At 35.8% G+C, this 142,734-nt stretch overlaps 13 protein-coding genes, 1 non-coding gene and 3 pseudogenes across 21 annotated transcripts; 7 read left to right on the top strand and 10 right to left on the bottom strand.

Moving 5' to 3' along the window:
• Positions 1–5,591: 5,591 nt before the first annotated feature.
• Positions 5,592–6,384, top strand: LOC137714552 (probable aspartyl protease At4g16563; annotated as a pseudogene).
• A 9,480-nt stretch (positions 6,385–15,864) lies between these two features.
• LOC137716448 (VQ motif-containing protein 4-like) lies at positions 15,865–19,299 on the top strand. Of its 2 annotated transcripts, XR_011065676.1 has the most exons (2): positions 15,865–17,138; positions 19,172–19,299. XR_011065676.1 is itself a non-coding variant. In XM_068455909.1 (1 exon), the coding sequence occupies exon 1, from the start codon at positions 16,207–16,209 to the stop codon at positions 17,011–17,013; it is 807 nt and encodes a 268-aa protein (XP_068312010.1). In that variant the 5' UTR covers positions 15,865–16,206; the 3' UTR covers positions 17,014–17,196. The 2 variants fall into 2 exon arrangements, 1 of the variants encoding a protein (XP_068312010.1); XM_068455909.1 differs by lacking the exon at positions 19,172–19,299 and having other exon boundaries at positions 15,865–17,196.
• A 2,148-nt stretch (positions 19,300–21,447) lies between these two features.
• LOC137715989 (probable bifunctional methylthioribulose-1-phosphate dehydratase/enolase-phosphatase E1 1) lies at positions 21,448–27,187 on the bottom strand. The gene is made up of 12 exons (XM_068455375.1): positions 26,871–27,187; positions 26,233–26,369; positions 24,941–25,036; positions 24,377–24,496; positions 23,965–24,054; positions 23,633–23,818; positions 23,270–23,425; positions 22,628–22,777; positions 22,443–22,544; positions 22,180–22,289; positions 21,937–22,055; positions 21,448–21,619 (listed from the first exon to the last, which is right to left on the bottom strand). Exons 1-12 carry the CDS (start codon positions 27,076–27,078, stop codon positions 21,528–21,530), a joined length of 1,566 nt encoding a protein of 521 aa, XP_068311476.1. The 5' UTR covers positions 27,079–27,187; the 3' UTR covers positions 21,448–21,527.
• Positions 27,188–27,878: 691 nt separating this feature from the next.
• On the top strand, positions 27,879–34,420 carry LOC137716527 (uncharacterized; annotated as a pseudogene).
• A 5,188-nt stretch (positions 34,421–39,608) lies between these two features.
• Positions 39,609–41,634, bottom strand: LOC137716330 (early nodulin-like protein 2). The gene is made up of 2 exons (XM_068455769.1): positions 41,252–41,634; positions 39,609–40,843 (listed from the first exon to the last, which is right to left on the bottom strand). Exons 1-2 carry the CDS (start codon positions 41,430–41,432, stop codon positions 39,924–39,926), a joined length of 1,101 nt encoding a protein of 366 aa, XP_068311870.1. The 5' UTR covers positions 41,433–41,634; the 3' UTR covers positions 39,609–39,923.
• An 8,434-nt stretch (positions 41,635–50,068) lies between these two features.
• LOC137715814 (uncharacterized) lies at positions 50,069–56,538 on the bottom strand. The gene is made up of 10 exons (XM_068455162.1): positions 56,386–56,538; positions 55,364–55,514; positions 55,067–55,250; positions 54,223–54,293; positions 53,381–53,518; positions 53,203–53,294; positions 51,899–52,170; positions 51,318–51,403; positions 51,086–51,187; positions 50,069–50,533 (listed from the first exon to the last, which is right to left on the bottom strand). The coding sequence occupies exons 1-10, from the start codon at positions 56,490–56,492 to the stop codon at positions 50,372–50,374; spliced, it is 1,365 nt and encodes a 454-aa protein (XP_068311263.1). The 5' UTR covers positions 56,493–56,538; the 3' UTR covers positions 50,069–50,371.
• Positions 56,539–59,235: 2,697 nt separating this feature from the next.
• LOC137715405 (protein GAMETE CELL DEFECTIVE 1, mitochondrial-like) lies at positions 59,236–62,550 on the bottom strand. 5 transcript variants are annotated; one of them, XM_068454727.1, is made up of 5 exons: positions 62,388–62,550; positions 61,796–61,854; positions 60,834–61,676; positions 60,423–60,612; positions 59,236–59,622 (listed from the first exon to the last, which is right to left on the bottom strand). In XM_068454727.1, the coding sequence occupies exons 3-5, from the start codon at positions 61,616–61,618 to the stop codon at positions 59,404–59,406; spliced, it is 1,194 nt and encodes a 397-aa protein (XP_068310828.1). In that variant the 5' UTR covers positions 61,619–61,676; positions 61,796–61,854; positions 62,388–62,550; the 3' UTR covers positions 59,236–59,403. The 5 variants fall into 5 exon arrangements, with proteins under 5 accessions (XP_068310828.1, XP_068310829.1, XP_068310831.1 ...); XM_068454728.1 differs by having other exon boundaries at positions 62,356–62,550; XM_068454730.1 differs by lacking the exon at positions 61,796–61,854 and having other exon boundaries at positions 60,834–61,667.
• A 1,425-nt stretch (positions 62,551–63,975) lies between these two features.
• On the top strand, positions 63,976–68,814 carry LOC137715354 (uncharacterized GPI-anchored protein At1g61900-like). Its single transcript, XM_068454649.1, has 8 exons — positions 63,976–64,220; positions 64,831–64,971; positions 65,266–66,129; positions 67,049–67,294; positions 67,404–67,418; positions 67,765–67,905; positions 68,052–68,099; positions 68,584–68,814. The coding sequence occupies exons 2-8, from the start codon at positions 64,938–64,940 to the stop codon at positions 68,655–68,657; spliced, it is 1,422 nt and encodes a 473-aa protein (XP_068310750.1). The 5' UTR covers positions 63,976–64,220; positions 64,831–64,937; the 3' UTR covers positions 68,658–68,814.
• Positions 68,815–69,595: 781 nt separating this feature from the next.
• On the bottom strand, positions 69,596–71,689 carry LOC137714717 (serpin-ZX-like; annotated as a pseudogene).
• A 1,487-nt stretch (positions 71,690–73,176) lies between these two features.
• Positions 73,177–80,472, bottom strand: LOC137716432 (B3 domain-containing protein Os01g0723500-like). 2 transcript variants are annotated; one of them, XM_068455891.1, is made up of 5 exons: positions 80,273–80,472; positions 74,156–74,561; positions 73,943–74,070; positions 73,566–73,707; positions 73,177–73,468 (listed from the first exon to the last, which is right to left on the bottom strand). In XM_068455891.1, exons 1-5 carry the CDS (start codon positions 80,342–80,344, stop codon positions 73,461–73,463), a joined length of 756 nt encoding a protein of 251 aa, XP_068311992.1. In that variant the 5' UTR covers positions 80,345–80,472; the 3' UTR covers positions 73,177–73,460. The 2 variants fall into 2 exon arrangements, with proteins under 2 accessions (XP_068311992.1, XP_068311990.1); XM_068455889.1 differs by having other exon boundaries at positions 73,177–73,707.
• A 3,895-nt stretch (positions 80,473–84,367) lies between these two features.
• On the bottom strand, positions 84,368–88,369 carry LOC137716443 (protein DETOXIFICATION 19-like). 2 transcript variants are annotated; one of them, XM_068455902.1, is made up of 8 exons: positions 87,974–88,369; positions 87,402–87,711; positions 85,928–86,472; positions 85,749–85,835; positions 85,613–85,669; positions 85,269–85,507; positions 85,033–85,151; positions 84,368–84,763 (listed from the first exon to the last, which is right to left on the bottom strand). In XM_068455902.1, the coding sequence occupies exons 2-8, from the start codon at positions 87,678–87,680 to the stop codon at positions 84,641–84,643; spliced, it is 1,449 nt and encodes a 482-aa protein (XP_068312003.1). In that variant the 5' UTR covers positions 87,681–87,711; positions 87,974–88,369; the 3' UTR covers positions 84,368–84,640. The 2 variants fall into 2 exon arrangements, with proteins under 2 accessions (XP_068312003.1, XP_068312002.1); XM_068455901.1 differs by lacking the exon at positions 87,974–88,369 and having other exon boundaries at positions 84,369–84,763; positions 87,402–87,918.
• Positions 88,370–96,833: 8,464 nt separating this feature from the next.
• Positions 96,834–96,936, bottom strand: LOC137716644 (U6 spliceosomal RNA). The gene has a single exon (XR_011065709.1). It is a non-coding gene; the product is annotated as a U6 spliceosomal RNA (small nuclear RNA).
• Positions 96,937–99,807: 2,871 nt separating this feature from the next.
• LOC137714553 (uncharacterized) lies at positions 99,808–100,713 on the top strand. The gene is made up of 2 exons (XM_068453744.1): positions 99,808–99,906; positions 100,348–100,713. Exons 1-2 carry the CDS (start codon positions 99,808–99,810, stop codon positions 100,711–100,713), a joined length of 465 nt encoding a protein of 154 aa, XP_068309845.1.
• An 11,265-nt stretch (positions 100,714–111,978) lies between these two features.
• On the top strand, positions 111,979–113,917 carry LOC137715723 (squamosa promoter-binding protein 1-like). Its single transcript, XM_068455064.1, has 2 exons — positions 111,979–112,426; positions 113,303–113,917. The coding sequence occupies exons 1-2, from the start codon at positions 112,068–112,070 to the stop codon at positions 113,511–113,513; spliced, it is 570 nt and encodes a 189-aa protein (XP_068311165.1). The 5' UTR covers positions 111,979–112,067; the 3' UTR covers positions 113,514–113,917.
• A 1,189-nt stretch (positions 113,918–115,106) lies between these two features.
• On the bottom strand, positions 115,107–117,939 carry LOC137715294 (probable protein phosphatase 2C 39). Its single transcript, XM_068454569.1, has 6 exons — positions 117,765–117,939; positions 117,626–117,681; positions 116,461–116,706; positions 116,034–116,310; positions 115,577–115,731; positions 115,107–115,484 (listed from the first exon to the last, which is right to left on the bottom strand). The coding sequence occupies exons 2-6, from the start codon at positions 117,656–117,658 to the stop codon at positions 115,347–115,349; spliced, it is 849 nt and encodes a 282-aa protein (XP_068310670.1). The 5' UTR covers positions 117,659–117,681; positions 117,765–117,939; the 3' UTR covers positions 115,107–115,346.
• Positions 117,940–127,002: 9,063 nt separating this feature from the next.
• Positions 127,003–127,737, top strand: LOC137714554 (uncharacterized). The gene has a single exon (XM_068453745.1). It carries the CDS (start codon positions 127,003–127,005, stop codon positions 127,735–127,737), a length of 735 nt encoding a protein of 244 aa, XP_068309846.1.
• A 3,396-nt stretch (positions 127,738–131,133) lies between these two features.
• On the bottom strand, positions 131,134–133,820 carry LOC137716236 (protein RICE SALT SENSITIVE 3-like). Its single transcript, XM_068455660.1, has 7 exons — positions 133,390–133,820; positions 133,190–133,240; positions 132,918–133,049; positions 132,576–132,681; positions 132,357–132,398; positions 132,171–132,227; positions 131,134–132,075 (listed from the first exon to the last, which is right to left on the bottom strand). Exons 1-7 carry the CDS (start codon positions 133,518–133,520, stop codon positions 131,338–131,340), a joined length of 1,257 nt encoding a protein of 418 aa, XP_068311761.1. The 5' UTR covers positions 133,521–133,820; the 3' UTR covers positions 131,134–131,337.
• Positions 133,821–142,734: the final 8,914 nt, after the last annotated feature.

Below are 142,734 nucleotides of genomic sequence, written 5' to 3' on the forward strand. Positions count from 1 at the left end.
CCTTTGGAGTTATATGCAAAGTCACATTTGACTTTAGGTTTAACTCTAGAGTTAAAAATGACCGTCACCTTAATTACAAGATAAAAACGTTCTACATGACTCTAAATTTTGACTCAATGTCTCTCTAATGCACAAGAGTTAAAAGTTGAACATGGATTTACATGCATTAGAGATAATAAAACTTACCCTAGTATATTTAGAGTCAAATATAACTTCACAACTTTTAATTTTTGATTTCTAAACTACTCAAATAATCTTTTGGATTCATATTGTAACATGTCAAATTACCATCCCTGAAGAACCTCAACTTGGATAGAGAGATAAATATAATAGGAAAATATCGAATATTCAAAAAGAATTGGAATTGGAATTACCACTATATTGATAAATTTATTTACTCTGTGCCTGGAACTAAACTGAGAAGGGTTGTTTTATTGTCTTCCCAAAATTGTCGAATACACCTAACATTTGATTTGTTTAAGTTGGAGTAATCACTTCGTGTCGAAGACAAAGTATATACAATGTTATAATCTCCATGGATGATGAGTCTGGAGGATAGCATCTTCGATCTTCCTAAACCTGAATGAAATTGCACCCCACCCATCTTAAGAACTAAATAGAAAATATTCTTAAATAATTTATAGATTGATGGAAATTTAAAAAAAAAAAAACAAAACAAAACCAAAAACAGAAAACAAATATACGTCATTCGGAGTCTCTAAATAGTCAATTTCATATTCCATTCGTCAAAAGTATATAAGCTTTTCTTCATTAATGTGTTTGCGGTTTTAGTGATTAGGATTTTGTACAACAATGGAGGGTGTAAATGGGTTTGAGAGCTTGAAAAAAAATAAAAAGAATATTAGGATATAGGTTATCCAACTTTGGGGTGTTCAGAAACAAAAAACCAAAAAATTTTGTTTTAAAAACCTTATGGATTCTAAGCAGTCATTTCATTTTAGAGTATGCAAGTCATTTATCATTAACTTTTTACGTCGGGTGTATTCAACAAATATGTAGGGTGCCAATAAGACAACTCAAATGAGAATGAAGTTGATTCTCATTAATCTATTTACTAATTTTTTTTTTAAAGCAAATATTTGTTTACCAACTTCTACAATGATATTCAGTTAGTTCGCTACCAAATTACTTTTTCTCCACAAATAAGAAGAAAAAAAAAATCATTTAAGTTTATTATTACAAGTGATATTATCATTTTAAACTAAGATAAGAGGAGATGAATGATATGAATTCAGAACATTATGAGTTGAAAAAAATGGCCTTATTTCCATAACAATTCATTACTTAGTATTTTAGAATAAAACTAGAAATTTGATAAACGTAGTCATTAACACTTAAAAAAATCTCATTTTACACTAAAAAAACCACTTTAGTCTTTATTATATCCATACGGGCTGGGGATGAGCTATTATTATCATCATCGCAAATACCAAATTAACGTGAGGAAGCAGAGATGCAGGACATCTGCAATTTTGACTCAGAAAACAAAGGCTTGCATATGGACATATCTCTCTCTCTAGTCTCTACAAATATAAAAAATAAAGAATAAAAGATTCCAGGTCAAGGTCCTCCTCACTTAAACAATCAAATTGTTCAGGTCCAACCAAAACACTCACCCACCACGACACTTTCTGCGTGCTTTCTTCAACGTTTCTGTACCCTATTCTCCCTCTACATTGATGCATGCATGACTTGTTTGTATCTATCTTCTCTGAGATCATTTGATTATGATATGGTTTTCTCTTACATGCACACACTCACATTACATACATATCGTCTAATACAATAGTCGAAGATAATCGAACTCTTGGCTCAATCTAATCTTAGTTCGTTTCGCTATCTGTATCACATATCTTCAGCGACCAAAGAAAAAATTTAGCAAGCCGTGTGCCGTGTTATGCTACCGAATTAAATCATAATTTTCTTTTTATTAACAGGGGAGTGATGATCCAAACTAAAATTTTCTTTTAATATGAAAAATGAGAAATATTACTAAACTAAGAGCTAGTTAATTGCCGTTAAAATCATTGGTTGACTACCTAATAGTGTACCAAATACCTTTGAAAGGCAACAATTAATATTTCTCTCCTTTTTGGGTTAATTCTCTTACTTGTAATATATTACTCATACAATTAGCATCCAAGGGACGTCCATTTCATGTAGCCTTATGAATAGAAGTTACCTTTTTTGCAAGTCATTACTTCAAATCAGTAGACAACCAGCCGAAAGAGATCAGTTTGGGTCTTGCTTAATTTGGACAACTATGTCATCTGTTATATTCAGCATGTTGACTATGTCATCTGTTATATTCATCATGTATTAACTTGTCTCACCCTTTTTTTGCGACATATCAAAGACACTTTTTCCCTTGATCATATTATAAATAGTTGATAAAGAATAATTAATATGAAATGAAATTTTTGTTCCTCCTCAGTGTAAATAATATCGTTTGTTCAAAAAAAAAAAAAAAAAAAAAATTGTTAAACAGTAAGAGGGAAGAGGGATCAGTGAGGATTGAACCCACATCAAGGTGCATAGGTATTATTACGCATTAATGGGTTAATTGTTAAATGTTATAGGGGAGAAGAATAAGTAAACATCGAAACCATATCAAGGTGAATAAATATTATTATTTTCCGTCACTGCAATAAATCGTCATCTGCTAATATAAAATGGAATTTCATTTTACGTTTTTTTATACTTTTTATTCAAACAATTATTTGAGCATAATAGGGGGTGGCTTTGGCTTCTCCCAAAATCCTTTTGGCCAATCCAACAGTTTTTTTTTTTGAATAAACGATATTATCTACAGGGAGGGATGGGCTTAACCTCACAATGAACTAGTAATAATGTGGTTCAATTCACTTTTGGTGAGAATCGAACCTAAGTCCTCTCACTTATAAATGAAGAGGAATACGACTATACCGTACTATTAAGTGATGGCCAATCGAACAGTTACATCCTTAGATAAATTGATACCTGTTATGGGGGAAAAAACTATGTACACCACTTGGTTCTAACTTGTAATTACTAATTACATTGCGAATTAAATATTAAAAATTATATTTCTAACAAGAAATCATGATACTTTGGCTGCTTCATAAAACTAGTGAGATATACGGATTAGTTTTTTTTATATTACGCAAGAAAGACGATGGTATTAAAACTAAAACCTTCTCACTGTTGTTAGAAATGCTTTTTGTTTATTGTACTAAAAATAGTTGTAGTCCAGGATCCTCTAGTTAATTAATTTTACTTTACCACAAAAAAAAAAAAGTATTAAAAGTGAACCTTCAAGTACAAGAAACATCTGGGAGGAGGACAAAATGAATAATGATCGGAAGAACCTCGTTACCTATACCCTATATATTATACTATATATGTAAATAAGTTATAATTTTTTAAGTTCCGTCTTACGAAACTTGCCTCGACATAATACTAATTTTTAATAAATTAAAAAATATGTCTTATTATGACAAATAAAAAGTTTAGATCAAATAAAATACTTTTCCAAATATGCACTAGCTTTCAAAAATTAGAACATCTGCAAATGAGATGTTAAAGACACAAATGAATATTTTTAATAGCAAAAGTGGCTCCAACTGATGAGCCAATGCTGACTTGAATTGGAGGTGCTCCCAGAGTATAAAATGACGACCAAGATCCTTTTCGGATCCTCTTTGTAGGGATCCGGAGATCAATCAATCGTGTCTATTCATCGTACATCGTGCGGTCAGTTTTCGTTAAGTACTATTTATATTCAATTTTAAATAAAAAATTCAAAATAATTTCTAACCTCACGATATACGATGAACAGATACGATTGATTGATCCTCTAAATCCTCACAAAAATGATCCTATTCCAAAAATGACAGCAAGAGAGGTTGATGCGAAATTATTTTAATTTAATTAATGCTAGGACTCACAATAAATACAGCCTTTTTTTTTATCAGAATAAATACAACCTATTTAATTTGTTTCTTTGAAGCTGTTACTTTCTACCTTTTTTAATAAATAACTCATAAGCCACTTAGTACTAGGTCTAGTGGTATTCCTTTTCACTTGTAAGTGAGAGATTTTAAGTTCGATTCTAGTCTGTTATGACGCTTAGTCTACTCCCCCACCCCCTCTATGTAGACAATATCGTTGTTAAAAAAAATTAAATAAATATATAAACTAAAACATTTTGACATATCGGGTGGAGTAAGAAGTTTTGCATGATGCCAAGTTTCCTTTTAAGCCATCAAATTTAAATTTGATATTCTGCATTTAACATCTATTTTGGAGATGCTTTTAGGTGTCTTACTTTATTCAATGTCATATCTTGAAAATTGGCATGATCCACTACTAATACGGTTTCATGTATTTAAATAAATGTCATTAAGGATAACTAAGTCATTTTATATTTTAACTACACCGCTAATATATAATAACTTTCCTATAATTATAAAATTAATTTGATCTTAACATTATGACTATACAGAATTTCTAATGTATTGCTTTGAAAAAGTAGGTCAATGAGTGTAGTGATTAACTGTGGAAATATATTTTCAAAGAGAGGGTTTGTACAAAACGAGTCATGCATGCATGCATGCATCAAATATAATTATGCCTCAACTGAATGATTGTCTAATACGGATCGATCCTATTTCTATAACTACGATGTCTTCTAAATTGCATCGAAGTTTTGAGTTCATATATATACACAAAAGTTAGGCACTTTGAATTTATTTTTAAAATACTATTGCAACTGTTGTGTGCTTTGGTAGAGGTATTTTATATATAGGAAAAATTAGTATCTGGTACCTAGTTACTAATGTTTATTGATTTATTAGTTTTCGGATTTTGATCCAAGTCTCTAGCATTTAATATAATAATGAATTTACATGTCAGTTACATAATGTTTTAAAATAAAAATTAATAATTGATTTAGAATTTTAATACTCATACCTTGATTAAACTTCTAATTAATTTTCAATTCAAAACATTTCCAAAATTTAAAAAAATAATAATAATATAAGTTTGTACCCATTAGCTTTAAAAAAAAAAAATGTTTTCAATTTTTTAATCTTACATGTACCCATTCATGTAATTTTTTTAAATTTTTAATCTTAAAATGTACTCATTCTTACATATACCAATTTCTTATATGTAAAATGTACCCTTTTTTATTTATATATAAAATCTATTCAATTTTTTTCTAATCCATTTTTAAACTTATATGGGTACATTCTTTTTTCTTTGATTTGAGAATGTATCCATGTCAAGTTTAATCGAAGAAATTTACTAATGTTATTAAGCCTAATATATATATATTTTGTGATTTTGAAGAATGTACCCTTGTTTTGGTACAATAATTTTTTGCTTAATTTTGATGAAGGCTTTTTAGCCAAAATGGTCTATGAGGTTTGCATAAAACATAACTTTGATCATTGAGATTTAAAATCAATAGAAATTGTCCACCATTCATAAATTTGATCATTCCATTAAAAAGCTCCGTTAAGTTAAGGGTATTTTTGTAAAATCAAATTCTCCACTTTCTTTTTCACCATTTTTCTCTCATTTCTCTTATAACAGCTGGGATTTTACTTTCTGAGTCCCTAAAATTTCCCAAGAAAATTGTCCTTGATTTTCTCGTTGGCTGCTCGTTCTTCCCCATCCATCAGCCCACCAAAATCATTGGATTCGGCTGCGGACCGAAATCGCTGCCGTCCCAATTAAAGCTCTCCAAATTCTCTTACTACTTAGTCTCCCATAAATTCGACAATACCCCACAAAGCAGTGACCTTGTTCTGTACACCGGCAACAGCAGCGCCGATGAACCCCCCATTTCTTCGACCAGAAGAAACAAAATGAAAGCTCAGAGCTCGATCTACACATCATTTTAGAAAAATCCAGGTCTTCTAAACTCTGCATTTCGCGAGTACTACTCCATAATGCTCAGAAAAATCATCATGGGGCAAGAAACACATGAAGATTCCGTACAAGTTTCTCGTCCTCAGAGCTGACAGCAGTGGCAGGACGATCGTGGATTCCGGATCGACCATCACGTTCATGGAGAAGCCGGTTTTCGAAGCTATGGCGCAAGGGTTTGAGTCACAGATGGAAAATTACACGAGAGCAAAGGACGTGGAAACCAAAATGGGATTGAGACCCTGTTTCGATATTTTGAAAGAGGAAAAATTGGAGTTTCCGAACTTGGTTTTCCAGTTCAAAAGGGGTGCTAAGATGGAGCTACCATTGACGAATTACTTTTCACTAGTTTCGAGCTCGGGGGTTGTATGCTTGACGATTGTTAGTGATAGGGTTATTGGTCCATAGAGTAATGGTGAACCTGCCATTATTTTGGAGAATTATCAGTAGCAAAGAGTAATGACGGACTCAATCCTTTTGCGCAGAGAGCTCAAATGGCTCATGGAAGACTCAATCGAAGAACCCAAAAACGTCGATAACAACGACATAAGCGTTAGGCTAAGGGTGAAAATTGAGGAGCTTTATATGTTGTGGAAGCAGAAGGTTGAGAAGGGGATGTCCTTACAGTATGTTGTCAAGTGCGAGCATTGGAGGGACTTGGCATTGTGTTTCGAAGAAAGGGTTTTGATTCCAAGGCCAGAGACTGAGCTCATTGTTGATTTAGTGGGGGGTGTGGTTTTGGGGAATAAAGGGTTGAGGGAGGGGTTGTGGGCTGATTTTACAAAAATACCCTCAACTTTATGGAGCATTTTAACGGAATGACCGAAATTATGGATGGTGGACAATCTCAAGAACTATTTCTATTAATTTTAAATCTCAGGGACCAAAGTTATGTGTTATGCAAATCTCAGGGACCATTTTGGCTAAAAAGCCTTTTGATGAATGTACCCATGTTTATACACATGCACAAACAATAGTATATTTATATTTCAATATTTTTAATCGCACAAATTATGATTTTTTATTTAAAATCTCATTAAATAAACAACTATAAATTTTAATTTTTAATTTAAAAAAATATAGTAACATACATAGAAAAAAAATTATCACATTAATTTCAGAGACTTTGATCAAAATTGAAAACCAACAAGGTTTCAATCAAAGAATATTCATAATTAGGGATCGCATTCAAAGTTTCCCTTATATATATTACTTCTGAAACCTATTACTTATTTCAAAAAGTTATTTCCTACGAAACAAATATTTAAAGCCAAAACTTAAAAATAATAATAAAATAAAAATAAAAATAAAAAATAAAAAATAAAAAAGAGAGAGAGAGAAGCTTTAAATAGATGACAAGGCATGCTGCAATTCAAACAAGAAGGGACCGGTATTATATTCCCTTTGACTGTCTCCGATTTGAACCAATTCAATGTCGACAAATTTTAGTCTAACTCAATCTCGCGAGACTCTCATCTCATACGATACCCACAGCCTCCTGCAAAATTTTATTTTATTTTATTTTTTAAATTTGGTTTGAGTGTTAAAAAAAAAAAAAGGGATAATTAAATTTAAACTAGCGGCCGGTTTGTATGAAGAAAATAAAAAATAACAACATGTGCCTAACATTAAGGTGCACCGGCTGCGATGGTGAGGTAACAAGAAGACTACCAAAGTCGGCGGACCCTACAAAGTCAGCAATATCAAGCTATATGATTCTTCATGAAAATTGTCGCCTTTCGAAGCATAAGAAGTACCAAAAAATGCCACCTAATATTTGCTTTGTTTATGCACTTTGGTCAAGCCGGCCGACCTAATTAAACATATTATAGATAATTATTGTTGAAAAAGTTTTGAACCTAATAGCTATGTGTTTAATTTGCATTTCGATTAGTGACCTTAATTAGGGTTGAAGCACACTAATACTACCACATCATGAAAATTCATGTTGTCAAAATGTGGGAGGACCACAAGAAAACCCAACTTCTTTTGTATTTTTAAATCAGCACTTGTGTAAGATAAGTTATATATATTGACACGAATACACTTTAATCTTTACAGCTCTACACGTTGAATTTTTATAGTGAACTTGGAAAAATAGGTATGGTCAAAACAATAAAGCGAACATTAGCTAGCATTAGTTACATAAGCGAGTTTAATTAGCCAAATTAACTAAGTACAAATATGATTCTCATGCACTTAAAGTTTGAAAAACTTTTCCTGTGATTTGGATTAGAATAGAGCACAATATCGTCATTTCAGAATAATAAAATATGTTAGCATTAGTCCTACTAAATGTTTTATCAATTGTTTAATCAAGAAGTTTTACGGTAGATTTACAACATATTATTCAATAGTTAAAAACTCACGCGAAGAATTGATTGATAACAAATTAAACTTTACACCATCTCCAGTGAACATGAAAAGTTGAAGTGAAATGTCAGTTCTGAATTCAAATTTGACTTATTTCTATCCAATGTATTAGAAAAGTTGGAGGAATAAAGGTTAACTTGCATGTTTTGTTGCAGATTCAGACACTGCAAGTCTGCAATGTAGTTTTTGTTTTGTGGTTCTGTTTTTCTGTGCATTCAAGTGGATGTTTGATTAGTTACACTTAATGTTGAAATTTTTTTTATTTAGACCTTTTAAATTTAATAATTGTCTTATTTGATTATAATAAAGCAAAAACTGTAATGCTGGGTTTACAAATTCTGCATAACATAAATTGCAATGCATTGTCTAAATCTGTATTGACATATTTCAAAATATAAAAAATATGAGAAAAGGTGTGTCAACTACAGTATGTGTCAGCTGGCATATTTTAAAATTTGTATTTATATTAGATGCATTTATGTAATGTAATACATGATTAACCTATTTATATTTGGATAAAACTTGCGTTATTCCTATAGGGGAACCTACTTGTCTCCCACCAATGATTAACGTATCTTCAATGTATGAACTTCATAATAGGAACCATTCATTCTCTTTATCATCAACTAAAGATCACATTTGCAAAAAATCATTCAATTTGAATATTGTTTGGCCGTCAATACATGTCAAAACAATCAACAGTTTCGATAACAATTAGCACCCTAATTAATGATGAACCTTGTATTTGTTTGATGCATATGAATGGGTAAAAGTCATCTTAATTGAATGATTTTTTTCGCAAATGAGATCTTTACATGATTATAAAAAGACTGAGCGATTCCAATTATGAAGTTTGTATGTCAAAACTACGTTAATCATAAGTTGGGGAACAAGTAGGTTCCCACACAGGGTGAACACAAGCCGTATCTTTTATAATTAGCGTAAATATTGTTGATATATTGTTAACATTGTAACTTTGTGTTGGTTTAATACAAAGTCGCTATTTTCTTTATTGACCGTCCTTGATTTCTTCAATTTGAAAGCTAGAAATAAACTAGTATTATAGGAGGAGAAAAAGTGTAATAAAATTACTCGAAGTAAAAATCGGTCTGTAAACCAATTTGAAACTTAATTATCGATGGCTCATATTTATTTTTGTTTGAACTATTTTAAAGTTTCAATAATATTCTTTATAATCTCTCTCTGGATTTAGGATGAACCCTCTCCTCATCTCAATGGACAACATGCATGTCCTTCCCCCATAATGAGGGGGTCCATATCTCCCCTCTATTTTCAACATGAGAGCTTCTTTATTTTGTCTTTTGCTCCTCAGATTCCTTTTTGCATTGATGAACCTGTTGACATAGGGATATAAAAAGTTTATGGATCCAGAAAATTTAGACAAAAAAGAAAAGAAAATTTGGTCCTGCAATAATACTCAGTACAGTGAAAGATCACTACAGACTCCACATTGCTGGTATTTGCTCATTGGTAACCATCCCTTCACGACCTACTTGATAATTAAAACCATCATTTTGCCACGAATAATACTAAGGAGATCAAAATTTTAAACTAAATTTTACAAATCAAATTATGCGGTTGTTGATAATTGAATTATAACTCAAGTGTTGATTAACGTATTTATTTTTTATTTGTGATACATCATTTGGTTTACAAATTTAGTTTAAAATTTTGATCTTTCTAATATTATCTTTTTGCCAAATTTAATAATTGTGAGTCTTATTAGGAAGGATAATGTTAGGGATACCAAAGTTAATAATTGTGATTCCACATCATATAATTAATAGTTAGAAGCTCCTTGCGAGTTGATCGGGTTTCAAAAGGAAGGAAAATATTTATGGCTACTTTCAAGAAACCATAACTTTTAAATCCAACTTTCACTTAGTGTTCAATCTAGTTGTATTTTTTTTTACTTGTAAGTGAGAGGTCTTAGTCCGAATTTCGTGAATAGTGAGTTCTATACTAATTTATTTCTTGCTCATCCCTTGGTATATATATATCATTGTAAACTCATTCTAATTAGTTGAGTTGAAAATCATAATACGCAAAACAGTTGAAAATCATGATACGCTAAAACACTATAAAATTGTCAAGAATGCTACACACTCCAAAAAGACTTCTTGCCAGACTCACATCACCTGAATTACAAAACATCATATTTATAAAGAACTAACCGTAATCTTAATAGACAAAAAAATCCAAATATTTAACCTACAAAAAAAACCTATACACAAAATATAAAAAATGGATAATTCTAGGGAGAGCCAAATTTGCAAACCAAATGATGTGTCACCAATAAGAAATAAGCACACAATTAATAATCCAATTATCAACAACCCCATCATTTAGTTTACATAATTTGGTTTAAAATTGGGTAAATTACATAAAATTACCTCAACTATTGTGCATCCAGCACGATCGCCTCTCCACCAAACCCACCCTCCTCCTCGAGCTCTCAGTCTCGACCCACCAGCTAGTCAACGAGATGCAATTCTGGCTCGTCCGCGTGACCTTTAAATGCGACTAGTCGGACCGGCCCCAACTCGTTGATTGCCTGCTCCGGTCTATCCCCATTTGAACCGTTCACTGCAATGGTCGCAAAATTGGGTCCGCGACAAGAAGAAAAGCGAGCGAGAATGTGAAATTGATGCTAAAGATGATGCAGTCGACGACGATCAAAGCCGGAGTAATGTCGGCCGGGTTCTGGGTTTGGGTTGGGTGTGGTGAATGAGATTGCTGGAAGGGGTGGGTGGGATTTGGGTTTGGGGAAGACGAGAGGGGGAAGAAAGGATGAAGGGATAAGGGGTGGGTCCCCATGCAAAAAATATACATATATATTAAATGAGTTTTTTTTAGTTTTTAATATTTAATTAAATTTTAACAAAGAGTGGGCCCGTCTCAAGCCACATCACTATTTAACGGAAGAATTGACAAAAAACTGACAAAAGGTATGAAATTGTAAAAAAATTTGTAGATGAGGTATGACATTGAAATTTTTTAAAGATGGGGTATAAAACTGTGACTGACCCAATAGTTAAGGTAGTTTTATGTAATTTACTCTTTAAAATTTTAGTCTCTCTAGCATTACCCATAAAAAAATACCCTTAACTAATAATAAGCCAAAAAGCTAACAAATTAACCTTTCCAACAAGTTTGTATCCGTCCTTGAACCTTCCCATGTCCCACTCTAACATCGCAATGGGATATTTATTCACCTTATGTTGGTTTCTTATATATACACTAATCAAATCTTACAAGTTAATTAAGCTAATAATTTCTATGTTTATAAGTAAAGACTTGTCCACATTACAAACAACAATGATTGTCATTATGAATTTTTTTTTTATTTATATAGTTTTTTAGTTGAAGATGTGTGTAATGGACTTTTGGTCCCTCCTTCCACTTTTCTTGCCCTCTTCCCACCCCAACTCCGATAACTAGAATTTGATTCTTTTTCTTTTTATTTCTTTGCAATATTTTAAAGTGCAAACAAAATAAGAACCACAAGTAATGTGGGCAGGGAACATACTAAGAATTGGATTGGAGAAAATGAAAGTTAGAATCTAACCATTACTCTCATCGTGGAACCGAACTGATTCATGTTCCAAGATTTATATAAAATACTAATAACCTTTGGGTTAATGGAGATAATAACATTAATTAACATGATAAAATATGAGATTTTTTTTACGTTGGAATCTTACTTTTGACATCACAAATGAGATGATGAGGTAACTAATTAAATAACTTGCGTGCATGTAGATGTAGTCTAAAAGTTGTGCCACTACATGAAACTTAAAACCCAAGTTTGTCCTTAAAATAATTAGAGAAAATAACGGTTGATTGTAGTTTATGAAATACAAATTCAACTCTCTCTCTCTCCCTTCTATCAATTTTATTCCGTCTAAATGGCTCTACATGTGTGAGTTTTCCTGGCCCCCGGAAGGGATGGATAACCATGACTTGCCACTAGTTGTGACCCCTTTTAAAAAAAAAAGGCTCTACATGTGAGATTCACTTGGGGTTATGTGCGAACTAGTGTCATACACATTGTGATAGTCTCACACCAAAATAAATCCAATTTTAATGTCTATAAATCCAAGTTTTATGTTCTTAATAAGTTCTAAAAACAAATTTCAAATGATGGCAAAGAGTATATAAATAGTTTCATATGTCTTCTGAGATTTATGAGTTTAAGATTCAAGATTAGGGTTTTTTATTACAGATATATTAGTATAGTATTGTGGTAGCAAATTTTCGTTGTCTTCAGTCTTGACGAATTTGTATATACAAAAGAGATAAACATCTTTGATCAGAGCCAAAGCCTCATGCACCCATGAGGTGAGGGGGATTTGGCCAATGGATCTCTCTCTAAAAAGAGTGAGTGTCTAGGGCTTAATTGCGTCACAAAAGCTTACCATGAATTGATGGAGATGGGGTATTTAGAGGGAGATGGTCGGCCATAGGGTTAGGGTTTTGCCCTACACATGGCGGCTTCCCATTGACCAAGGTGTGTCATCTGTAGGATGGATGAGGAAAGAATAATCCCAAAGATACTAATTATCTTGAGATGATGATGGAAGTATCCTTAATTGATTGTGATGAGGATTCCTTACTTGTTTGAGTTGATCTTCAATTATAAGTTTATTAAAGATAGGATTTAGTAATTAAAACTTTTCCTCCTTTCTGCGAGAAGAGGAGCTTGATGATGTTGTAGTCTGCTACTTAAGCCTCCAACAATGTTGGACTGTGCAAGAAAATGTTTGTGGGCCCTGCCCATTTAAAGAAGGCGTTCTTGTCTTCTTTGGAAAAAAAAATTCGCGTGTCGTATTTTGGATATTTGGCATTAATTTTGGCTCACAAATATCACTATAATAGTATTTTTGTTTATTATTATTCAGATGCAAGATATAAACTTGAGACATCTTTTAACATTGAAAAGAGAAGTGACACTCAAAGCTAATTGGCTTAGTGTAATTGTACATTGTGATTATATATTGTGGTGCATTTTTTTAGTTATTATACTGATATCTAATGTGGGTCGAGCTTATGGACATGTTATTTTCGGTATAGAAAAATGGTGCATGTTCTGATGCCTTTAAAATTCCACGTGTTATAATACGAGTAGACAACAAGTTTATATTTTAGATTTATAGTAATAAAAAAATAAAAATAAAAACAAAATAATGAACAATTCTTTAGCAATGAGAAAACAAAATAACAAGAACGGCCCTTTGATTCAGAATAGATATTTAAATCTTATTTATTCATGTGTTCATTTTATACTAGCAATATTCTATTTTAGATTAATAAAAATTAAATGTAGAAAAATTAAATTTGAGTGCATTAAAAAAAAAAAAAATACATATTTCATATTTGCCTAGTCTTATTTATTTTGGATAAGTAATTATTGCATAAAAAAAGTTTTTAATTTTTTTAATTTTTTAAATGTCAATACAATACTGATGATGAGATGAAACTTTTCTTGGTATGTAAAATTTTGTTTGGGTTAACTATTTGATATTGATATTGATAATAATTAAAGAAGAGTTAATGAAAATGATTTGAAAACTTTGAGTTTTATTCAAAATGATAAAAAAATGTTGTAAGTGAATAGTACCAGGTTGACTTTTAGAATAAAAATATCATTTTCGTTAAAAATGAACAGTATCGAGAATGTTTCGTTAAAACATCTTATAAGAAAAGGGAGGAGCGTGGGAAACAAACCCCCCAAGGACGCGTGACGGTGAATGTATTAGGGAGGTGATTGTGATGTGATCACATGTGTGTTTCAATCATCTTCTCCAATCCCATCACACAGAGCAAAGCACACAACACAAGAGCCTCTCTGCAGTCTGAAGTCTGCAGTCAGGGCTCTGAAGTCAATGCCTCTCTCACTCTCACTCTTGTCCTTGATATGATGATAAGTTTCCCATTGGTGGCACACACATGCTCACGCCCTTCAAATTCCCAATCCAACCAATCACCTCCCTCCTCCATCACAACCTCACTCCAAACACCTAAAAAGAAAAATCCACCACCGAGAGAGGAAAAAGGGGCATCTTTAGTCCAACTACTCAGAAAAGAAATAAAGAAAGACGTAAGTTAAAGTCAATTGACCAGTATTTAATTTTTTTTTAATATTTTAGTTTCAAATTTTTTAATAAAATAAATTTTATGCAATAATAATTTATTGTAAAAATAGTGAAAGAGGTGAAAGTCCCACCGTGATTCAACTATAATTGAATATTAACATTCTTGTTGAATTTGAAATTTTACACTTGTAAGTAAATAAGAATAGTAATATAGTATTAAAACCTCTTAAAAGAGATTTTGCGAGAGTTTAATTTATTTATAAAACCATGAATTTTATGGAGTTTAATTGATTTTTAGAAAATCTATTTAAAATTTTAAGTAAATTCTCTCAATTTCTCAGGGGAATGAGTGAGATTTGAGAATGTTTAATACACCACAAAATCTCTCACATTCCCTCGAATTCCCCAACTTTTTTAAAATTCTTTAAAACCAAAATTTTGGGGGGGGGGGGGTGTATTCAATTGGAATTTTGAGGGATTTTAATTCTTTTAGTGAATCTAGGGATGTTCAATCAGGATTTTAAGTGATTCTCTAAAATTCAAGATGTATTCAATCAGGATTTTAAGTTAGTTTATTAAAATCCTTATAAATCCGAGTGTATTCAATTAGGATTTTAAATAAGTTTATAACATTCCAGGTGTATTCAATTAGAAAATGATTTTAAAGAATTTGAAAAAGTTGAGGAATTAAAGGGAATTGGAGAGATTTCGTAGTGTATTTTAAGCATCCACAAATCTCACCTCTTCTCATGAAATTTCGAGGGAATTGAATCAAAATTTTATATAAAATCTCTACAAATCAATTAGTGTATTCAATTGAGAATTTGAGAGACTTTAATGAATTTATAAATCCATGGATTTTTGTGGAGTTTAATTGATTTGTAAATATTCCTTATAAAATTTTGATTCAATTCCCTTGAAATCTTATGGGGAGAGGTGAGATTTGTGGATGCTTAAAATACACTACAAAATCTCTTCAATTTCCTCAAATTCCTCAACTTTCTCAAATTCTTTAAAATCAATTTCTAATTGAATACACCTGGAATATTATAAACTTCTTTAAAAGCCTAATTGAATACTCCCAGATTTCTAAAGATTATAATAAACTATCTTTAAATTCTAATTGAATGCACCTTGAATTTCAGATAATCACTTAAAATCCTGATTGAATACCCCTGTATTCATTAAAAGAATTAAAACTCCCTTAAAATCCCAAATGAATACACCCCCCTAAACTAAAAATCCATAGATTTATAAATTCATTAAAGTCTCTCAAATTCTCAATTGAATACACATGGATACATCTGAGATGTTATAAACTCTTTTAAAATCATAATTAAATACACCCCGACTTTCAAAGAATCATTTAAAATACTGATTAAATACTCATGAATTTGAACAAAAAATTAAAATATCTCAAAATCTCAATTGAATACACCCTCTTAACTTCATTCTCGTAAGTTAGAGTAATTTAAAAAACATTTCCATCAAACAATAAAAGAAGAAAAAGAGAAAGGAAGAAAGAGAGAGAAAATGGCAATATTCAACCATAAGAAAACAAAACATAGCAAATAAGCAACAACCCTTTTTGTCTTTCTATTTTCTTTTCTTTTTCCCATTTCAAAGCCAAAACCAAAAACCGAAAGCCTTGTTTTTCACTCTTCCAGGGTCTTCTTCCAAGTTGCAACCAAACCCCATCTTAAAGCAAGCTCTCTCTATTTTTCTTGAGTCGCAGAGCGGTTTTTGGTAGCCGTGGCAGTGACAAAACACCCACCTATTCCAAATGGAATACATCACAAGCTCAAGACCTCAAGAAATCAGAGAGAAGCCGTATTCGTATTCCCCTATAAACTCGCCGAGGAGCAACAACAATGGCATGACCACCAACGCCAACAGCAGCGTCTGCAGCAGCAGCAGCACGGCGGTGGCGACTCAAATCCCGACAACCCCGAAAGTCTCAACTCCCAGATCTGACTCCAATCCCTACCCGACAACCTTTGTCCAAGCTGACTCCTCGAACTTCAAACATGTTGTCCAAATGCTCACCGGCTCCTCGGAAACTGTCACTCACCAGTCCTCCCCCAAACCCACAGCCGCCGCCCACCACAACAGCCACCACCACCACCACCACCACCACCACCACCACCAAGATCCAACAATTTTGCCACCCTCCAACAAAAACTTCAACATCCCACCAATCAAAACCGCCCCACCGAAAAAGCAGGGCTTCAAGCTCTACGAGCGGCGGAGCACCAATCTCAAAAACACCCTCATGATCAACACCCTCATCCCCAACTTCAAATCGGCTTCTGGGTTTTCTCCACGTCATCAGGAGATACTCTCCCCGAGCCTGCTCGACTTTCCGTCACTCACCCTCAGCCCGGTGACGCCGTTGAACGACCAGTTCGACAAGTCGGCGTCGTCGCCGTCACTGGGAAATTCTTCGTCGGAGGAGGACAGGGCGATTGCGGAGAAAGGGTTTTACTTGCACCCGTCGCCAAGGGCTACGACGACTCTGAGAGACTCGGAGCCGCGGCTTCTGCCTCTGTTTCCGGTCACTTCGCCGAGAGTTTCTGGGTCGTCTTCTTGATCAAATGACGAGGGGAGAGAGAGAGAGATGTGTAGTAAGTAATATTTACTGCGAGTGGGTTTTGATTAAAATGATCGTCAGGAGAAGTGAAGATTAATGGGTTTTGGATGATTTTTCAATGACAGGTACAGATCTTTGTTTTAATTGTACAATTTCATATCTCTTCCATAAAAATGCTAAAAAGCTTAGCCTTCAACTTCCTCCTCCAACTTCTTTTCTCCTTCTATATTTTTTGTTTTGCAACTTTTATGGCTTTTTTTTTTTTTTTTTTTTTTTTTTTTTTTTTTAAATTTCTATAGAACCAAATTAAGGAAGATCGAAAATCAATTTTCTATTGGAATCTGAGTGAGCATATATGAATGGGAATATGAATTTTAATTTTACCACTTCATTAGTTTAGCATTTCATTCAATTGCAAAATGCATTTTCTTTTGTTCTTCTCAGCATGTGTGTGTGGTAGGATCGGAGAGGACTTTTCAAAAGATGAGGGTGTGGCTGTTGGAGTGGACAATCAACAATAAGAAGTTTCAGTTATTTTTTCTTTTATAATTACACTAAGCTCATTTAAACTACGAGAGGGAGATTCGAATTTAAGTACAGAAAGTGTAGCACACACTTTTACTAACTCGGTTAAAACTTAGGCCTGCAATAAAAGAAATTATTGTTAAATTTTATTTATTTTTGTTTTTCGTCACATGTTAAGTTTTACTCATAAATTAACCAGAGTCAAGGATATGTAATTTGGAATTTATAATTTAATTGGTACATTTTTAGAGTAGATTCAACTTGTTGAAGGGTTCTTCTAGGGTCCCCCCTCCATTGAGGAGTGAGGAGGACCACATTTCCCGTTTAATCTAAGGCCATACATATACGAAACTTCCACCTAACCATATGGTCATGTTGTTCGTGACCTGTGAGCTGTTGAAATTGTTGAGCTAGCTAATGCATTAATAGTAGTGATTTCGAACATTCTCCACTTCTTTTTCTATATCTCTCTTTTTATTTTTCTTTTACGTATTCGATTTAAAAACCAAAGATAGAAAAAAAGAGTGCAGGAAGAGAAAATAAGATGCGAAAATGACTTTTCTAGTAAATTTACTGTACTCATATATTTTGCAACTCACAAAACAATTCAATGTAGTATGATCTAGAAAATATCGTTTTTCTTTTCCTTAAGGAGAGATTTTTGGGGAGAGGGAAAACATGATTAAAACCCAAAATATTGACTCTTATTTTTGTTGAAGAAATAGTACAAAGTTGTCAGAAGCCATTTATATTCGGTGTATTATGCTACGTTTAGTTGTCTACGCATGCATGCGACCTAAGCCTTGACATTTCTTATAATCACAATGCATCAATTACTCAAAGTCACTGTGAGGATTGAGCGCACAAGTCCTTTTTTTTATTAATGCAGGCTTAATATGCTTCGTGCTGCACAAATCCTCGAATTACATGAGTTTATTTGTTTTGCTTTGTACAAATAGCTCAAAATATAGGCAACACTCATTTGTCAGATACATGTAATTCAAGGATTATTGTACATATTTCAGAGTTTATCTTATTAAAACCTTGTCTGAAATAACCGATGGAGGGTTTCTTTCGTGGTAGTACTCACATATGAAGAACATAGCTTTTGTTAGAAAAATAAAATAAAATAAACTTACACGCAACGAGGGTTTCTTTCGTGAGAGTGAGAGTAAACTGCTATATGAGCCTATATTTTAATAGAGAGCTGATTTTTACACATCATATTTAGATTTTCACATCTTTTTTTTATTTTTATTTTTCAGATTGAATAAGTCAAACGTAAACAACGAACATGATTAAATATAAGTGTATAGAAGAAGAAAGGGCGTGTACTTGTCATTTCTGCTCCCAATAACCTCATCGTGGGGACTTTTCCCTCCAACTTTCATTTCAATTTACATGAAAGGAAAAGTATTGGGATTTTTATCGTTAGAGGCTTTTTCCGTTCATGTACAAGTTTACCATATGCTGAAATAATATGCAGTATATACAACTAGGGAAATAAATTTAGGGTTGGACAATCAGACATTCTTTCTCTGTATGTTTATCTTTCCCATATAAATATGAGTTTGTAATGTTTGTGATGTCGACTCAGTTGACTGGGAAGAATAACAACTTTCTTAACGTGTAGATGCAAGAAAGAAAAACAAGAAACCAGAAAGTGGGGCTTTCTGTTACTCTTATGACACTTGAGAACGAAAGGAGGAAGAAAGCAAAAAATTAAAGTACAATTTGAATTAGCATATTAAAGCTGCAGAGAAAATGTTGAGACTTTTTCATTTTTCCTTTTTTAACACTCAATTTCTGTCATAGTGTGTGCGGCGTGCCCAAGAAGTAGGTGCAGTGAACTGAAAAACCGCCAAAGTTCTTTCTTTTTTGTTTATTTTTTGCAATTTGATGATGCATGAAAATTTTATCTTTTATCTACCTGTTTTAAATTGACAAGTAGTCTTGCTTTTGTTGGATTGTTGAACCAGTTTTGGATTTTAATGGAAATTGGATATCTTGATATTTATCAAAGAAAAACTTAGGTGGCTAATACAAATTTGGGAAACATGCCAGCCTCAAGAAAAGAAAAAAAAAGGCTCAGTTACATATTGCAACATCTAATTGTTTGGTCTGATATGTTTTAAAAGGATAATGTTAGGCAAATCAATTTTTTGCACTATTGTGGTACCAATCATATTTGTGCTTTAATTAAAATTAGAATTTAATTTATGATTGTAATGGATATTTATATATTATAGAATATGCCACATCATTTGGTGCACAAATCTAGTGCATAAACTTGATGTATGTAGCACCACCCGTTTTAAAATTGAACAAAAAAATCCTGACATTACAAATTGTTACATCTTTGACCTTTTCGTCCGTTTTACTATGAGGTTAAGTACTAGTTTTTTGAGGTGACTTTTTTTGAGAGGTTTTTGGCGTGGCATTTGGTTGTGTCATTTCTACTTTTATGGACAACAGATTGATGCAACATAAGCGTTTCTTCTTTATAAAAACTTCTTATTTGTGACCTTATGATTTTTAACCTCGCGTTCGTGTCATGAGAAAAATTGGTCCAAAAACAACGATGGACCTATTTTTAGGTGACCAAGGAGGGTGAAGACACCCCATTAATATGAATAGAGCGGCCTTTAGGAGCTTCTACAAGATTATCCGTTAAATATTGCCGAAGCCATTGGGGAGGAAGCTCAAAAACCTAAAGACCAAAGTTCAAATTGTAACTCCAATTGGTTAGCTGATCTGCAAAACCATTCAATTCCCTGAAAATATGTTTTAGCTCACATTGCACAATTTGTCTCATCATATCCCAGCAACTCTTCAAAAGCGTAGTGAGAGGATGAAAGTATCTTGCATAGATTGGTTCATCAGTAACACAGCAGGAGCAAAGTCCATTTCGATGATTAATTTAGATATACCTTTTTCAATAGCAAGCTAGAGCCTGAAGTACAAACCCCAAACTTCAGCTTCGATAATCTGCCATTCCTCTAAATTAATAGAGAAACCTCACATCCAATCACCATTGTGGTCACGAAAGAATTCCTCCAACACCAATCGTGCTCAAATAACAGGAGGCTCTCACTTCAGCATAACATGCATCCTATGAGGTGCTTTTTCAATTTTTAGAAGAGATTCCATCCATCATAGGCAGTTCCAACAATAACCATTTTGGGATTAGTAGGGAGGAAAAATTCTACTTAAAAAATTTGGTGGTTCCTCCATTTCCAGGTATACCAACATGCAAAAACAAACAAACAATTCCATGCTATCTTAGCAAACCACATTGCCTTAGACATCACATTAGTTTTCATCCAAGCTTTCAAATCTAAGTTAAAAGTATTGTGCATTTGAGATGGATCACACAAAATTTCCCAAATGCATTGAGCTCTACTACATTCCTTTAGAATATACATAATGTCTCCAATGGCCAAGGACAAAGTTTGCAAGAGGAATGGGTAGTTAGATTTCTTTGCTCATTAGTAAGCAGCTTGCCTTGACTAATGAGCCAAAGGAAAAACTTAAGTTTGGAAGGGATTTTGACAGTCCAACTCCCAAACCAATAAAAAAAAATAAGCCTTCTTTCACAACCATCATGAAAGCAAGTAGAGACTGAGAAATCCTCCTTAGGAAAGTTATTGGAATCAATATAATTAATCAAAGGAGCATGCAACATCCAATGTTCTTTTCAAAAATTGGCACCATCACATGTGCTAATTCTCCATTTCAAACGTTTGCGCAACAAATCAGTTCCATAATTCAAGTGTAAGAGTAGTCAAACTTCTCAAGTAGTTTAGTATCCAAATAGACTCCCTTGTATTTCTTCTACGTCCGCTCAACTGTCACATCTTTTTTACTCACCTTACTAAACGATTTATTTTTTGTTACGCCCCTCGAAACTTGACTATATTGTTACATGTTTTATTCTTATAATGATTCATATGATTTATAGTGTTACATGTTTACGGAGAAGTACAAATTCAGATTTCCAAGAAAGAAGTGATCGTTTTGAAACCATGATTCTCTGGTAGAGCTCCATTCCCTGGTCGGATCGATACAATAACTTCCAATCCTGAAACATTAAATAAAAAAGTGCATCTTAAACATCAATGCCAAAAAAATTTTGAATTTTGTTTGATCAGTTTCCTTCATCTTTCTTAATTTCTTTCTTTCGTTCTTTACTTTTTACTTTTGTTATGTTGGGGCAACAATAAACTAGAACGGGTAGAAAAGTGTCTAGCGACCTGTAACCGGGTGTATACACCATCCTCTCACAGTAAGTGGTCACGTGCTAGTCAAGCGACCCCTGTTGCGAGAAGAGGGTGTTTAAAACCCGGCTACATTTAACATCTCTATAGGGGTGGGGGTAAACCACAGGCAAATCATTACCTGCCGCCTTTGCAGCTACAGCTTCTTGAAAGACATCTGTCACAAATAAAACCTCCGATGGTTTATCAACTCCAACTGATTGTACAATTTCAGCATAACTGCTACTTTCTCTTTTGTTTCTGCGTGAGAGCGAGAGAGAGAGATTAGCTAGCTTGAAGTGAATTTGGAAAGCTGGAAGCAGAACACGTTAATGTTAAGTGAAAGCATTTTTTAACAGTAGAAAAGGATTCTGAGTTAATTTACCCCACTGTGGTGTCAAAAAATCCAGACAAATATTCTCTTAGGTCCCCATAATTTGAGTTACCAAATATAAGTCTCTGTGCCAACCTGCTACCACTAGAGTATATGTAGACCTGCCGTACAAAATTTCAACATTGAAGGTATGACATCGAGGAATTAACATCAACTTCACCAATGAATTAAATCTAATTTGTTTGGTTAGCATATGCACCAAAGACATCGGAAACATTAACACTTGATTAGCTATATCTTGACCATGCACGCACCTTTATGCCTGAATCATGCCACTTCTTAAGAGCTTCTGGTACATCATCGAAAACTACTCCCTTCAATTCATTCTTTTCATATCCAGTTCTCCAGATATGACCCTGAATAGCTAGAAGTCAGCTATATCCCAAAAGATACGAAAATGTAGCAAGTAAATTCCTTCTAAATATCCAAAATTGCTTACTTGCAACTGTTTCAAGGCAGTGATCTTCCGATCAGCTTTTATCATTGCATCAACATTAGCAACCAAAGCTGCAACAACCTCCTCTTTCCCCGCATCATCAGAGGGGATGGGAACAGCACCAGCAACACCTTTTTCCAGGTCTTCTTGAACCTACAATTAGGATGTAGGACTTTAAGTATCATTTCAAAGTGTCCAGCTTACTTCTATGATCTTCCGTTAACTTCTAAATTTAACTCTTTAAATAAAGAGCAATTAAATTGCTAGCCTGAGCCCAGAGCCGTCCAACTCTGCTGTATACATTTTTCGGGTATAACTTATGGTAAGGATTAAAAGGTTAAATTGTGGTTTGCTCATTACAAACTAATAGGATTCACATTCTTATCAAAAAGATTAATTACTTGCATAAAAATAAAAATAAAAATAAAAATAAAAACAAAATCATTTCTTTTCATAGCACTGAAAGTAAAAAGGACTACTTTAATTCTAAAGCAACACTATTATCATGTTGTTAATCAGTGGCATGGTGCATTCACATGTCATGTGGTGCACTACTGACCCAGAATTAACAGCTGAATACTAATGTGATTTTACAGGTGTGTAGTCCACAAAACAGCACTCTTGATTCTTGAACAAAAAACTTACCTGGATACACAACAACTTTATGTCATCTTGAGTTTCTTCAGTGTCATATGTTGCAGACAAGTGCCTTCCAACATTATTGCGGGCATATGGAAAGAGAACATCAGTCACAAACGATATGGGAGTAGTAGTTCCCTCAATGTCAAGAACAATGCAACGCTACAGAAAAAGTGAAATCCATAAATAGAAGGAAGAAATATAAGTTTATAAAAAAAACCATGAAATTGTTAACTATAACATTTCTCAACCAAAAGACAATATTTGCAGTAAAACGAAATAAACATATAAAGAAACAGAAAACTAGGGTTGACTTCAAAGCCTGATACTAAAAGTTTCAGAACCTGAGAAATTAAAAAAAAAACTTACTTGTGATGGCTCAGATGTATTATCTGAAGCTGCAGTCGCTGCCTTCACAGATATATTTCTGTGAATACCACTTTCTAAAACTCCCTTGACATTTTGTTGTATAGGGCCATGGTTTGGAGTAGTTGGGTCCAAACCCAACTGATGAAGTTTGATAGCAGCTTCAAAGAGATAGTGATAACATTCAGCCTGGAAAAGAAAAAAATCTGATTGAATAAGCATCAGGATAAAAGGCTCCATTCTTCCAGATCCATATGTTAGCCATCTGTATCAACAGTTAACATAAGCTTCGATAATTACACTGACTGCCTAACCATTAGCATCATAAGCATCACCTGAGTCTTAGCATTGATCCACGAGTCACCCCAGACATAGATCCCATGGTTACGAACAAGCACAGCTGTTGTTTTTGGGTAGGCTTCAATCTATTGGACATGAAGGCAAGCAAAATACTCATCCACATAGAAATTCAAAGTTTAATATATTGATTTTTTTTTTCTTCCAATAACAATCAAACAGTTATTTTGAAAACAAAAAACCTTATCCATTAGCAAAGCTAACAATATGAAATGACAAAGAATTAAGTACACAACTGTGTCATGCATAAACTTAAACTGCCATATACTAGGATGGAGTCCATCATAATACTAGCTTTGGAGTCCATCATTCATAATAGTAGCTTTATGTCATCGAAAGCGGATAGAATCATCACACCAAAACCAAATTGAGTTTAAAACAGGAACGTACAGCTTTGGCAAGAGACTCTGTGAGCTCATATTCATAGGCAGTATTCTCTATTATAGGGACCACAAGCTCATCATAATAACCGTGCCCTTTGATTCCTTTAATCATCTCCATATGAGTGATCTGCATATTTGTACACAGAAATAGGAACACAAACCATTAAAACAGACAACCAGTAAAAGTAGGCAGGAATATCACATAGAGAAAGGGCAACACCCACAGTTGTCTCCCCCCCCCCCCCCCCCCTCTCCCTCTGAAAAAGAAAGTAAAAAAACTGAAAAGCATGCACGCCATTATTTTGCACGTGTTTTTTTACAAATCACTGCAACATTAAGTTCTGAACTACCCAAATTTCTGAAATCCATACCCTGCTTTAACTCTCATTCAAAGCGGGAGTCAATTAAATGAAGAAATATCCAAATTTTCAAGCAGGGGGAGGCAAACATAAAAATTCAGACAAAAAAATAGGACATTGACAGAAGAATAAAAACAACAGGTCCCTGTGTTTATTTATCAATTAGCAATTCCTTTATTCCTCACTAATGGATGCCAGGATTAAAAACTTACTCGAAATTCTTTTGCTAATGGATTGATCATTGTTACAAGACAAGATTCCATCCCATGACTATGAATAACAGCTCCTGCATCACGCATATCATATGCCTGGAAAACAAGGGAAATAATTATTAACTACTAATTTTCATAAGAGAGGTGTCAGTCTTCCCAAAAATTAAACTAAGGGTGAGTATTCATGAACCCCAGCATCCTCAAATAGGACTTGTCATAAAATGGAATGAGACACAGGATCAATGGATCGCATTACAAGGTTAAAACAATGTTTTAGTCAAATTTACATGTCTAAAGCAGTTGAAGTGCCTTCAAGAAGCAACCCGGCCTTAAAAATATAGCAAGTAGTACTTGCTCAACATTAATTAGAACATGTATCCAGAACTAACAAACAAAAAGAAAACTCATAAATAAGAGGTCACTAACATCAAATATGGAACAATGGAACCACAATAATGCATCGACCACATTTTTTACTTAATGATGGTGAAATAAATAGTGTGAGCAAAGAGAAATAGCTTATACAGATGGTAGCTCACATGCCGCTACAGAGTATCAACAAAGTACAACTTCTCTTTTCTTTTCTTTTAGATAAGAAGATTTCAAATTCGGCCCATGACTAAATTCCAGACTTCTATCCAATATTCCAACTTGACATGATTCAGATGAGTCCTTGGGACCCTCTACATCCAAAGTCATGTAAGGTTCAAATCGATCTGCATTGTACCTTGTAACTGAGATTCATTGACATTTCTCTTTGCGAAATCAATTGCCTCTTGGCTCTATTCTGATAGGGATCCAATAGTCATAAGCAATCAAGTCTTCAAAAGTGATTATTTTGATGGCTAATGAAACGTGGGAAAAGATAATGGATCAAATTTCTTTTACCATCTTCAATATTTGGAGCAGGTAGGAACTACAGTCCCCACCTGGTCAGCGGCTTTAGCATGCCACAACCAATAGCTCTGGAAAAGGTACTCTGGTTGTAAAACTAAGATTTCATATTGTATTCTATGAGAGCTAAAACTTAGAAGTACCACTCCATTGTGCCAACAAAGTTGTTACCCAGCTTATACAGTGTATAAAATTAAAAGAACCTCAGAAGTTTTCATTAATGCCATAATCACATATTCAGACATCAACTGTAAATGTACAAAACTGGAGAAGAGTCATTTCAAAGTTTTAAAATGTTCTGACTGATTTATCCAAATCAAACATTAGTTGGAACTAATTCACACTTTCTTTCCAACAAGAATTTTATAGTATTTATAAGAAGCACAAGGAATTGAAACCTTCATAAAAAGTGGACCACAATCAGAACACTTGGGAGGCTTATGCGGGTACGGCTTCGGAGATGGAGAACACAAGACAGATCCATTCGGAGATAACACATACATGTCCTCCGGTACCATTCTCTCCTTCTGAACGCCTGCACACATAGACAAAAAAAACATGAAAAATTGAGCCCAGAAACAAAATAGAAGGTCACATATTGAAAATGAACCCACAGTTCCAATTAGGAAACTCCAATTTCTTTAGCACAGAGTATAAACCCAAAAAGCAAACAATATTTTGCCTTTAAGCTTCAAAGATGCATATCCTCAATCAACCAAATGTTAACAAGCGAAAAACCAACCACGATTACAATGAAATCTCCTTAATCAAAACATAGGCACATCATAAAAAAAATTACAGAAATTAATCAACACAAACCCCACAATTAAATTCTAATAATACGAACTCAGATACCAAACAACACAGAAGAGCCAAAACACTCAACATTTAGCATAAATTACAAAAACCCAGAAAGCAAACAACCAAAAGAACCACACAAAACAGAGACTTACTAAATTGGTGAAAATCCATGAATACCCAGAAACCCCAAAAACCCAAAAAAATGAACAAAATTATTTTAGAGAGTGAGATATACCAGACGGAGACATGACTACAAGCTGCTCAGGCTTCGGAACAGAGTCATCGTGAACTTTGATTGTGATGCTGCCACCTGTTCCTGAGACCCATCCGAGATGGTAGAATTGGCGGCAGAGATCGGATATCAGAGCCTTGGTGTCGCTCACTGCTTTGCCTTCTAAGTAGGCCTGCGACGTCGTACCGAGTTTCAGTCCGTTCATTGCCATTGCTGGTCTAACTAGAGAGAGAAACTGTGATTGGTGGTCTGATTCGGTACTAGGTTAAAGCCTAAGCAATAAAGAATGAGAAAGTTCAAGGGTTCTGACTGAAGTCTGTATTCTGTTACCAGACGGTGACTGAAATGTTAATTGTGATTGGGCAAAGTCTGTTTTGTTATTTTTGCATTTTTCAATTAGTTCTCTCCAGATATTCCTGTCTAAAGCTCAGGAATTAAGTGATTTGGAGCTTTGAAATTTGATCAACGGCTACAAACATAGAAGTTAATAAATACTTTTAAAAACTATATTAATTTTTTATTGTAGAATCAAATTTTAAAGGTCCGAATCACTTAATTCCTAGGTTTTGGAGAAGAAGATCCGGAGACTAAGAGAACTATAACTTATTACAATATAGAGTTTATTTCTATATATAATTGTTCCAAGCTAGGACCGAAACCTTTTATGACTAGGTAGAGGCTTCTATTTAGAGTGATGGTTTATCATATTATTGTATTCAAAATTAAATCTTAGGTTCGACTTCCATAAATAACTAGTTTACTATATTATTATAATTAACACATTGTATGACTTAACTTAATCGTCTACTTCATCAATATAAATAATAGGCCTCAAGTTCGAACTAAATTATTATTGACTTATCGTGTCATAATATCAAAAAGTAATAGTGGGTCGTTTGGTTGTGGTTATGTAGAGACATTAACCGCAGTGCATGAGATTATATACATATCCTAGATAACATCTTTCTTTCCTCCCAGTGTGCGGTACATCATCCAATTCTAACCAAAAATCAACCTCTTCAAATTACAAAACCAAATATCCATCCGTCCCTCCCTCATCCAACCATGTCAGGCAAAGGCCGTACGCTGAAGAACGTCAAGAAGTTCGCTGACTTTCAATACAAAATATTCACAGAAAAATATGGCCAGCAGCTCATTGACATTTTCGAGTTCCCTGTCAAGCTTGTCCTCGCTCCTTTCACTCTTGCTTTCGACATTGCCGGCTCTGCTCAACGTGGCTTTGGCGTTCCCGAGTTGGTTTCCAAGCTATCTTACATGTCAATCTTTGTGAGCTCTTGTATCCGCAAATTTTATCACTTGGGAATTTTTCTGTCTCTGTAAAGTTTGATAATTTAGCTGCTTTTTAACTTTTTAGTGGGATTTTTAACTGCGTTCTGTGGGTTACTAGGTATATGCATAGGTGTTTTTGGTGTTTTCCGAGTTTTCGGGTATAAAGACTGGATTTTGGTAGAAATTAACAGTTATTTTGGGAGGTTTGTGTCATTTGAAAAATTGGGTAGATCGGTTTTTGTTCAATTGTGATTGGGGTTTGTGTGAATTTTTGTGGCAGCGAATGTAGAATCAATTGGTGAATGGCAAGTTGAATTGCATTTGTAGTTTAGTCAAGTAGGTTATGTGGTGGTGCTACTATTCTTGGGAACTTGCATAATTCTAAGTGGTGTATTCTGTTTGGGTTTTCTTCATGCTTCAGGCAGTTGCTACTTTAGGGACTTATGACATAGCATTAGAGATGGGAAAGAAGGTGATATGCCAAAGGTAATTTATCCGTTCAATTTTCACGGTGGTCCTTATCTTTAGTTATGTTTATTTTCTATGCTTGATATTACAGTGTCTAGCACTGTAATCGTTTGTAGTTGCACTATATATATCCATGTATATATTCGTGTGTGTGTGTGTATATATATGTTTGTGTGTCTGTGTGTGTGTAGTTGATCAACTAACGGAAAACATGTTAAACTAAGTGGAAAATGAAACTTATATGTATTATTGTACAAAGGTGCTGCCTTTCTATAATTTTGTAATGTACTACTTTTGTTGTGCTAGTTATCATTCTCTATCATTCACTAGTAATTTGCACACAACAATGTAGAACATTTTATGTGTATATTAATATTTTTAAACCATGGTACTAATGATGGTTTCTCTCTAAGCTGCCAAATTAGGTGTAAAAGAATCTTAGCTGTGAATTTTTCCTTGGTGAACTTGATGACATTACTAGGTTCATGGTTTATAGAAGTTGGATGATTTCTTAACTGCAATCTTGAAGTGCAGGAACTGTGGAACCTGCAATGGTTGGCAGGCATTGCGGTGTACCATGTGCAGAGGATCAGGGAGGGTGCAATACCAAGTGAAGAATTACACCCTGAGAAGGTAGACTTTCTTTCGTTTAGATTTTGACCTCTATGTCTGGAAAACAGGTAACTCTATGAGTTATAATGTGCTCCTATTTGTTACAAAGTGAAAAGATATTTATGTAAAAATGGAGCTGTAGGATGCATGATTCAACAACTATTATTCTTGAAGTCTTAACTAGCCAAACATATGTTGGAAAAAATTGTAAGTTGTGCTATAATTTTGAATAACTTATGTCTACTGAGTCCCAGAATGGGCTAAAAAATCTCCAGTCTGTTGCCAAAATCTGTGATATGAACCCGATAAGAAGATTTTACTGCTCCTTATGGGTCTCATAGTATAGTCCCTCAAAACTAAACTATGGCTGTCATTCTAAAAATAGAGTCCATTTGAATGCTGGAATTTATTATATTTCTAGGCAAATATTTCTTAAAAAGTCTCTTCTGTTTGACTAAAAGTGGGCGTTAATAGCATTTCAGAAACAAATTAACATGTTGCAATATGCTTTTTGAAACTACATACAGCTCTGCTTCACTCTTTCTCCTTGTTACCATAGTTTCAGACAATCGAGGTTGGTAGTTAAGGCTGGATTAGTTGAACATTTTATTTTAATCTTTTGTTTGTAGTATGTTTCGTCTATTTAATGGTATTTGTTTATAAATATTATCATGCAGTCAGTCCTTTATTCAACCACCAACATGATATTATCTTCATTTGTTTTATTTCTCCGTGAATCTTTATGCAGTGAAGAGAAAGCAACAGCTGAATGTATTGCAGATGCCATTGCTGATAATCGGGCTGAGTTGGTTCACCTTCCATCCGCCATAAATCTTGATGCGCCATTGCCATCTAAAGAGTGCCCAACCGTGATGGCACGGTAAACCTTTTGGCCCCCTGTAAAGTTGACTTATTTACATATATTTAACACTATATCATACTCATAATCAGTAATTTTATCCAAATGATGTGGGTTACCATCTCACATAACTGAAGATCTGCGGTCATAAACTTGACACGAAATTTATGTTGTATTGCAGGGTGTGATGGACTGTACGGAGTGCAAGGGCAAATTACAAGTCAGAATCTCAGCAGACGATGTGAGCTATTTTTGGTTTTATAAAGCTTGAAATTATATTGTTTTATGTCTTACATTGATCTGAAACTCTGAATGTTCCAACTAGATCTTCACTTTCACTGCAATGCATAATTCAACACTAATGTGTGAACTTGCCTCAGCAATTGATAGTTCCAATTACTCGTAGAGTTCTCAATACATTAGTTGATTTAGTGTTGTAATATTTGGAGTTGCTTTAATACGTTTCAGAAGGGCCGTGTGTTATTTCAAGCAAACCTGTGTCAATCATTCAAAAGGAATTAGTTTAGTACGATGACACAAATCATACAATCTATATCCATTTAACTTGTTAAGAATCAAAAAGCTCTAGCCATGTTACTTTGTTTTATTTATCTTTTCAAAGTTGAGTTTAAAGAGTTTTTGCATTATATAATCATGTTCTCGTATTTCATGAATTCATTCTTAATGATGCTTCCATCCTCATAGGTCCATTTTATTTTTCCTCACAGATCATGGAGCCTCCATGGAAAGCCTACAATGTTTTGAGGAAGATGGACTACCCCTATGAGGCTAGTATCAATTTTTCCCTATGCCATCTGCTATTACCTTTAGTGGGAAAATATTTGTTTTGACAAGTGTAATTACTAGCAAGAGAATTTTATAACAAGCTCCCATCTAAGTTTATGACTTCAAGAAGCGATTTTCCTCCCACCACTCCTCTCTCGGAAAGACCAAGACTTAGGGCATACGTTCTTGGGAACACAATGGGACTTTTCCCTTCTGCAGTCCTCCCTAATCCAACAAATGAGGCCCCGGACACAATATGAACTCATTTATTTTCAACATTGGAGACACAGTTTGATTATTAAACAACGGTATCTCATTTCTTCAATTCTTTTTGGCTTCTAAAGGATAATAGGAATATCTTCTTTAATCTGAATACAGTTAATAGAGTCAAACTTTTTTTAAATATAGGCACTCTGGCTGCAGCGATAAAAGTTTCGCTTATAGTTTAGTCTGCCGAAAGAGTGAAATTTGGTGACTGTTGTGGGCATGGCCTTGCTAGAGGAGATGCTTTGGGTTTGAAGATAGTCAGTCTAGCATTGGATCTATAAACTTTTGAATGATAATGATTTCGTTGTCAAGGAACTATCAAGGAATTACAGCTCCATATTCCCAAGCATTATAATAATAAACCACAAACCAAGGAAATTTATTTACTCTTGTGAGATTTTAGTTTCTAAGTTTTGTTTTTATCTGAATTCCTATTAACGATCTTGTTAATTGTTTCAGTACATAGTTCACAACATGAAATATCCCAGCATTGCTGCATTTTGGCTGTTTACCTTGCCTCAGGTTGTGGGGGGATTCGACTTCGATGATGATGTCAAGAAAAAAATTTGGTGGCAATACAAGGTTCACAATTTATAAATACTGCATCAAAAGTTATGCACAGCCTTGCTTTTATGTTGTTTCTTACATATTGTGACGGCAACATCCCAATGTATTGTACTCTAAAGATATTAGAACAATATAAGAGAAATGTGAGATTAACGTTGGTTACCTTAGTCTAATTATCTATTCATCTATTTCCTTGTTACTTTGTTATTCTTGGTTTAGGAATCTATGTGGTATGATCAACTTCGTGATGTGGTGGTCAAGCGAAAACCTGGCTGGGAGCAGTTGCACGAAGTAAGAAAATTTCTGTGCATAATAACCACTTCTGTGGAACATTCAGCTAACGAGCTTGGTTTTTTCGTATTTGTATTTTTAGTTGAAAAAATCCACTTCATCTCTCGAAAAGTTTATTGGAAACAAATTTAAGGTTCCACTATTGGCCTTTTGGTCTCTCTTTAACAACTCTTTCTTTTCTTATTTTTAGAAGAAAAAAACCTTAATGTAAGCTTCAGCTCTTAATGTCATATAACAGTGATTATTCTATTGTGAATTTTGTTCTTACTGAGGGAACATTTGTGTTCCATCTGCTTCATAACATTTCCATTTGTTCAAAAACTGGATTCATATGTTGATAATCGAACTCTCATACATTTTTAAGAGTGCATTGTTTCTGCAATTTTTTGTAATATGTTTCTTGAGAAAGATATTTGATATAAATTTGCTCATCATTGATAGACCTTGATCTCTATAGATCCTGTCGAGCCAAGGAAGATCCTGTTATTGTGAAAAATATCCCTTACTATAAAGCGAAGAAGGCCCTTGAAACAGAAGTCATGAAACTTGATCCTCCACCAAGGCCACAAAATTGGGGTGTAAGCAATCTATCTTCAATCTATAATATTACTCTAAGTATTGAATGTACCAGGCAGAAAAAGGAAGATGCTCACTGTACTTCGGATAATTATGAACTAACAGCAGAGCAATAGCAGGAACTGGACCTTCCGTTGAATGCATCTTCTTGGAGCAAGGAGGACCTCAAAAACCCTGAAAAATTCTGTGAAATGACTGTTTTTCTAAATGCTTAAAGAGAATTAGGTGACAAAATTTTGGATGCGCAGTGGGAGACTAGATGGCGTCAAGAAAGGGTTAGTAACTTAACAATGTTATGTAGCTAAAAAAACGAACAGCCTGCTTTGCCCTTCCTATTTCTTAATGAGTTTAGTAAACGTATAGGAAATGAAGCATATAGAATATCATAGTTAAAATTTCATATGAGAGGCACATAACAACAACTATGAAGGCCATCTTTTCCTGTGATCATTTTTAGCCATGAACCATTGTTTTTCAGAGCAATGACATTATATATCCATTTTGATGGTCAGTTGAATGAGATGTTGAAGGAGAAGGTACGACCGTACATGCAGAATATTGACGGTGGGACGACCCTCTCCCAGCCCATTATATGACAATCACCAGATCAGAATCAGAAGGTTTTACCACTTTTCCCTTTTCACTCTTTTATTAGCTATTGGCGAGCATTGATTCTGAGTATAAATTACAAAAAAAATGACAAAAATGCTTTATTTGATGAATCCTAGTATCCTATTATCCAAGCAAGAAAGGAGGAAGAATACTAATGCCCTACTACTCGGATATTCTTTCCAGAATATTTCCAGTTTCCCTATTTGTTGTCAGCTTATGATGCTCAACTTCATGCTGTTTCAGTACTGACTCATCATCTTTAAGATTTTTGGTCTCTAAACGAAGCATGCCTTGTGGTGTAATGCATCATAGCGATTGATTTTGTGTCTTATATTTAGCTACAATCCGACTCTCAAATAAAAATCGAGTTAGACTTTAGATTGTAATAGAAGTGTTAAAATTGACTGTGACATGTAGTACTGGAATCGTATACAAAATTTAACGAAGTCTTGCGTGTCCAAACTTTGTGTTATTTGGACGATGCTTTCCGTGTTTTGTAATGCTTGATTTAGGCTTCTCTTCATTATTGAACATCCATTAGATAGCTCCATTTAGAACTTTATGGTTCGGCAGTCTGTTTAAATACTGGTGAAAAGCTATTTTGCCTCAACTAATCACAGTATCAGCACCCTTTACTATCAAGTCCGTTGGTATCCCAACTGTAAAATGAAAGGTCTAAGATCCTGCTGGAATCTTACTTGGGTTTCCATACAAATTGAAGAAAGTGCTTTCTACATATTAGCTTTTGTCAACCTTAGTTCACGGGTGGTGAACCTTAGGACCACATGTTTCACTTTCAACACATTGTTTTCATGCTGCATTGGTTTTGATCTATGAAAAACGTAGTTTTTAAAATTGAGGTTTCACCTTATGCCGATGTATACATCTATGTATCCGACAATACTGTAACTCTGTCTCATGCCTTGCAGAGGACCCGACAATGGAGATGGTGGTTCTTTTGATGATATTTCAGCCATTTTTGTACCCGGAAAGCACCACAGATCGCCTCTTGTTCTTTTCATTTTGTATTTTTTTGTCGCTACACTGCCCTCTTTATTAGTTTATTTCCCTTGTAACTCTCAGCTTCATCTATTCCTTTTTTGAGGCTATTGGGAGATCGATTGATGTAAATGAGGAGCAAATGACTAGCGTAGCCTATTGTCAGATTGACGGTGCATCCCGAAATTTATAAGCCTTTTATCTATGATGAGCAAAGTTCAGTGTATTTGTTTTCTTTTATCCACTATTGTCCATGAGATTGAACTCGAGACCTCATCGGAGATTGAGTGTCACTTAGACCAAATGGTCATTGGCGAATGTTGAATTCTTACTCTTCTAACATATTTGGATCAATGGAAACAACAAACTAATTACAAGAATGAGCCTGTTGTGGAGAAATTCTAGCATACGAACATCTCACACAAAAACGGGCCTTTTTATATATGCATCCCACCATGCAGGCCGACATTTTGTTTGTGAGGTGCTGCATACGGGTTCTCATACGCAAGAGTTTTCTCTTCGTTGTAGGAGAGCAACTTCCATATATTAGTATACTGTGATGTTTCTTTTTAATAACACGTTACTCTATGTAAGTTTTTATCTATAACATTGTATCATTGATACGAAATTTCACAATGATAATGTATCCGTGCATGATTAGATAGACACGTTGTATGATTAAGCGGTTTCTCGTTTCTTTGTCGCTCTCCGGTAACTGTCAAGAGCAGAACAAGTCACTGTATCCACGTGTCGTGTGCATTAGGCGTCTTGACTTGTACTGTTTTCTTTTTGGCCAAGGTTTTCACGGTTCCTCTAAAACTGAAAATTTATTTCGTAAATAGTATTTTATCTATGTTGAATGAAGGAAGGTTGCTTAAGGTATGAGCAACTGAAACACATCAAGTTCGGTCCCAACATTTTAGCAAGGTGTTCAGAATATGATGACATTTTAATTCACCATCTTATTTGTTATCATAGGATAAATTTAAGGGAATTTTAACGAAACACTCAGGGTACTATTCAATTTTAACGAAAAACCACATTTTTACCTTTTCCTGATACTATTCACTACACCTTTATTTGTTATTTTTCATTAAAACAAAAGTTTTTTTTTAGACATTTCATTAGTTTCCTTAAATTGAAATTTTGAGATTTAAGTCCATTCATTACACAGATCTCAAAACTTAAATTCATCAAACAGTGATAAATATTAAATATGGTGGTGAGCATCCCATCACTTAAGGGTGGTGAGCAAAAATATTATCGACAAACAGGCAAATATGATTCACTCAAAACCAAATTTGGTTTTACAATAGATATTTTCTATCTTGCGGCTAACAAAAGAATAACTTTTGACAGACGTGCTTGTTACTGGTTTCAAAATATGCATTATAGGAGTGCAAAGTATAACTAGCCCAAAAACTCAAGTTGTTAGGGAACCGGCCAATAACGTATATCAAACTTACATCCTCGATTGCTCATTTTACATTGAAGAGGCATAACGGTGGGAGAGAGAGAGTTGAGCATAGTCTCACCCTAAACTATGCAAACATACTAACAAAGAGATGGGAGACGGAGATCGAACTCGATATATTGTGCAAAGGAGGCGATGATATTATTATGTTAGACAATTGCTAGGATCAAAAGCTCAAACATTAGGAAAGGATCACTAATATATCAAGGGTATGATCAAATTATATTGGTCATACAACATATGTAGGGTTTAGGGTTTAGGATCTGACGGCAAAGTTGTAGACTGGACTATCCAATCAACCCCATTTCCTAAAGAAAAGAAATTTCACACGGATTGAGTACTAATCTGTGGTTAGGAATCATGATTGATCTTATAATGCAAATTAAGGGAGTTATGAGTCATAACACACACATGTTAATTAGTTAACTTGAGAACCGTGCGTGGCATCCTCTTTCAGGTAAAAGTTTACATTCACATTAAGTTCCTAACCCTAATCTAATTTCAACAAAAGGACAACTAGACTCTCTTCTTCCTTCATGAATTATTCTGCTAAAAAAAAGACCACTCGACTAATCTCATTCGCTTGAATTTTGTATGTGTTCTATCTTCAGTTTGGACAAAATTCAAAAGTCAACATTTATTTCTTGTCTAAACATACATTAATCTAGTGACACATCCAATTTAATCTTTATTTCTTCTTCAACACACATTAATCTAATGAAATATTCAATCTAATCCAATATTAAACATCAAACAATATCTAAGGTCTTATTATTAATCCAATTTCAATACAAATAAAAATATACTCAAATACACAATTTTGAAGCTTTATTAATATTTGTTGAACAGAAGCATTTGACATCACTCAGCTTCCCAGATGTCATATGCATGGACCGTCATTAGTTGCCATCTCTACATAGACAAAGGACATATATATAGCATTACCCTACCCATCACATCTCTCTGTAGTTCTTGCCGACACATTGCAAAAGCAAATGAATCACGTATCACCTCTCTATTCCATGAAAATGAAAGCCCAAGTTAGGATAATGTATGTTCTAAGGCCTTAAGCAGAAGAAGGATAATTTAGATTTCTTATTTTTCTAAGTTATTGATTTAATTACATAGATAAATAAGAAGTTTTCAGATCATGTTTTAGTTTAATGACCATCTAATGCTAAAGTATTTAGTTAAAAAAAATATTAAAAACGATCGATATTAAAAGTTGGGTAGTAAATCGTAATCAACAGACCTACAAGTTTCATACAATATTATCATGTTTTATATATAAGATAGTATTCAACTGGATTGTAAAGAATTTTCATGGAGTTACATATAATGTATACTTCAAGCAAATTCCCTCAAACTTATAGGGGGAGAAGTTGATTTTGTTAAAGACTAAAATACACTATGAAGCTCTCTAAATCCAGCACTTTTTAAAAATTTATAAAATCAAAACGCGACGCATACCTAGACTTTTTTATACATTTAAATTCCTGATTAATTAAATACACCCAAATTTTTAGGACTTTTATTTAATTTACTATAGAAGAAAGAAGGTGTCAAATTCTACAAAATATATGATAATGTGATGAGGACAATTATTTATGACACGTCCAATTGTGCAACATTTATTGATTTTCCACGACTGAAAGGTCACTGATTTATTGCTCTAAATGAATTATAATGTAAAAGCTAAGCAAAGCTTCCAGTCAATGGTTGAGGTTCAGTAGTCTCAACATCCATGGCCACACATATTCATATGAAAAATGCCCTCAATGACAATTGTAGGGACGAAAACCAGTATGAAATGAGTACTGCTCGAGTAATGTTTGACAGGTCCCATTCCTCCTCCTGGCTGGTTAGAAAAGTCCTTGAAGCTATTCGTCTGAGATACTTGCAATTAATCACATAACAAAAATTTTATGGTGCTCGGAGTATAGACTATGCTGGACTTTTAATCTGTTAGATATTGGTTTTTATGAAATTGAAAAAAGATTTCACGATTAAGAAGTCCAAAATATCTGATACTCTGAAGCATTATAGAAAATTAAGTAGAATACCTAGCGACATAAACCCTAAACCCTAGTTCATGTAAATTTGGTTTCTAACATCAAGAAAATTAGTCACTTTGCACTACGATCTAGTATAAAATTAAGAAATGAAATTGAAAAACCAACCAAACCATATTGTTTTGGTCTTTTGTTTTCTGTTTTTTGGTCAATTCGTGATGAACCAAACCACACTGTATACAAAGCTTTTCCTTTTCAAGAAGAGTACAATATTTCATTTACAGAAAAAGGATATTACAAATACATATCCAAAAGAATTTGACCCCAGAGAAATCTTTGCAAACTAGGGGCTTGTTTGGAAGTGCATTTAAAATGATTGTAAGTGCTTTTAGAGAAAACGTTTTGGGTTTCAAAAGAACTTGAAGTGCTTCCTTCAAGAAGCAATAGTTAAGCAACAGTTATCAAGAGGCATCACATAACTGTTGCTTCTTGCAGGAATTACTTTAAAAGCTTTTCGAAGATGCATTTATATTTTTGCTAAGGATTGATACCAAAAATATTTTCACCAAAAACGTTTTTAGTTACTTTAAAAACACTCCTAAATGAGCCCTAAATCTAAAATTACGAACTTCAGTCCGTAATATCCTATTTTAATTAACACACGCAATTTCGTTTCAAATGTATACAAATTATATACAAGGAAAGTACTAAAAGAATGTAAAGATTTAATGATCAGAGAAATTCACGTCCCAATTAACTATTTATACCTCCCAAAAAAATTTCACCTCAAGCATTATCACGTTGACCAAATAAACATGTTTAATTTCAATACATGTAGTCGGTCACTGTGTATGGTCAAATTGAAATCCATTTTACGTAAATTCTTCAATTTTCACTACTATTTATGCATGTGGTGGGGAATTTTGACACTGAAAATGCATGTGGCCAGTATTCATGCGGTTCAACCCACCGACTTACCTGGTTTGGTACTGAGGTGATTCTGAAAAAAGCTGCTATCAAAAAAAGCTGGGAGCTATTTTTGTGTTTGGTAAACACTCAGCTTCAACTTTTTTTCACAGTTTTGGATGAAAAAAAGCCAAAAACAAGAAGCTGCAAAACCCAGCTTTGAAAAACCGGTTTTTTTTCACATATGTTTTACATAAAAGTTTACCAAACACTCTAATACTGCTTTTTTTTTTTCAAAACCACTTTTACAAAAAAGTTTACCAAACACTCTGCTGCTTTATTTCACAGCTGCTTATTCTCACAGCACAGCAGAAGTAGCTTTTTTTCAAAGCACAACAATACCAAACCAGCCCTAATCTAATCGAAAACCACAATTACGTTCGCAGTGACTACCATGCTATAATTAGATCATTATCTATCGGTCAGATATTATTTATGTTGATATATGTATTTAATATAATTATCATAATAAAGTATTTAGATCTTACTTACAACATCAACATAAAATAAAATAAAAAATAACAGTGCTGGTCTTCATTGGACGTGTGAGGTCATTTTCATTTGAACCCTTAGACATTATTTGACTTTGTACATGTAAGAAGCTATTTTTCTATATAAATGTCATAATTCAAGCCTTTTATTCACTTTATCATAATTCAAGCCTTTTATTCACTTTATCATTGTGTAATCAAATGTCATATCTATATAATTTTTTTTTTAATTTGTAAAGCTTTTAAACATAAATACGAATCAAATAAGTTCAAGGAATCATCTCTAAACGTCTTCAAATTGAATAATTTTTTTAGAATAATATTTATAAAATAATAAATAAAACAAATTGTTCCAATCGTAACGTTATGTAAAGAGTCAAATATTATCCCTTGAAAAGATGAACATTAATTCTTCAATTTATGTGGTGCATGCTCCTTTTCAAATTTAAATCACCAAGTCATTTGCATCACTGGAGTCAAAGAAAATATTGAATATGGAAATTAACAATAAGGTTATGTAGAGAATGAATTGATCAAGTTTTACTTGAAGTAAAGAAAACAAAACCAAAATAATATCTCAGATTTAACTAGAAAACAAATACGAATTAATTCCCGACCGAAACAATTCCCTCTTGAGTTCTAAGATAGAAAATGAAAAATGAAAGAAAATTAACTAATTAACAAAACAGCCCCTAATAAATCATCAAACTGAAAGAAAAGAAAAAAACACCTTGCACTAACTTTATTTATTTATTCCCCCGTGTTTCAACCCTGCACAAATCCGTTTCATGAGAGAGCCACACTGACCAGAAGAACAGCCAAAGACACCAACACACTCGAAGGAGCCGTTACACCACGTAACGCTCCATTATTTGACGGCTTCGGCGCAGTCGACTCCTCGGACCCTGGCGGCGGAGAAGTAACAGTTCCCGGAGGTGTGGGGCCAGCAGGCTCGTTTGACGGAGTAGGTGTGGGCCCCTCAGGCACGCCAGAAGGGGTAGGTGCGAGCCCCTCCGGGGGCGGTGAGGGCGGAGAAGTGCTTGGAGTATAGCCTGACGACGGAGCTGGCACCGGAGATGTTGTCATTGAGGGAGCTGACACCGGATTTGTTGACGGCGATGGTGACGGTTGTGATGACCATGGGCCTGGTGAGGCAGCTGGAGGAGGGTTTGTAATCGCAGGTGATGGTGATGGGGAGACTGGGCCGGCAGCTGGTACCGGGGAGGTTGATGGCGACGGTGACGGTTGTGATGACCATGGGCCTGGTGATGCAGATGGAGGAGGGTTTGTAATCACAGGTGGGGGTGATGGAGAGACTGGGCCTGCAGCTGGTGGTAGCCCTGGCCCTTGTGGTGGGGATGCCGCAGGAGGCTGGTAGGGCTGCTGAGGAGACGTAGCGGGAGGATAGGCAGGAGCTGTAGGGGTGGTAGGGCTAGGGCCAGGAGCTGTAGGGGTGGGGCTAGTAGGAGGAGGAGGGAGGACTGGTCGCTTGGGGTGCCTCGGGGCGAGGACAGTAACAAGAAGCTTCTGACCCTTTGCACAATTACCATTTTGACCACTGATGAAATAGAAAGCTCCAGACCTGTCAAAGGTGAAGTCTGAGTCGCCACCGTCGAGTTTCTGAATAGGGTTTTGGGTGTTGCAGTTGAAGTAGTCGTCTTTGTTCACGACGAGCACTGAGTCTGACCCTTTCTGGTACTTGAAATCTGTATATGTGTGCACGTGGCATGAGGAAACAAAAATTAGCAACAAAATTTGACCTAAAATATAGGGCGGATAAAAAGAGAAAAAAAACTGAAATTTAGGATCTCTTCCATATATTTTCCCTATTATTTAATTTTTTTCATGTTTTATGTGTTTGATGTTGTGAACCAATAATAATTAGATTTTTCATGTTTTATGTGCTGGTATTATGCTTATGTCTAAAACGACATTGTCGTTTTCACACAATGATGCTTATATTCAAATGACGAAAATCATCAAAATTGTGAGACACGATCTGAAAATTATTTTTCGCTAACAAAAACAACATCAGATGGATCAGACGGAAAAAACCCTCAGAGAAAATATTGAGAGAGAGAGATCGAGAGAGAGAGAGAAGAAAGAGATGTTACATAGATTGTCATTGACATTGAACCTGTTCCTCTCAGCCCAGTGGTTGTAGTTCTCAGAAGGGTTCAACACCCACCCATCTCTCCCACCAACATAGAATTTGTATCCTTGTGTAGTTGAACACAAACACAAACACAGCGAAAAGAACAAGATCTGAATCCAAACAAATCTCCCAAACTCCATGAGAGGAGAATTAATCAATAAGATCCAAACGAAAAGAACAGATCAAATATATATACTGTGACTATATATATGTATATTTCAAATATATGAAAGCGATGCAATTGAGATGCACAAACACCAACGAAGATCTGCAATTTAGGAAGAAAAAGGCAGAGATTTTTTAGAGAGAGATCGAGGAGCAAGATAGAGAGGGAATGGAAACTGAAGCTGGTGAGGGGATGAGTTACAAAGAATGGCTTACTTATAAGGGCAAACGAGGGCTTATCTTACCGTTGCAAGAGCAAAGCCCCTTATGCGTGGCAATATGATATGGTCACGTACGTTTAATTTATTGGCTGTCGTTGATTTTCTTCACTTGCTGAAGGTTACAAGTGGCATGATCCTACCGACCTAACGGTTGTATTTTGGGGAATTTATTGTAATGGGGCCAAAAGGTAACTATATCTATATGACCCTGTCAACCTAAATTGAAAATCTAGCAATACAACATGATACGCTGTCCGAAAATGAAAACATATATATTCGATGTATGCAAAACTCGAATATGGATATAAATATATTTTGGGTTATTTACCCTAACACCTTGTCACATCCCAGCCCGAGGGGGACCACTTTTCGGGCCCGCTTCACCACCGTAGCACGATATTGTCCGTTTTGGGCTTACCATTCCCTTAGGTATCGTTTGGTACGTAGGACGGGAAGGAACAGAGTAGGACAAGGCGTTCCGTCTCACGTTTGGTGCGCCTAAAACAGGTAGAACGAGCCGTTCCACGGGACAAGTTTTGGGTGAATTTTCGTTCCGCCTCACCCCCATGGAACGACTTGTTCCACATCCGTGGAACACAAAATTATAACATCTCCGTCTCCTTCTTCTTCCTCCTTGTTTCCATCCAAGGGCATCTTTGCTCCTGCTCTGTTCCGTTCCGTCATGTCCCGTCCCGTCTACATACCAAACGATACCTTACAGTTTTGTTTTTGGGAACTCACGAGCAACTTCCCAGTGGGTCACCCATCATGGGATTGTTCTAACCCTCTTCTCGTTTAACTTCGGAGTTCTGATGGAACCCAAAGCTAGTGAGTTCCCAAAAGGCCTCGTGCTAGGTAAAGATGGGAATATACATTTAAGGATCACTCCCCTGGACGATGTGGGATCTTACAATCCACCCCCTTTAGGGGCCCGACGTCCTCGTCGGCACACCACAGTCAGAGTTAGGCTCTGATACCAATTGTCACATCCCGACTCGGGCGGATCCCTTCCCAGGCTCGCTCCACCACCGTAGCACGATATTGTCTGCTTTGAGCTTACCATTCCCTCACGGTTTTGTTTTTAGGAACTCACGAGCAACTTCCCAGTGGGTCACCCATCATGGGATTGCTCTAGCCCTCTTCTCGCTTAACTTCAGAATTCCGATGGAACCCAAAGCCAATGAGTTCCCAAAAGGCCTCATGCTAGGTAAGGATGGGAATATACATTTAAGGATCACTCCCCTGGGCAATGTGGGATCTTACAATAGGATCACTCCCCTGGGCGATGTGGGATGTCACACACCCACTGAAGGGTATCGAGTTTTCACAAAACTTACTTCATGTTTAAGACATTATATTAACACCCTCTCAGGTTTTAGTTTCCTTTCATATAACCCCTTAAGTAAAAAAAATAAAATAAAATAAGCATATAAATTTACTAATTTAACCTTGTAATTAAAGAAAAGCTCAAATTTTTGTTGAATAAGAAAATCTTTATAAATATATAGAAAAAAAGACATCAAATTAAAACATGTTGTAGCCTATTTTATTTGAAAAAGGGAAAGGGAGCCGGCGGCAGAGAGAGATGTGTTTTTAGGGTTTGTGTAGAAGAAGGTAGAGGATGTGTTATCTCCCCTACGTAGATCTAATATGCGTTGCGCTTCAGTTTCAAACTAAGTGGTGCAGGGATCTAAATGAGACAAAGTGGGAGTCATCCACGATAATTTGTGTCATTCTTCAAGAACGTTGACGTTCTTATCTCTCCCTAATAACAGGAAGACTATCTCATAGAAGTGACAATCCATGAAACGAGCGGTAAATAAATTGCTTATCAAAGGTTGTAAGTAACGAATAATCGAAGGAGAATCATATCTGACATAGATTCTCATCCTTCGCTGAGGTCTCATTTTTGTACGTAATGGCGGCAAAATCGACACGTAGACCGCACAACCAAAAATGCGCAAATACGATATGTCGGGTTCGTATCCGGTAACCAACTGAATTATGCTATATGGTTGGGTCAAAACAGGGCTCAAGCAGACCAACATGGCTACGTGCAATATTGCATGGCCCCAAACAACAATCTGGAGCTTGGTACGTATGACCAACAATCGAGTACTCATTTGTAAGTGCTTAATGAATGCCTCTGCCAGACTGTTCTGGGTGTGAACATGGGGTACAAGATGTTCAACTTCAACCCCAACTGACATGCAATAGTCATCAAAAGTTTTAGATGTGAATTCTCCAGCATTATCCAATCGAATAGATTTGATCGGAGAATTAGGGTGGTGAGCCCTAAGCTTGATAACCTGAGCCAACAATTTAGAGAATACAACGTTCCTTGTGGACAACAAGCACATGTGTGACCAATGTGTGGATGCGTAAACCAAAACCATAAAATATCTCAATGTTCGCATGGAGGGTGAATCATTCCACAAATGTGCCCCTAAATCCTTTGTAGAAAAAATAGGAGGATTTGAACGAATCTGGTCATAAGAAGGCTTAATAATAAGTTTTCCCATGGAGTAGGTTTGACATGCAATTCCTTGAATCGAATGTAAACTTCAGGTTAGTGGATGCTCGTGTGATAGGATACGGTATATCGTTGTTTGTTCAGGGTGTCACAAATGATCATGCCAAAGTGTAATTTGTGTGTAGTCCCAGAGTTAGGGTCTGCCACATAGTGGCTCTTTATGGGGCATATGGTTGTAGTATACAGACCACTCAGGATACGCTCCATCTTTTCTAGAATATGCTTTTAGTCATATTCGTAGGAAGTTATGCATATAAATTTAACTCCATTTTCTACATAGGTTTCAGCATGGTAATTATTACCTCTAATGTCCTTAAAGCTCAACAACGTTCTTTCGGAACACGAAGAATAAAATGCCTCATCAATGGTCAAAATTGTACCATTAGACAATATTATACGTGTCTAACTATATCTTTCGATCAGGTTGGATGATCCTGAGAGGATTGTCAGAAGTGCATTCTTAGGTAAGAAGTTAGTGAAATAAATGCATTCACATAAAACGATTCGTGTGGTTCCACTATATGCCAAACAACTAGCGTCAACACTACTCATACCTATAATGAAAATTAATTTGAATCAGTCACAATCATAAAAGTTCTTTAAAACAAATATCCATTCAAAATAATTTTAAGTATTCAAGGACGGATATTAATTAAAATTAATATCCAAAAAACAAATCACCAACAAATAATCCAAACATAAAGGAAAATTGTTCAAAGTTAACCAAAAACACAAGGGGGTTTAGCCATTAGGTGGAATTTGGCCCTAATGTCTAAATTTCAACTAGAAAATAGTTTATATCTAAGATTCTAATCTTCCATAGGGGTAACGGCCTCTTGAAAGTCAGAAACCTCCATCTTGGTTCTCTCCAGTTCGTCCACTTGCACAAAGTTTGATTCAAACTTTTTACAACGAGAATGATATTCAGCTACAACCTTTTGGGGAGCTCGGCAAATACGGGACCAATGGTTCTTTGAACCACAACGATAGCACATGTCTACATCTATCGTTTTAGGTGCTTTCCCTTTATTCTTAAAGTTTGGAGCCTTGGGAGCAAGGTTAGGGCGCTTCTGGGCTTTGTTTCCTCATTTAGATAGGCATTGGCTCTGTTAACCTTGTCGAGGTGGCTTCTAGCTGAGCATTGGTTCGTGCTATAGTGTGCTTCAGGCACATCAATCACCCCAGTAGGTTAAGCTTGATGATTTTTCATGAACAGCTGATTCTGCTTTTCAGCGAGAAGTAAAACAGAGATCAAATCTAAAACTTAGTGAACTTCTGAGCTATATATTGTTGTTGCAGGAAAAAAGTAGTAGCAAAGAAAGTCGAATAGGTATCTCCATGAGATCTTCTTCGGTTAAAATTTTGTTACAAAACTTGAGAAGTGATTGGATTCGACAAACTTCAAAATTATATTCATTCATAGACATAAATGATGCCAGTCATGTCTTGCTTCAGGCAAGAAGATGTCATTTTGGTGATCAAATTGATCAGCCAAAACAACCTATAGTGCTTGTGGATCCTCCTCAGTAAGGTACTCGGTTTTGTAGTACATTATGAATATGTCTTCGGATGAAGATCATGGCAGTGGCTTTCTCAACTTCACTAACCAGGTTTTCCGTATCATCTTCAATAGCGGGACGTAAATTCTTTGTAGTGAGGTGAAGCTCCACATATTGGACCCACTTGAGGTAGTTCCTTCCAGAGACCTCTAAAGAGGTGAAGTCAAGTTTGTTCAAATTCGACATGTTCCTATCACAAAATAAAGGACAAGATGTGATCAGTGTAATGGAGAAAAATATCAATCCATTCACATAGGAAGAGAACATTCAGGTTCTAATAGACATGTATTGGTTAAAATTCACATGAAAAAACTTTAGGTTTCATGGGTGATGTTTTTAAAGAAAACTTCAGGTTTTCAAACAAGGCATGTTTCTAGAAACTTCAGGTTTCGAAATAATTATGAACTTCAAGTTCATATGTTTTTGTAGGCAAATGCAAATATATATACAGAACTATGAGAAAATATACAAATAGAACTTCAGGTCTGTAATTATAATTGAAGTAATTATTTGGACTTCGGGCAAAATTTAAAGTTGGGTGAAAAAAAATTATAAAACCCATTGGGCCTAAAAAAAATTAGGCAATTAAAACTTAGGGCCCAAAAACTTGGACCAAAGCCCACGAGTGGGCTGAGTAAATTTGCACTGTGAGGTCCAGGCCCAAACTTAGGCTGGAATGGGCATGGGCCTAGCATGCAGGTTGGCCCAGCATCACAAAAAAGGGGCTACAAGTGCAAGCCCAAAGACAGAGGCCCAAACGAGCTCTGATCTAGTACGGCGATGAGCAGGCTATGACTGTATGTCCTATGCAGAAAAGTACTCTACTGCTTCGCAGCGTCTATGTTCCTGGGGGACACAATCCTATACATCACGGTACATGTGCATCGATTCACCAACTACGGGCTGGGATTAGGTGTGGTAACATGCACGAGGAAACCATAGCCCTACATGTTGGTGTCGAATTTGGGCTGAGCTAAAGGTTTGGGTTGCTTCAAGCAAACCTAAGAAGAAGAAAAAAAAAATTTCTTTCAGGCCGAGAAAACCAAGGCCCAATTGGGCTCGAGTTGGGACCAAAAACACCCCAAGCGTACCTGGGTGAGCTCATCGGGGAAGAAAACTAGCTTCGCCGTTTCAGGTGGTCGTGTTTTGGGACAAAAATTCTCGGGGCAAGTTCATGAGGCAACAGGAATCACGAATATGAATGGAGATGGATGAATCTCAACGTTTCAACCAAAACCTTAGAAATTCAAATAGGAATTTCAAATAATATCCGACGAGATTTGAAGGAATCTCGGTTAATCTACATCAGTGGACGAGCTTCAGGCCGTCGGGACAGTGACCCAAGGTCAAGGTTAGGTTGTAGGCCCACTTGTGATGGTGAAGACGTCATAGAAGATGTTGGGGTTTATGGGTTTTCAAACTCGGAGCCAAGGGCTCCTGCTTGCGGTCTCGCGACTCGGCGCGGCTCAACCATATAGGCTGCAGCCCTAGGCTAACAACTCGGGTTTGTGCCTCAGATTGTGGGGTTCGAAGAACCCTAGCACTTCGTAATTTTATTTATTTTTTTTTAGATTATAAAATTCAATTGCATGCATATTGAGTTCAATAATTTAATGCATGGACATATATTTGACGCAATTCATGGCAATATCAAATTCACATAATTCAACAATTATGGATATAATGCATACACAATTTATGTAGAATCTAAAATTCGAAAAACGTAAAATTTGGTCATGTATTATGGTAAATGTTCATTCTATCAGGGTTGCCAAAATATTGAGATAAAAACCGTTGTTTTGGAAGAATCTGATTGCGTGATGATATTGGATGAATTGGTTTGATGGAGAAAACTTCCACGTTAGATTCCTAAGCTCAGCGGCATGAGCATGCTGATAACGTGTTGTAGCCTATTTTATTTGACCAAGGAAGGGGAGCCGGCAGCAGAGAGAGGGATTGGAGAGAGAGATGTGTTTGTTAGGTTGTGTAGAAGAATGTAGAGATGTGTTATCCTCTACGTAGTGCCTTTATTTATAGTAATATGGGAGAAAATAAATCATTCATCCCCAAGGAATACAAGTCCATAGAGAAAATAATAACAAGAATGAAATCTAATCTAAGATTTAAACAATCACATTTAAATTAAAAAGTTTATAACAAAACATTATATGTTAAAAAACAAAAATTAAAAATCAATGGAGAGACGACATTGTTGTTTTTCTTGCCAAAGCCCATTTTCTATCGGCGCCGTCATGTCCAACTTTGTGTCCACTCAAATGAAAAAGTAGGCCAACAATTCAAGGCTTCATCGTCCTGGGAAAACCCCGAGGAATCAAAATTACACTATCGAAACCCTAGGGTTGATGTTGAGATTGTTGTCGTATTGTCCTTTTTTTAAGTGTTTAATGTTTTATAATATTTTTATATAATTATAAAGAATTATAAAGCTTCTTTTATTAGTTTCAAGTAATTAATAAGGATAAATTAGTAAGTTTACAAGCAAATTTTTACTCAAGGGGTTATATGAAAAAAATTAAAACATGAGAGTGTGATGGTATAATGTCTCAAACGTAAAGAAACTTTGTGAAAACTTGACAAATCTCAGAAAATGTTAGTGTAACTAACCTAATATATTTTGGCAACTACATGTTTCCTTGATTTGTATTAGGGGTGAGCACTTGGAACTGAAGACTGAAAACTGAAACCGAAACACGAATCGAATCGGATCACAATTAACGGTTTGATTTCGGTTTTGGGTTTTCAAAACCGCACCGAAACCGAAACTGCACCATATATTGATGTTTTGTTTTAATTAGTTCAACTAAACTAGTCATCCAATTTGCACCACTATTCGACAGTGCCCTGAACTCACTGCTTGCATTTTATGTGCCTCTCTGTCTCTCTCTCTCAAAACTCATCTTCATCCCTCTTTCTCAAAACTCATATTCCATCTCTTCCACAGTCGACATCATACCTTATCCCTACTCCTTCCACTAATTACTGTTGTTGGAAAATACTAGGCAACTTCCCGTACTGCAGCACACATCTGTCGGCATATGGAACATAGTCAATATACTTAGGGTGGATTAAGTCACCTGTTAAAACAGGAATGTTGTTATCAAGAAAATTAGACTGACCTCATCAGACATGAAGGCACGGTCAGGATCATCAACAATTGGTGAAAGGGTCCCATCGTAGTCTAGGAAAGCAACCATCCTCTTCCCTTTTGCTGCTTTCATCATCCGATCAAATGAGCCCAATGGAGAAGGGTGCTCAACCTAAACATATAACACCCAAAAAAGAATTATAAAATAAAAACGAACAAGGATATATATGGTAAGAATTGTCATAAGATCACCAACGAAGTCCAAATGGCTAGAACGTACCACCCAGGAATTATAAGCTAAATCTAAGGAGAGTGGTCTATTAGGGGTAGAGATGTCATGCAGGTTTGATAGTCATAAACATAAATAAGTGTATATTTTAAATTGTACATTTTTTTCTCAAAAACCAAACCGAAACTGTTTGACACACACCGAACCGAACCAAACGGTTTGGTTTTATTTTGATTTTGACTTCAAAACCACACCGAACTGCATCGTGGCCACCCCTAATTTGAATACTGGAGGTTTAAACTTTCACTAATTTCCTCCATATATTTTTCAATTTGGAATCCATCAAATATAAAAAACTAACCAAGTGTCAAAGGTGAGCTGGTAATTAAATGTGTCGTGTGTTTAACATTTTTCTTTAAATTAGCATCCATAGCCTTGAAACGGTGCGCGCACAGACTAAGTAAATGACCAAGAAAATTAAAGTTAATTACTGTAGAGTTCGAAGTGAGTAAGATGCACCTTTCAAGCCATTTAATTTCAATCTGGTTATTCCCTAATTACCTTAATATACTATGATTTACTCATGAAAAGCTTGCTAAGGGTTAATTACACTAACACCCTCTAGGTTTATCCTATTTTTACAATACTTCCTCACGTTTGAAACATAACTCTAACACATTGAGGTTCTAAAGACTCCGGCCTCCAGATTATGGTGGAATTAGGTGCCACCTCAAGCTTCCAATCGACTCTTTTGGATCGAAAAAAGGATAGAACGAAAAACCACGCTAGGACGGTCAAAATCACTTATGGTGCTTCTCCATAAAAATCACTTCAAGCAATTTTATCCATAAGCAAATAAGAGACGCTTCTTCCCAGAAGTGATCCCAGACCTTCCAAAATCACTCCCAAACGAGCCCAAGCGCCTTTGGACCTAAAGTAGCCAAGAGAAAAACCACACAACCAGTCTGCAAGGACTTGGAAATCAACATTTATGAACAACTATAAAATGGATTGCCAATTTCTTCAGCTCCGTTCAATGAAACAAAATCATGCATAGTCAAGTCATTTTTCCTTTTCCTCCATTGCTCAAAGGAAAATCTACAAGAAATGCTTCCAAATACAAATACTACAGACACCAGATACATAATATGGGCAATGACCTCCACCATAGAAGAAAACAATTGTAAAGAACAAAGAAACCGAAAACTATGGATAAAAGAAAAGTCCAGAGTCGTCGATAGATGGTTGAATATTACAAATTTGTGTTTAGCTGGCCAAGTGTCTAGGAGAGCTTTTGAACATACTGTGCCACATGAAAGCTCTTGAAAGCACCATCTCGAGTTCTTGGTGAGTCCAGTTATGGGTTGGAAGGTGTTGAAGAAACATAACCAACTCTTGGAAATCAAGCTTCCGAAGCTCCTCTGACCACTGTATATTCATATAGAGGATTTCAAGTTATTGACTTCAACTCTGTTATGAAAGAAAACCTAGAACAATTTAAGCTGAAAACATAACCAAAGAACACAGAAAATAATCTTTCAGATTATCTGCTGTCAAATTGACTCGAGCACAAGAATATAGTAACATTGTAACAAATAGGGTCATTCTAATTGAATCCCAATTTACTAAATACACCCGCTTAAGTTTTCGTTCTTTCTTATGATTGTTGATGACATGGATTTTTATTGCCAATAAAATCATTTTTACTTTTTTCAAACTCCAGAAAACAATTTAAAAAGTCAAAAAGAAAAACCACCATGGCCAGTTGGCCATGCATTCAAACAGTGATTTGTTTCCATAAGCAAATCTATCAAACATGGTAGCCTGCCCACCCCCCAACAGTGACCAAATGGGGAGAGATATTGTTAGTGGACTAATAAATCATTACGGACATTTCCTTACCACAGGCTCACAGCTAATACATCCAAACATGTAACCAAGAAAACTATATCGTTGCAAAGGAAACAGATCCTATCTTACCGTTAAAAGAAAACTGGCAAATATATACACAAGGAAATCCGCCAATGCATCTCCTTCGGCTAGGTATGTATCCCACAGACGGGAAATAAGGTTGAAAGGAATCTAAAAAGGAGATAGAAAGAAAGAAAAATCCATTAGCTTTGCAATAAATTGACAGTAGGTTTGCATTGTCCGGTGACAAAAACAGAGGAAACACACATCAAGTACATAGAAGAGATCTGTAGGAGCAAACCTCGCGTATTAGAAGACAGTTGAACCACCGAAAAGCAAATTGAAGAAATTCAAGTCCTTGCTCCTCCACATGTCTCGATACAGGTTCTAATGCAGAAGAAAGAAAACTAATAAATATACACAAGAAAGATGATAGCTGAAATTTGACATGTTTGTTGCATCCCAGAGCATGAGGTATATTGCCATTTTCTGAAATTCTTACATGGAACTTTGTAGAGTATACAAGAAAAAGTTGGTATTTACTTCAACAAAACCAACTACATAGAAAATATTCTTTAAACAACTCATATTTAATAACCTTTCACTACAATATGATGTAAAAATGTGCAACAACATTTTATTGCATCAGATGGAGATTACAAGCTAATGCCAGTATGCATCTCTTGGTTGCTATACGCAAGTCCAAATATGCATAAAGAAAAGAAAACAGACTTCCATATTGAAAATTATGCTAGAGAAGAAATATCAAAATGATTTTAGCAAAAATTAATTCAGTTTAAGCACGATGCACATATATGATTCAGTTCATCAAGGGAAAAGACTGCAAGAATAAGAAAACAGAAGCAAAAAAGTGGGGTTTACCATCAATCCGCCTGACCAATTCCTTTAGTTTAAACACAAGCCTCTGGATTCCCGGCTGAGCAAAAGTGTAATGATCTTGCATACCTTCAAGTAAATTTGACAGGCACCAATAGCAGTCAGCCTCTATATTAGATATTTTATCAGGAGACAGATCGGAGATCGACCAATTATCCACACTCCCGTCTAAGTATTCTGACAAGAAAACAACTAGAAAGGGAGTAACAAGATCATTTATTCCCTGAACATATCCACTTGCAGGATGTCGAATTGCCCTGAAAGAGACAAGGAGAAGTACCTTAAGAAGATATAACTAATAATCATATGAATTAAATAATTAAAAAAATAAAATAAAATGATGGCATCTTGAATCATACTTCATATCTAGACGGTTTTTCCCTCTTTTCAAAGCTAAACTGTTGGAATCCAACAACAGCTTAGAAAATAAAACAGAAACATTCACTTAATCAAGGTACCATGAATTGTTATCTGCATTTGATAGTCTAAACTTCTCAGTTAGAGGAAACGACTAGAAAACAAGTTTCACAAAATGAGGCAAGTTATGGTATTGAAGAGCTTTATCATTACTCACTATTTCTCCCTGCACGGTCCAAATCTAAACAGAGAGCTACCATCAAAATACCATGAAATGAACGTGGACACTTGAATCATTCTGATCAACATGACTAAATATCGGTAGAGGTGTAGCTAAAGATGTATAGTTAAGTGACAATTACAATTTCAGATTCATGCCCATGCCAGCCCTCCTAATGCACAATGTTAAGAACACCAAACCTACCAGGTTGTTGTAGAGAACATGTACATATGAACTTAAACAAGTCACTATCAAATCGACACCACTATCCCAAACAGTTTAGAGCAAGAACTACTTTGGTAAAACCAACAGGGCAATGCCAAATGTTTTCAAGTCTGACTGGTAATAAAAGCCTCTAAGCTTAGAGCTGTTAAAGCATTATTGGTATGGACATGGGCTGGTTTTTGAGACTGATGCATGGCACTAAACAGTAGGATAGTTTACATACAAAATCACATCACTGTTGCATATTGTTGCTACAAAAAAATCAGCAAGTGTCTAATAAACCAAAGCCTTTCTGATGAACCCCACAACTTAAGACAATTGGTCTGGAATTCCCAGATCAATAAACCTAGCAAATTTTACACCTTTGTTTTCAGGAACCAGCAGGTCCAATAGATGCAACTTAGAACAATCAGTATTAGTTTGCATGAGAGCATTTGATGTAAAAAACAAAACAACAATGACCATAATACAAGATACAGTATTTAACCAGGTATAAAGGATGCGCTCCAAGGATTTCTGGACTTGCTCCTGCTGAAAGAAGGATACATCTGGCACAGTTCTTGGGCAATCAACAGCAATCTAACAAGGTCAATAAAGGTAACTGTCAAAACCAGGAAAAATGTATTAACACTAAGAAAGTTGGCAGTTATTTAACATTTAAACACCTGACGAAGCATGTTTATCTCATCATCTGAACGCTCAGTATCCGGAATATCATAGTACTGAGAAGCACAGTCAAGATACTCAAGGCGCTTCCTTCTTAGAACTCCCTCCCTTCTATCTGAATTAGATGGTGCATATCCCTGTTGTCAGTTCATATTTTAATTTCAAACAAGCCACAACATTTACATGATAAACGCAATCCAGGTTATCAGAAAGGCAAATAAACGAGCCCCTTTTCTAAGGTGATGGTATCTTCAAATGCATGCTTTAGGACTTCCACTCCACTTGCAAGAAAAAAAAAGTGGAATGAAAAGCTTAATAACACAGTAACACAAGCATAAAATCTTGGGAGTTTTAACGAAACACTCCCGGTACTGTTCACTCTTAATGAAAAACCACATTTTTACCTTTCCTAGTACTATTCACTTACACCTTTATTTGTTCTTTGTCATTAAAACTAAGTTTTTGAGGACTTTTCGTTAGTTTTCCTTAAAATCTTAGGTACAAAGCATGGGATGCACATTGGACACCAATGAATGAATGAACTAGGCACCTATGACCAGCTAAGGACAGCAACAGTCTTAAACTTGCAGTGAACAAAACATATAGAAGAAAAGACAGGCTAAATAAATGTACTCGGACACAAGGAGATAACATAGCCGCTTCAATGTCATTAATGCTGCCTCTCACAAGGTGAACAGAAAACCAATGGCTTCTGCCTGATTCCACTTTAGGCAGCTTTGGAAGCAATTTCAATCAAGCCTTTCACAAACCTATTATACAATATACTATATGCAAAAACATCATAGTGCTTTTAGTAAAAGTATTGAAGCATAGAGCTTACCAAAAGAAGCCTCCATACATCGGGCCGCATATATGGTGGTACGCCACTCCAAGCCAGCTCACGCAACTTCTCTACATAAACAATCAAGATTCAATTTGAAAGGAAACGAAGAATCAAAGTTCAATTAGTGCAAAAACGAAACTTGGGGAGGTAACAGATTTATCAAAAGAGTGACCTAGGCTACAATGCTTGATCATACAAGCAACAATAACACGTGTGAAAGTTTAGATTTCAAATCATGAGGATGCCCACTAAATGATGAAAGGACTACACAAAATTTTGAAGCTAAAAAGCAACAAACAATACCCCAGGGTGACATTTATTTCTCTCCTTATGATAGTTGTGAAGAACAGGGAACGGATTAGGTTTTGGGAGCACTGGTGGATGGAGGGGAATCTCCTTTGTGTGCACATTTTCCATGTCTATATGTACCAATTGCCAATAAGTCTTATGTCTCCCTTCCGGACTCTCTTTGGCATGCAGCTGTTTCTAGTCTGTTTCATTTACATGTTTTGCAATTTCAATTGAGATGCTATTAGACATTGCATGAGTTCCTAGGAGCTAGTTCAGGGTCTCTAGAGATCTTCTATTACTGTACTTCAATTTTCAGGTTGATAGCTTGTCACTATGTTTCTTTCTGTGCTTCTAAAGTATCAGAAAACACTTTGGTTTTTCATAATAAAAAAATAATAATTTAATAAGAATAACAGATTCTAACAAGTATTCTAGGTGGCTCGGAAAAGAAAACACTTTAGCTTTACATAGTCGCACTTTGATAAATATAGAGGAAGGGGAGAAGAAAAGCAGGGGAGGGGAAGTTTCAAGAGAAATAGTCCTTAAATACCTAATATCACTGTTGTCCCTGAAAGAACTTTTGTGAACTTCATAACTCTTGCAGAATCAGTAGCTCTGGCTCCCATGGCAGATTTTTGAGCTCCTCTAGAAATATTGTCAACATTTGAGGTTGATGATGTTAACTTATTTGAATTTTCATTATTGCTGGGGTTGCCTAGAACCTCGTTGTCTTCCTATTTTAGAAGCAAAAGCACCAGTAGTTACATTTTCAATTAACCAACCACTGCAAATGGCTTTAATGATTTACTTTTCAAGCTCATTAGACAAAAAGGAGATAAAAATAAACCTCCAAGGCCCTGCGATCACTTGTTTGAGCATCATTGAATGATAAGCTCCTTCCATAATTTGGAGAGGGCACTTGTAATTTTGAAGGATCCGGCAGGTTTGACCTCCTAGTCAGTAACACTTTACCGGGAATACTACGACCTTTGAGGAACCTAGGTATCAGGACAATATGATCAAACGAAAAATAATTAGATATTTGAACATATAATTATAAACAATAGATCTTATTTAGAACAACATTTAGCAACTGAAGTACAAAAACGAATCTAAAGAATTGTGGACAAGGTTCCAGAAGAGACATAGGTTGCTTCAGTTTGCAACCTTAAACTAAACATAACCCAAGTATATCATAACTGTTGACACGAACATTAAACTTTGATCAAAACTGCTAAAAATCCAAAGGTATATGACAGAACATTATATAACGCAACAACGGAAAGGAGTCGTTTTGTCAGAAGGCTCGAACAATCTAATGCAATCTGAATCTTATCAAGATTGGGACTACAATTATAAGTTTAAATCATATAACAAATCAGACTATCGAATCTAGCGTCGCTAACTTTCAGCTAAATGACATTAACTTGAGGTTAATGCATGACAAAATCGGCAGCCCAATGAACTAAGCAAAAGAAAGTTAAGAACCAGATAAAAAATGTGAATCACATATTCACTCTAAATTCAAAAAGTCACTTCTGTTTTCCTGCATTTTCCAATTTGAGCACAGAGATCTCCAATCACACTAATCTTCTCACTGATTTCGCGTCGAAAACATCGAAATGAACAACACCCACATTCAGAATTTGAGAAATCAGAATTCAAAAACTATGCTTTTAACATATTGGGACCAATTCCAATCTCAAATGCAATGGATTAGAGCCATTAACGAGCGAGAAACTGCATCCTAATTGTTTCAGTTCAATTTTAATCTTCAAAAGGAAGCTTGTTGCAAGAGGGTTTTCAAATCTGAGGAAAATCAAGCAAAAATCATCAAGAAATTAATAAAAATACTCAGAAAAAAAATACCCTTGAACATTTCTGAGGGTTTGGTTGAATCTGGAATCGGGGGTTGAGATTGCGCTTTCTTTCTTGGAGTCTTCTCTGTCGAAGCTCTGATTGCTCTTGTTGTTCATGGCTGTTGCTCTACAACGACCATGCTGTTTTTTTTCGTTTTTTTTATTTTTATTAGGTGTTTGTTTTGTTGGTCCTTTTTTTCTCTCTCTACAGAAGAACAGCTCGGAAAAGGACAAATATTTGCGAGAGCAAAGAAAAAGAAGTCTCTAACCTTATGTTTTTTTGAGAAAATTTGAAATAGCCCTAATTTTATAGATTATCTTTGAAATTGATCTAATTTTTAGTTATTTTGGATTTATTTCAAAAAAAAAAAAAAATTTCAGGAGTTTTAACAAAAAGCCCGTGGTACTGTTTACTTTAACGAAAAATCACATTTTTACTCTAAAAAGTCAAATCTGATACTATTCACTTTACTCTTTATTTTGTCCTTATCGTTAAAACTCAATGTTTTTTAGTCATTTTCATTAGTTTTCCTTCTTTTTTTCTCATAAAAATTTTATTTTTCCATATATTTTTTGGAATTAAACATTTTATCTTTGAAATTTTAGCAAGATCTTCGGCTGATAAATTAATAAATTGTCAATTCAAATTATGAGAAATATTATAGAGTGGCGTAGACAAGTGATTAGCAGTTAAATATCAAATCAAGAGTAAATAATTAATATAAACCAAAAGTTAGTTGATTTTAAGAGACAAAACTATAACAAATTAGAAGAAATAGAGAGTTTCAAACACATAACGCATAGGTGAAAACCAACATTCAATTAACTAGAATATTGGATCATATGCAAAAGTATTGTTTTGTGGATTATGTTAATTTCTTTTAGTATTAAAGGTATTCCCATGGGGTTCTTCTATATGTTTTTTCCCTCATTCGGTGTCTAGCGTTGCAAATAACTTGCTATAGTTAGTTTATAGGAAGTTTTAATGAAAAGCTGACGGTACTATTCACTTTAACGAAAAATTACATTTTTACTCTAAAAAGTCAAATCTGATACTATTCACTTTACTCTTTATTTTGTCCTTATCGTTAAAACTCAATGTTTTTTAGTCATTTTCATTAGTTTTCCTTCTTTTTTTCTCATAAAAATTTTATTTTTCCATATATTTTTTGGAATTAAACATTTTATCTTTGAAATTTTAGCAAGATCTTCGGCTGATAAATTAATAAATTGTCAATTCAAATTATGAGAAATATTATAGAGTGGCGTAGACAAGTGATTAGCAGTTAAATATCAAATCAAGAGTAAATAATTAATATAAACCAAAAGTTAGTTGATTTTAAGAGACAAAACTATAACAAATTAGAAGAAATAGAGAGTTTCAAACACAGAACGCATAGGTGAAAACCAACATTCAATTAACTAGAATATTGGATCATATGCAAAAGTATTGTTTTGTGGATTATGTTAATTTCTTTTAGTATTAAAGGTATTCCCATGGGGTTCTTCTATATGTTTTTCCCCTCATTCGGTGTCTAGCGTTGCAAATAACTTGCTATAGTTAGTTTATAGGAAGTTTTAATGAAAAGCTGACGGTACTATTCACTTTAACGAAAAATCATATTTTTACACTAAAAAGTTAATCCTGATACTATTCACTTTACCCTTTATTTTGTCCTTATCGTTACAACTTAAAGTTTTTAAGTTATTTTCATTAATTTTTCTTCTTTTTTTCTCATAAAAATTTTATTTTTCCATATATTTTTTGGAATTAAACATTTTATCTTTGAAATTTTAGCAAGATCTTCGGCTGATAAATTAATAAATTGTCAATTCAAATTATGAGAAATATTATAGAGTGGCGTAGACAAGTGATTAGCAGTTAAATATCAAATCAAGAGTAAATAATTAATATAAACCAAAAGTTAGTTGATTTTAAGAGACAAAACTATAACAAATTAGAAGAAATAGAGAGTTTCAAACACAGAACGCATAGGTGAAAACCAACATTCAATTAACTAGAATATTGGATCATATGCAAAAGTATTGTTTTGTGGATTATGTTAATTTCTTTTAGTATTAAAGGTATTCCCATGGGGTTCTTCTATATGTTTTTCCCCTCATTCGGTGTCTAGCGTTGCAAATAACTTGCTATAGTTAGTTTATAGGAAGTTTTAATGAAAAGCTGACGGTACTATTCACTTTAACGAAAAATCATATTTTTACACTAAAAAGTTAATCCTGATACTATTCACTTTACCCTTTATTTTGTCCTTATCGTTACAACTTAAAGTTTTTAAGTTATTTTCATTAATTTTTCTTAGTTTGTATTAGAGAAGAAATGAAAGTGAACTTCCAAATATTGTCTTAAGTCGAAGCAAAAGATATAGATTAATCATAGAAAAAAACTTATCCCACGCAATCATACGCTTTTTCAGGAGACCGAAGAGAGAATTTTCCTCTATGAGTTATCTACCTTCGACTTTCAACTAAACAGCATCTAAAAATTGACATTCATCTTTTCTATGTTACACAAATTGAACCGAATCCTTGACACTAAACGAGAGCTTATTTTCTTGTAATGTTTTTCCGTTAACGTACGCAATAATGGATGAATGAATTTATTTATTTGAGTAACATTCATTTAAAGATAAAGAAGTTTTAACAACACTTCCGATACCGTTTACTTTTAATGAAAAACCATATTTTTACCTTTCTATGATATTATTCACCACATTTTTATTTATCATTTTTCATTAAAACTAAATTTTTTTAAACTTTTCATTAGTTTTTGTAATATACAAAATGTTCCGTGGTTATTAGTGAAACAGTTGATTTGACTACTGAGAAAGAAACAGGGTTGGTGAAGGCAATTAAATAGCGAAGCAAAGAATCCTAAGCAAAAAGATACAAAGGCCAAACTAGGTGACACAATTATCACCACCCAACCAGACCCACACAACATTTGCACCAACTACAAATATGCTTGATAACAACAGCTAACTCAAATAACAAAACAGCTTCATCGTCACGGAAGGATCTTGCGCCGGCGGCGGGGTGTTTCTCGCTTCACGTACATTTTCTCCGTTTCATTCAGCGGTCGGCTTGAACCATCTGGCTGGCTGACAAACTTCCAGCCACCGCCACCTCCACGCTTTCCTCTGGGTCCGAGTTTTTCAACGGTGAAGTTCCACCCGTGTGAAGTCCGACGACGACTATGCTTGTGGCAGAAGACCTCTCCTTTCATCTGCACACAAGTGAAACCGTCATTTAAATAACAAAAAGCATTGACAGACAATACTAAGGGTATTAATCACAAAACTGAATAGTCAATGTGCAGCGCAATGGGCAGAGCATAGACAGAAAACACGCCTTGAGCCACCCTATATACGGGTCATTCTTTAATGACAAAGAAACCGTCTTTTCCTTTTCAATCAAAGTACTTGCCTTTTTATTATCCTTGGAGCATGGATGGATAGACAAAACCCCTTTTACCCGATGCGTCAATACAACTTGATAATTGATATCACACTAATTTTCAACTCATAAGTTCTAAGAACCAGAAATTGGACCCACAAACAAATGCATAGCGAAGACATCAAAATTCTACATACACCGCAAATGGATACGGCACTTAATTTCAGTCACCAAATTTGTCAACCCACATCCCCAGTTAAGACTTGCTTATCTATCACCTTGTCTTATAGAAACCCACTTAATACTCTCCTAACCAGTTTGCTTGTACACCGTAAAGTCCATCAGTTGTTCGTATAAAGAGGTATGTAGAGGAGAAATACAATAACTATTGATGCCACTTTAGTGGGACAAAGAAAAGCATGATGCAAAAACATATTATGCTTCCAATGATTCATCCTTGAAGACAAAAATATGAACAAAGAGAAAGAAAAGCTAATAATAATGAGCAGGCGTAACAGTAACACCAATAATAGCAGTAATACTTTGTAGTACAGAACTATGCTTTTTTCTTAATTATTAATGTTGGATTGCTTTCTTTTCTCATGGAAAAGTCAGGATTATGGAACTTACTTTCATTTTGTTGAAGTTCATTCTCTGGACAAATTCTTGATAGAGCATTTCATCTTCTTTCTTCGAGATTTCATAATGAACTTCATCCAAATCTCTGGTGGTACCGTCCCAACCCTCTGGCATAACCTTGAAATCAGGTTTGTAGGGAAGGGATGCCACGTGGAATTCGCGGTCATGAGAATTAAAAAATCTGAAAAGAGGAAAGGACTTATGCACTATGAGAAATACAACTGGCTATTTGATCAGCCACGCACCACTAAGCTTATAAATTTGCGACTACAATTAATGCAGCAGGAAACCTATACCATCAGTATGAAGTATGCACAAAATAATTGATATCATTACAAAATTACTAGAACTATAGGACCCTTTGTATATAATAGAAGTAATGCTTGTGAATTGATATCTTACTCTGGGCAGGTGTCAAGCAGGAGCTCAACAGAATCATCTAAAGGACGACCAAGCTTTTTCTCCTCTTCCTCCTCAAGCTCTTTGAGCCAAAGAATAGCATGCACTCTCTGCCTCATAATCCTATAATCCTTAGCCAGCCTCTCAACAGTATAAACCTCAGGGTTTTCCTTGTGCTTCTTATACATCTCAGCCTTCTCTGAGTCCTTGAGATAAGACCCTCTGGCACCAGGCTCACGCACTTGCTTCAGAAGCACACTTATCTCCCGCAATCTTTCTCCCCACCCATCCACAAACTTTTTGCTTTTCTTGTTCTCTTCTTCCAGTTCTCTTATCCTGTCCTCAATTTCTTGCAAACCAGATACCACTGATGATTGAGATGGGTCGGGCCCACTTGTCCGTCGGCCTACCACCTCCCCATCAAAATGCTCCTTGGTCAATCCAGTCGACCACGCTGATGCAGTATCCCACCCCAAATCATCTGATGCATTATTGCTAAATGTTCCAGGCGGAGGTTTATCCCACCCCAAATCATCTGATGCATTATTGCTGAATGTCCCAGACGGGGGTTTATCCCACTCGTCTTTACCAGCATTTTCGCCATCACCTCCAGAGCTGAAAGAAAAGAATCGGGGAGTGATAAACTGACAAGATTCGATACCATTCTTCAATGGAAGCACACCAGTGCTTCCCAAAGTCGGTTTGCTTTTCTCTCTCAGAAACTTTGCTGTACTCGTGCCAAGTGAAGTTGAGGAAAGACGAGAAATAACACGGTGCAGATTCTGCATTGCTGCCGTATTTTGCGCAGGACGCAATCTACTAACCACACCACAGGAACTGAATATCCTAAATTCACCAGAAAGAAAAGGGATATCTCTTAAGCCTCCACATTTATTTATCTAATGTAACTCCGTAAACGAATCAAGTTCAATGCATATACTATAACACAAAACAGTGACACACACAGATCAAATATGGCCAGTTAACGAATTCAGAACCCCGAAGTACTGATCTGATGCCATTTCTGCACGTTGAAAATGAAAGAAATTTAACTGTCATTCATCGGGTAAGAGCCATTAATTGCTCTGTTCACAACCAGTAAATCCATTTCCCCAGAGACGAAACAAAACATTTTAATCTAGCATAGAAATGACATATAAAATCTATACATGCAAGTACAAACGCACATATAAAGTTGGGATCTTCACTATCTATATTTACAACCCCGAAAATCTCAATGCAAGACAACAGCAATCGATAAGCATCTCAAAAGCCGCTCGCTCCGATTAGCTCATGCAAATTGAAAAAAACCCAAAACCCCAACTTTAATTTTAAAAATCATATCGAAAATATCTGTTCATATGAGTCGCAGCCAATAATTACATTTTTTCCAAGAACAAACAGCAGCAGACACACAAACAGACATATGAATTGAATTCCAGTTCGTCAGAAATGCTACGACATATGAATTCGCAGCATTTTCTCAGCAGCCGAACAAACGAAAATCAAATTACAAAATACGTACACGCGTAAAATACATTGAAGAGAGATGCGTACGCTGAAAGCTGCAGGATTCAATTCATTGAAGCAAAACCCTAAATCTGAACTAAATCATTTTCGTGGTTCACTGCATTGATCGGAACCGAGACGGGCAGTGGTGAAGATGGTGTGGAAGAAAGATGTAGACCCCAAAACCCTCGGTGGCTAATGTACTCGGAAAATCCAGCCTTTTGATCGTCGGGCGACCCCGATAGGCCTAGACCACGTCATGGGCCTTGAATTGTACAGCTTAATGGGCCCAGCCCTATCCATTAAGTGGACTCGGATGAAATTAGAACAAGTCAACGTGACCATAAATAAAGAATAGTGATTTCACGCATTTATTTTTTTAATTTTCTTTTTATTTTTATTATTATTAGGAAAAAAGAGAAACTTCAAAACTATTATATTAATTTAAGAAATGAGAAAGTTTCGGACCGGTTGGATAAAAATCTCATTTTAGTTATCCTTTCACTACTCTAATTTTAATACTATAATTAAATAAATGAGTGTAAGAGAACAAAAAAGAATGTGATGATCACTTTTAGTAACTAAAAAGAGATTGATTTTTATAAGAATGAGTGAATTATTATTAACGGTTTAAAATAATCATAGTGCATTCACGGTGTGACGATCTTAAACACAACATGATAATCAAATTTAAACACATCACACTATAAGGAAAAAATCCTTGTTGGATCCTTGTTCTAGGGATCCTAGGGATTCCGTGATAGTAATCGTTTATCGTATATCGTGCTGTCAATTTTTGTTAGGTACTATTTATATTTAATTTTAAATTTTAAATTTTGAAATAATTTATGACCGTACGATGTACGATAAACGATTACAATCACGAAATCCTCAGAATCCAGACCCTTTTCCACAATATAAATGGATTTGAATTGACCATAATCTGGTGTCATATACGGTCATAAGTATTTGTCCAATGATTTTGGTAATTGATAAAGCCTTGTATACGTCACTTCTTCTACAATAGAGGGTTCGAGATTACATGTGGATCCCATCAATCAATCTCCAAATCGAAACATAGAAAATTAATATTATTTTCGTATCATGTGATGACATAAATACACGTATGATTCTATATAATTTTGAGACTTAAAAATCTATCCACATCTAAATTCACAAGTTAAGTACACTTCACTCTAAATCAATCAAATCCGATCTAAAAAATCTACAATTTCTTTTATTTTTATTTTTTTGGTCAAAAAAAGTTTAGGGGAAGGGTTATTATCTGATCTCAGAGTCAAAGCATGTCACCAACTTCTTTAAGAACTTATATAGAGGATCTTAGACTCTTTTTTCGTTTTTACAAATCGTTCACCAAAAGAAATTTTCAACAGCAGAACTTAAATCTAAACTTTTATCTAGTAAAAAAAACGATCTTTACTGACTTAACTATCTATCGTTAAATAAAGTTTCATAATTTTCCTCGGTGTAAATAAGGATCATAAGATGCTAGTGTTATTTTGTAATAAAATATTTGTATAATTCTATGGGTGAGTTGGTACTTGGCAAATGGTTTGTGAAATGGGTAAAAACCGTAGAAGTCAATAAAGGGGCGAAGGTTGAGACCGCTGTCGTCCACTATATCCACCACCCAAAAAGCACAAAAGCAGTTTTACCGAGCGCGCACACACAACACCCCACGACTGAGCACCCCACCTCCATTTCAGCTCAGCTCAGCTCAGATTCCGGGCGTCCAAATCGACCAGTTTTCCGACGCATCCTTCCGAAAGCCATGCCTGCTTGCTAAGCTTCACGATCCCGAACCCGGAAATCCTTTCAATTTCTCACTAAAACTATGTTCGATGGCTTCAATGTCTTCAGGTACTTTTCTGTTTCTTTTGGTTCCTTTTTTTTGTTGCTTAAATTCATGTGATTATCTGCTGTTCGGTGGCCGAGAAAGTCTGGAAAAATACAGTGAAAAGGAAGCAACTTTTTTTTTATGGTAGTTAAAGTTTTTTAATTTATTTTTAGATTAAAAAAAAAATTGGGAACTTTAAGATTTGCTACACTTTGTCAGTGGTATCTCAGATTTGTCAATCTACGAGTTATTTCAATCTTCAGTTCAGTGTGGCTTTTCAGTTTTATAGCTTCATAAATTTCCGTTTGATTATTTCTCATCGGGTTCTTGTTCGAAAGTAAGAAAATTTAGGTAAATTGTTTGTGTGCTTTGATTTCCGAAGAGTGAAAGAATTCACCTTGAATGGTCACACTAGAGACACCGAATTTCGGCCTAGTTGCGAATGCAAGCTTGCATCTACTTAGGGTTGTGATTATGTGTTATATATCAGGTGGATTATGTGTTATACTTGTGTATATTGAAAGCATATTATTAATCCAAAAGAGCGTATATTCGAAGCACATTTATGCCCTTTTATCTGCACTCGAGAGGAGTTAATGAGTTTCCCTTCTGGGTTTGTGCTGATGCTTGAAGGTGGCATAGGTATTGCTGCATTGGGTTGAGCTATTTTTGGGCCTGCCACGAACTCAAGTACCACTTACTAATGTAAATCTCAATGGTACTCAAGGGCTTTGGGAGTTATGGATTGTTTAAAGGCTGCTATTCATCATAAAGGTAAGTTTGTATTTATTCTAAATAGCTTGTTTAGGGATTCTTTGGTATGGGCAGGACGAACAAAAAGATGGTTACAATACTACTTAATGTGCGGCAAAATATTAAGGTCTCGTTCCTTAGTGTAAAGTTTGTATGACCGGAGGATAGCTATCCATTAGGTATTGCTGCAATTGATTATGTTGGTAGCTTTTCTTTGGAAGTAAATCTAAACCTGCAATATATGCATTGTATTTTGGTCAATGAGTAATGTGTCCTTGCTACTTCTTCTGAATACAGGCTTATATGTCACTGCAGGTTCTTTGTGCTGCCAGTTATTATTATTCTTTATCTGGTTATCCAGTTTCCAAGATGTCGTGGCAGTGCAGACAGTATTTGACCCAAGTCATGCTTCTTCCGTGGCAGAGCTAGGCCTAGCTAATCCACCTACTACTGGGTTCTTTAATCCCATTGAAATATCACCAGCTGTTATTCCAAACTACCCAAATCCTGCAGATGGACCTTCACAACCGATGTACCCGAATTTTCCGACAAGATATGAGCCTGTTTTAACCGGGAAGTGTCCTTTGAATTTTTCTACCATATCAAGTGTAATAGAAAAGACAGCTACTGATTGCTTTCAACCTTTGGCGGCAATATTAGGAAATGTAATGTGTTGCCCGCAGTTTAGTAGTTTAATCCGCATCTTCCAGGGTCTCTATAGTATCAACTCTGATAAGTTGGTTCTGCATAATTCAGTCGCAAATGATTGTTTTAAAGATATCATCAGTATCTTAGCCAGTAGGGGTGCAAACAGTTCAGTACCTACACTCTGCTCCATAAATTCGTCAAATCTTACTGGTGGGTCCTGTCCAGTGAAGGACATTAATGCCTTTGAGAAAACAGTAAATACAAGCAGTTTAGTGGAGGCTTGCACAACTGTTGACCCTCTCAAAGAGTGCTGCAGACCAATTTGCCAGCATGCAATAGCGGATGCTGCACTAAGGATCTCAGGAAAACAATTGATGATGAATGAGAATAAAAATTTAGTGGGTGGGCTTAATTATACCGATACTCTAAGTGATTGTAAAGGTGTGGTTTTTTCATATCTTTCAAGGAAACTCTCATCAGATGCTGCCAATACTGCATTTCGAATATTGTCTGCCTGCAAAGTTAACAAAGGTACAGTTTTCATCTGTACAACTAATTTATTTACACTTCAGAAATTGTGGTTTCAGCATCTAATCTATTGTTAAGTTGTTCGTCTTGCCTGAAGTGTAGAAAAAAAAAGTGAATGCAGTAAGCAGGTTCCTCCATTTATTAAAATATGAATTTTTTAAGTGTCAATATAGAAAATGAAAAGACAATTTGTTTGAGCCGATAAGAGAAAGTAAACTTAAAAGATCACCATTTGTTACTTTCATTTCATTTTATGAGTCATATTGTTAATTTCATGTGTAACCTTTCCTGGCCAATGAAGGACTTGCGTCTCTAGTATTACCATTTTTATTTGGTTCTTTCTGGAGGAAGTGTTTAAGTTTTTTATTTTTTTTGTACTATGTTTTAGGGTAACCTAATCATTGATTCTTCTTCACTAATATTTGTGTAGCCTAGTTAATCAATATGTTTATCTGCAGTAGGTAGTGTTCACTCATGAATAATTTCTCAGGAGGTACATGTGCTGAATGGAATGCCATATTCTTATGGAAATTGTACAAGTTGGTTGTGTTTAAAACCAACAGCGCACAACAGTTTTACAACCTTGTGTTGGGTAACATAAGGACAAGTGAAGCTGCATTAGGCGGCATATTGATTCACTAATTACCAAATTCAGTCATGAAATGAGTGAAGCATCCAAAGTATATTTACCCACTCTTTCACTGGCTTGTGAATGGAAATATGATAAACCTTTCAGTTTTTTACCCACTTTTGCCCCGTAGTTTTAAGTTTGAGATTTGGCTTGCTTATACTTGTACATGAACCACATAAGTTTTACTTGGTTTTTAGTAGCTTGATGGTTACATCTTTACATGCTGTGTATTTTTGGACTTGTTATATACCGTACCATCTTTTCTCATGAAAATGATTTTCACTTGTGCAGTTTGCCCTTTGGAATTTAAGCAGCCTTCAGAAGTAGTTAAATCATGTCGCAATGTTGCTGCCCCGAGTCCTTCCTGCTGTAGCTCATTAAACACTTATATTTCGGGAATACAAAAGCAAATGTTAATTACAAATAGACAAGCTATAATTTGTGCTTCAGTGTTTGGGTCCATGTTGAGAAAAGGCGGGGTGATGGAAAATGTTTATGAGCTTTGTGATATTGACTTGAAAGATTTTAGCATTCAAGGTGCTCATCCCGCCACACCATTCTTTTAATTATTTTTCCTCTTTTCTTTCATTATATCTGATCTTTTACCTTTTTTTTTTCCCTGGATCCCTGGTGGGCACTGCAACAGAATACGTGCAACAAGGTATGACATTTTCAATCTTTCTCCTGTTTCTTTTGTTGATTGATTATATTCTTTGTGAATGTTTGATATCCAATTTCATGCTTTAGCAGTGGGAATATTCTTAGTACTGTGTTGTGGGTGCTTTATAAAATGCCGGTTGCAATGCTATTAGTGTAACCGAAATTGGTGTCACTTAGATCAATTGCAGGGTGTTTTAGCAATATGTATCCTAAATGTACATTTCCTAGGTGTTCTAGAGTGTAATGTTGGATTCATGATCCCTCATATGTACTTGGTGGCGGTGATCAAGTAATTCCTGAATCATTATTCTTATAAGATTGGTACTTTCAATTTTGCTCAAATGCAGGGTGTTTACTTCGAAGCTTGCCTGCGGATGCGATAATTGACAATACAACAGGTTTCAGCTTTTCATGTGATTTGAGTGACAACACTGCAGCGCCATGGCCTTCATCTTCCTCAGATTCATCGTTGTCCTTTTGTGCACCTGGTAATTGATTGGGCAAAGAATAACTTTTGTTGCCCTTTTCCCTCAGAAAATCTATATACTATGTGACAAATAATACTGGGATTCCATAAATTGCATATTTTCCTTTATGTGTAAGTGCATTACCTCATGGCTACTATGCTTTGCAGAGATGTCATTGCCCGCACTACCAACATCGGAGACTTTTAAAAATCCTGGTATGTGTCGCTGCATTATCCAATTTCTTCTGTGCATATGTGAATTTCCTTCGTTCTTTTTGTTTTAGTGTGCTTAACAAAGTCAAAGCATGGACAAACATAATTACATTGGAAAAAAAAAAAAAAATGAAAGCTGCCCTCTTTCGTGAAGCTGACACAATGGCTAATCATACGATCGGGGTGTTATTCAAATGAAAAAAAAAAGTCATCCAAACGAAGGAATATCAATTCAATTTTCGGAAGTGTTTTGTGTTGTGAAAATGAAAGAAGCCTTTTGTGTTGTGAAAGTGAATTGAGTTGTAGGTGTTTAACATACTAGTATTCAGATTTATTATGGTCCATATAATGTGCAGTGTTAAGCATGAGCGCTTTCGTCTACCATTTGGTAGTTTGGGATTTGCATTTCTTCTTTGCCCTTTCTTTAGGCGTTCTCACGCAGGGAAAATATGTCTAACACTGTAAAAACGATGCGTTGATGATGCAGGCTGTCGTGGCGGTGAGCTGGAATTTATTGTACCCATTTTTTCATTTTTAGTTTTGGGTACCCTGTTGTACTGAGGAGATAGATATATGGGCCGAGGGTTGGGGTGGTTTGAATTTTAGGGACGTTTTGCAATTTATGTGTGGATTTTTCTTGTATATTTTGAGTAGTAGTTTCCATGTATAGCAGTTCTCTCTCTATTCCTGGCAATTATGATACAATGATCCGGTTAAATTATATGTTACATTGACCCGATTGGGTTATAAAAAAAAAAAGCCGATTTTTAGGTTTACCACAAAGTTGGCAAGTTACAATGTTTTTATTTATTTTTTTAAGAGGGACAACTAGTGGCAAGCTACAGTTATCCCACCCTTCAAGAAGCTAGGCAGTCTCAGAGGCATTTCTGACCAATCTCCCTTTGGCCGCAAGTCTGGCTTTCCCACTAACAATGGGTTTCGAACCTAAGACTTTTAGTTTTTAATTTGAAGGAACCTTAAAAAGTTATCAACCATCCTCGTTCCTCACTCACTTTTGTTAAATCAACTCAAAAAGTACACCTTCCATCTGATACAGGAAAAACTTTGTATCCTAAAGGACAGTGCAAGGCATCAAGCAGCCGTGGCGTCAACCTGCTCCGGTGGCAACGTTAGACAAACAAGCACCGGCGAGTCCGGAGACCCTTTTGTTTGCACAATTAAATATAAATTAACGAAAACAAGATGAGATTGGATATGATACTATGGTCTAGATCAAAATATCTCATCATCATATTCGTTCATTGCCTATTAAAGGCCAATATTTTCTGGGGAAACGCAAAGCAATCGCCGAATCTCAAATGTAAAAATATTAGGCAATCAAAAACCGAAAACATAAGAGTACTAGTTATTTCCGTCCAGAAAAACGAGACGAGTGCTTAATTACATTAAATGGACTACCTGATCTAAGTGAAATATAAACAAGCATGCGTAGAAACAAAACCTAGAGGAAAGATTTTCTGACCCTATCTATGATAAGATCATTCTTTAAGCGGATTCAGCACGTGACCAATGAACATAACAGTCCCAGTCGTTTCCTCTCTGATCAACAGCAGGAATGGGTGATCAGCCACGAAGTCTATATCTTCAATCCGTTCAACCGGTCCAGCCGAACACATAAGTGTGTAATAAACAGAAGCAGCTGCAGCTTTTGTGCCTTCTTCATCAACTTCAATGAAGGATTTATGAATCATTTTGGCCTCACCTATACCTGATTCCAACATCTCTGTCAAATCACCGTCACCATTGAAAGGCAACACCAGTCCTAAATCCATGAGAATTTCAGAAGCTGTAAAGCCGGAGGTAATCTTAAACCTTGGGATTTTGAAGTCACCAACTGGGACTCGTCTTCCGGGTTGATGGCGATCTAAGAAACCAGGCTCGGAACAAACTCTCTCGACCAAAGCTGGGAGCCCATATTTTTCATCTGGCAGCAACAAGTACATCGAAAACTGCCGCTCCTTGTCTTCACCTAAAGCTGGGAGCCCATATGTTTCATCTGGCGGAAACAAGTGCATCGAAAACTGCCGCTCCTTGTCTTCACCTTGTGAATAAGGAAGCTTCAAGACTTTGAAGCCGTCAAAGGCTCTAACAAAATGTTCTCCGGAGCTTCTCATGAACGGCGCCTTAACGGAAGTACCGTTGAGAAGGTGGAAGTTGTCCGTTATTGTTATCGATGCATCGAACTTTCTGCTCCAAAGGCCTTTGAAGTATAAAGCATTTGAAAATATAAGAGTGGTGGTGTGGTCAATTAACCCAGGAGAAAGAGCCTCAGTGATAAGGCCTTTCGTCGCCTTCTCGGCCCATAAATTCACTTCACGTCTCACTTCCTCAGGGTGCACAAAACTAACATGTTTTATAGCTGCCTTGTAAGCAGTGTCCACAACCTCTTTGAAAGAAGGTTTGATGGGAATAGTATCCTTAACCCAAAGGCCATTGGCAAAACTTAGGCAGGGACCGCCTTCGGTAGATCCGTCTGTGAAGATCAGAGGGACAAGATGGGAGGCAAGGGAGTTGAGTTGGTCCGTGGACTTGGACCTGAGGAAAGCGAGCAACTGCTCCCTTGTGGGACCCTTTGACCCCGGCCGTTAACAGCCACAGCACAACCTGGATGGACAGCGGGGAGTACACCATGTTCTTCTCTTTGCCTTCAGTCGTGAGCAGCTGCTTAGTAATTTCGAGTGAGACATCGTTTACGTTGCTGCTGGTTTCTTTGGTCGACTGAGATACAAACAAACAAGAAACCCCAGTTACAAGGAAATTAAACACAATAGGAAGAAGAAATCAAACAGAAATCACAAATGCTAAAAGAAGAGATATATAAACAGTCCTCAATCAACTAAAATCAAATATAAACAAGCCAAACATACATAGGAAAAACCCTAAATGAACCTGCAATGCTTATTTCGAAACTGCCAGTCAAATATAAAAAAGTGCTACAGAAATTGATTCTTATCCACCAAGAATAGATAAATAATTAAACATACATAGATTAAACCCTTGATTTCAACATTTCAAAAGTCTGATTTCAAATTCTCGAAGAGCTACAGAGCTACTTGTGCAAAATTAAGAACGTCGTTAACTAAAATTAAAAAATGGCTAGAGAGAAGCCAAAAATTAAGATAGATTTTAGAAAATTCAAAATCAAAACGAAAAGTGAAAGCTAGGGTTAGGGAAGTGCACTGTATAATCAATAACAAAAGAGAAAACCTTACTTGAATATCGCAACCGGGGTGAGTGAAAAAGAGAGGAGCAACGGCAGCCATCTGAGAGGAGCAACGGAAGGGCGTTGGCTCTTGATGCGTAGAAAATGGACCCCGAAGTGCATAGGCGCCAGCAGGCTGAAGCGACGGTGGATGCCGAAACGACAATGTCCGCTGTTGTTGCTGCTGAGTTTGAAACGATAATATGGAGCCAAATCGAATAGCCGGGGTCCGGGGTGTGAAGAAGGCTGGGGTCGACAATGGCTTCCCAACGACGGTGGTCGACGACACCGTTCTGAAGAGGAACGAAGATGTTCTGGAGAGGGATGAGGACGTTCTGAAGAGGGACGACGAAGATTGAGATCCGAACATTGTCGCTGGCTGCAGGTGCTCTATATGTTTCGCTGTGGAATGTAGAGAGAGTGGTGTAGTTCAGCTGTTCGAGGTTTGCCAGCCACGCTAGGGTTTTGAAGTAGCAAATTTCTGATCGAGAGAGAAATCTTAGGCTTTCTTACTTGTAGGGCAAGTAAGTCTGTTATGTTTATTATAAATAAAGTCAAAATATAGGTGAAAAAGGAGAAATTTTTCAATGTGATTAGTACATGGAGTGGTACACCACATGTCACTGTACATATGGTAGGATATGCGTGTTAAAAAGTTAATAACTTAAAAAATAAAATTTCCTACCACTTATATAAAAACACATAGTGTATCATCCGTATTCCGGTGACAATGAAAAATTTCCCCTGAAAAAGACAGAATTTTTGTACAACTCTCTTTTCTCTCTTTCCTGCCCGACCCTCTCTCTACGTTAGCAACTACATATGAGCTAAGGAACCAAAGTTTAAAGTTTATTATGCTAGAAACTCGTTTACAAGCTTCATCATCCTAATCCAAGTAACTGCTAAACACCCCGATATATTAATAACAATCTATGTCAGTGTATAATAGCCTAAAAAATAAAATATTTGTGCAGGTTGGAGAAACATAAAAGGGAGCCAGGGTTCATAAGTGAAAGCTAAACCACTAGTGAAATTTTATCAATGAATGCAATTGATCATTCATTGATATTGCAACCGAATATTAGTGTCATATTAACGACTTGAATTTAGTACACGGAGCTGTGCATGACTCAGACTGGAAAAACTTCAACGATGATATTGCAACCGAATATCATTGTCATGTTAACAAAGAATATTTCATCGGTATTTGATATGGCGTCAACATTTAGTACCAACGCATCAATATATATAACGTTGTTAATCTAACATTGATATTTAGTTGCAATGTCCTCGTTCACGTCGTTTCGTGAGTTAAATCTGCATCATACACAAACACAGCCCATGCGCACAGAGAAAAGCTGTTAGACTCGACACTCAAATTTGAGTTTGAACATTTGAATCTTTGCATTGGACCTAAAATGAGGGTTCGGGTATTGCATTGAGATGGCCTTTTCTTTATCCTTTTAGACTTTTTTATTTTAGGACTTTTTCACGATTACCTTGCGCTTCGATTGTTCGTTTTCCTTTCCTTTGTGAATGAAGTTAAATTTTCAGAACCGAAACAAATGCAGAACCAGTATGAAAGATTATCAACAATTGAAAGAAAATTTTCACACCCCTTGTGTCCTCCTCCGCTTCTTTATATCTGTTGAATCTTCTTTGATTGACTCAATCATGAGGCTAGAGGAACAAAAGGAAGTTGATGCAAGATGAGTTTTTTGACAACTAAAGAAAGTTGAGTTTGAACCACCATGGGATTGATACTCAGCACGTTTACGAGACCAACTTTGAAGCTGGTTTTTCTGAGATGAGACGAGGGATTAAAATATAAAGAACGAGATATAAATGGCATTTGAATTCAGTCCCATCTTGGATGAATGGCTAACATCTTACATGTGCACAAGCTCTACTCAACTCATCTCTCTCAATTCAAGTTCTGCATCATAGAAACAAAAAGCTACCACAAAACAATCAGTAGATATATCACAGAAACAGAAGACTGGCTGCCCGCAGCTGGGGCAGAAAATACAAGAAGATTGCGTTTGCGCAGAATGCAGATGTGAATTGCAGTCAAGACATTTTTAACTAGATTTCGTTCTTTACATTGAGGGTATCTAGTACCACAGCACACCTCTTGCCTCTCACTGCTCTGAAAACATGAATTTGAATTACGCTTTGCTTGACAAACTCAAAAATGACAGTGTCCCCAACTGAAATCTGGTTTGCGTTACAAAATTCTGCCCAACCTGTTGTCAATTCCATGCGATGGAAAGATGACTTGGGACGAAGTATAACTTTAGCACACCATGATCTTCCGGATTCATTTCGAAGCATTACAGTGCCCATGCTCATAAGACCTTCAGATATGGCTAGTTTCTTTGGAATCACCTGAAATTTTAAAATATCGATGGAGAGTCCATTTGTCTTAAACATAGAAACAGATTCATTAACTTTGTACCGAAGTCTAATACTCACTGTAGTGGACTCCCTAACAAGTGGTGGAACTTTCAAGGAAGCTTTCTTGAAAATATTTTAGAAAAGTAATATTACTCTTTTCCAAAACAATAAGAAAAGGTTCTCACAAAACAAAAAATGGCTTAAGAATCAGTGACAGAGTACTCACCACACAATATTCTTGATGCTTCTTCAGAGTTTCCATGAAACATGGATTCTCCGATTTGAATGTGAAGCAAGTGGTTGTTGTTTCTTTTACATAACCAGTTGTAGGTCTCTTTCCAGACATGGCATTCCCTATACAGCACCAAATTGAAACAAGATAACGAGAAGGGGCGAGGAAAGCCGTTGCAGAAAATACACATACAAATCTACAACTTACCACTTCTTCTGTTAGCAATAGTTGCTTTGTTTTCACAGTCTGCATCGTAGTTTTCAGCTTCAGATTCGACAATTTCCTCTTTTACTCTAGCTTGATTTCCCTTATAATTTTCCAAGGAAACTGGATTGCCACTCTTCCCATCGGCTTCCTCTACATCCTTCTCACAGGCACTTTTATCGTATATTTTGACTTTAAATTTGGATTCACCATAGTAATAAAAAACCAGAAAATCCCCCACTTGTAAAAGATGATCCTTCATAAAATCCTGCCAACCCGCCGCATAGAAGAACAAGCCATTCTCTCTCTCTTCCAGTTCCACAATCCACCGTTTTCCACTAGGGCCCTTAAGAGCGCATTTGCCAAGTGATAGTCCACTTAAGTTTTTGAGAAACGCATGCGGTATACGCTGCAAAATTTGACAGCTTCTTAGAAGACCATACTATAAATGCATAAAACTAAGCAAGTTTAGCATCAGTAATGAACAAAATTCAAACTGGATAACTTCAATATTTAATACCATTCATTGTTAACCTTCCAAATAATTCTATCATCGTCTATTGACTAATCCTGAGCAGAGAGGGTGAGATAATGTAGAGCAAAATTTTCTTGTTCTTGTTAAAGGAAAGAAAATCCCATGATCTGATTGTGAGCTATTCTAGCATTTGGTGATTGGTCAACTCTTGGGCTAGAGCAATTGTAGGATGTAAATACAATTAGTTTGATTGTAGACTCTGTTTACCTAATATAGCTTATAGCTTCTGTATAAATCGATCTCTATGTATCTCAATATTGATATCAATGAAATATACAATTCCATATTTTCTCTTGGCATCAGAGCACCGATCTTGGTGACTCTATTACGCTTCCGCCACAATTAGCTTTCCTCAAACACCATAGCCACCACAATGGCAGAACCAACCAAACCTGAAATCAAATCAGCCGAGAATTCCATGGAGTTCTCAGACCCGTATACCTTACACCACTCGGATCATCCGGGACTGATCCTAGTTTCCAAAACACTTGACGGAAACAATTACGGACAATGGAGCCGTGCTATGCGCATGGGTCTTAGCGCAAAGAACAAGATCGGATTTATCGATGGAACCATTAAGGCTCCAGCACCCTCAGACGTGAAACATGCAGCCTGGAAGAGATCTAACGACATGGTCACACTGTGGATTGTAAACTCAGTCCACTCAGACATAGCAGGCAGCATCATGTACACTGAAACCGCAGTTGCAGTATGGAACGATCTGAAGGACAGATTCTCACAAAGCAGCGACTCAAGAATCTATCAAATTCGACAAGAAATTGTCGAGAACCGCCAAGGGCAGCTCACTGTTTCAGCCTATTACACCAAGATGAAAGCATTATGGGACGAGTTAGCGTCCTACCATGACCCATTCACCTGCACTTGTGAAGGTTTGAAAGGGCTTGCTGAGCGAGAAGAGAAGGAAAGAGTTATGCAATTCCTAATGGGTTTGAACGACTCTTACTCAGTCGTACGAGGCTCGATTTTGATGATGAGTCCACTTCCGGATACACGCCGAGTTCATGGCCTAATTCTCCAACACGAACGACAAATGGATGTGGCAAGCCGTCGTGAATTGGGGACGAATTCTCATGCAATGCAAGTTCAACACCCTCCAGCGCCGTCATCATCTAATGACAGGTTTCCTAGCCCTTCTGCAGGTTCATTCTCACGCAAATCACTTAAGTGCACTTACTGTGATGGAGATGGGCACTTGGTAGACAGATGCTATTACATCATTGGGTTTCCAGTGGGCCACAAGTGGCATGGCAAAAATGTGAAGCCTAAGAACAGGAAAGCAGCAGTCCATAATGCCGAGATCACCAAGCCTGCTGCACCAACCACTTCCAACGGTCCAACTTTCACTACCGAGGAATATAATCAGATAATTTCCATGCTCCGCAACGGTAATGGTCAACCACTCGCAAATGGGAAAGGTATTTTCTCACCCACATGCAATATAGCACAAAAGGATGCACACTCAACTTTATATTGGATTGTTGATAGCGGAGCTACCGACCATATATCTCATTCACCACCAACTCACAACATCATTGCGACTCAGCATGACTTTGTTGGTTTACCAAATGGGGGGCAAGCGGAAATACAAAATATTGGCTCAATAAAATTGTCGCATGACTTATCCCTTGACAAAGTTCTTTATGTGCCAAAGTTCCGCGTCAATTTGTTGTCTGTTAGTAAGTTGACAAGAGCTTTGCGGTGTATAGTGACATTTTATCCCGATTTTTGTGTTGTGCAGGACATGGATACGAAGAGGATGATTGGCCTGGGCAAGCATTTTGATGGGCTATACTACCTTACACCAAGTCAAAATCCTCACCTCGCCAACCATATTACCCACACCACAAGTCTTTGGCATCGGCGCCTCGGGCATCCCTCATCCGCACCCTTACTCTCGCTAGCTAAGAATAATACTGAAATAATGTTTGATTCCAAACACCTTTGTGAAGTTTGTCCTTTAGCCAAACAAACTCGATTACCTTTTTCTACTAGTACTATTAAATCTACTGCACCGTTTGATTTAATTCATTGTGATATTTGGGGACCTCACAAAATTCAAACACATTCCGGGGCACGCTATTTCCTTACTATTGTGGATGATTTCACTCGTTTCACGTGGGTACATCTTATGAATTTTAAGTCCGACACACAAATGTTATTGAAATCATTTTTTTCTTGGGTGAAGACTCAGTTTCACATCAACATTAAGGCTCTTCGTGCCGATAATGGTGGTGAATTCCTTTCCATGCGTTCTTACCTAGACTCTTGTGGCACTATTTTACAACATTCTTGTCCTTACACACCACAACAAAACGGGGTAGTCGAACGTAAACATAGGCATCTTTTAAATGTAGGTCGTGCTCTCCGTTTTCAGGCCAACTTACCTTTAAAATTTTGGGGGGAAAGTATTCAAACCGCTTGTTATCTCATAAATCGCCTACCTACACCCTCGCTCTCTGTCAAGTCTCCCCACGAGATTTTACATGGCAAACCACCCACTTATGAGCACTTGCGAGTTTTTGGATGCCTTTGTTACGCCACCAACCTCACACCCACCCACAAATTCGACATTCGTGCTAGACGTTGTGTTTTCATTGGATATCCTCTTCACCACAAGGGTTACACAGTATATGATCTAGCCACCCAGAAATTTTTCGTGTCCCGCGACGTTACATTCCATGAACACATTTTCCCTTATACCACTTCACCACCCACGGACCAAAATGACTTTCCCATCTTACCAATCCTTCCTTCACCACATTACCCAAATGAATCCATCCTTCCCAATGCACATGACTCCCACGGCCCACATGTTACCAATGCCCCAATTGACCCACATGCAAACCGTGGCCCATCTGACACCACAAATCCCACCCATTTAACATCTGACACCACAAATCCCACCCCTTTACCTGCTACCCCCACTACCCCGATTCCCATTACCCTTAACCTCCCAGAAAATCTTGATCCCTTATATGTTCCTGCTGCCGCCGACCTACCTCCTGACACTGTGCCCACACCGACGCATCCTCCACCCCCTCTCCGTCACTCTAATCGCTCCACGCACCCACCCGCTCATTTCAAAGACTATGTGGCTCATCATTCAGTCTTGCTCACGCCCCCGGCTTCCTCTCGCTCCATGTCCAGCACTCGGTATCCTTTACATCAGTACGTCTCTTATTCATGTTTATCTCCTGGATATCGACAATTTGTTTCTCATATTTCCCATCTAGTGGAGCCAAATACTTATGAACAGGCATGTAAAGATCCTCAGTGGGTTGCGGCAATGCAAGCTGAAATTATTGCTCTCGAGCACAACAAAACTTGGAGTTTTGTCCCTCTTCCGCCTGGACAACGTCCCATTGGCTGCAAATGGGTTTTCAAACTCAAGTACCACTCCGATGGCACCTTGGAGCGTTACAAAGCCCGGCTCGTCGCCAAGGGCTTCACCCAACGCGAAGGCATCGACTACAAAGAGACTTTCGCACCGGTCGCTAAACTTATCACTGTGCGCTGCTTATTAACTGTGGCTGCTGTTCGACATTGGCCTTTACATCAAATGGACGTCCAAAACGCCTTCTTACATGGCGACCTTCAGGAGGAGGTATATATGCTGCCACCTCCGGGTTTTAGTCGACAGGGGGAGAATGTCGTGTGTCGACTCCACAAATCCTTATATGGTCTCAAACAGGCATCGAGAAGTTGGTTTCGTGAATTCTCCACAGCTATATGTGACATTGGTTTTTGTCAATCTAAGGCAGATTACTCTTTGTTCACTCAAGTCAAGGGCAATTCTCTCACTATTGTGCTGTTATATGTTGATGATATGGTCATTACAGGAAACAATGAGGCTGAAATCAACAACCTGAAGGCATTTCTCAGCAGTCGATTTCGAATTAAGGATCTCGGATCCTTGAAATATTTTCTTGGAGTTGAGGTTGCGCGTTCGAAAGCCGGAGTCACGATTTGCCAAAGAAAATACACACTAGACATATTGGAGGAGGCTGGATTGCTTGGTGCTAAGCCTGCGAAGGTACCCATGGAACCTGAGTTGGTGTTAACACCCACAGGTAGTGTTTCACTTCATGAACCTGCTCGATATAGACGCTTGGTTGGAAAATTAATTTATCTAACAATCACGAGGCCAGAAATTGCATATACCGTCAACACCTTGAGCCAGTTTATGCAAGATCCTCAACGACACCACCTTGATGCAGCATATCGACTTCTTCGATATCTCAAAGATGCTCCTGGACAAGGTTTGATGTTTTCTTCACAAAGCAACTTACAATTAACTGGTTATTGTGACGCAGATTGGGCTCGTTGTCCCACTACGCGTCGATCAGTGACCGGTTATTGTATCTTTCTTGGTACATCACTAGTGTCCTGGAAGAGTAAGAAGCAAGTCACGGTGGCTCGTTCATCCGCAGAAGCAGAGTATCGATTGATGGCTACAGCCACTTGTGAATTAAGCTGGTTGCGGTATTTGTTGGAGGATTTACATGTTAAGCATCCCCAACCAGCAAAGTTATTTTGTGACAATCAAGCAGCCTTATACATCGCTGCAAATCCTGTGTATCACGAGCGTACAAAGCACATTGAGATCGATTGTCACACTGTCCGTGAACGAATTCAAAAAGGAGAAATCAAGACTGCCTATGTTCGAACAGGGGAACAAGTCGCTGACTTGTTTACTAAACCCCTACGCGGGCCTGTTTTCCATTCGCATCTAGGCAAGTTGGGTGTCATCGACATCCACACTCCAACTTGAGGGGGAGTGTTAAAGGAAAGAAAATCCCATGATCTGATTGTGAGCTATTCTAGCATTTGGTGATTGGTCAACTCTTGGGCTAGAGCAATTGTAGGATGTAAATACAATTAGTTTGATTGTAGACTCTGTTTACCTAATATAGCTTATAGCTTCTGTATAAATCGATCTCTATGTATCTCAATATTGATATCAATGAAATATACAATTCCATATTTTCTCTGTTCTATCTTCCCATGACTTCTTCACCCATAATTTGGCACACAATCCCTTAGTTAGTCATGTGTAGTACCAAACACAGAATTGTATCATTGTTATCCTCTACAATTCTGTACAATCCAATGCATTCCAATCCTAATCCGATCAAATCGCAATCACCAATAATCTCCTTAGAGAAAGAAGTCTACACAACTCCCAGGATATCATGGATTTGCAAGTGTACAAGGGAGTGTGTATGGAAGAAAAACGGTGTGTGTAAATCAGTAGCCAAAAGCTATTGATGTCATCATTCTCGGTTGATTAAGCCCTGAGGATCAGTTTTCACTTTTCTCTCGGTTTCTGAGTAACCAAACAAGTTTTCAAATGTGAATTTCTTTATAATATATCGACACAAGTAGTAAAATATAAACAAAAGTAGATCCAAACATGAAACCATGAAAAGGGTATTTTTAATATTCACTCAAATTCCTGATTAATCTAGAGAACGAACCCAAAAAACAAGAAGAGAAAAGTTGCAAGCACGACTGTGAAAAATTTGATCTTGAGAAGTTTATAAGAAAGAAGGCAAAGATTTTACCAGATGCTTAGAGAAATCACCAAGTAGGACCTTGAAAAACGATTGTTTCTTCCGAGGACCCTTCCGTGCCATTGGAACCCTTCTGTTCTACAATGCCCTGCAGCGATTTTCAAAGTTGAAACCTTCCTGAGGAATACATGGCTGCTCCGTGTAGCTACAGTTTTCCTTTTCCTTTGTCCCCTTGTTTTTCTTACGGCATATCTAACCATTTACGGGTTTCGACTTCAACTCTAGGCTTGTTAGCGTAGATTATCACTTTTACTTCCAAAAAAAGGAACATAAAACTATTTAGGTAGGTTTTGACAAAAAAAAAAAAAAAAAAAACTATTTAGGTAGGTTTGAAACATATCTATGCTTAATAAATTGCATTCACTCACCTTTTACCAAAATTAATGCAATTGAATTGAATGATCAAATCATCATCTGACACGGCTATTTTTCGATTTTCAAACGTTATTGGACTTATTTACTCTTATCATTATTCTCTACAAAAACATTGTTTTGAAGGTAAATTGAGGCCGACAAGTGATCATTTACCACAGTTGTAGATATGAGTTAAGCCATTGTATGTCGATGTGGGTTCGAATCCCATCAATAGTTAATCTAACATATAATTTAATAAAATCTATTATTTGACAAAAAAAAAAAAAAAAAAGGTAAATTGAGGCCGAAGCCCAAACAAGAAAAACTACAAACTAGTTACTAAGTAGCCGATAGGCAATTGCCACCCAATAACATCGTCTAGGTTCCAAAAGAATGCAAAATAGTATTCGCACGACCTTAACCCTTTAGGATTTAAAGAAGAATTAAATGACACAGATAATCAAGGAGTGTTTAAAAAAGAGTGCGAAAATTATTTCTTAAAATTCATTTACAAGGGAAGGGCTAGCATGACTAGCCGTAAGAATAAGTACTCCACTCGCAAAGGAGATCACCGGCACACCAAAAAAATAAAACACCATTAGTAATGTAAAATTTTGTCCTCGGATTTCACTGCTTTAATTTTATATTTCTTTTTGTGTGTTGATTTGGAGGGGTTGGCACGTTATTTGCAACTTTGTATTTATAGTATTATTTGCTTGCTGGCCATGTTGAAAGATTATTTGCCACGGCACCAAAGCAATCAAAAATAATATTCCTCAGAATTTTATCTTTAATAACTCCACAGATTGCCATCCTCTCGAACTTGTTTGTGAAATCAAGACCACGTACAATCCCAACTTTATCTCCGATCATCCCGTTGTTTTCACTAAACCAATAGCACATTAGGGACATGCACGGCATTAATCAAACACCACTCATATTGCTAATTTCTTGAAATTGGACTCTTAATTGCATGGAATAGGTCTCTAAATACAAGTCTCCATGGCCTCACGCTGCATGCAAATGCAATCCCATTCTTTTGACCAATAACCCCATCTTTCATATCTTTGTGCTGATCTCCTACCCCAAGCTGTCCCAATCTACGTGTCCACTGCTAGCAAACCCAAGTTAACTTGAACTCTGTTATTGCTCCCAGATTGGAGATAACTTGAATCCCATTTATCTTGCATAAGAAAACGTTGGGACAATTCATTATTAAAAGATAATTATTATGATTAAAAACCATAATGTTATCCCCTAACAACAACAACATTATCTTAACTTTCTCATCCGATGGTGTGGAACTATGCTCACTTAATGGCCTTAATTGCACAGATGGATGGTGTAATTTTAGATCCAAACAACTCAATGACCTTAATTGCACAGGTAGATGGTGTAATTTTAGATCCAAACAACTCAATGACCTTAATTGCACAGGTAGATGGTGTAATTTTAGATCCAAACAACAACTTTGCTCCAAACCTTACCCACAAAGCGTCTCTAGAGCTCCACTTAACCCAACCCATACCAAAATTTCAAGCAATTAGAATACTAAAAGTGAAATAATAATCACATTTTTCTCCCTCTACCTACTCATGTTTAATTTTTTTCTTTTTTTTTTTTTTAGTTGTTTAACATTTTCCCAAATTTGAACTTTTCCAAAATTTGCTGGTTATATCTACTATTTTTCTATGATTCTTCAGTTAAATAGGCATACAATAAAAAAATTCCTTATTGTTGAATTTTCAAAACTTGATTAGTTAGCATTTCAAAAGAGAGTATTATTATTTATCATATGATGGTGAAACAGTAAAAGTAATATAATTAAAGAAAATTTGAAAGAAAGAGATATATTTTCCACAACCCACGCTAACTCCAAGTCTGCAACTAGAATTGTACAAAGTTGAATAATTGGAATCTAAATACCAACACATTCACATTCATTGGTGTTACCTAGTTATTTTAGCTTACCCTATATAAACACCAACACATTTATGTATTAGTTATTTATCATCTAAATGATGTAGAACAAATAACCAAGTGGATTGAAGAGGAAATGGACCAACGGAAGTCGAAGGGACGCATTAGAAATTTGCAATTTTGACGTCCGAGCTCCGATTTGGGTCATGATACTTTTTGGAAAAGAGAGTTTACTATTACATTCAGGATCCCAGAATCAAATTGGCCAACATTGCTTGTATCAAAAACAGAAATTGAAGACCTGTGAAAAAAATACTAAGCACTTAGAGACAGAAGAGTGGCTGGGGTAATTAAATTAAATAACATCATCCTTCAACCAAAATAGATAAGCTAATAGTAATACTGCAGTCACAACATTTTTACAAGAACACAACATTTTTACAAAGGATGGTAAATTTGTGACGTGAAACTCTGGGATCAACTAGCTTTCAGCTTTAACATTAGGGCCAGCAAGCACCACACGACACTTATTGCCTATCACTGCTCCTTTTTTGAAAATATGAACACGCATCAAACCTTGCTTCACAAACTCAAAAATCATGGTGTCCCCGGGTGAAATTCGGTTTGCCTTCGCGCTCTTTGTTATAGTTTTCAGTGTCAAGATCAACATTTTCATCTTTTACTCTAGCTTGATTTTCTGTATTCATCTTGGCTGCTTCGACATCTTTCTCGCACGCACTGCTATCATAGATTTTGACATTAAACTTTGTTTCACCATCATAATCAAAAACCAAAAGATCCCCAGATTCTAAATGATTGTCCTTCACAAAACCCTGCCAACCATTGCGGAAGAATAAGCCATTCTACCTGTCTTCCAATTCCACAGTTCTTCGTATTCCGGTAGGGCCTCGAAGGTCACATTTGCAAAGTGGTCGTCTATTGAAGTTCTTCCTAATAAACGTAGGTGGTATACGCTACAAAATTGAATAACCAATGCACTTAAGATCACATTCACAAATATTGTTTGTAATTTGACAGATCAAATCAGAAAAATTATTGCAAACAGAATTCGAATTGTATAACATGGTAATTAATGTCAAAATAATCAAGCATTTGGAAATTATTTAACCAAATCTTTGTGAACTTGACTACAGTTGATGAAATAATAACCATTGTTGCTAACATTCAGAGTAATGTTGAAAATTTGGGGATCCATAATATTTGATTAAACAATTTTCACAAAGATACAAAGAACAAAAAACCCTGAACTCACGCATGAACCAGGAAAGGGATATCAATTTTCAGCAGAAATTTAATCTAACACATGCAGAAATTTTCGACCCGCAGCTGTTACTCAGTTTTTCTACTTAGATGCATTTTTTCATTTCGGAAGAGATTTTTTAGAATGATTGGAACACTAGGATCTAGGCCACACTTAAAAGAAAATTTAGCTACACTAGTACAATGACATATGATTTAACACTCCATGTTCTACGTACATTGAAAATCTGTCCAGCTAGAGTCAAGTCGCTACTGTCTTTTTGTTTGTTTGTTTGTTTGCTTTCTTCTACCATGTGTTCAACATGCACTTACAACTCATATTCTCTCGGGACCTGGCTTCTCTGCCCTTCCACTTTCCATACACTTTTATCATCTTCTATTTGTGCAGTCACGATTAAGTTACGTCAACATTTTATATTACTATTGCTTTTTGTCTTATTATCTCTATAAAAAAATCAATATAAAATGTTGACGTAGCTTAACCGTGACCGTACAAAATAGGAGGCGATGAGAGTGTATGGGGAGTAGGAGGGCAGAGATGTGTGTGTGTGTGTGTGTTTTAACAAACAATAGTATATACAAAAGAATAGAGCAATGGACTAAACTTTATAATGAACTTGCCATAATAATAAGTGGCTAAGCCTTTAATTGATGTTCCTTAGAGAAAAGTTGAGTCAAATATAATTTTTGAATCTTCTAATGTGGGGTTTTTCTCTGCAATATATAACTTCCTCAAAATTCCATAATCTAGTCTAAAAAGGTTGCCATTGCGGTCTATGTTGTTAACTAGTTTTGTGTGACCATTTAGACCAAAATTGCATCTGCGTTACGAGGTAAATCCAGTTGAGTCCATTTTGTGCGCAGTGTGACCACCAAAAGTAGGACAGTTTGGCAAGAAAGACCGCAGATTAAACCAATCCACAACCCCTGCACCAGAAGAAATCAAGCACAAAACGTGAACTGAGTTAGATACATAAACAAAAAAAAATCAACTACTAGCTAGCTGCTTGTTCCACTTCTGTGTTCAGCTAAAGAATTAATAATGTTAGCACTGAGTGTGCAGATGCCTGGACTTTTTTATAGCAGGTCTGCGTCAAACAGCAGTGATTCGAAACACTTCTTTTTACACTATTTTGGAAACCCAAGGTTCAATCCTATGGGGGTGTAAAATTAAGCTACAAGTTTAATGGTCTCACCTTAGCATATAGTTTCAACTTAAATGCAAGAACACCTGCAATTGTCATGCCAACCAAATAGAATGTTCCCAAGTTTACATACACAGCCAGGTGCTGCCACCCACATCCTCTGGCCACACCTGAAATACCGAAAATTCGCTCTCATAGATACTCGAGAAATAGAAGGTAAAGAGAATAAGTTCAAATGCAAAGTAGCAGATGGACAACCCCTAATAGAAGTGGATGATGATTCGGACCTGATAAGACGCCTTGGAAAGAATCAGCAATTATAGAAATTGCAAGCAACGGTGTCATGGAAGCAAATAGTTTTATTATTACGCTGCTGTCGCTGAAGGCGCCGGCCCATAAATTGTGACCAAATGCCAGAGCCAGATCGACGATGAGTGCGAGAAGTATAGAGAGCTTAAGAGTCACAGCCATTGCATTCTTGGCTTTCTCAGGATTGCCTGCTCCCAATTCATTTGATACCCTTGTGCTACAAGCAAGAAAAAAGTAATATTTGATTCAATGTGTGAAACAGAATGTAGAATCGAAAAACCCGAAGTGATTAGTTAAACTTGGAATTTATTGTTCTACCAACCTTGCAGCAGCACTGAGGCCATATGTAATCATGTATGCAATTGCTTCTGTATTCACACTGAAGATATGATTAGATTAGGAAAAATCTACTTGAGTCGAGCGAAAAATTATAAGTTTAGAGCTAGCCGAATGCTTACCAGATTGCAATTAGGGAAGTGTTTTGTTCAGCTTTTGGCATTACTCCTGCCATGAACACCAGAATCTCAAAGGCCCAATACTCCAAACTGGAAAGACGAAAAAAATGAAGACATGAATACTTACAGATTCTATCTCACATACTCTGAAAAAGAGTAAAGAAAGATTGAAGAACACTTACCATACCATTGCTGCAGAGGGTAGGGCAAGTTTCAAGTTGGTGAGGACGTAATTAAATGATTCTAATGTAAACCCTTCCCACGTATGCTCAAACTTCTTTGCGCACAAAACGTACGTGGCCAACATTAGCATTGATATCCATATTGAAATCGAAGCTGCCAGCGGAGCTCCCACGTAACCAAGACCTGTCCAATGTACCAGGCCATACGCAATGCCAACATGAAGAACCACTGGGATCACCGAGAAGTAGACCAATGGCATGACAACGGATTGCGTCTGAAGAAATCTCAAAATATTGTGCAGGAAGCCATATGCAAACAACCCCGGAATCAGAAATTTCATATAAAGCGCTGCATATTTTGAGATTTGAGGGTCTTGGTGAATTAAGATAAGTATTGGTTCTGTATAGAACCAGACTACGGATACAATGATAGAGGCCAGGAAAGAAATGATGGAAGAGGCTTGTAGATAAATCCCCAGCATTCTATATAACTTTGCGCCGAATCCTTGCCCACACAACGTTTCCAGAGCTCCACTTAATCCAACCTAAACCAAGAAAGAATAATAGACAAAGAAAACAGTTCAAAGAGTAGGCCTGCAGTCTATTAATTGGCACTATTCTTTGCCTTTCTAAAGTACCAAAAAAAAAAAAACAAAAAGAAGCAGAACGCTTGATTTAGAAAAATTGAAGGACAAAGCAAGTGAATTGAAACAGCCATGGAAAACATATTTTAAGAAAGCAATACTCTAAAGACCGTATACACTAATATGCACGAAGAAATCCGGTTACAAACTATTAAACAAAAATTGAACTGGATGAAGATGGGGCGATTCAAGTGAGATCCATTGTAAATCCGACTTTCGATTCACTCATGGGATTCTATCAATCAAATATTATGCAGACCCTTTCTATACTAATAGAATAGAACCTTGCTCCATTTAATCTAATAAAAGTGAATTTTTTTTATAAGTTTGTTGAAATTGAAGAAGTTCTATATTGCTCAATAACTTGACCTATATTTATTTGTCCACTATCACTATGTTATGTAAGAAATTTAAAAAAGGCTGGATTCGATATTTCGATACAATAAAAAACAATCAAACTTATTTTCCAATTTTATTCCAAAGTGATTCAAAGAGAGTTTCATTTTGTGAATGAAGTTATAAATTACTTTATTTATAATTTCTAATGTTCTATATATGCATATAGTTAGTTATATACATATATTAATTCAATCAACTCAAAAGTTGACCGATGAATCTATTGATTAAAAAGCTTGAGCTGGGTAAATATCACAGATGATTAATTGATAACAAAGAACTTTATTGTTTGTTCGTGTCTCCAATCGTAATCTTTATTAAAAGTTTGTAACCAATTTTATTTGTATATTCTTGATTACTGTTCCATTAGTTTTCCTAACAGCACATACATGGAGAGAACATGATATACAGAGAGAGTGAGAGAATCACCTTACCATGAAAGCGAAGCCGGTGACGGTGGCCCAAGAATTGGCGAGGGTTGCACCGGCAAGCTGAAGATCACCAAGATGGCCGGCAAACATGACCGAAATCAAAGGGATCATGTAATAGCAAACATTCGTCAGAATCATTGGCAACGAAAACAACATCTGATTTTTTGCCTCCTCCACGTCCAGCACCTTGTTCCACCACCCCCCTTTTGCTCCTCCATGACCACCTGCCTCCAACAACGGCGTCGTATTATTAGTGTTTGCTACCATGTCTCCGTTCTCCATTGTTGTCTAGTCCTTCAAGTTTTCTTCTGCTCTGCAATGTCGATATGTCGTCTGTTTCTGATTAAGATATGGCATGTGGTGTATGGACACTATTCATATCCTGAATTGTCAAGATCTCACATGAGTGAGATTTTAGAGAAAGAGATGGGGAGGGTGAGGCAATATATAAAAAAAGGGACAGAAGCTGCCACGGTGCCACCTTGACCGGCCATTCGTTCCAGGAGAACAAACGGGTACACCATCACATAGTATTCTGTATCAATAAAAACAAAAATATTTAGACAAAAACTTACATGCGATTGATGGTTTTGAGGCAGGAATGGAGGCAAGCAACATGAATTGACTACAATAAATCCGTCTGACACCAAGTGGTTGGGATTTCTATTCCATTCCGCACATTTTTTTTTAAAATGTTTATACACTCATATTTAAAATTTTGGGTCAAAATTTTGTGAAATTGACTCTAGATGAGTAACAGAGAGGGATGCAAATTTTGGATTTGTGCTCTGCTAGTAACATAAACCAACAATCAAATGTCATATAGTTGATCTTATAATTAGCATTTACATGTTTAATGAGAGTCTTGAAATTTAGAGGTGTGGTGAGAATGAACAATAAGAAAATGTTGAATGTATGTGAACAATGAGGGTAATATAGAAAAATAAGTGGTGTGTTAATAAAACAACTCTTTTCAAAATGTTCAAATACCCTTTTTTTTAATTAGCATTTCAAAAGAGAGCATTATTATTTAAAACAGTAAAAATAAAATAATTAAAGAAAGTTTGAAAGAAAGAGGCATATTTTCGCCATCCCACACTAACCAAGTCTGCAACTAGAATTTTATTAGTCGACCGTCAACTATGGTTACTCGTTTACTACAATCGTGAAATCACATCATAAGCTTCATATAATACGGCATGTGATGTCCATATCATGTCAATTCATGGTTCCAATTAAAAAAAAAAAAAAAAAATCCAATCAGAGAAAATAGAATTGTATAAGAAAACAAAATTCAATAATGTTGCCCACCAAGACATGTACCTTTTTAATTCACCAAACGTTATATTCTTCCATTAAAATTTGGAAAATTGACCCGAGTTTTGTCCCGTTTTTATATAGTGGAGTGGTTGAGATCAATTTTGCTCCTTCACTTATTGATTTGCAATTTTTGAGGGTTTAGGTACTGAATTCTGTTTCTCTATGCACAACTTTATGTTTCTTTCACGTTATTATGCTTTGATTTACGAGAATTTTAATGAAAAATTTTTGGTACTGTTTATTATAACAAAAAATATATTTTTATATTAAAAAATCAATCATGATACTATTTATTTTACCCTTTATTTTATCTTTATCATTAAAATTTTCCTAAATTTTCTTTTGATTTATTCATACAATGGTTTTTCTACTTTAGGGGATCTATATAATAACCCAGCTGGTTCATGGCAACTCTTGCTTAAGTAATAGAAGGCAGTCGTCTTTTGATTATCTGATTAGTCAACAGAATTGATGCCGTTGTCGTTTTATAATCTGATTAGTCAACAGACTCTGATTGCACCTTAAAAAAAATGGCACTTTGTCTCTTTTTAATAGCAAAGTATTAATACCTTGACTGTCTGATTAATAAATTGAATTTTTTCACCAAAACAATTAATAATAGGTGTGGTGGCAAAAATATATGGTATTCATAAATTTGTATCTATAAAACAATTAAATATCTTTAATCAATAACCAGAGCCACATGCCCACCGAGGGGGGGTGCAGGGTTTGACCAATGAATTTCTAATGCTTAAGTGAGTTTCTCTAAAAAAAAGATAATTGAGAACTTAATTGCGCAACAAAAACTTATCGAAACTTGATGGAGAATGAGGTATTTATAGGGAGATAGTCGGCCACATGTGTAGAAATTGCCATGCCATGTGTCGATGTTCAATTGGTCAATGTGTGTCATACAAGAATTGTCATGCCATGTGCCAACGTCCAGTTGGCCAAAGTGTGTCACTTTTATCTATTGGATGTAGTATGAAAGAATTATTCCAAGATATTATTAATTAAATAATATCCTAGAATTATCCTTTGTGATCCATTTGATTGTGATTTTTTGCTTGATTGACTGGATCTTTAATAAGGAAGGCATAAAGATAATGATTTAATTATTAATCATCTTTAATACCTTTGACTTTTCTCCTGGACATGAGTGTTTGGAGAAATTGTAGTTAGCAGCTCAAGTTTTCAAGAAGTTGTAGCGTGGAATAAATGTAGGTCTTGCCAATTTAACAAGCACATCTTCGTCATATGCAGATAAAAGTTCACGAGTCAACTCTAAGATTTTTGGATTAATTTTAGCTCCACAATAAGTATCAAACTCGCCGCTCATGGAATCGAATATGAAATATCTCACTTACAAATTGAGAGTAAAGTACTACTAGACTCTAATGCTACATCCTCGCGCCCCTTAGACCATCTCCAATGGTTGGGCCAAAAGCCAAATATTTTAGCCCGGAAAATTTAGCTTTTAGCCCAGAAACAACTTTTCTGCTCCAACCGTTCTAGCCTAAAATTTTAGCCGGGGATTATTAAATAATGAACTTAGGCTTTTTTTTTTGTTAAATTAAATTTAAAAAATAAATAAATATGTAGACTATCGTAAATTAATTTTATAAACATTTTAATCTAAAAAAATTTAAATTTCGATAAATATTGGGTGGAGTCCACTTTTATTTCTAGGCTAAATTTTGGGAGGAATTTGGCCTTGGTTTAGCATTTAACATTTAGCCCCAATTTTCCCCTTGGGTTGGAGTGGGTTTGGGGGGAAATTTTGGAGGGTAATTTGGCTTTTAGCCCACCATTGGAGTTGGTCTTAGTGTAAATAATATTATTTATTAAAAAAATAAGATTGAACTAAAAGATATATCTAATTAGTACTATAATCTAATGATATTCCTTTTCACTTTTAAGTTAGATGCTTTAGATTTAATCCTCACTGAAGACGAATTTGACCATATTATTACTAACTTATTGTAAAACTTAGCCCACTCTACACCCATTTAATGCATATAATATCTTTTATTCATAAAAAATAAAAAATCCCTAAAGGTAAATAACTATTTGTAGGGTTGGCTCGGGTCTAGATCCCGAGCTAAAACCACTTGAATATTGAATTGATCCCTTTTAAAAGGGGATTTCAGAACCCAAACCCCGAACCGAAATTTCGGTATTTTCTAGTTTTGGGATTCTTGAAAATTTTTCGGAATTTTGGTACGGTTCGAGATTTCAATTCCTATTTGCCTTCTTGTAAATGGAGGCTCGTGATTAGTTCAATTGAAACCTGCATCAAAATCCCAAACCAAAAAAATAAAAACCCTAATTCCACCTTTGAATCCCGAAATCTAGAGGTTCAAATTCAAATTAGTTCGTATCCATTATTCAAATCAAAGAAACGTAACAACCATGGGAGCGACGGTGGTGGTGGCTTTGAGCCTAGATCTGAGCTTGATGCTTGAAGGTCTAAGCTGAGATCTTAGCTTGAGGTTTGAAGGATTGAAAGTAGCTGCACTTGCTAACGAGGACGGCGAGCCCGTTGGTCCCGAACCCAGCAAACGAGGATGATCTCCTTGAACCCAGCAAACGACTCAGCCAATAGAGCAAGATCATCATCCGTCGCGGACATCCGCTTCAGGCAGAGCTTCTCGAGCCATGGGTACGCCTTGGCCATGGAGGACACCCACGGCGCCGTGGACTGACAAATGTGGAGAATAAGGAAGGAGGAGAGTTCGAGAGATGAACAATTAGGGAGGAAGAGAGAGATATGAGAGTCGAGAACTCGAGAGAGGGTATGGTGTGGACCGTGGTGGCTGGAGGGAGATGAGAGGAGAGGGTATGGTGTGGTGGTCGGAATCGATACTCGGAGAAGGTGGGGGAAAGAGAGGTAGAGGCGGAGTGAACAGAGAGACCTCGAGAGAGATGAAATATATGGAGAAATAACCACAAATTTGACCATAAATATACATTTTTAACCAACACTTATACATTTTCATAATTCTAACCAAAATTAACATAAAAATACCGCAATGTCCTTTTAGTGGAGTTCACACTTGCTTTGCTCGACTGCGTTCCCACCATGGCTTACAGCCACTAAACCTATTGGTCAGGTGTAGCTTTTGGACAAAGATCCGGAATTTCCTGCTGAACTCTGAATATTTTCAATTTCTGGAGCTTTGGAGTTCTGGGCTTCTTCTGCAACTGGGTCTTACAATGAAACATGGTGTATATGCAGAGAGGTTCGTAACTGAAATTGCAGCGAGGGAAAACTGGGTCTCTGGGTGTTCTCTAATTGTATACTGATCTCTGGGTTTTGGCTCACAGTTTGGAAGGGCTATCTTGTGCTCTGATGCTGCTACAGAAGCTGCTGGGTACGGGTTTATTGAGTCTGTGGACAGACCGGAAGGATTCTTGGTTTTAAGTGTAGCTTCTCAGGGAGACCAGATCACCAAGATTAAGAACCCACCGGAGGTATTAATCCGAGAATCTGGTTTTAATTCAAAATTCTAGGAAATGTTTCCATTCAGTTTTAACCCAAAATGGCCTGTGCAATTCAATGACGCAGGATACCAAGTCTTTAGAAGAGAAGAGCTTCTGGGAAATGCTTCCATTCAATTATCGAAAGCATTTGCAAAAACAGCGAGGAAAATAAGTAACTAAAATAGCGATTGAAAAAAATGTATAGAAAAAAAAATGAAAGGCAGCGAACGAAGAACCACGAATTCTAATAAAGGGCAGTACAGTATTTTTATGTCAAATTTTGATTAGAATTATAAAAAACTATGATAGTTGATTAAAATTCTATCCATGATCATTAGCTTTTTTTTTTTAAATTTCCCGAGAGAGATAGAGAGGCCGGAGGGTTTCAGATTGCTTAATGATGACTAAGAGAGAATCCATTGAAACCTCTAAGTTGGACGGTTGGGATTAAATTTCAACCAATTCAATGATCTACGTATTTTCTAAACTTAATTTAAAATTAAACATATATACACTTAATAAATGTTTCGGTTTGGTTTTGGGATTACCGAACGAAGGCATATAGGATCCCGAATCCAGTAACAAAATTTTCAAGACCGGGGTACTGAACTCTGTGGGATGTTTTCGGTTCGGTTTCGGGACTTTTTTAGTTTGGTTTGGGAATTTCAGTATTTTTTTCCTCCCCTACCTATTTGTATAGCTGAATTTTCCTTGAATATTCAGTTGTTCATTCTGTCTAGAATACAATTCGATCTCCAACCCAGATACCAAAAGGTGCAGAAGACTGTAAAGCAGGAACTGTCTGAATTTGGTTATTATTTTACATAATTGTGGAATCTGCATATCCTGCATTTACCGTTGCATATTTGCTTGGATGATGCAAGGGAATCAAGAACCACTTTTCTTTGCTACATATTAATTCAGATAGATTAAAAAACTGTACATTTTTAGCAAATTTAACTCTCTTTCAACAATCTTGATAAGATCCGATGATGCATTTTCCAATTTCATCAAGATATTGATGATAGCGACGAGTGAAACATTGATACGTTGCGGAGATTCTAACTGTGATGAATGCGCTAATCATTCGAGTACTTACTGCCTTAAGCCTTAAATCTGCAAGAATTTGAAGAAAAAAATTACAAGCATATATTATTATACATATGCCAGTTTATCCAGGCAAACATGTTTAATGGAAAGCACTAGAGAGTACTACTGGAAGATTTCATTTGAAACCCCAGCTCTGTAATATTACAAGTAGGATTCTCACATTAGAATCGGAACACGAACATGCATGCCACTTAATTAGCATACCGAACTCGTCATTCATGGTCGTACACTTTTAATATAAATCTAACTTGAAGAACTAAAGAGGAGTTTAACAATCAACAATCAAAATACATGTTTCATAAGCATATATAATCTGATGTTGTAGGTAGCTGCACATTGTTGTCATTCTTTCTTCTCTTCCTTGGATTCAACCTTCTTCTCTTCTTTTGCTTCAACCTTCTTCTCTTCCTTGCTCACCTTCATCGCCGCCGTCTTCACCCTTGCTTTGCCCTTCTTGGGCTTCATGAAGCAGAAACAAGAGCAGCAAGGACACTGGAATAAGAACTTCATAGCTTACTTAACCTAATAATTATCTGCTCTCAAATCTTCCTCAGCACTATATGTATAGCAAAAGTAATTGAGCTTTGCGTTGCATTTCTATCTTCTTTCTTATCTAATTATTAATCTTGTGGGGCCATTTAGTATTATAATATAATAGTATTCTTCTTTACTTGTAAATGAATAGGTTCAATTCTGATCAAATACACTTTTGAATCATATTATTGGTAATCAATTGTAAAGTTTAGCCTATTCCTACACCTTTAATGAAGATAGTATCATTTGTTAAAAAAAAATTATTAATCTTACAGGGTTCATAAAAATTAAAAATTAAAAAAAAAAAATTCAAGAAGAGAAAATACGAATTTGGATCCTCGTCGAATCCCCTCCCTGAGGATCGACGGACGTAGACCTTTAATAAAAAATCGTGCAACCACAATTAAATTCTTTTTATATTTTTAAAAGTAAAATAACCTCATTTTACGTAAAAAAATATAAAAAAATAAATTATGACTACACGATTTTTGATCATGTGAATTAATTTCTAAAATCCCCATCCGGCTAGGATCTAAATCCAGAAAATACAACCATTGGATTCCACTTCAATCACCATCAAGTGGCAATAAAGGAGATGCCTCCCTAATAATGCCAACTTCGGAGTGGGACTAGCTAGGGGTCTGTGGGGCTGGCCAGTGGCCAAGATCAACAAATGAAGGTAGTAATTCGTAAGAAGAATGTAAAGCAACTTTTTAATATTACTTTCTCGGTTCTTCTTTATATTTTATAATATTGCTCGGATAATTTGTTCCGCTTATTTTTTAGGACGCTTTATGCAAAAATTTAACTAAATTTAAGATTATTTAGTCATTCAATAATTATCTAATAAATAATCGATTCATATTCTTCACTTCAACACCGAAATTTCGACAACTGTATTTGAACAGTTAAATAATTTCACTGGGGGTGATCTTTTGGCATAATTGATCCATTAAAAAGTAGCCTAAACAGTTGTACGATTCGGATCTAACATTGCGGAACAAATAAGAGAAAAAAAATAGTTAAACCAACAAATTCAAGTGAAAAAGTTAGTAACATCCCCCTTCTCTGAATAGGCTATCCCTTGTGGGGTCATGATGAAGCATGCATACGAACAAGAGCAACGATTCTTGTTTTCTTTTTCACAGAGTCTGAGTGAGCTGGCAAGCAATAAAAGCAAATATGTTTTACATCACCAATTATTTAAAAAAATTAATGTAAAGGATTAGAAATTTTTGAGTTTTAATCAAAATGATAAAATGGTGTTGTAAGTAAATAGTATCAGAAGTGATTTTTTAAAGTAAAAATGTCATTTTTTGTTAAAATGAACAGTATCAGAAATGTTTCGTTAAAATTCCTTTATTATTTCCTAATTTTAATGATTAACTCCAGGGTAGGACGATGTTCCACAAACAAATAATGCATACTAGCTATTGATTGTTTTTCAATAGCACCCACTTTGCTCCCACTGCGGGCGGATAAAAGTGAGGGAGGCATGTGACCGAGTGTCAAACTACTTATGGAAAGAAAATATTCTCAATTGATTTCATTGTCTTTTTATTTTTACGCAAATAATAGTGGAGAGAAAGTGAACTCAAAACTACAGGTGCAAAGTGAAACTGTGAAAGCGTTGAACCACTTCAACTACAAGTTTCGTGCATTTTTAACAATAGTCTACAGTCAAATTTGTCGTATTTTACTGTCAATTACAGAGGGAAAGATTTGAACTTAAATACAAATGATGAAGCACATTGTTTTAGCCAATTTAGTTAACTTTAACTCCGCAACTAACAACAGTTTTATGATGCTGATTGAATTGTGAAGTTGGTGTGCTTATATTTTTCTAACCCATTTTTTCCGTAAGAGGCTTGTAGTTTAAGAGTACTTATTTGTGCCCTCAAGATCCTATGTCTATTTCTCCTCCCCCATATAATTTGTATAAAAAAAATTGAAAAGTAAGCGAACAAAATGGTGACACTCATGAGGAAACTTTTGAAAAACATTTCAGTCAAAGCAAAGGGGCTCAAAACTTCCAACAGAATTCATTCATTTTCATCATCTTATTGCCACTTTGAAGGGTATTACCATATTCGAGAACCTAATTCCTCTCACATAGATATTGATAACCGCAACAAAGAAGAAGGGGTGGGAACGAGAATTAAATTACTCAGTGAGAGGATATTACTTATTCAGTGCACTACGGGAATCTTACTGAGAAGAAAACTTTTTTGAGAAACTTGAACTTCAAAGAAAATCTAAATTCAAATTTCATGAACGACATTAATTATTGAAAGAAAAAAAAGTTTAACAGCACGAAGGCTTGAATAGTGTGTGAGGCAAAGGCACAATGCTCAACTTCATATATACAAATAGCATATAGAGAAATTATCAAAGAAAAGCAAATGGAGACTCAACTCAATTACTCAATCCGTTGCCCAAATGAGAAGAGAAAAAAAAAGACTGACCAAAAAAAAAAAAAAAAAAAAAACACACAGGGAGCCCGATAAAGAACGGACTTGTGATTTGAAATCGTGGATTGATCATTGAACAACACAATCAAGGGAGGTTTAACAAAACATTTACGGTACTGTTCACTTTTAACGAAAAACCACATTTATACATTTTCTTGATAATATTTACTATACCTTTAAAAATGGTTTTTCATTAAAAGGAAATTTTTTTTAAACTTTTTGTTAGTTTTCTTTACAATCAAATTTCATTAGTCGAAAGATTTTACCAAATTTTGGTAGAGTTTTCTCTTTTTCTTTTAACTCTGTAATCAAAAGTCGTTAGTGGACAACCCCTTTGATTTTTACCAAGTTAAATTTCTTGTATGATATTTAACATTTCTTTAGTTTTTTTTTTTTTTGTTTTAAAAGAACGGCATATATTTCATAAAAGCCAGGAAGACTAACTAGTACAAGGTAAATAAACATCATTCACAATAAGATCATTGATTATAATAGGAGGTTTATCTACCCAAATACAAAAAATTTGGACCATTTCTTGATTTATGCATGTCAACCTTATGTAGGGGCTATGCTAATCTTCTCTGTATTGTTACAATTTTATCAAATGTCCCCGAAAGGACATTTTTTTTCTTTAGTTATATGCTATATATTGCAGTCAAAACTTGGATTACAAGTTGATTAGAAAAAATTTGAATTCCATACCTATGTCCCCATGATTATCTTCTACTTCAAATAATTTAATTAGGTATCATTTGATAACCATTTTATTTTCAATTATTCAGCTTTTCTTTTCACTTTTTTTTGAAAACTAAAATTTCTAAACAAAAATTTAAATGTTATTTTTGTGAAATTTAGCCTGACTTTTTTAATGGACCGTGAATTTTTCCTTTTTTCTATGTATGTTTTGTCGCATATAGTGGAAATCTGAAGAAAGTTGGCAGTATGGAGAGTAATCCAACTTATTTATAAGCTCATGTAAGGTCCCTCCTCTCATCAATGTGAGACTCATTCTCAACACGCCCTCTCATATGTGGCGAATTTTCAAGCCTAACACGTAGACAACACAACGGGGTGACGTGGAGTGCGTGTGGCTGTTTGCCTTTGCACGTGAGACAACCTACTCTGATACCACAATCATGGTTCATCTACCAGACTGAGGTTCCTGTCTCCTTTGAAATCAAGGATACATAGATACAACCTACTATTCAGAGAGACGGGCCGAAGACTCAGTTCTAACAACACCAATACTATCCCTAACTACCACCTACACAATTTGTCAGGTGTGGAGTTTTATCACAAAAGGCATCGGTGTTAGTTAAAGTGGGGTAATCCTATTTAAATTGGTTTTCTCCTTTCCCTATGATCGATGCGGGATTCTACACGTCCCCATGCTTGGGACCTCATTTTGTGGGTCACACATGGAGATCCACACATCAGCAACCACGTGAAGTCAAGGGGACTCACCCTACATGCGGGGCCAAGGGGACCCATCCATCATCGCGCAGGGCCAAGGAGACCCACCCATCACGTGACAATATAGTACGAGTCCGCTCCTTGACTCTAATACCATGAAAAAAGTTGAGATTCCACCATAAAACCAATTAGCAATATGGGGAGTAGTCCAACTTACTTATAAGCTCATGCAATGTCTTTCCTCCCATCAATGTGAGACTCATTCTCAACAAAAGCAACTGCCGAAGCTTTCTTTGAGGAAGCTAGATTGTTATACGACGAATGCACCCCTACTGCATGGACAATATGCGTGTTGCGACAGCTTCTGTTGGTAACATGTTAGTTTCAAACATATCTTTGGGTGGCATGGGAGATATTGTAATGAGTCAGGTATATGAGTGGTTTCAATAGCCCTAAAATTCTTAGCGCTTCCCGTATCATTTTCAGGCTCATGAATGACAATGGTGGCTACAAGGTATAACATATTCTGACTTTTCTTTTTTTTTTTTTTTTTTTTTTTTTGAGCAAACGTTCTGACATTGAATATTAAACCACATTAATTTTGTAATAACCATGCACATATACATTATATATAATTGAGAGTAATTATTTAGTAACCAAAAATGTATTTGGTGTTGGTCATCCAGTTTGACGAAGATAGGGAGCATGCTGCACCTAGTATGGATTGCTACATGAAGGAATATGGGTAGTCAAGAGGAACCTGCAATTGATGTGTTTAAACAAAAAAAATTGTGGAGATGTGGAAGGATATAACTGAGGAGTGCCTTAGACCACTCGATGTGCCAATGCTTGTGGATCTTCAAACCTCATTTTGCATGGAGGTGTATTAAAAGAAAAAATTACATGTAAAATATTATATGGAATTGTTATTAACACTTTAAAATTTTAATTGCATATTTTATATTTAAAAAAAAGGTGCACAAATATATTCTTTTTTTTTTCTTTTTGGTCGAAGTGCACAATTATATTCTTAAATAGTTCTCACATATCTCAACAATTACAAAGACCAAATCTTTTTTTTTTCTTTTCGAAAGAGAATTTTATTGATCAATCAAAAACAAATGAAAACATTTGCATCTTCTGCCAAGATAATAAACAGAAATTATGGTCCTAACTCATCTCAGTCAAAACTTCCATCATTCTTATGAATATACGTTTTCACCATATGAGTTGCACGATTACATTGACGAGGAGTGAAGATAAACTTCACCAAGTGAAAAGAAGGCACCATAGCCCAAATATCAACCAAATAAACCTCCATTGACACGTCCGCTGGAATCTCCTTATTGAACATTTGAATCAGTCATTTCGAATCGGTTTCCACCTCTAGCACCACCCTTGACTCCGGAAGATTACTTTGAACGCACATCTCAAGCCCCTGACGAATCGCCGCCGCCTAAATTTGGGCCATTATTATTTTGTATCAGCCAAAATTCGAATATTGTGGGACGGAGAAGGGAGAGAAAGAGGGATTGTGTGGGACGGAGACGGTGGAAAATGATGGAGAAAAAAAATTAGATTAATAATTGTGGATTAAATAATATAATATTAAAATTTATTAATTGTCTAGTTTATTAATCCGACACTGATCAAATACTGTCCAAGTTATCTATTTTAAACCAATTCAACTTAATTTTTAAAATTAATTAATCCGATAAAATCCGTTACAATAATTTCACCCTTAAAATTTTAATAATGGTTCTCACATATCTCAACAGTAACAGAGACCAAATCTAAATTTGGGCCTTTATTATTTTGCATCAGCCGAAATCCGAAATATTTGACTTACTGATTTGCAAGATAACATGTGACACTGAACAGCCAAATCACCAGAAGAGGGATCCTTGTGCTTGCTGCACGTGTCCAAACCGCTCCACGTGTCTCTCATCTTGAGCTGCAACTGCAAACCTTCGCATATCATCAATTTTGACACTGAATTAAGCGCTACCATAGTAGATGAGGAAGAATAATATATAAAAGGGGGTAAGAAAACAAAGCCAGCAACAATATTGTTGATCATGGCAAGAAGGGCTATTGCCTCTAAAGCTTTGCAATTGACTCAACCCTCCGGCAGATTCTCCAAGATTTGCTTCTCCACTGCCTTTGAAGGTGCTGATGTACAATTTTTGTGTTTTTTATTCTACAGTTCTTATTTACGAAATTCGAATTCGGTATTACCAAGCACAAAAATAATATGTACGTTCTCCTAATAAAATACCGAGCCTTATTTTGTCAAGCTATGAGACTGACTCTATATATCAAAACATTAAAATAAAAAGAGCAATTATACGACATGATACAATATATACATCAATATTGTGGTTAGAACATCAGTGTTATGAGACGCTATGGTAGCAATCTACTCATTCCCTATAAACTCGTGTCATAGAACTTCATCTGGAGAGGTTCTTTTAGAAAAGAGTATATGTGATCAGCGCTTCATACGATAGTCGGACATAAGTAGGTGACAAAAATAACATGGCTTTTCAATCTTCTTATTATAATTTTAATTTCGTTCATATCAATCTTGTCATGGGTTCATGGGGTTAAATGTTCAGGGTGCCAATGCAGTGGCAGATGCAAGAGAAAGTGGGGGTGAAGTTAGCGGGACATCAAGATTGCCGGCAAAGGAGACGTTGAAGGAAGGGTTATACGAAGCCAGACATCAAGATCTAGCTGGTACGAGTGACCATGCAGAAGATGGACCTGTGAAAGCCACTGAGATGGCGGAGGAGACTGGGAGAGACACAGCCAAGCCCACCATGGATGGTGCGTGGAAGGCAAGCAAGGAAACCACAGAACAGATCAAAGGCCCAGAGGGGCCGGGCAAAGATCGTCATCATGATCATGAATACGATCCGGTCCAAGGGCCTATTGATGATCTGAGAAACCGTGCAGGAGGATATGATCTCAGTGAAAATTGAAGGGGGTGTTTTATGGGGATTTTATATGCATGTTTGTGGTTGTAGGAAGTGAGGTCGTGTAAGGATGTGATTCCTATTTCAAATCAAAAACAACCAAAAAAAAGTACTGAAAATGGTTGACCTTAGTGGGAAAAGGATCCTCGCCGTATCCTTTTTTCTAGGGATCTTAAGGGTTTCGTGATCTTATCCGTTCATCGTATATCATGCGATCAATTTTTGTTATATATTATTCATATTTAATTTTAAATTTTAAATTTTGAAATGATTTATGACCGCATTCTGTACAATAAATGGATGAGATCACGAGATCCTTAGGATTTCTAGGAAAAGGATCCGGCGGGGATCCTTTTCCACCTTGGTGTAGTCCATGCATAGTGATGAATGGGTGTATAAAAGGAGAGAAAAACGAAAACCTTGCTGAAAAAAAATTTCTAAAGTCAAATTTCAAAAACCACTTTCATTTTGAGCACTAAATATTTCCTTTTAAATGATAATAAGTAAATATGTTGTCGAAGTAACTTTTTTTTATTCCATGATATTGGAAGTGGGAATTGAACTAAATCGAAGTTAGCTACAATTAGTATCAATTTTGACTATGCTATTTTTGAGAGCAGAACATAACACTTTCACTTGTAGGGTAGTGTAAGTAGCGTTCTCGGATTAACTTCAAAAAAATTCAAGTGGTTAACAAACGAGCTTTATTAGAAGATAAAACTCCACAAATCACCCGTTTCATGTGGGTTTCTATGGTAATCTTGTTCATGTGATAAAGAACTCTAATAACGTTATATGTTTACAAGCATCTACTGTTGATCACAGTGATCAAGAGATCTAGGGTTATTAACATTTGGATTTTAGATTAAGGGACGAGAATGAATGGATATGCGTTTAACATTTTAAGCTTAATTATAGATATCAAATGCAAGAGTGTCTCATTATTAATTTTTTTGTCATCAGGTGACCAAGAGCAATCTTCGTTCAAACTGAACTTTCTATCCAAATTTTCTCCAAGTCTGAGCACATCAATCAAAAGGTAGAAGCACCCTTTCAAGCTTATTTATGTATCAATATGCTTCAACTCATGTTTACTTACTTGGTATGAGAATAAAACGAAAATTATATAGTTAAGAAAGGATGAGGTGCAAATAAATCTGTATGAGATAGAAAACCTCTTTTTGGTTACTCATACTTTCCTTTTTACGGTTATGCTATATCTAAACACTATCGAATCCACTCGTTTTTTCATTCTTTTGCTGTTAGTATACACATGTATTGAAACAATACACATTCTTTGCAAATTTAATTCTTATTAATAAACAAGGAGATATATTAACCCACATATGAAAGTGAAATTAGACATAAGTTTTTAGATACTAACGTTCAGTTTGAGTTAGACATTGATAAGAAACATAATCAGAAGGTTTTATATCAAAAGTTTTCACATGATAATATTCACGTATAACTTCACTCTATGTCCATGTAGATGTAGGGACGGCATATTATTTGTGCATGCAATTTGGCCTTTCTAGGAAAGCTTCAAGCCTTCAACCGCTTAAACTCGCAAAATAGAAGCGTAATGGTACGTCTCCCAAACTTCTGCTGCAACTGGAAGCGGCGGATAAATTTTATTGAACTTGTACCAATCGTCATCAACCAAAAAGATTGACCTCGGATTAACAAATTTCAAAGCGATTTGAACAAGTGTCCGATACATACAACCGCCGCAATGAGTCATGATGTGAACATGCCCAAGACACACAACACACGTGTCCAAGTCTTGTGCACGTGTTCATCAAGGAACGTGCCACTCTGTCACGTGTCTGATGTTTGGCGCTATATATGATCATAACAGCTATTGGGCACTGAGGACAATAGTTCAAGGATTTTGCAAACAGATAAGAAAAAGGTTGAAAGCATCAAATCTCATGGCAGCGACATTGACAAAAAGAGCCCTCTCCAACATCTCAACACATTTGCCTAAGGAGCATCCCCCTTGCATTCAATCCTGCTTATCCAGGGCTTGCTTCTCCACTTCCTATGAACGTGTCCAAGTAAACATTTATTCTCCCATTTTATTTGTTTTTTTTTTTTTTTAATTTAATTTTATTTTATTTTATCTCTCTTTTGGCATCTTGATTAATCTTATCAATGATTCGATGTCAGTCGAACCCTAGACTACCCAGTAAACATTGGATCTAAGTAAAAGCGAACAAGTTACAGGGGGAACAACCTTTTGTATCTTAATTTTCTTATACTTATATATGGATAACGTTAAGAAAGCTAAGTTTGCAACAAAATTTTGAAAGCTAAATGATATGAAAGTTGATGATTAAATAATTACTTAAACATTAATAAACATGCTCATTTTTATTGGTGACACATATTTTAATTTACAAATTTTATTTCTCTAGTATTTACCCTACATATATAAGTGTACTATAAATATTAATTATATGCTAATCTGCATCAATATTTTAGGGCGCCTACTTTTTAGGTTACGCGCTCTAGAAAGTTAAGACGTACGCCCTAAAAAAAGGTTATGCATATTAGCCCATTGGACTAATAATCCAATTTCTATCGTAATCGGATTTTATTTATAATTAGTATGAAATGTTTCTGTGGTCGAAATAGTTGCCTTTAATTTTTTTTTTTTTTTTTTTCTGAAAATATGAGTACATCCCTTACAATTCAATTTTCTTTAACTAAAACTCATCATGGTAATTTTCTCTAACAAAAACTCAATGACTAAGCTCCAACTAAGCAATATTCATAATTAAATTTGACTTGGCAAAGTTTGTATTTTTTGATGTCTAAATTACCCCTAATAACACTTACTTTGGGTCTTTCACTTATTATCTACATTTTATTTTACGTTATTTCATTCAATTAAATGTCTTCAAATACCTTACGGGGGTTTGGAAAAAAAATTAAATGTCATGATTCCTATGCATTTAATAACAAAAATTTACATGATACCAATGTTCCTTATATATTTGTTTTCACATGATGCTAACAAGTAAATTAGTATATCCTACAAATATCAAAGGGAATTGTTTTTAGCACTCCAAAAATCTCATTTTACACTCCAAACTTTCTATAATTAGAAAGAAAAATACACTTGTGAGGAGTGTAGAATGAGATTTTTGGAGTGCTAATAACAATTCCCATATCAAAAAGTTATTTTATTCAAAATTATCAATATTTTAAATATAACATAGGTAAATTATTTTGCACAACATATATATAATAACAATATAAGTTCCTAGTAAATTATGTAATGATACATGCAAAATAATTTACCTACAAAATTAATTAAATACCAATATTTTGCAAATATATATATATAACAATTTACCTACCGAATAAAAGAATGTAGATTGATTGCTCACTCTATATAATAATAACAAAATGTGGTTAGCATATATGTATTATCACATGAAAAATAATTTACCTACAAAATAAAAAAAAAAAGTTTTTAGCCAATTGATTCAAAATTAATTAATTACATATTATTTTACATAAAAATATCGATAAATTATTCGCACGCATATATATAATTTTAACAAAAAAGTGCCTAGCTAATACATACATGCAAAATAATTTACCTACAATGATTGTCAAACAAATAAAAGAAATGAAACATATGATGGTAAAAGAAGTATAAAGTAGATAATTTTATAATAATAAGGCACTTATTTCCCATAATTATGGTGGATAATTAAATTCATTAACATAATTAGAGTGTTGTGGCACAATTGTAAATAGTTTGAAAATAATAGGTATTTATTTGTTTACATGGCAGTCTACTTCAAATTTGGGTTTTATTTAGATGTTTAAAATGAGATGGGTTTTTGTTTAGGAAATAAGAGTTGCATGAGTTTATATCTGAGGGATCCTTTTTATTTTTTCTCCAATGAAATAGGACCCAAGAAATAGGCCACCAACAGAGGCAGGCAGGCATGGAGCAGCGACTGAGGGAAGAGAAGGTGATACGAGGATTGATGACATGAGTGGCGTTACAGGATTTATGGCAGACACAGCAAGACAAAGCGCGGCAAAAGCAACGGAGGTGGCGGAGGACCCGGTTGACATGGCAAGGGAGACAAATGTTGCATGGGATTCTGCCAAGAACACTACCCGGAAGGCCACCGACACTTTGGTTGCTGAGGCTGATGCGAACGTTGTTGATACAGCTGAGTATAGAACTATTGAAGATCACAGTAAGTTCGCAGATCAGAACGACCACCATCAGAAGGGTCACATTTGATCAGGGATGGGAATTTGATATGAGACTTTCAATTATTTCCAAACTTTGTTGACTGTGTGAAACTTCCTCACAAGTCGAGAGGAAATCGTATGGTGAATGTGATCTTTTCTTTTCTTGTTTCTCAGTATAGAAAAGGTATAAGAGAAGATGTATGAATTGTAATTTTGTGTGCAAGTGTACATAGTCTCTTTTTATGTTAAATGTGTGTTTAACATCAGCTTTTGACATGCATTGCGACTTTGGAAATGTATGAATTTCAAAATCCATTATCAGTTTGAATCTCCGACCAAAAATTATGACATCAACCAACCTATTTCGAGATCAAACATGAGGTCGATTAGTCTACTGCCTACACAATATGATTCATCACATGAAGAATATAGTTGGAAGTATAGAAGTGTAAACTGTCAGATTGATTGTGACCACGGGTAGGGTGAAAATTATACCCTTTCCGCGCCGGAAGGGGGTGTATAGTTGTGGCTTGCCACTAAGGTTATGAAAGTTATTATGGTGTGATTCATTTCTCCACGTGTCTATATGTGTTATTTATTAAGTTTAATTTATGCAACATAAAAGTTCGTGGGTTGTTGGCCCAAGACGAATAATTTGGCAAGACTTTATTTTCTTTGTACGATTCATTATTGTCAAGTTTAATGAAATTACGGTTTGCGTATTATATGTTATTTTATATTACGGTCTAGGAGATTTCTCTCCACTTGTAAGTGTGGTGTTTTCGATCTTCGTAGATATCAAATTAGGGCCAACTTTTCCCTCCCTTTAATGTAAATATATTGTTGGAATTCAAGAAAATATCTTGCATATTATGTGACTAACATAATTTTGTTATTTACTTTTCAAATTTCATGTCACGCATGGTATAGAGAGATGGGAAATGCAATGATGTTCAACAACCAACAACAAAAATGGTGTTATTTTCATAGACACCAAGTGAATTAAGATACATTTTTTTGCAATTATTTTTTGTTGGATCATGTTTTGCAATTTTGATATGCTACTATATATATATATATATATATATATATATATATATATGTTGTTGTTGTTGTTGTATATATCAAATTCATGTTCATAATTTTGTGGCTTTTATATATTACTATTATCCAAATTAGGGGAGTTATTTCCCTTTCCTGAATATTTTTGATGGTCCAAACTTTCTTCTCATTATTGTACCCCTAATTTTAATAGAATCACAAAAAGAGGTCAAAGTTTGAGCCTATTATAGTATGAGGTGTGGGAATCCAATGCTTAGTCTATTTCTTAGCCATTAAAGGGCTCAGGATCGAGGAAGATGATGAAAAAAAGAGGAGGCGATAGAAAAGCAGTTCGAGTGAAAGAGCCAATCCTTCAGTTTTAGTGCGTGCGGGAAAGGGACTGAATATACATCATGAAGTTTATCATGGTGCGAAGAATTATGCATATATATGAACACGAAGTGCTTTACATGTCAAGCCAAAACCTTGGGACCAGCCGAATCAAGATTGGTTGACCTCCATTTTCATCAACCTTCATTTTCTTCACAGATAGGAAAGGCTCCTTTCCAGCCTGAAAACATTCGAAGTTTTCGCAAATTCGAACTGCATGTTTTCTTTATATACTTGCACGAGTTACTATATGTTTTTGCCGATTGGAGGGAGAGAGGGATTCGAACTTGAAATTTATTCAAATATTACGAAGAATAGTAATGTTACTAAACTAAGAGCTAGTAGGTTCATTTTTTTGTTTTAGATGACTAAGACACAACACGAATACTTAATTTTGTGGTGTAATATCACAGGGAGTTAGAAATGGGGCTTGGTTGGGTTAGAAGTAACGTTCGGGGTTCAAGGTCAAAATCTGAATCTCATTCCTGGGGTTTAAGGTCTAGGTTCCAAAGTTTTGGATCAATTAGGGCTCTAGGTTAAACGTTGATCATGTTACCAATTGTATATAACTTTTTGTTTATTTCTTTCATCACATGACTGATCAATCGGGTGGTACTCTAGACTTGTATGCCATCATCAGATATTTTAATCTTATTTTGAATTTGTTTGGTTTAACCACTCAATGAAGAATGATGATAAATGCCTCATGCTTTGAGGTTCTTGATAAAGAGAGGAATCCAGGAACTAAAGAACACCGGGACCAAGATCCAACTCAAAGCTGAGAGTGACGGGCACAATATTGTGGCGAAAATTACTTGGTGTGTCACATGGATTCTTACTGGCTAGAAAAGGAGAGAGGCGACGCGGAAGCCAGTGAGGTGAATTTTAGATGAAGCTAACTTGGATCATAGTGTACGTGGTCTGATGCTTTGATCATGTATGACAAGCAACTATAAATGGACCACAGTCACCTTATGCCTTGTTAAGCAATTAAACGGTCTCTAAATCTAAAATAATTTTTTGAGAGGTGCTTAATTTGTAGATGGTAGTAAAGATAAATGACGGTTTCAATTTAATAATATTTGTACAATCAAATGATGCCATGTTAGACTGAGAAGGACGACTTTCCTCCTTATTGGGACTGAGGGAAGTATTATCTCCCTAAATTAATGGAATCTGCAGAATAGATTGGTAAAGCTATATATGTATCACTAATGACATTGTTGATCGTATCCTCTCATACCTGGAACCTAAACTTCTAGGTGGATCCGATAAACCCTACCTGAATATGTAATTAGTAATACATATGAAAGCTGCTATTTACAAATATATTCCAACTATTAGAGCAATTTCACGGTTACTTATTGCTTTGGGGATAGGCAACCCAATCCACTCCCTCTCCCTCGCCAAAACACTCCATCCCAACTCGGGCAATTGTGGTTAAGGCGAGCTCGATGGAGAAGTCAGGCAATAATTGTCTAGTCAGTACCCTGCCTATGTGACATAAGACTAACGTCACCATGATGTCAAACACAATTTAAATTATTAAAAAAATATATAAAAAAACTAATTAAAAATATAAAAAGTTATAATATTTTTTCTATAAATACTTGATAAGCTCATATTTATATAAATTTTACATCAAATTCACTCGTTTTTTCTTAGTTAGTTCCTTATATTTTTAAGCTATTTACTTTGTTTTTGTGTTTTGTAGGATTTTTCAAGCAAAGAAAAGAAAAATAGCACAAGTGGAATTTTAAGTAACAAATTCGTCAAAACTGCCTGTGCAGGTCAGCTGACTTTGGAAGCAATTTGCGGACAGCTCAGAATGAATTAGAGAATGTGCCTTATATGCTTGGAAAGCTACGGATGTCTATTTTCTGGAGCATTTCGCGGATTGTTAATATCATTTTTCTAGAAGAAGTTATGGCCGTTTTAACACTGAAAGATTTCCAAGAGACTGAGCAGTTTGTAACTGACAAGAATGCATTGAAAGCAATAAATCCAATAAAACTAACAACCAAAACTGATGCAGCCAAAAACAAGCCAGCTAAAACCTATTCAAATATCAGAGGAAATGGAAAATTAAGTGAGAGTAATGGGCATAAAGGCTGCCCAAAGAGTTACAATTGTTTTAGCATTTCCTCTCACTTATTTTCATCACTAAATGGCTGTTAGTGGGGTGAGTTATGGAGAAAAAACTGTGGCAGCAGAAAAGAAGAAAAGGGCTGCAGGTTGCAGCGGCAAAGAGGGAAAAAAAAAAAGGTGGAAAAAAAAAGATAGAAAAAAAGGAAGGAAAGCAAGTAAAAAAGGCAAGGCTGGTGCGTTGGGAAAGGAAGGAAAGGAAGGAGGAAATCTTGGCATTCTCTTCTTTCGGTTTTATCTTCTCAAACTCATGTCTTTCTTTTGGTTTAATTTGAGAATTATGTGTAACTAATTTTTAGTAGTTAGGGGCTGTTTTGAAGCCCCAAATATGATTGCAATTTTGTTATGACATTTCGTTTGAATTACTTTTATGAATGGATGAAAATTGGTTCACTACTTGTCTCATTGATGAATTCTTTATGTGTTTTCTACGGATGCATACTTAGTAAGCATATCTAGGATTCTAATGCTATGAATATGTGTGTGTCTGCCCTTGTCGAATGAGGACCTACATATGTTTTAGAGTAGTACTTGTTAATTGCGATTAACATGTGAATCAATTTCTAGGATAAGTAAGACAACGCTAGTACTTACGATGCCTTGTGATGACTCAAACTCTTTTCGTTCTTAATGATTTCTACTTGTTAAATCTATGAACACACCATTCTAGATTGCATGTTAGGGACTAAGTTAAGTTGAAAACGCCATTTTCTTAACATACTACATAAGAAAGAGTAATAGGTTGAGTTCTAACATTGAGCCAACTTGAGCATCTTCATCCAAAAATGAAAGGAATTTGAATGAATCATAACATGTTTGCATGATTATTTGGTGGTGGATAGCAATTCCCCTAACTTGTTTTTCTTAATTTGTGAACTACTTAAAAATCTGTTTCTGTTCTGTTTTTGTTCGATTTAATTTAAATAGCAAATCAACTCCAAAAATTTGTGTGAGTGTAGCTCTGTGTGTCTAGTGTCTTCATATAAAATTTCGTAGACTTTAGATAAGTGTAAGTCGGTCTAAGAATTATTTTTCGGTGACTGGTCAGTAGGGACAACAACACAATTTTTGTGACATTTTAAGTAGTTAGATAAAATAACTTATACGGGAAAGATCTTTATTTTCATATGCTACAATTGACAAATCTTAGTGTTAATAAGCAAAATCAATAGCACATTTGTGTGCTACTTTGTGGTGTGCTTTTAATCCTATCAATACCTAACCATGTTCTTCCATTTTACAATACCTTTCAATATTTTCATATACTTTCAACCAATGTTTTATTATTATCTGAATTTAAAAATAAAGTTTTTTTTTATAATTTTATAAAATAAAAAAATACTAATATATTATTACGAATCGTATGGGCTATTCAGTTTAGGAGTGGAGATTCACTTGGGCAGTTAGGATTCACTGCACGCAGTTATTGTTCACTGCAGGCAGTTACTATTTATTTAAGGAGATTAAGTTGCCTATTGCCGAAGGGGACCTTACTACACTGGAAGTGATTTTACAAAACATGTGTCAACAAAATCGGAAACTATAAAGTCTCCGACCTATAACACAACAAAATAGAAGAAAGCGATGTTCTCAATAAAACTCTGAAATGTGCACGATGATAATCAAATGGTCACACATTGTCTTATTTCGCTAATCCTTTGTATATAGATGATTCTCAAAAGAAAATCTAAAACTAGACTACTAATATCGTTGAACCACATAACAAGTGGCCCGAGCCATAATGTGGAAAATTTCTGGAACATGTGGGTTATGGTTACGATGAGGGATGAAGATAGTGTCAAAGTTCTCTTTCAAACTTAATTCGCCACCAAAATATGTGTGCAAAGAGAAGATAAAAATTAGCTTTGTGGATACAATGAAAGTATGACCTTGTAGCTATTATTTGTCTCTAGTTTTGCACACCCCTAAAACAAATACCAAGCACAATAGAATAACAAGAACACAAGTATTTAAGAATAGAATCTACATAAAACTTTCATTTTTGGTGCTTTAGTTTTCAAAGAAATGGTGGAGGGAATTGAAAATCTAAATTACTGGTATAGGATTTCTAGAAATACGAGTGAATGAAAACTTCAGTATTCACACACTTATTTTTACTTCTCATACACGTTTTTCAATTTTCGCCATCAAATTGAATATATTGAAGAAGATCAATGGAAAAAAATTAATAAGCGTGTACAAAACATAATGTGCCAAATAGCACTATCCTATAATCTATTGACATAATATACATTTACCTCTAGAGGGAGAAGTGGACAAAAAATTACCTATTTTGCCGTGGAAGCTAATTTGGGTGAATTTATACATACTGTATGCTGTAAATTGTGCATCCAATAAAGGCATAGGGTAAAGTAGAGAATGGCAGACAAAGCATTCACTATAGATTAAAGATGACTGACAATTCAAAGTAGTCAGTTGTACTGCATGCAAACTTACTCATCCAGCGTCCTACTACTACGTGAATTTGATTAAAGCATGCACTATACGTATGTACTCGCTTGTAAATGAACTGTCCCTCGCAATCAATGACATTTAGATCATCTCCAACTGAAATGGTTAATATATTCCCATTCTAAATTATAGTCCTACACAAAAATTATTTTTAAATGGGCAGCTTTAGACCTTAGTCATATGTCATTTCTAACCGAATAGGCTAAATATAGTCCCTCAATAATTTATTAGTTTTAAGTTTATACTATAAATTTATTAGTTAATTTAATTAAGCTACTGTTAAATGTTTTCAAATTTAGCTGTTGAATTTGTATTATTGCAATTGATGAGTTAGGCCCTAAAACAAGGGCTTATAGGGGAGCAACATTTGGCTAGCCTAATGCCCATTTAGCCAAATAATGGCATGTGTGCTCCATAGAATTATAGCATAGTCATCGGTTGGATATGAGTTTTTGGACAAATCAGACCCTTTTTTTGCCTTTTGAACCTTTTAGTCATCTCCATTGGAGATGACCTTAATTTCAGCAATGCGAACTACCCTTACAGGCTCTTCCTATACTATTTCACTTATCTCTGCATATTATATATTGTTAATAAATCATCAAACTCATCTACACACGTTCTAATCAAGGGATACTCTTTTGTTACAAATTCACCACGTAGTGAGCTTCCATTGGACATATGGTTCATATTTGAAACACGTGATAATAAACATTGATTGACGAAAGAGGCCACTGCATGAATAGGTTGCAAGAGAAAATCCCTCGGTCTGATTAACACTAAATGTTCTTATATTTCCCACCGATGCAAATTAAGCTTTCAAATCCTAACCTCGTTTATGAAGTGCTCTTTTGTTATATATTCACTGTTTCATCAAAATTCGGCCACCTTATACGACATCGACACGCGCGTTAAAGAATGGAGCTTGTGTTTGTGGTCCTCTTCCACTTTTTCTTCACCTATTAATTCCTTACACTTTCTTCACCTTCACAACTCCATCCAGTTTCCCCCCTTCTTAATAATGCTCAACCATTCTCCATTTCAACCAAAACCTCATTGTAAATTCTGGCACTTACACTTCCTTAACAATGGAGGGCAAGAACTTTGAAGGAAGGCAAACATGGAAAGAGAAGGCGAAGAAGGATGTCGAGGAAGTAGAGGATGACTACTCGGAAGAAGAAGAGACCAGTGGTGGTGGCGGAGGGTTGATGCTGAGATTTGAAGAAAATGAGAGGCAGAAGAAAGCTGCTGCAGCTGGAAGAAGAGGATCTGGTGGCGGAGGTGGAGGTGGGATAGCGCAACCGTCTTGTCAAGCGGAGAGGTGTGGGGCTGATTTGGTTGATGCAAAGAGGTACAACCGCCGGCATAAGGTTTGTGAGTTTCATTCCAAGGCAGCTGTTGTGATCGTTTCCGGGATTCAACAGCGGTTTTGCCAGCAATGCAGCAGGTCTAATTGCATCCCACTTTCCCTTTCTTGCTTGCTTGCTTGCATTTTTCTGCTTCTGTATGATTTAGCACTGCTTCAGTATGATTTATGGAATAAAAATTGGGTTTTATACTCTCAGAAAGCAAAAACTCCATCCATACATAATGAGGGTTTTGACTAATTCTCCATGGGGAATTAAATTTAGAAAAATTATTTTCATTAGTACATATAATAATTAAGGATTTCTGTTCCATTTCAGATCATGATGTCACTTAGAACATGGGTTTACAGCTATGTAACAATTTTTTTGAAGCAGATTATTCCTTGATTTATGATTTTTCCTCAAAGCATCTTTCCATGTGAGTCAAATAGAACATAATATTCTAAATCCATATAGGCTGGAATATTAAAATAATTAACCACCTTTAATTGACTGGTATTGTTAATGGTGTCAAGAGGTTAATTAATTTAGTCAAATGCAGCCACTGGTCATGCTAAACCATGCAAGGCATATAACTGGTACAAGCTTTTAAAATTGGAGATGATGTAAATTATTAAGCTGCAGAATATTGATAAATGTCTGCTTAGCATAATGTGTTATCCAGTCAGTGAAAATTTTCATTCCTTTGCTGTCCATTTATTATTCCCAAGTAACTGAACTTGCTAGGGCCAATGCTATTTCTTGTGAAATTTAATTGCAGAATTTTTTGAGACCCTTAATTAATATGTTGAAGTGACTTCCGAATACCTCTTTTCTCTTCTTCAAGTCTGAAGTGTGCCCAAGGAAAAAAATCAATTGCAAAAATCATTTCCCTTAATATAATCCTTCATAAAATAGTACTTCTACATATCACCATGTTTTAGAACTTTTCCTTATTATGGGGATGCACTTCACAGGTTCCATGAGCTAACTGAATTTGACGAAGCAAAGAGAAGCTGTCGCCGGCGTTTGGCAGGACACAATGAACGACGCCGCAAGAGCTCAGGCGAACCTTATGGAGAAGGATCCAGCCGGAGAGGGGTTGGTCACCAGTACAAAGAAAGTCAGACTGGATATCAGATCACACCTCCAGGAAACTCTTCTTCCAAGCATTGCCAGATCAGATAAGGCCAATGCATGTTGTGATCTGCTCTCTACGTGCTCCCTCTCTTCTGTCATCCATGGATTTTAGAGGCTCTACGTATGATTGTTCTAATTATACTAAATATTGAGAATTCTGAAGGAAGTGCTATTTCTTTGTCTACCTAATTAGCTACAACCTTATGTTGGTATGCTATGTTTCTAGGCCATTACGTAAGTAGAGTATGTAAGCTTCTCAAGCTAATGTGTTGTATGGTTATGTAGTTTAGACTCTTGCGTGGTCATAAGTGCTTATTATAAGCACAACAAAACTTCTACTGGAAGATCATGTGCTTCTTAGAAAAGCATTTACAAAGTATTTATGGATAAGCCCCTCAAAAAGTTTTAATAAGATAATTATAAGTCGTTGGATGAAATTCCAACACGTATTAGACTTTGTGTGAGAGAATGTTTAAGTATGAAGCACTTATGCTCACAATACATGAGCGTATGTGCTTATACAGCATATCCTGGAACTGATTTACTATAAGCACAGCATAATCTTCACTAAGTTCAACTGCTTTTCGAAAAAGTATTTTGAGACTCGATAAAAAAAAAAAATTCTATTAGTGCATCTAATTATTTCTATCAAGGCCAAACACGATTTTAGGTATCTAAACATGTACAATGTCAAGCTTATGCTGACAAAAGGTTGGACCAGTTAAGGCAATTATTCACCCCTGATTTATGATTGAACAAAAATAATTAAAATGGGCAACATGGTTTTTCACCATGATTGAAGTTTTGGACGGTAAGATGCTGAAAACGACTGCATATTATGGATATTACGGCCAACCACAATATGCTTCTGCTGGTCATATATTACTAGGATTAATAGTGACGTCTTATCTAAGATATTTTCCATACCAAACGACAACCTATCTTTCTGTTGATATATATTTCCCTTTTGTTAAGGTTCATCTTCCCTAGCTGTCTTTTTGTCTGCAAATATTAGCTTTTAGCTTTTCTTTTGTTTTTGAACCGAAAAAAAATAATAATAAAAAATAAAAAAACACGCTTTTCTTTTGTTTGTGATGGCTTATCGATTATCTTTGTCACCATGTCCAATACTTTCTTCATGATATTTTTGAAATTTTGATAAAAGAAAGACAAAGACTTCAATTTCCAAATTACAAGTAGGAAAATATGCCAAATTAAATATGACATTATATTACTAATTTACCTGTAAATAATTCCATCGAACAGTAGAAAAAAAATAATAGAATGCAAAAGATGAAAAAAGGAATGCAAAAACCACTCCATTTAAAAATCTTCAATAAAAACTAAGTCTTACAATAGACTAACTATAGTTCAAATTCATTTTTTGTAAGAATCGAATCTAAGTCCTCTATAAAATTTTATCACTGAAAAACTACTAAACATGTAATAATCCCACACGTATAAATAAGAAATCTTTTTTGTTCAGCTAATTTGGTACTAATTTATTATGACTGCCCATTGTGTCGTAACTCATACACTCCTCCCATTTTCGTAAATATAGATAAAAAAAATCGACAGACAATGACAGGCACCAAGGGAACACCGAAAACATGTTTTATTTCCTGTTTATTGCCCCATCAGTGAAAAAGTTGTATTTTGATTGAAGATTTGTAAAAGATTATGTTTCTGCATAGAGTCATTCAGGAGGTGTCGACTCCAAGACCCTCGTTCTAGCTTTTTATATGAAATCCTCTCAACTACAATGTTGAAAGAGTATCAACATGCAAAGGGTACAAGAAACTTGAATGCCTGTTTATGAATACAACATACCTAATACATGATTAAGAAAAAGGTAAATTATATGACACAGAAATTACGCGTTCACCGGAATCTTACAACTATACAGGAAATATCATCAGAACTCTTCCTATTGACGGCCTCTTCAGTAAGGTGCTTTGCTGCTGCCCGCGCATCCTTTATTTGTATGATACAATCCACAACTTCTTGGTTCGTCATCACCTGACATCAAATTGCATAAACAAATTTCAAGCCCAATGCTTTGCCATTTAATTACATGTTGCAGTAAGTAGATATAGTTCAGATAAACCAACCTTCCATAGTCCATCGCTTGCCAAGACAACGAACTCTGTGGTATCATCTATTAAATCCATTATCACATAAGGTTCAGAACTGAGATGTTTCTTCAAGCTCTTGTCGCCAAATGCTCTTGCTACCGCCAACTGCCCATCAACCCGTGGAACGTCCCCTGAATTCATCATAATCACAAAATTAAAAACTACTACAAGAAAACATTGATGTGATGAGAATGACAAGAACTAGAGAACTATATATTGATAAGGCTTTACGATCAATCTCAACAATGGAAGCTATGCTCAAGCACCTAAGGTCACAATTCGCAAATCACAAATCGAAGCTAGTGTACTTAACGTGTGAACAACATATCCCATAAAACTCAAACAACTTAAAATTTAAATAGTATTAAAAAACAGTATATTTCTCCGGGTGGTTTCCAAGCACAGTAGTTTGTATCATCATAAATGTTATCACCTGGAAAGTTTGATACAAAACCACCTCTGTTCTCGATATCTTCTCTTTCTGTGCTAGGCTCGTGATCAACAGATAATTGTTTAGCAACACCATTCTTGCAGATAATAGCTCGAGAATCCCCAACATTGGCTACCACCAGCTTCTGGCAGTCAATTAAAATGGCCGTAACTGCTGTTGAACCCCCTTTGCCCAAATCAACTGCTTTCTCCAGAATGTTAGCATCTGTTACACAATATGCTCTTTCGACTGCCTTCTTGGGTTCTGTCCAGAAATCAGGCTGGGGAACAAAGAAAACAAGGATCAAAAAGTATGGAGACGTTGAAATTTGATATGTAACACCATTTAAGTGCAAGAGCTATCAAACAACTACAAAATCAAAGCATGTAAAAAACCTAACATAATACCAAACAACTACCGCATACATTACCTCTTCTAAGATATTCTTAAAGAGATTAGACTGCAAGTACTCAGGAATTTCATGGCTCAAATGACCATCAAATATTGCAAATAGTCCAAGCTCATGGTCATCGATGTGTTTAAATTGCGCAACAATATAGTCTTCCATAGGATGATGGGATTTTCCCTTAACCAAGTGGAAGCCATGTGTTATGTGATGCGACATCTTGCTCTTTCCTTTTCCAGAGTCGGGGTCTGATGGACCTAAAACTTTCTCCTGCAACAAACCAAAAAAACTCACATTTAGATTCTAAACCGGAAAAATGAAACAGACAATATCAGAATTTCCATTTTTAATACGAGATCAGCAAGAGTATGCTGAAAAGTAATCACTTTAAGAAGACAAAACGAGAGAGAGAGAGAGAGAGAGAGAGGATACATTTTGTGAGAAGCTAGTTACAAAATAATCGAGCTTTGTTTTCAACTCTAATTGCTAGGCATAAATAATCATCTTACCTATAAAGCATCAAACAATTATCCATATTAGTTTAACTAGTCCATCATTTCCACTCAACTTTGGCAGTCCAGACTGTTCAATGAATTCAAGCCCCGTCCCCCTCTTCCACAAATACAAATTAATCTAAGCAAGGGAATGTAAAAAGTAGATGGATTTTACTTTACTTAGTAGTTTCTGTAAATGTTCTGTCTAGAATTATCCTATTTCTTCATTGATTTCACTAAAAGCTTCTGCTGCATTTTATCTTCCCAACTGAAATGCTCTTTCAATACCCATAAACCCCAAGTAGCAGGAGGAAAAAGGAAGAGGGATTTAATAAAAAAAAATGATAAATAAAAGGGTTTTCTTCTTCCACCACCCATAAACCCCAAGGTAGCGAGAGCAATGAGGAACAGTACAGTTACAGATCTAAAACTGCAATTTTGAAAGAAAAAAAATACACAAATAAATACGATTTGAAGATATGGGTTTTGTTAATAACATACATAACACAAGGATCTGCAACAATTTCTCTATATGGTTTGGATGAAAACTAAATTTGCAGATCAGAAAGACATTAAGAGCAAGCCAAAAGAAGCCAATTGATGAACAGAGAGGTGAACCAATTGGAAAAATAATTGAAACCCATTAAAGCAAATACATGGAGGAGTAGAATTACTGTAAATGTAGCAAAACATACCTTCATCTTATGGAGAATTTCTCTGCCGGTCATGGTTTTCCTGATGTGAACTTTATCTGTTTAAAAAATTAAAACTGAAAGATGGAAAATTTGGAATTCGAACACACTGGCCAACAAAACAGAGGAAGAGAGACAAAACCCAGAGTCACAGAGACGATGAGAGAGAGAGAGGAGAGAGAAGTGAGAAGGGTTGAGGATGAGAATGAGGAATGAGGATGATGGATGCGTTGACACGCCCTCTCTCCTCTCTGTTTTCCAGCCTTTCGCTTCCAGTTGTATGCCGTGTTGTTCTCTGCATTACTCAATGACGCGTTCGCGCCGCGACTTGTTTTCTTATCCCTTATTTAATAAGATTACTGTTATTCCTAGCCTAAAATGTTATCTCTTTACTCATTTTTAATTAAATATATAAAGAAAATTTTATTTGAATCATGTAATATTTTTTTACATTCAATTTACTTTTTTCAGTCATATTATTTTTTATTAAAGAATTAATCTCTATTTAAACTCAAATTTATTATCTAAACTACCATCTCTAACTCAATTCAAAATGTTAAGTTATCTTTACATCTATTCCTTTTATAAAATATCATTTATAATTGGAATTTTTTTTTTTTTTTAAAGAGGTGTCCTTACCCCACCCCCCCCCCTCTTCCTACTAGCATTTCCATGACTACTTTTTCTTCTTTTTGCTACCAAATCTACCCATTTGCTTTTTTTCTTTCTACTAATGTGCATAAAGCAACAAATCAAACAATTCATCTCCTTAAATTTATCAAAAAGCAAGAAAGTTTATAATCTAAGAACATGGGTAAGGAGTTTCTCCTTGGAATTTTCCAATTATGAGGCATAGATATTTGACAACATGAAAGACACTAAGATTTAAAAAACCAATATGACCCTGCAATTTAAAAAAAACCAATTACAACTTTTCCAACAGTAAGCAGTTAAACTTGCTTGTCTCGATTTGAGAATTACAAGAAGATTGTTGTAGCTAGTTCCCTTTTTCACATTACCAATTTTTCCACCGTGAGTTCTAAACTTAAAACATGATAGAAAACAAACTAAAAAAAAAAAAAGAAATTTCAACATATCAATTAAAACGTAAGCTCTAAGCTTGAATTATCTAATCAAAGTAAGGATGGAGTTTTCATATATTTACTCGAAAAATATAAAATTTCATCAATAGAAGTAACATGTTGAAAGTATACAAGCTCTCACCTAGAATTATTGTAAAATTTTCATTCTTTTACTAGAAGAATATAATTTGTAGTAGGGGCCTGATCTTACCACATGTTAGGTTTAAAAGGCCTATTACTTGTAAATGAAGTGATAGGTGGCACTATAGGAAATAGTTACATTGATGCCAAATGGTGTTTTTGGGGTGCAAACAGACATTGGTAGATAAAAACAATAAAAGGAATGGTAGGATAAATAAGAAGTGATGGTAGAGTTTAATGGGTTTATTAATAAATTTGAGTTTTATTATTAATTTCATTTTGTACTTAATAGTAATTAGGCAATAGGATAAAGTAGACAATTAACAATTTAAATTTAAGTTGGGTGTAAAAAGAAGTTATATGGGTTCAAATAAAATTTCTCAATATATAATTATAAATTTGTTCATTTGTAAAATAAGGAAAATGACCTTCTCTGGATCCTTTTTGTGGGGATACTAGGAATCCTCACATCCTAACAGTTTATCGTACACTGTGCGATCAGTTTTCGTCAGGTACTATTTATATTTAATTTTAAATAAAAAAATTAAATAATTTCTAACAGCACGATATACGATGAACAGCTAAGATGTGGGGATCCCTAGGATCCCCACAAAGTGGATCCAAATGGGATTCAATTCCGTAAAATAATTGATAAGGATAATAATAGTAGTAGGTTGGACGCAAAAAAATAATAATAGGTTGGACGTTAAACAATATAAGGAGCTCTAAGATTACATTCAATTGTGTGAAAAAGAATAGACAATATATAAGTCGAATTCATAAAATAAAATAAAAAAATAAAAAAATAAAAAAAAAGACATATAGGTTGATGATAGAAGAAATTCTAGAACGAGAAAGTGTAGATGTTCTTTCATAAAATAAAATAATAAAAAAAAAAAAAAAGACATATAGGTTGATGATAGAAGAAATTCTGGAACGAGAAAGTGTAGATGTTCTTTCCAGTTAATGTATAAGAAGCTAGCAATTGATGATGATTGGATACTATTGTAGTTATTGGAGTGCATAATCACAATGGCAGAGTGGTTAGAAGGTCATTCATTTGTTGATAGATTATTGTCCAAGGAGACTTCGTTGGTAGGAAATAAATAGTGGGTGGACAACGAATCAAGAAGGATTATTACTACAATTTACTCACATTTGATTAAACCGATAGTCAAGTAATGACGAACCAAGAATAATAGTGGGTGGGAAATTGTAGGGATATTGAACCGATATTGTGGGCTGACCATTGCTCCAATTTAATTAAAGTTGAGGTACTATTACTACAATTTACTCACTTATTAAAGGTTAGGGTAAAGTACAAAAAACTACCTCAACTATTGGCGTCACGACACTTTCATACCTCATCTTTTAAAATTCACAATGTCATACCTCATCTTACGAATTTGTGTCAATGTCATACCTTCCGTTAGCTTGGCTGTTTATTTCTCAGTTAAATGCTGATGTGTCTTGATCCGGAAACCATTTTTTATTAAAAAATTATTAAAAACTAAAAAAAATCATTTAATATTTTTTAAATATTAAAATAATAAAAAAAAGTTATTTGAAAAAAAAAAAAAAAAAAACCAACATCACAACATCAGTCGTCCTGTGACATCTCACATCGTCCAGGGGAGTGATCCTTATATGTATATTCTCATCTCTACCTAGCACAAGGCTTTTTGGGAGCTCATTGGCTTCGGGTTCCGTAGGAACTCCGAAGTTAAGCGAGAAGGGGGCTAGAGCAATCCCATGATGGGTGACCCACTGGGAAGTTGCTCGTGAGTTCCCAAAAACAAAATCGTGAGGGAATGGTAAGCCAAAACGGATAATATCGTGCTACGGTGGTGGAGCGGGCCCGAGATGTGATCCGCCCCGGGCCGGGATGTGACAATTTGGTATCAGAGCCTAACCCTAGCCGTGGTGTGCCGACGAGGACATCGGGCCCCTAAGGGGGGTGGATTGTGACTTCCCACATCGTCCAGGGGAGTGATCCTTATATGTATATTCTCATCTCTACATCGCACGAGGCCTTTTGGGAGCTCACTGGCTTCAGGTTCCGTAGGAACTCCGAAGTTAAGCGAGAAGGGGGTTAGAGCAATCCCATGATGGGTGACCCACTGGGAAGTTGCTCGTGAGTTTCCAAAAACAAAACCGTGAGGGAATGGTAAGCCCAAAACGGAAAATATCGTGCTACGGTGGTGGAGCGGGCCCGGGATGTGATCCGCCCCGGCCCGGGATGTGACACGTCCCCTTCCCCCCCCTTCTCTCTCTTCTCCCCATCTTCATCTTCTTCCCCCTTTCTGCAATTGCAACCCAGAAAAAAAAAAAGAAGAGACAAAAAAAAAATATATATATATATATATATATATCATTAGTTGAAATAGTAGGAAAAAAAAATTAAAAAACCCACCCTACTGTACAAGCCCAACCAGTCCACTCCCGCACTCCTCCCTAACGGTGGCGTCGATGCCAGCTCCTCCCTCTTCAAATTCCTTTTCTCTCATGACGGATGACAGCCTTAATCGAATTCCGGCGGAATGGAGATTCTGAACAATATATGGGTGGAGCCGTGCAGGTGGGTGGTTATGAGGCTATGACCGTGCTGCGAAGGGTGGCATAGGGTAGGGCATAGGTGTTGGCTCGGCTGAAATTTTAGGGGTCGTGGTGTTGTTGGGGTTTTGGAGGCTTGATTTTTTTTGCAGCGAGTGGCGAGAGTTCCGTCTTTGAAGGTCAATCTGCCTCCTTTCGGTTCTTTTTTCTTTCTCAAATATCTTCAGAACACAACCCTCAATCCAACAGAAAGAACAAGGGAGCGAGCAAAGTAATTCTCACTGCACATGTACAAAGTGCAGCAATGCATTGACATACTCATATTTCTTGTCCATAGTCTGATATTCAATCTTTAATTGGCACTCTGACTTTGTTTTTTATGATGATATATATGTACCAGTACCTCTTTTGCCATCTCCGTCCTTCTTCGAGCTTGACCCAGAAAAGAGGTGACTGTGGACCTTCCATGTCTGCCTTGATGGATTTTTGTTTGTTGTTTGAATTACTGTTGAATATGTCCCATGGTTGGTTTTTTTCTTGAGATAAATATATTTTACATGTATATATATATTTATATATACATATTACAAAAAATAAAAATTAAAGAACTTAAAGATCTTTAAAAGGTTATAATTGGAATAATGGTGGGTGGGAAAAAAGTGACGTTATTATTTACCTTTTTATAGTAGATGAGAATATAATGTGAGTGATAAAATAAGACAATAGAATGGACTTAGTACCACTCAATAAATAACGTAGGTGGGAGCAGGCGAAACAGCAAATACAGGGACGCGTAACTGGGTCGCGTGCATTAGTGACACGCACGTTAGGATTTAGGATTTGACTGTACAATATTTACTTTATTATCATACACGTCAAGAAACAAGCATATCGTAAAAAAATTTACAATTTAAATAGGGTAAAGTACAAAAAACTACTTCAACTATTGATGTCACGACAATTTCATACTTCATCTTTTAAAATTGACAATGTCATACCTCATCTTTAGAAATTGTGTCAATGTTATACCTTCCGTTAGTTTGGCCGTTTATTTCTCAGTTAAATGCTAACGTGGCTTGATCCAGAACCCATTTTTTATTAAAAAATTAAAAAAAATCATTTAATATTATTTAAATATTAAAATAATAAAAAAAAAGTACATAAAAAATAAAAAATAAACCTCTCCTTTCGTCCCTCCCTCCTTTCTCTCTTCCCCATCTTCCTGCAACCCAGAAAGAAGAAGAAGGAGGAAGAAGAAGAGGAAGAAGAAGAAGAAGAGAAAAAAAAAAAAAACCCAAACCAAACCTAGTTCGTCCCGCCTCCCCCCACCACAAACCCAACCCCCTGCAACCCAGAAAGAAGGAGGAGGAAGAAGAAGAAGAAGAAGAAAAAAAAAAAAAAAAAACCAACCCCAACCCAACCCGAAGGAGGAAGAAGAAGAAGAAGAAAGAAGAAGAAGGAAAAAAAAAAAAAATGAGAAACTCTCGTCCTCTCCACACCCCCCACCCCATACCCACCCACCCTGCAAGAGAAAAACAAGAAGAAGAAGAAGAGAGAAGGAAGAAAAAAAAAATAACCAACCCTAACCCAACCCGAAGGAAAAAAAAAAAAAATATTGGGAAACTCTCGTCCTCCATCTCGCCCCCCCCCCCCCCGGGGGGCGCCCATACCCACCCACCCACCCTGCAAAAGAAAAACAAGAAGAAGAAGAGAGAAGGAAGAAAATAAAAATAAAAAAAACCCTAGTTCGTCCATCCCCCCCCCCCTTTTTCTCCGCGCTCAGGTTCTCAACCTTCGAAATCGGCCTGGCGAAGGTTTCCCGATTCCACCTCAACGGGATCTGGGTTTTTTTTTTTTTTTTTTTGGGTTGCGGGTAATGGGTGTGAGGTTTGGTGCAGTGGGTGGGTGCAAAGATGGGGAAGTTGGGTGCGGAGAGTGGGTGCGGGGAGAAGCGGGGGTGGGGAGCGGGGAAAACAAATTGGTTTTTTTTTTTTTTTCCTCTTCTTTTTTTCCAGGTTGCAATTGCAAAAAGGGGGAAGAAGATGAAGATGGGGAGAAGAGAGAGAAGGGGGGTAAGGGGACGAACTGATGTTGTGATATTGGTTTTTTTTTTTTTTAAATAACTTTTCTTTATTATTTTAATATTTTAAAAATATTAAATGATTTTTTTTAGTTTTTAATAATTTTTTAATAAAAAAAGGGGTCCCGGATCAAGACATATTAGCATTTAACTAAGAAATAAACGGCCAAGCTAACAAAAGGTATAACATTGACATAAATTCGTAAGATGAGGTATGACATTGTCAATTTTAAAAGATGAGGTATGAAAGTGTCGTGACACCAATAGTTGAGGTAGTTTTTTGTACTTTACCCATTTAAATATGAGGTATTTGTTGATTGTCATCTGAACTTGTATAAAAGTGCTAATTTTCCATCTGAATTTTTATAACTAGCCAATTTTCCTCCTGAACTTTACCTTTAACCAACTACTCCTAAAATTTTATAAATAGTCAATTCCTCAGCATTAGATTTTAAAATTTTCATCTAATTTTTCATTCTTTTTGCCCCCATACAGTTGTCATGTGTTGTCACGTGATCAAAATGGATAAAATATTGGATGAATTTTTTTAAAATCTAGCGTCAAGGGGAAATTAGTTATTTATAAAAGTATGGGGAGGTAATTGGCTAAAGTTCAAGGGGAAATTAGCTAATTTTAAAAGTTTCAGGGGTAATCGGTTAAAATTAAAGTCCAGGAGAAAAATTAACAATTCTATACAAGTTTAGGGGACAAATTCAAATATGCCTTTTTATAAAATAATTAGCCTATAGCAGTTTATCTTTTTAGAGCCGAAAATATTCATAGAGTCACAAGATTATTAAATTATTAATGACTTTTCAAAACTACTATTTCAAGCAAAAAATATGGGTGCTATAAATACACAGTCTCAGGTAACATTTAGGCCCCTCCAATTCAACACACAAACTGCCCTGCGCAAACTCTTGCTCTACGTGAAACCTCTCAACAACCTTGAGATTTTCATTTTCTTTTCCGCCAACACATCTTCAGTTTGGATAAACAGCACTGTGAAGGCAATCGGTGACATCTTCAGTTTGGATGAACAACACTGTTGCCGTAAATCTGCCAACCGCTAAGCACCTTCAGTTTGGATAAACAGCACTGCGTCGAGGCCGACTGGTTATCTATCCAAGTCTCGGTCAAGAAGGATTTTTGAATCCTTATTGACAGAAGTCGTCTCATTAGGCTTCTCGGCGAAGTGAGGTGTTACAGGTTACTACATTCGGCATATTGAAAGCCGAATTTGATATTGAACCGCAGAACTAGTAGCCTTGTCTTCAGGCTCTAGAACTCTAAGGCCGAGACGTGTTCCTTCCTCGGCCGCAGTCGCAAGATCAAGAAGTCGGCAGTGCGCCCAATTGCACATCAACATATTTTACTCCCCGGCCAAACTCAGCTGACGAGTTGGCACGTCCCGCACACAACTGAAGGACGTAGTTATTTTATTAATTACTCGGCATGCGCGCCACGTAGGCTTGGTAATTTTTAGGATCAACACTAGTACAAAGAATTCATATTATCTAATTCAAATCATGTTAGTTACATCTTTCAAGTTCATCAAATTTCAATTAACGTTCTTTACAATCCTTAGCCTACCTCGTTTAAAACCCCCGACTCGGCCCTCGCCTCGACCTATCATAAATATACTAGTATGCATGCTTATATTCGTGTGTAACTATGTATGCATGTGTAGATATACGTTAATACATACAAACAAATTCTTTCGTTTCGGATAACTCAAACAACTTTGTGTCAACCAAAAAACAAATACTGAGCAAGGAAGACAATGGACCTACCACACATCATAATTAGAGTATAATTCAAGGAAGTGTATTAACTTAACAGGCATTGTTTTGTGTTTGTGTGTTGTGCGAGTGTGGTGGGTGGAAAGAGGACTGTCTAAATCTGGCTGACCTGTGATCCCCAGTAGCATGATGAGCTGAAATGGACCCATGGGGTCTCCACATAAACCCTAGGAGGAGACCACAGAATTTTGTAAGAGCCACTTTGTCTCCATGTTTGTGAGTAATCAAAGTGTTTGATCAAATTCTATAAAAACTTGCACTCATTTTTTTGAGTGCCTTATGGGAGGAAGGGGCCTTTGCTTCCACAACAGAAAGGAAGCTGCAAGCCAATGTGTTGGTGATTCCATCATTGCTTGGTTTTGTAAAAGCTCAGTCAAGCCAATATGCTTGTTGTTATGTCTCCTGATCACAACTCTCACTTTCTGCTTTCAGATGTGGAAAAAGTGTATTTGGGGGCCTGCACCAAATTGTAACAAAAACAAAAACCAAAGCTAGTGGACAAAAGGTTAAAGGGGAATCCACTGGATTAGGAATAAACAAACAAGCGTTTGTGAGTATTTAATTCTGTGCCTCAAAGATTTTATATGATCTTATGCCAAAATACAATTAGATCATCAAGGATTTCGATCGGCTCACCTCTTGATTAAATCTATAAAACAGTTACTTGTCAACTTTTGATTTATCACTACATTTCAATTTAGTGTGTATGTAGAGATTATGTTACATGTACCACATTTATTGATCACAAATTACAAATATCGAAAATCATATGAATTAATTCTACTTCGCAACCAATGAATATAATATGAAAAATGGTTTATGTTAACCTATTTTCTCTTTATGTGCTATTCTCCTTATTTTTGTATCTTGATTCTTTTTATTTATACTGGCATATGCCTACATGTTTTGTATGTGTGAATATTTTTTATTTTTGTTTTTAAAATGTAAAGGAGAAAGGAAGAAAGAGAACGTGAGAGTGTGGAGAGTTTTTTGTATTTTATTTTTATATTGGATATATGGTAAAATCAGATGTACGTGAAGTTTCAATAAAAAACAGAAAATTTTGATTTTGTGAAATTACATTATTGTTTCATTATATATATATTTTTTTTTGTGATAGAAGACTAAATAGCTTTTTCACCTTCTTTTTAATTGACAAAGAAAATTCTATTAATAGATAATTTAGATATTTATTTAATTTAACAACTAAAAAGAAGATGGGAGTGCAAAAGCATTTCCCTGTAGTTCGATACATTTTGTCGATGTAGTAATTTAGGTTACCATGCTCATATTCAAGGACAATATGATAGCCATTCATGAATTGATTTATGCTTGTATTACAATTTATCATAGTTATACTAAATGCGGGGCATTCTGCAATGTGGGTTTTATGTTTGACCAAAAACTGTTAAGCCTCACGACATCATGTATGATTTGACACAATTCCTTTGGAGTATCCCACACTATGAGAGTGAGTGTTATGGAACCCCACCCAAGTATTGAATTTGACATTGAGTTGGCAAGTAAGATTTCATGATTCACACCACCACAGCTCTACCCGGCCATCTCACCAGTAGAGGGTCAAGATCACTCCACTTGTCTCAACCATAGCAAAGAAATCTCAAGTTCCCTTAACTTTTTCCTACCACTCCATTAACAACCCCCTTATAAATGTACAACCTATCCCATGCAAATACACCAGTCTCCCCTTAAAAACCTTCCATGGAAAACCGCCATAAAAAAAGCTCCTCCGCCGGCACATTCTCCTTCCCGAGCACTCTGATCCACGACCAAGACTCCGACTTTGAGTTCGGGTGCTTCACCCCAGACTCGGCCTCCAGCACTGGTCCCTGCAAAGACTCCCCCGCAGACCACTTGTTCCTCAATGGAAGGCTCTTGCCACATGCCTTCCCATTTCAACCTATTAGCAACGGCTTTATGGTCGTTGATAATATTTCTCGGAGAACAAGCCGGACGAGCAGCATTAGCAGCAAGGACTCTCTCATGTCGTCGAGAAGCAATAGCACCAACAGTAGGAGTAGCAGTTGTAGCAGCAGTGCTAGGACAAGCTCAAGTGACAATTCCGAGAGGAAGTTCGTGTATCACTCCAAATTATCATCCGATACAAACAAAGGCAACAAACCTAATAACAATATTTCAAGTCATCTAGTTTATGGGAATTCGCAGAGGTGGCAATTCATAACAGCAATGCCCGTGCCGGCTTCTTTAAGCCGTAATAATTCGCGGAAGAAAGTGATCAAAGTGGATCAGCTTGAAAGAAAAGAGAAATCCGTTAAGGCGAAGAAAAATAGCCGGGTGAAGACGGTGGTGTTCCGGCGGAGATTCTTATATGGCCGGAGGTTTTTCCGGTGGCTTGTTTCGACGTGCAAAAAATGTCACGCAATGGAGCCATCCAAGAAAAGTACTAATGATAATGCAATTAAAGCTGGAAATTAGTCAAAGTGAATTGTGAAGTTACATTAATTAATGATTTTTATCTGTTAATTTTGTAATTTTGAAGTTAGTTTATATATATGTAAGGTTTTGAGAGAATATATAATGGCTTTAGCTTTCGCTTTGGTTTTTTATTACTTTGAACTTTGAAGAAAAGCAAAAGGTATTATATATTCTGGGAACGTTAACCAGAAAAAGAAAACTTGGCTTGTTAATAATGATTCTTCACAATATGCGTTTAATAACACTGCAGAGCAAACGTTAATCTTAAGTTGAATTTGTTAACCTAATCAGATATATCTAAAAGCAAAGGCTTCAACAACTCAACTTTTAGCTCTTTCATTCCATAGTTGGAAGGTCATAATCTTATTACTTTTGACACAGTAGATCATCATTGTCATTGTTTGAAATGTAGTGCAATTTGGGTAAATGCTTTAAATCTGGTTGTGTTGTTTTTCCACGTGTTTTATTTTTGACTTGAAGTAGTGTTTGTTCGATTATAAAAAGACAACTAAAAATTTAAGTCAGCAAAGCCAACTACATCCTCACAAGAAAGTTAAAGTATAACATATTTCACTACATCGGTCAATTATTGGATATTTTGTTAGGATCAACAATAACTAGGCTCCAATTGGCTTTGCTAACTTGAACTTTTGGTTGTCTCCTTGGATCATTGGCTCCAAATTTATCAAGAAATTTCCCATATGATTGTACGTAACTTCTCAAATGAAGTAAATTTGATTGAACGTACAAGTTAAACCAAATAATTATTAGGGATCTTTACCTATAAAGACAAAAACACAAAATACATTTTCAAAGAATTTCACTAGTTTTGAATCATTTCAACGAGAGACAAAAGTCCAGACCCCAACAAACCTATCCAAAAACAAGCAAACCAAAATTTTAAAATTCTAGTCATGCTCCCAATAGACTTGTTACTTAATCAAGCCAAAACTACAAAAAGACACCATCTATAAAAATTTCAAACTAATTTTAAATTCGTAAAAACTAATATCGGTAAGATCAGTTTTAAAATTCTAGCTATTCTACCAGATTAGTTTCTAAATTTCAGCAATTATGCAACATCAATTTCAAATTCATGCACTTCTACAAGATCAATTTCAAAAAATTTAAAACTTCTACAATATCAACTTCAATGTTTTTGCACTTCTGCATGACTAGTTTCAAAATTCATGCAATTCTATAAGACCAATTTCAAAATTCCAACAATTCTGTAAGATTAGCTTCAAAATTCCTGTACTTCTGCAAAATTAGTTTCAAATTTTTTAGCACTTATGCAAGATAATTTTAAAATTTTTTGCACTTTTGCATGTCCACTTTCAAAATTCATGCTCTTCTACAAGATCAACTTCAAATTTTTAGCACTTCTACAAGATTAGTTTAAAAATTTTAGCACTTCTGCATGATCATTTTCAAAATTCATGTACTTTTGCAAGATCAGTTTCAAAATTTCAACAATTAGGCTAGATCAGCATTCAAAATTCCAGCAATTCTACAAGATTAGTTTCAAAATTCATGCATCCAAACCTCAAAATCAAATACTTCCAAAAATACTAAAATCAAAACAAACAAAAAAATCTCAATCATTCTCATAAAAAACACTCATAAATTTAGGGAACAATAAAGAAGAAGAGGAGGGGAAAGAAAAGTATGAAGAAAAGTAGGAGAGGGAAGGACGAAGTAGAAGGTGGAGGAGAGAGAGGCAGGAAGAAGAAAGAGGAGAGAAAATGAGAGAAGTACCGGAAAAAAAAAATTGGAGAAAGGAGCAAGACCAATTTTTTTTTTTTTTTTTTAACTATATTATCTACATTAAGGGGAAGGGTGATAAGTTTAGTCTCACAATAAAAAAAAAAATTATAGTGATCAGGATACATGTGGTAGGTATACCACGTGTTTTTATATAAGTGATGAGAAATTTTATTTTTTAAGTTATTAAATTTTTTAACGCACATATCCTACCGTCTGTATAATGGCTTGTGATATATCATCTCGTATACCGGTTACATTGAAAAATCTCTCTTCACGATGGCTTAACCTCATGAAATAAATAAAATATTGTCTCTCTCCAAAATGTATAATTTAACTCTATATGTAATTTACCCTTATTATTATCTTTATATCTAAAGAAATTGAATTATGAACTATCATAATCATAACTTGTTACTACTCTTACCACTCATGCTAACCCAACAGTAAATCGAAATCCTTTTAAAGCTTGAATTATGTGTCAGTTTACAATTTGTGCTAAAGTGAATTGTTCAAGAGGGCTGGGCCACAACCCTTAACTGTTTATCCGATTGAAAATGTTTCAATCCAAGCCCCTACTCGTATGATTCAAAAGTCGAGTTGGGTTAATAAGACAAGTCGAATTGAACGTGGTCTACATAGTTTTGTCTAGGGAGTTTTTATTCGGACCCAGCACAAATGTTCAATTCACTCAATAAAACATGAAAATGTCCAAAATTATCCCATAGAAAGTATTTTGAAAACTAGAAAATTAAAAATGAACAATCATCAGCTCACCTTTAGTTTAATATACTGATATATTAAATGAAAAATGAACACTCGACATTGCCGGACCTCCAATCCACTTAGCCTAACCTCGATATCTCTGTCGTCGTCATAGCATTGCCATTAGCATCGACGAAGGAGTTTATAGAATGAGTTGACGCCATTGTCGTCGACGACAACGGCGGCAGTGCTGGTGGTGCTTTGTAGTTTGGGTCCAATTAAATGATCCATTCTTTGTATTTGTAGTTAAAGTAGATAGTTTTTGGTTGCTTAGTATTACAGTCTAATAGTATTACTTTTCACTTGTAAATAAAAGGTCTTAGATTAGAATCTCATGGATGACGAGTTTGATACCAATTTGTTTCTCCACTGCACAGTATAAATATGATTGTATAAAAACTATATAAGAAGGGTAGTGCCACTCCTTTTTGCTTTCTACACATCTCATGTTAATTTCTATCTTTTGATCCTTCATTCGACAATCGAAAATTAAAAAAAATGGTATAAAAAATAAAAAAGGTTGTGTAGATAGTATCACCCTATAAAAATTGGTCTCACCATAAGTTGTGTCCTGTGGTTGTATTTTGGATCAACTAGACACCCAATTGGGACATTATGGATCGTACAAGCCAAGCCCGTTGTGGCTACATGTGCATGTAATCTTGCAGTAGTTGAAGGATGTTATTATGTTGATTTTTTTTATCCTAGTACAAGCAATATAGGGCAAGGAGAGGTGAACTTAAGTGCAACAGTGGTAGTATAATGCTCTAATCAACTTAGTTACGCTAGAGGATGCAGCATGGTGGTTTTCTTAATGCTTACATTTAATTTAAGATTCCGTGGCAATAATTAGAAGAAAGAACAAAATTGAGAAAAACTCTTCATGGATTAACTACAAGTACATGATGATCACTGATTAAGTCTCGCTAACTGAAAGAACCAAAAAAACACAAAAGATATAAAGAGCATGAAATCAAAGAACAGAAGTATAATCAGCAAAGGAGACGGGCAGCTTTGCCTACATACAACTCTTCACCCATTGTCCCTCTCTCTAATACAGCCCTCCCCATTTCACTCCAAGAATGTCTCCATGACATCAGAGTACATACCAGCTTCCGCGTTTCGATACCCGACAGGCTGGTGCTGATGGTGGTCAACCGAATTCGAAGACGACGAAGCCATTCTTGCAGGTAAAGTAAAGCTCCTCTTGTACTTGTTTTCCATGTTCTTCCTTGCGCTACCATCCAGATGGCAGTCCAAGCTCAAAAACTCATTGTGATCTGAATTTGCATTCGAGTTCTGGTGGTGGTGATTTTCGTCCCCACCTTTGTTTTCCGAGCTCTCTGGATTGAACAAAAGCTTTGCATCATCAGACCGCCCCGTTAGTGCATTGAAGAAGGACAATCCATTAGGCCATTTGATGTCACTTTCCTGCTCTCCTCCTCCTCGTCCTCCTCCTCCCCCCATCATGTCTCCTCCCATCTGTGTTTCTGACGTATGAGGCAGCAAAAACATGTGTGTCTCGTCTTTACCAGCTTGAGGATTGTACCCAAGTCTATCAGCAGAGTTTTGAAAATTGGGTGAAGGAAGCTGCATGGTTGCTGCAGCAGATGGAAGAGGCCTTTGAGCCCAACTGAAAAGAGGCGGAGGAGGGCGGATTGGCATCGGGGACTGCATTGAGGGCAGTACTGATGATCCAGAATTGTTTCGGTTTGACGAAAAGAGTTGGGAGAGGTAGAAACCAGACTGGTAGCCTAGAGATTCAAATGTATGCCTCATTCTTAGCACAAAATGCAGGTCTTCCGGTATCTGACCACACGTTGTTCATACCCCTTTCTTAATCAACAAATTAATAACATAAAAATACAAATATATATTGAAGCGAAAAGAATACATAATCTCACAATCTTGCAGGAGCCCAACTGCAGAAGCCCATGACCAGCTTGAATTACAGCAATAGTCTGGTGAAAATTAAATTAAACTGTTTAAAAAAACTAAGACAACTGACACCTGGGGAAAAAAATTAACTTTAGCTTCACAAAACGACGAAACCAATAACAGTGAAACAGGAACTATTTTTCTGTTCTGACCTGAATGCCTGACTCAAACTGATCAGTCCATTCAGGAGGAAGCTGCAATAAATAGCATCAATAAAAGTAAAGTTAACACCATATCAATCAGGAGGAAGCTGCAATTCCGACCCACGACTCGGTCGTAGGGCTTGTGGGGCTTAAATACTCTTTAACCGCGTGAACTACTAGCGCTATTGATAAATAAGCAAAAAGAAATATGTGGGTTTGACTACATACAGCATCATATGAACTTTGCCAATAGTTGGAGATGTTTGGCTCACACTCTGTGGGTTCTTTGAAGACCCATTTGTGGCACTTATCAGATGCAACCTTCCCCATCAACCTGTTTAAATGAGTGCAATCAATGAGAGCACACATACAAACAACTCATTTCCCATCAAACTTCTTTCACAAACGATAAAATAAACACACTAAATTCAAACTTGGGTGCTGAGGGTTGAGCCAACTTGGCTAAAACCCATGTCTGCAACTCCATACAACTTCATGTCCTGCAACGTTTTTTTAGAGAGAGGAGAGAGAGACAGAACAACAAAATAAAAAGACATACCAAGTACCCACCCTTCTCCATAATTATACAACTGAATGGACATTTTGCTGAAGGCCTTTCTGACAGGATCTTCTCTATCAATTTCTTCCAGACAATCTGATGAAACTTTTCCTCGACAAAACCCATCTTCCCACATCAACATCCTTCACCAAATTCCACAAAAAAACAAGAACAAAAAAGAATTTACATAAAATTTTCAGTACTTTAATCACAAAATTACCAAAAACCCATTTCTAAAAACAGAGAGAAAACAGAGCAAAAATTGAATTAAATAGCTACTTACAAGCTACCATTGTCATCCCCAACCTTGCAGCCAGTACCACCTCTAACTCTCCTGCAACAAAATAATAACAAAAAGTGAATTAAACCTAGAAAAGAAAACCATCTAAAAATCAAAGTATCCAAAGTTCAGCACAGATCAAGGGTAGAGAGAGAGAGAGAGAGAGAGAGAGAGAGAGAGAGAGAGAGGGGGAGGGGTCATACGGGCGGGGACGGATGGTCCAGACAACAGAGTAAGTCCAGTCGGTGTTGAGACAGATGGTTCTGAGGGCCTCATGAAGGGCCATCATCCCAACAGCTTCTTTGCCCCTATCTGTTGCTCCTGAGCCCACCATAATCTTCTCTCTCTCTCTAATCTCCCTTTCTCTCTCTACCACTTTTCTTTTTTCTTTCCGTTTTTCTTCTGCCTTTCTCTATATCTATGTCTATCTATATATCTATCTACTTCTGCCTGAAAACACTGCCACTAGCTAGCTAAGCCTACTCTCTGCTCAAACCCAACTGAAATTCTCTATCGTCTTTGGCACCTGCACACTGCTTAACCACCACAAGGCACAAAGGCACACCCTTTATTCATCTCTCTCTCTCTCTCTGAAATTTTTTTTTTTTTTTAGTTCAACAACTTTGTCAGTGTTTACTAGTCTTGTGTGTTTTAGTTTGTCCCAAGTAGTCAGGTTTGGTATTTCTTGACAGAGTTGGGGGTGAAAAAGCGAGGGGAGGGAGTAAAAAGTGTGGGGTTCTGGGAGTTGCAAGTATTTAGGCACCGGAGAAACACTGGGGGAAAAGTGAGGGAGGGAGGGGTGCATGGGAAAAAGTAAAAGAAGTGACTGTGATTTTTATAGTGGAATTACCATTCGACCCTTTTCTTAGGATTGTCAGTTACTTTAGGTGTTGGATTCCTGTGAGTTTCGCGACAAATACAGTCATTGGAATCATAAATGACCTTTTGTATCATTTTACTTGAACTTCTTTATTCGGGCAACAAGTACAAGTCATAGAAACGGTAGTCACGTTTTGTACCATTTTATTTAGGGAGAAATACAGATACCCTCGTGTAACCGTTGATGCCAGATGGCAAACATTTACTAAGGAATTGGGGTAATTTTTGGACATGTTGCAAACATTCAATTGACCGATGAAGTCATTGAGCATATGCATTGTTAGCAAGAGAGAATCTCTCGTACAACAGAGTTGATATTTTTTTAATTTTAGAGTATATTAATTATAAATAAATTTGTATTATAACTTGAGTAAAATAATAAAATCACATGATCATATTTGAAATACATTGAAAAATCGTTTGAATTTGGCCTTGTATTTTGTCAATAAATGGCTTCTCACGCACATATTTTTTCACTCTTTTATTTATTTATATTCATTGAGTCTTCTATAATGTATTCAATTCAAATGAAAAATAAACACGAGTATATATGAATAATAAATGAGTGAAAAATCCTTTCCTGGCTTTACATGCATGCTAATGTTGGTTAACCTTTTAAGTGAAGATATTCTATAATTTTCATTGCATGACCAAATTTCGTTTGAAGAGAGAAGATAAACACACATAAATATACAGCCAGTCACATGATAATTCTCTTTGGAATGAGCCGGTCAAATTGCTATGCTTTCCCTTTCAAACCCATTTTTCCAACAATTTTTACTAGTAGATGATGTGGCATTAGCCAACCATGTTTCAGCATGCATCATCATATCTATCAAACTTTTTTCTTGTATTATACCAAAATTATAGGCATATCATTCTACCATTAACAATTTAACTGTGTGGTAGAAATTAATGGACAACAAAGAAACGCAAAAAGGAAGGAAGAAAAAGCGTTAACTAATGAGTGGCAAACATAACGCGCAAGTGATTTTTTACTACAGTAGTAGAAATGAGTTGAGCTCTTGCATAACAGTGTGGGTTCAAATTTCGTCGGTACTAATTTAACATCTAATCTAACAAAATCTATCGTTGAAAAAAAATATAATAAATACAACGCACTTTCATTTTAAGCCACTTATTAAGAATCAAACATCGGTGAATTTGAATAATTAATAGTTATAATTGAAATTATAATCTTTTAAAATCAACGTTCTGATGTTATATTAAAAAATTATATAGCAAAATCTTAAACATTAAGGTATAAGTCAACAATGTTGATGCAAATTAATCTCTAACTATAAGAAAAATCTACTTGTTGCCAAAGTTACGCACTTCGCCTTACTAAATCTCGAAGAATGATGGTAGAGATATCATTTATTTAAATTATATTTTATAAATCCTATAATGTAATTATTTATGATTGAATTATCACTTAATTGTTAATTAACGTGTTTATTTTATAAATCATATAGTGTAGAATGAGATTTTTAGAGTGTTAATAACAGTTCCTTTTATATTATTGTCATATCATATAATTTACAAATTGGGAAATCCTAATGAGACTTTCTATGGACTCTTCGCTAACTCATATCTTTGGCACAATTCTCGTGATAATATTATAAAACATTGTTAAAAAAATATCAAGTAACGAAAAGTCTATAAAAAGTCTTAACTTTAAGAGAGTTGCATTTCTATTTAAAAATTTGATCACTTTAACATTACTCAATCTCAAATATAAAAAATGAAAGATAACTAAAAGAAATGAGATGGCACAGAATCTTTACCAGTGAAAGGTCATAAGGTGGACACTGACAGTTAGATTTGAATTAATATTTTAAGACACTATGATATTGTTGTTATGTCACTTTTCAAGGTGTAATCATAATTGTTTTGTCCGGCTCCCACCTCTAAGTATAATGATCGATTTTACCATTTGAGCACTCTTCCTCTTGTTATTGCCTTACCTTGCTCCGTAACTAAGGGCAAGTCCATCGGGAGCTTTAAGGCTGGAACCTAGCACCCTTTTTGGCTCGACACCCAGCCGATTCCTTCCAACCCAGTCAAATAGGTTAGCTGACAATCCAAGCCATCCCATAGGACTGGCCAGAATGTGTTGAGCCAAGGTCCGGTCTATGTGACGTCATACTGATGTCAACGTGAATTTTTTTTGCGTCAGGCGCGTGGGAAGCACGAGCAAGTGGGTGCGCGTCCCCGACAAGAAAACGTGGGTGGGGCCTGCATGCATAAGGGCACTTACGGTTCCGACGGAGAGGCCACGTGGCTCGTTCTGGGTCGTTGGATTTCCAACGATCAAAAAAATTTGAATTTGAAAACCAACGGCTAGTAACGTGGTGTGATCTAGGCCGTTCAATCCAAAGATCAATGGTCCACGTTTTTTCCCCCAATTTTTTTTTTTTAAAAAAGGCACAACAGTCAGAATTATGACCGTTGGCCACGTGTCAACATATGGGTTGTTGGATTTGAATATTTTTCAAATCCAACAGTCCAAATTACTTAACTAAATTAAAATTAAGAAAAATTATTAAAAAATTACTTTTTTCTATAAATACCTAACCCTCATCTTCCACCATACACCACATTTCAATATTTTCAACACTTTCTACCAAAGCTTTCATATACTCTTTGTGCGAAAAAAAAATGGCTATGTGGACGCACATCAAAGATCTTACGTTGTGTGAATGCTGGGTTCACATTACTCATAACCCGATTACGGGTAATGAGATGGAGTTGCAAGAAATATGGAGTAGAATTATGGAAGCGTTTTGCGCTAGGCATGGAAAAGACGCCAGAATTAGTCAACATCTTCAAGGGCATTGGAAAAAACTCAACATATCCTTCACTTGTTGGAAAAACGCTCTCTTGATTGCTTCCAATAATTTACGTAGTGGGACAAGTTTAGCGGATCAGGTGACAATATTTTTATTTATTTATATGTATTCCACCCACATCAATATTTTAATTTATTTATTTGTGTTACACCCACATTTTATAATATTGTCTTATCCCACATTTTGTAGACACTACAAGCACAAGCATTCTACAATTCAAAAAACCACAACAAATCATTCAACAATTGGGAATGTTGGGAAGTTGTCAAAAATTGTCCCATATACAAAATTGTGCCAACAGGTCCAGAAGTTGTCATGCATGGCGTCCCTCTACATAGTTCGCCAGAACCAAACACGGCCGCACAGGAAGAAGACACATTTGAAGAAGTGCCAGAAGGGACGCTTGCAGAAGTGCCAAAGACCCAGCTGGCTTGTCGATCCCTAAGGCCTCAAGGTAAAATGGCGGCAAAGAAAAAAGGGAGTTCTTCCAAAAATGACTACACAAAATATATGGACGAACTTGCTCGCCAAGGTGAACTGAACATGGCGCAGGAAGCTGCTAGAGATAAGGACAAAGTTGCTACTATGGCAGCAATATTAGCAGCTACTGAGAAAAATACTTAATCGAGAAAACGAGATGATTAGAGAAGCACTTAATCGAGAAAACAAGATGCTTAGAGAAGAATTGATGGCTCAAGCAGATCGTGACATTATGAACAAGCCTCTAGTATGACTGCCTCCGAATTCAAAATATTTTTGGACATCGGAAAAAAGAGACGTGGTGCGAAGGAGGCGTGCAAGAGATGTGGAAACAAGTCGAGGGGGTTCTAGCTACACAGATCCTAGCACTACATATCCTAGCTCCACATACTTTGTATAATTTCGTATTTATTTGTAGTACTTTATTTAATTTCGTCTTAATTTTTAGTACTTTATGTAATTTCATCTTTATTTTTAGTACTTTATGTAATTTCTTATTTATTTTTATTAATAGATGTAATTTCTTAAATATTTTTAGTACTTTATTTAAACGCACCAAATAAACTTAAAAATAAAAAACACACGAAATAAAATTACATAAACACACCAAATAAACTTAAAAAAACATACGAAATAAAATTACATAAACTTAAAAAAAAAACACACGAAATAAAATTACATAAACTCACCCAATAAACTTAAAAAAAACACACTAAATAAAATTACATAAACTCACCAAATAAACTTAAAAAAAATACACCAAATAAACCAAGAACTTTATTCTTCCACCATAAACTACTTTTAATTATCTTCACCTTGTTGCAATCCTCAATGGTTCTCAATCAAGTCACTATGATGGGTACAATGCCAGTATGGCTCTTGCATTAAAGTGTACCGCTCAATGATCAATTGATTGTAACGTCCATCCCATTCTAATGGCTCGTGTTGCACGGGATCTTTGGTGCCGTCATGAGCACAATAGATACGTGTTCTTGAGTTGTTCATTGTGTCCGACTCATATTCATTGACGACATCATAATCATACTTATCTTCCACAATCATGTTATGGAGAATGATACACATCATCATGATGGATTGAAGAGTCTCGACATCAGACATTTTGTAGCTGACCTGACAATCGCCTAATGAGCTTGCAAGATACCAAAACAACGCTTTACATCATTCCTACACCCCTCTTGACCTTGTGCGAAATGCTTTTCTTTTTCACTTCATGGATGTGCACTGTTTTGACAAACATTGTCCACCTTGGATAAATATCGTCTGCAAGGTAGTACGGTCCTTCATATCTATGGCCATTGACCCAATATGTGACTCTGGGTGCTTTTTCTTACAGCACTTCGTTGAAGACTGGAGATTGGGCATGGACATTTAGGTCATTCTGAGCTCCTGGAACACCAAAAAATGCATGCCAAATCCATGTATCAAATGAAGCCATTGCTTCCAAAATGATACTTTTGGCTCATTTTCTGTCGCCATAAACTCATTACTATGCACTTGGACAGTTTTTCCAGGTCCAGTGCATGCAATCAATGCTTCCAATGATGATAGGGAAGCCTCGCATCTCACCATTCCTCAGCAGCCTTCGCATGTCCCTTGGCATGGGTGTTCGGAGGTACTTGTTGGTATAGAAGGCTTCGATTGCGGAGAAAAATCGCATCAAGGACTCCAGAACAACTGATTTTCCCATCCTCGTTATCTCATCCATTTGATCTACAGATGCTCCATATGCAAGCATCCGCAAGGTAGCAGTAATTTTTTACTCAGGAAGAAGACATTGAACATGAAAAACATGTTTTTCTTTGCACAAAGTATGGATTATGGTTGCAAATAGCACTCATGATTTTTTTGAACAAACTTCATTGCATTCTAAAACGACGTCTAAAAACATGATCAGGGAATACACAGTTGGGGATAAAATAATATTCCAAGAGACCTTTACCTCGTTTTTCCCTCTTTCTATCCAAGTTTGCAGCATGTCTGGGTTTTGATATTTGACCCACAACTTCCATGACACGGTGGGAATGGGAGGCCCTCTGCCTTTTATGTTCATCATCCTTATCCTCGTCCATTGTGAAAGCCTCATCTCCACCTTCCTTGAGATTGAACAATTTTTCCTGTTGTGCCAACAATCTTTTCTGTTGCTCCTCAAACTGTTTGGACAATGTCATTGAAGAAGACATTGTAAGAACTCAAGATTTAAAAACAACGAAGAAGGATTCTGAGCTAAAAAGAAGTATTGAGTTTGGCGTGTGAATGATGATGGATGTAGGGATGTAGGGTTTATATGGATGAAAAAAGAAAGGATGAGGTTCTGGACACTGACACGTGGCACTACGTGATTGGTTGAAAATCTTATCGAAATATTGGCTAAATTATTGTAAACAGATAGTGACACGTGGCGCGTCGAGATTAATTAAAAATCTAATCGGAAATCTATCCACAAAATAGTACATTCGGATAATGACACGTGGCGTGACAAGATTGGTTGAAAATCTTATCGAAATCTTGGCTAAATTATTGTAAACAGATAGTGACATGTGACGTGACGAGATTGGTTAAAAATCATATCCGAAAGTAAAACTAAATTTAAATAAAATTTATTATTTATAAAAAAAAATTAATAATATTTTAAATGGGTTGGGTGTCAACGTATTTTGTAGGGGTGGAGATCATTTATGCTAGCTGCTTTTTTAGGGACGGAGAAGCATTTGGCCAATTTACTGTTCATGGGGTCTATCACTATTCACTGAGTGAATTAAATAGGCTAAGTGCCAACGTATTTTTTTAGGGATGAACTTGCTCTAAGGTAATCAACACTTCCTATTTGCCCTTCCACTAAATAAAATTAAAACTCTAGTAAGTATAGGACCTTGTTATTAGCATATAATACTTGCACTTACCCCATATTCATCCCTTGAGAATAAAATAAATTTTATAATTAAAATCATTCAATTTTATAATTTTTATTTAAATGTTACTTTTATAAAATAATTTGAATGAGAGATCTATGAGTCATCTAAATGTATAAAACAATTTGGCTGCTCAGGTACCAAGTAATATATTGATGATGAATCGTCTATTTATTTGATACAATTAGATAACTAAATGAAATCTAATTTAAATGATATTTTGTAGGTATAATTCTTAAATGATGGTAAAGTAATTGAACCATTATGATCATGAAATTTGTACAATGACATATGTTATAAACAGGAAGTGAATTTGCGTAAATGCAGGTATTATCTGTTATTAACACTTCAAAAAATTCATCATATACCCATACTTTCATAAATTTAATTTAAAAACCCAAGATCATCCTTTTGAAGTGATAATATCTAACTCTTTAATTTTATTATGTCTTGCTGAAACTAAAACGAAATCCAATCTAAATACATGAAACTCCAAACTAGTTTATCCAAGATGATTTTCTAAACTAACTCAAATACAAGATGGTGAGTTTTGAGAACGGGCTAATATTGTCTTTTCAAACAAGATGCTGCTCTCATAGGACAAAGGTGCTCATCTGCTTACACTTACACTAAAGAAAAAATAATTAAGCAAGCTTTAGAGAAATAATAAGGTGTCACGTGCGCACGTGCGATGGCAAGGGAGTCGGTGCGTCGTTCTCGTAAAGAAAGCGAAACGCACGAATTGCGAGGAAGGGTGCGCACGCAGGTTGATAATTGGAAGAATCCCTCATATTTTTCATTACTTGCAAAGTTTTCCTTTGCTGAGACTAACTATACTTTTCATTAGATTCTGTTAATGTGAAATTTTTTATAAATTTTCTATCGTTTTATGATTTAATATTAATTTTTATGTTAATATTGTAAAATAGTGTTTTAAAAATAAGAAATGACAGAAAATTCAAGAAAAATCTTACTTATGAAAAAATCTTCTTAATATTTCTTTATTCAAATTACAAAACAAACTTAGCTTAGATAGAGCTGTAACAGAAAATAAGAAAATGTACGGATTCCAAGTGGCGATTTGAATATTGATTTGTACACTTCTTGTTCTCGTTAGTCAATAACTGAGTTGCTTTTTTATGGGAAAAGATTATATTCCCTCCTAATCTCTTTTCTCTTTTTTTTTCTTCTATTTGAACGGTTATGGTTAAATTACGTCAACATGTTATATTGATTTTTTATAGAGATAATATGATAAAAAATAATGTATGAGAAGATAAGGGAAAAGAAGATGAAAATAGAAAGAGAGAGAATCATACTCCGTTTCTTATTGTAGTGATGTCCTATAATAATCTTCATCACCAGAGTAAACTATTACTTGTAGCTAATATTTATTAAATATTTTATGCTGAGCACTTTGAATTAGCGACTTGTACCCAAAGCTTCAGTTGTTTAATCGATTCGCCATGTAGTAGTCATTTTGTTGTGATCATTATGTATTATTCTTGTGCGACTTTTTCACTTAGGGATGTACTGTGTATATAGCTTGACTGACTTTACTTGACTCTTAAATTCATGTTTACATGTATATTCAATACAAACTCTCGCACAATCAATAAAAGTCATCTTGAATTGAACAAAAAATTTATATTTAGAAGTCTATAAAATCTCATGAATTCAATTGTGACTTTTTGCAAGTCTACAAAAATTTAGATGTATCCAAAAGTTTATTGATTTTAAAGGATTTTAAAAATTTATGCGCTTTCACATACTTTAAGACTTTTTATGGTATATATTTTGTCATAGAAAATTCAACATCTTCCTCTAAGATTTTGATGTACTATCATAGGCTTTGATATTCCACCATCCATCATGATGCAATGAGGATCACTATTTTCACTTTCACCCACCATGACCATCCCCACTACCTTACTGCTAACATCGCCACCATCATCGCCAATGTCATCATCAGTGATTCCGCCACCATCATATCACTTTTTCTACCACCACCTCGTCATACTCATCGTCATCATACCACAACCTCCTACGAACATCTTTATGCCGCCATCGAGGTGACCACCATGATTGCCACCTATAGTACTGCATATTACCTTGCCCGCCACCACCACTCCCACCACTACTTCTACTACCACCGTCTTGTCAAGGTCATCATCACCATAACTGTCTTGTCAAGGTCATCATCACCATAACCTACTACCAGCAAGTCCAAAAATCAACTTAAGAAAAGCTAACAAAAAAAAAAAAAATCATTGCTTAATCAAATTACTACATAAATAAATATATAGAGCCTGAAAGATATAGCCCTTTATTGGGAAATATTCTTTTATAAAGTCTCAAAGATTCCTTGAAGCTTTAAAATGAGTTACATCCACCATTTTTTCAACCC

This window comes from Pyrus communis, chromosome 14 (assembly GCF_963583255.1).
Source record: "Pyrus communis chromosome 14, drPyrComm1.1, whole genome shotgun sequence".
NCBI classification, from domain to species: Eukaryota; Viridiplantae; Streptophyta; class Magnoliopsida; order Rosales; family Rosaceae; genus Pyrus; species Pyrus communis.

What these genes read in the sequence shown, in the direction of transcription:
- LOC137715354 (XM_068454649.1), top strand. Translation starts at nt 64,938, where the DNA reads ATGGATTGTTTAAAGGCTGCTATTCATCATAAAG. An exon ending in TGCCTGCAAAGTTAACAAAG is followed by an intron (nt 66,130 to 67,048) that starts GTACAGTTTTCA and finishes TCACTTGTGCAG; the next exon opens with TTTGCCCTTTGGAATTTAAG. An exon ending in GGAGACTTTTAAAAATCCTG is followed by an intron (nt 68,100 to 68,583) that starts GTATGTGTCGCT and finishes TTGATGATGCAG; the next exon opens with GCTGTCGTGGCGGTGAGCTG.
- LOC137715814 (XM_068455162.1), bottom strand. Translation starts at nt 56,492, where the DNA reads ATGAACAACAAGAGCAATCAGAGCTTCGACAGAGAAGACTCCAAGAAA. An exon ending in ACCCTCAGAAATGTTCAAGG is followed by an intron (nt 55,515 to 56,385) that starts GTATTTTTTTTC and finishes CCTGATACCTAG; the next exon opens with GTTCCTCAAAGGTCGTAGTA. An exon ending in ATTGGTCAGGCGGATTGATG is followed by an intron (nt 51,404 to 51,898) that starts GTAAACCCCACT and finishes CTTCTGCATTAG; the next exon opens with AACCTGTATCGAGACATGTG.
- LOC137715989 (XM_068455375.1), bottom strand. Translation starts at nt 27,078, where the DNA reads ATGGCAATGAACGGACTGAAACTCGGTACGACGTCGCAGGCCTACTTA. An exon ending in CTGCCTTGAAACAGTTGCAA is followed by an intron (nt 22,545 to 22,627) that starts GTAAGCAATTTT and finishes CTAGCTATTCAG; the next exon opens with GGTCATATCTGGAGAACTGG. An exon ending in GGCATGATTCAGGCATAAAG is followed by an intron (nt 22,290 to 22,442) that starts GTGCGTGCATGG and finishes TTTGTACGGCAG; the next exon opens with GTCTACATATACTCTAGTGG.
- LOC137715723 (XM_068455064.1), top strand. Translation starts at nt 112,068, where the DNA reads ATGGAGGGCAAGAACTTTGAAGGAAGGCAAACATGGAAAGAGAAGGCG. An exon ending in TTTTGCCAGCAATGCAGCAG is followed by an intron (nt 112,427 to 113,302) that starts GTCTAATTGCAT and finishes TGCACTTCACAG; the next exon opens with GTTCCATGAGCTAACTGAAT.
- LOC137715405 (XM_068454730.1), bottom strand. Translation starts at nt 61,618, where the DNA reads ATGCAGAATCTGCACCGTGTTATTTCTCGTCTTTCCTCAACTTCACTT. An exon ending in CTGCTTGACACCTGCCCAGA is followed by an intron (nt 60,613 to 60,833) that starts GTAAGATATCAA and finishes TCCTCTTTTCAG; the next exon opens with ATTTTTTAATTCTCATGACC. An exon ending in TGAACTTCAACAAAATGAAA is followed by an intron (nt 59,623 to 60,422) that starts GTAAGTTCCATA and finishes ACTTGTGTGCAG; the next exon opens with ATGAAAGGAGAGGTCTTCTG.
- LOC137714553 (XM_068453744.1), top strand. Translation starts at nt 99,808, where the DNA reads ATGGCAAGAAGGGCTATTGCCTCTAAAGCTTTGCAATTGACTCAACCC. An exon ending in CTGCCTTTGAAGGTGCTGAT is followed by an intron (nt 99,907 to 100,347) that starts GTACAATTTTTG and finishes TTAAATGTTCAG; the next exon opens with GGTGCCAATGCAGTGGCAGA.
- LOC137714554 (XM_068453745.1), top strand. Translation starts at nt 127,003, where the DNA reads ATGGAAAACCGCCATAAAAAAAGCTCCTCCGCCGGCACATTCTCCTTC.
- LOC137715294 (XM_068454569.1), bottom strand. Translation starts at nt 117,658, where the DNA reads ATGACCGGCAGAGAAATTCTCCATAAGATGAAG. An exon ending in AAATTCTCCATAAGATGAAG is followed by an intron (nt 116,707 to 117,625) that starts GTATGTTTTGCT and finishes GGTTTGTTGCAG; the next exon opens with GAGAAAGTTTTAGGTCCATC. An exon ending in TTTTGTATCAAACTTTCCAG is followed by an intron (nt 115,732 to 116,033) that starts GTGATAACATTT and finishes TGATGAATTCAG; the next exon opens with GGGACGTTCCACGGGTTGAT.
- LOC137716448 (XM_068455909.1), top strand. Translation starts at nt 16,207, where the DNA reads ATGGAATACATCACAAGCTCAAGACCTCAAGAAATCAGAGAGAAGCCG.
- LOC137716432 (XM_068455889.1), bottom strand. Translation starts at nt 80,344, where the DNA reads ATGGCACGGAAGGGTCCTCGGAAGAAACAATCGTTTTTCAAGGTCCTA. An exon ending in TATTGCTAACAGAAGAAGTG is followed by an intron (nt 74,071 to 74,155) that starts GTAAGTTGTAGA and finishes GGTGCTGTATAG; the next exon opens with GGAATGCCATGTCTGGAAAG. An exon ending in AGCATCAAGAATATTGTGTG is followed by an intron (nt 73,708 to 73,942) that starts GTGAGTACTCTG and finishes TTAAAATTTCAG; the next exon opens with GTGATTCCAAAGAAACTAGC.
- LOC137716330 (XM_068455769.1), bottom strand. Translation starts at nt 41,432, where the DNA reads ATGGAGTTTGGGAGATTTGTTTGGATTCAGATCTTGTTCTTTTCGCTG. An exon ending in CAATGTCAATGACAATCTAT is followed by an intron (nt 40,844 to 41,251) that starts GTAACATCTCTT and finishes ACACATATACAG; the next exon opens with ATTTCAAGTACCAGAAAGGG.
- LOC137716443 (XM_068455902.1), bottom strand. Translation starts at nt 87,680, where the DNA reads ATGGAGAACGGAGACATGGTAGCAAACACTAATAATACGACGCCGTTG. An exon ending in TCACCGGCTTCGCTTTCATG is followed by an intron (nt 86,473 to 87,401) that starts GTAAGGTGATTC and finishes TTCTTGGTTTAG; the next exon opens with GTTGGATTAAGTGGAGCTCT. An exon ending in AGTTGAAACTATATGCTAAG is followed by an intron (nt 84,764 to 85,032) that starts GTGAGACCATTA and finishes CTTCTGGTGCAG; the next exon opens with GGGTTGTGGATTGGTTTAAT.
- LOC137716236 (XM_068455660.1), bottom strand. Translation starts at nt 133,520, where the DNA reads ATGGTGGGCTCAGGAGCAACAGATAGGGGCAAAGAAGCTGTTGGGATG. An exon ending in GGGGATGACAATGGTAGCTT is followed by an intron (nt 133,050 to 133,189) that starts GTAAGTAGCTAT and finishes AATTTGGTGAAG; the next exon opens with GATGTTGATGTGGGAAGATG. An exon ending in AGTTTGAGTCAGGCATTCAG is followed by an intron (nt 132,228 to 132,356) that starts GTCAGAACAGAA and finishes AATTTTCACCAG; the next exon opens with ACTATTGCTGTAATTCAAGC.